The sequence below is a fragment of the Pristiophorus japonicus genome, chromosome 3 (assembly GCF_044704955.1).
Source record: "Pristiophorus japonicus isolate sPriJap1 chromosome 3, sPriJap1.hap1, whole genome shotgun sequence".
NCBI classification, from domain to species: Eukaryota; Metazoa; Chordata; class Chondrichthyes; family Pristiophoridae; genus Pristiophorus; species Pristiophorus japonicus.
Window position 1 is genome coordinate 188,025,719 of NC_091979.1, and position 144,179 is coordinate 188,169,897.

At 45.5% G+C, this 144,179-nt stretch overlaps 2 protein-coding genes and 1 pseudogene across 2 annotated transcripts; all 3 read right to left on the reverse strand.

The window, feature by feature from the left end:
- Positions 1 to 9,968: 9,968 nt before the first annotated feature.
- LOC139260642 (U2 spliceosomal RNA) lies at positions 9,969 to 10,173 on the reverse strand (annotated as a pseudogene).
- Positions 10,174 to 29,336: 19,163 nt separating this feature from the next.
- Positions 29,337 to 31,132, reverse strand: gbx2 (gastrulation brain homeobox 2). The gene is made up of 2 exons (XM_070874893.1): positions 30,616 to 31,132; positions 29,337 to 29,863 (listed from the first exon to the last, which is right to left on the reverse strand). Exons 1-2 carry the CDS (start codon positions 31,109 to 31,111, stop codon positions 29,337 to 29,339), a joined length of 1,023 nt encoding a protein of 340 aa, XP_070730994.1. The 5' UTR covers positions 31,112 to 31,132.
- An 11,186-nt stretch (positions 31,133 to 42,318) lies between these two features.
- asb18 (ankyrin repeat and SOCS box containing 18) lies at positions 42,319 to 85,255 on the reverse strand. Its single transcript, XM_070874894.1, has 5 exons — positions 85,002 to 85,255; positions 74,760 to 75,027; positions 51,595 to 52,099; positions 49,517 to 49,630; positions 42,319 to 42,570 (listed from the first exon to the last, which is right to left on the reverse strand). Exons 1-5 carry the CDS (start codon positions 85,243 to 85,245, stop codon positions 42,385 to 42,387), a joined length of 1,317 nt encoding a protein of 438 aa, XP_070730995.1. The 5' UTR covers positions 85,246 to 85,255; the 3' UTR covers positions 42,319 to 42,384.
- Between the last annotated feature and the right edge of the window lie 58,924 nt (positions 85,256 to 144,179).

Below are 144,179 nucleotides of genomic sequence, written 5' to 3' on the forward strand. Positions count from 1 at the left end.
TCACTATCCGTGTACATCAGTAATAGTCAGTATACATAATAGGCAGTCAGTGTACATCAATGACAGTCAGTGTACATCAGTAACGGTCAGTGTACATCAATAACTCTCAATGCACGTTATTCACAGTCTGTGTACATCAGTAACCATCAGCGTACATCAGTAACATTCACTCTACATCATTGACATTCCGTGTACATCAGTAACAGTCAGTTTACATCATTCACAATCAACGTACATCAGTAACAATCAGAGTACATCCGTAACTGTCGGTGTACATCAGTAGCAGTCAGTGTACATCATTAACAGTCAGTGTACATCGGTAACAGTCAGTGTACATCATTAACTTTCAATGCACGTTATTCACAGTCTGTGTACAACAGTAACAGTCAGTGTATATCAGTAACAGTTAGTGCACATCAGTAACAGTCAGTGTACATCCGTAACCATCAGTATACATCAGTAACAATCAGTGTACATCATTAAATGTCAGTGTACATTATTCACAATCTGTGTACTTCAGTAACATTCAGTGTCCATAATTAACAGTTAGTGTACATCAGTAACAGTCAGTGTACATTCGTAAACATCAGTGTACATAATTAACAGTCCGTGTACTTCAGTAACAGGCAATTTACAACAGTAACCATCAATATATATCAATAACAGTCAGTGTACATCATTAACAGTTACTGTACATCAGTAACAGTCAGTGTACATCAGTAATAGCCAGATTATATCAGTAACAGTCAGTGTACATCAGTAACAGTCGGTGTACATCATTAACAGTCAGTGTACATTAGCAACAGTCAGTGTACATCAGTAATCATCAGTGTACATCATTAATAGTCAGTATACATCAGTAACAGTCAGTGTATATCAGTAATCATCAGTTTACTTTAGTAACGGTCCCTGTACATGAGTAATCATCAGTGTACATCATTAACTGTCAGTGTACATCATTCACAGTCAGTGTACATCAATCATAGTCAGTGTACATCATAAACTGTCAGTGTACATGAGTAACATTCAGTGTACATCAGTAATCGTCAGTTCTGATCATTAATCATCAGTGTACATTATTAACAGTCAGTATACATCAGTAACAGTCAGTATACATCAGTAACAGTTAGTGTGCATTAGTAACCATCAGTGTACATCAGTAACAGTCAGTGTATATCAGTAACCATCGGTGTATATCAACCTTCGCTTTCTCCAGGCCAGGTCCAAGACCACCCCAACCTCTGTCGTCGAGCTATAGTACACGGATGATGCCTGCGTCTGCGCACATACAGTGGCTGAACTCCAGGACAGAATCGACGTATTTACTGAGGCATACGAAAGCATGGGCCTTACACTAAACATCCATAAGACAAAGGTCCTCCACCAGCCTGTCCCCACCACACAGCACTGCCCTCCAGTCATCAAGATCCATGGCACGGCTCTGGACTACGTGGACCATTTCCCATACCTCAGGAGCCTCTTATCAACAAGAGCAGACATTGATGACGAGATTCAACACCGTCTCCAGTGCGCCAGTGCAGCCTTCGGTCGCCTGAGGAAAGGAGTGTTCAAAGACCAGGCCCTCAAATCTGACACCAAGCTCATGGTCTACAGGGCTGTAGTAATACCCGCCCTCCTGTATGGCTCAGAGACATGGACCATGTACAGTAGACACATCAAGTCGCTGGAAAAATACCACCAACGATGTCTCCGCAAGATCCTACAAATCCACTGGGAGGACAGATGAACCAACATTAGCGACCTCTACCAGGCCAACATAGAAACATAGAAACATAGAAAATAGTTGCAGGAGAAGGCCATTTGGCACTTCAAGCCTGCACCACCACTCAATATGATCATGGCTCATCATGTAACTTCAGTGCCCCACTCCTGCCTTCTCTCCATACCCCCTGAACCCTTTAGCTGTAAGGGCCACATCTAACTCCCTTTTGAATATATCCAATGAACTGGCCTCAACAACTTTCTGTGGTAGAGAATTCCATAGATTGACAATTCTCTGGGTGAAAAAGTTTCTCTTCATCTCGGTCCTATATGGCTTACCCCTTATCTGACGCCTGGTTTTGGATCTCTCCAACATCGGGAACATTCTTCCTGCATCTAACTTGTCCAATCCCATCAGAATTTTATATGCTTCTATCATTCTTTCAAATTCCAGTGAATATAAGCCTGGTCGATCCAGTCTTTCTTCATATGTCAGTCCTGCCATCCTGGTAATTAGTCTGGTGAACCTTCGCTGCACTCCCTCAATAGCAAGAATGTCTTTCCTCATATTAGGAGACCAAAACTGTACACAATATTCAAGGTGTGGTCTCACCAAGACCATGTACAACTGCAGGAAGACTTCCCTGCTCCTATACTCAAATCCTCTCGCTATGAGAGCCAACATGCCATTTGCTTTCTTCACCGCCTGCTATATCTGCATGCCTACTTTCAATGACTGACGTACCATGACACCCAGATCTCGTTGCACCTCCCATTTTACTAATCTGTCACCATTCAGACAATAATCTGCCTTCCTGTTTTTGTCACCAAAGTGGATAACCTCACACTTATCCACATTATACTGTATCTGCCATGCATTTGCCCACTCACCTAACCTGTCCAAGCCACCCTGCAGCCTCCTAGCATCCTCCTCACAGCTCACACTGCCACCCAGCTTAGTGCCATCTGCAAACTTGGAGATATTACATTCAATTCCTTCATCTGAATCATTAATGTATATTGTAAAAAGCTGGGGTCCCAGCACTGAACCTTGCGGTACCCCACTAGTCACTGCCTGCCATTCTGAAAAGGACCCTTTTATTCTCACACTTTGCTTCCTGTCTGCCAACCAGTTCTCTATCCACATCAATACATTATCCCCTATCCCATGTGCCTTAATTTTGTACACTAATCTCTTGTGTGGGACCTTGTCAAGAACCTTTTGAAAGTCCAAATACACCACATCCACTGGTTCTCCCTTATCCACTCTACTAGTTACATCCTCAAAAAATTCTAGATTTTTCATGCATGATTTCCCTTTCATAAATCAATGCTGAATTGTACTGAGCATTGAAGCACTGACCACACTTGGGCCTAGATTTTGCACATCTTTTGTATGCATAACACCCACTTAATGTCCATTTTACCGCTAAATGACGTATAACGCCCAGATATCGCCCATTTAGCCACAAAATGGAAACTGACGCCGATTTTTGGGTCACTTATCGCCGAGCGTTACTTTCCCCATGTGTGTAACGCCGTGAAAAAATAATACTGCCCGCCCACTTTTTTTGGGCGGAATCAGCAGAATGGGCGAAACCAAAGCCCATAATATCGCCCAGCATTACTTTCCGCATGTAATTAACGCTGAGATTCAATAATACCGACCGCCCACTTTATTTTGTCGGAAAGATCACATTTGCCGAAACTAACGCCCAAGAGATCGCCCAGCGTCACTTTCACCACTTCGCACACTTCTTGCCCACAATATCGCTCGCCCAAAAAACTGCCGGGAAAAAGTGGAACGAACCAGAACTACTCACAGCATTATGGACGCCATAAATCACATTTAAATCATCATTTAAAAGGCTGCTCTGCTTCAACCTCGGCGGGGGGTGGGGGGAGTTCAGATGTACTCTGGAGGTTTTTGGAGGTGATGTGAATATCTGAACAAACATCTTTATCATACTGTGACCGATTGGAATTTAATATCATCGTCGGGACATTCATTCTTTATGACCAATTGGTGAAAAACAGATAGCTATTGGAATGGGGTCTGTCCTTTCTCACCCACTCTTGATGACCAATTACATGCTGCAGACTCGAAATGGCAGAAGGTAAGCTCCACAGCATTATGTGTCCAATGTAAGACATACCAGACTGATGAGGAGGAATAGACGTTACACCCCCCGCAAGTACAGGGAGAAGCAGTCTTACCTCAACTTGCCCGACACCCGAGACTGCGCTTCCACAAAGAGGTTATCACTGAGGTATGCCAGCTCATATGAAGAAAGACTGGATCGACGAGGCTTGTATTCAATGGAATTTAGAAGAATGAGAGGGGATCTCATAGAAACATATAACATTCTGATGGGATTGGACAGGTTAGATGCAGGAAGAATGTTCCCGATGTTGGTTGGGGAAGTCCAGAACCAGGGGTCACAGTCTAAGGATAAGGGGTAAGCCATTTAGGACCGAGATGAGGAGAAACTTCTTCACTCAGAGAGTTGTGGGCATGTGGAATTCTCTACAACAGAAAGTTGTTGAGGTCAGTTCGTTAGATATATTCAAAAGGGAGTTAGATGTGGCCCTCACGGCTAAAGGGATCAAGGGGTATGGAGAGAAAGCAGGAATGGGGTACTGAAATGCATGATCAACCATGATCATATTGAATGGTGGTACAGGTTCGAAAGGCCGAATGGCCTACTCCTGCACCTATTTTCTATGTTTCTATGTTTCTGTAAGGGGAGATCTGCAGCCTGCCAGCTCCATCATTACTGCACCGTCGAGGTCAAATTCACCGTGCCACTGTCGTTCTACGCGTCGGGTTTTTTTCAGGCCTCAGCTGGCGACATTTGCGGTCTGTCTCAGCACGCCACACATTGTTGCATTAGACAGGTCACTGAAGCCTTGTATGCACGCAAGATGGACTTTATCAGGTTCCCTATGACCAGGGAGGTGCAGAGTGAGAGGGCTTTAGGATTCTCCAGAATTGCAAACTTCCCCAAGGTGCAGGGAGCAATAGACTGTACGCACATCGCGATGCGGGCACCTTTTCAGGATGCAGAGGTTTTCAGGAACCGCAAGGGCTCCCACTCCCTGAATGTCCAGCTGGTTGTCGACCACCAGCAAATTACACTGGCAGAATGTTCAATTTCCGGGCAGCATCCATGATGCTTAAATCCTGCATGAGAGCACTGCATCTGACTTGTTTAACAATTAGCCACAAGGTCAATGCTGGATACTTGGTGACAAAGGATATTGCCTCGCCACCTGGCTGATGACCCCCCCTGCGTGAAATCCACACCGAAGCTGAGAAACGATACAATTAGAGCCACAGAGCCATTCGCAATATCGTGGAGAAAACCACTGGAGTGCTTAAGCAATACTTCAGATGCCTGGACCACTCAGGAGGCGAGCTCCAATACCACCCTGAGCAGGTTGCTCAATTCGTGGTGGTGTGCTCCATGTTGCACAACTTGGCTATCAGAGGGGGACAATAATTGTCAGAAGAAGCTGACAGTCCACCTCACCACAGAGAGGAAGAGGAGGACGAGGAGATGGACGCTGACATCGGCTGAGACAATCAGGCTGATGCTGAAGCCATGCCCCCGCCCCCCTGTAGACCACATGAAAGGGCCCGTGGTGGCATGATAGCTGCAAGAGCTTACGTCAGGTGCTCATAAATGATCGCTTTGCCTGAAAGAACATTGGTGTTATTTACAAAGCTGACACACTGCTGGGTGTGCAGGTCATACATCAATGGTGGGCATCACTTTGGTGACAGTTAAAATTTAAGTTGATTGAAGTTAAGTGTAATTGTACCCTTTGATGTTAAGGAATCACCAGTGTGTAAAGGTGCAGCTACCTGAGCCAATGCGTAACAAGCTGTTGTTAATTAAAAAACATTTAAACTGAATATTTGTCTGAAATCATAAGTATTTCTGTAAAAACCAAACCTTCCCCCCCAACCCCCCCCCCTCACCCCCAGCCCGCGCTTCTCCTCCGCATCTCTACCCTTCCCCTCCTGACTCCAAGCCGCCTGGCCGAGAGCTCCTCAGGCAATGCTTCATGAGGGAAGGGAATGACGGCCGAACCGCTGCTTGGATGGATATGGGAGTGGGAATGTACTCCGAGCCTGAAGCAAGATGTTGCTCCTGGCTCTCATGTGTCGTTAGCAATGGGGGTGCGGTACCTTGGGGTGCAGTTCCGCGCTCTGGGATCACTGGGAGCCCTCAGTCACCAGTGTTCCTGGCTACCAGCTCCAGGGCCTCCTTCATCCCTTCCATGTTATATATTATTTGTTGGACAATAATTTGGTGCCAACTATGTTCTTAGTGGTTATAAGGCTTTTTGCTGCCTCGTGCCTCCCACAACAGCCAAACAAGCACACACCACAGCCATACAAGCTTTCAGTCCCTCTCTGCTCCCTCTCTCTCTGTCTCCTCTTCTACGCATGTAATGATGACCTCTGACCTCCTGAATCACGGGAAACGAGCGTTGCCATGCCGTTGCTAAGGATGGCGACACTTTACGGCAGAAGGTCAGAGAGATTTAACGCTACTGTCCATTTCATATCGCTCGTGGTAACATCCAATTTAAAAAATGGAGACTTGTGGCTTTGAGAATGGGCCACAAGCCGGCGATCTGAAAACACATTTTTACTGCCCACGCCAGAAATACCATCCATTTTTGGGCAATCTGCATAAAAGTGCAAAATCTAGCTCATTCTACATCAGAAACTTTGAGTGTAAATCAGTAATAGTCAGTGTACATAATTCACAGTCAGTGTATATCAATAACTGTCAGTGTATATAATTCACAGCCAGTATGCATGATTCATGGTCAGTGTATTTATTTCACAATCAGTTTACATCATTCACAGGCAGTGTACATTAGCTACAGTCAGTGTACATCAGCATCAGTCAGTGTAAATAAGTAACAGTCAGTGTACATCAGTAACAGTCAGTGTACATCAGTAACAGTCAGTGTACATCAGTAACCATCAGTGTACATCAGTAACAGTCAGTGTACATGTGTAATAGTTTGTGTAAACTTGTAACAATCGGTGTACATTTGAAATTGTGAGTGCACATCAGTAATAGTCAGTGTACATCTGTAATAGTTAGTGTATATCTCTAATAGTTAGTGTACATCAATAATAGTCAGTGTACATCAGTAACAATCAATGTACATCAGTAACCATCAGTGTACATCAGTAACAGTCCATATACATCAGTAACAGTCAGTTGACATCAGTAACAGTCAGTGTTCATCTGTAACAGTCAGTGTACATGTGTAATAGTTTGTGTAAACTTGTAACAATCAGTGTACATTTGAAATTGTGAGTGCACATCAGTAATAGTCAGTGTACATCTGTAATAGTTAGTGTATATCTCTAATAGTTAGTGTACATCAATAATAGTCGGTGTACATCTGTAATAGTTAGTGTATATCTGTAATATTTAGTGTACATGATTAGCAGTCAGTGTACATTATTCACAGTCAGTGTGCATCAGTAACATCAAGGTACATCAGTAACCGTCACTATATATGTATAACAGTCAGTATACATAATTCACAGTCAGTGTACATCATTAACTCACAGTGTACATAATTCACAGTCAGTGTACATGATTCACAGTCAGTATATTTATTTCACAGTCAGTTTACATCATTCACAGTGAGTGTACATCATTAACATTCAGTGTACATCAGTAACAGTCAGGGTACATCATTAATAGTCAGTGTACATTAGTAACAGTTAGTGTTCATCAGTAACCTTCACTGTACATCATTAACAGTAATTGTATGTTATTAACAGTCACTGTACATCAGTAACAGTCAGTGTAAATCATAACAGTCAATGCACATCATTCACAGTCCGTGTACATCAGGAACAGTCAGTGTACATCATTGGTAGTCAGTGTACATCATTAACTGTCAGTGTACATCAGTAACAGTCAATGTACATCATTAACAGTCAGTGGATATCAGTGACAATCAGTGTACATCAGTCATCATCATAGGCAGTCCCTCGAAATCGAAGAAGACTTGCTTCCACTCCCAAAGTGAGTTCTTTGATGGCTGAACAGTCCGATACGAGAGCCACAGACACTGTTACAGGTGGGACAGACATTCGTCGAGGGAAAGGGTCGGGGGTTGCTGGTTTGCCACGCGCTCCTTCCGCTGCCTGCGCTTGGCCTCTTCATGCTCTTTGCGTTGGGACTCAAAGAGCTCGACGCCCTCCCGGATGTACTTTCTCCACCTCAGGCGGTCTTCGGCCAGGGTCTCCCAGGTGTCAGTGGTGATGTTGCACTTTACCAGGGAGGCTTTGAGGGTGTCCTTATAACGTTTCCGCTGTTCTCCTTTGGCTCGTTTAGCATGAAGGAGCTATGCATAAAGCATTTGCTTCGGGAGTCTCGTATTTGGCATGCGAACTATGTGGCCTGCCCAGCGAAGTTGATCAAATGTGGTCAGTGCTTCAATAAAGGGGATGTTAGCCTGTAACTGACATCAGTAACTGTCAGTGTACATCAGTAACATTCAGTGTACATCATTGGCAGTCAGTGTACATGATTCACAGTCAGTGCACATCAGTAACCATCAGTGCACATCAGTAACAGTCAGTGTACATCAGGAACAGTCGGTGTACATCATTAACATTCAGTGTACATCTGCAAAGAAGAGGCCCAGAAGAGGCAAGGGCTCAGGGGCAGCACGGGCCAGCCCACACTGTGACATATGTGCGCGCTTGGTCTGTGTAGCAGAGCTGGTCTCCAGTTAGTCTTGGGTAATCCTTGCCACTGGGCCAAGACCTAGCTCTGTCATAGAAACATAGAAACATAGAAAATAGGTGCAGGAGTAGGCCATTTGGCCCTTCGAGCCTGCACTGCCATTCAATGAGTTCATGGCTGAACATGCAACTTCAGTACCCCATTCCTGCTTTCTCGCCATACCCCTTGATCCTCCTAGTAGTAAGGACATCTAACTCCTTTTTGAATATATTTAGTGAATTGGCCTCAACAACTTTCTGTGGTAGAGAATTCCACAGGTTCACCACTCTCTGGGTGAAGAAGTTTCTCCTCATCTTGGTCCTAAATGGCTTACCCATTATCCTTAGACTGTGACCCCTGGTTCTGGACTTCTCCAACATTGGGAACATTCTTACTGCATCTAACCTGTCGAAACCCTTCAGAATTTTAAACGTTTCTATGAGATCCCCTCTCATTCTTCTGAACTCCAGTGAATACAAGCCCAGTTGATCCAGTCTTTCTTGATATGTCAGTCCCGCCATCCCGGGAATCAGTCTGGTGAATCTTCGCTGCACTCCCTCAATAGCAAGATTGTCCTTCCGCAAGTTAGGAGACCAAAACTGTAAACAATACTCCAGGTGTGGCCTCACCAAGGCCCTGTACAACTGTAGTAACACCTCCCTGCCCCTGTACTCAAATTCCCTCGCTATGAAGGCCAACATGCCATTTGCTTTCTTAATCGCTTGCTGTACCTGCATGCCAACCTTCAATGACTGATGTACCATGACACCCAGGTCTCGTTGCACCTCCCCTTTTCCTAATCTGTCACCATTCAGATAATAGTCTGTCTCTCTATTTTTACCACCAAAGTGGATAACCTCACATTTATCCACATTATACTTCATCTGCCATGCATTTGCCCACTCACCTAACCTATCCAAGTCACTCTGCAGCCTCATAGCATCCCCCTCGCAGCTCACACTGCCACCCAACTTAGTGTCATCCGCAAATTTGGAGATACTACATTTAATCCCCTCATCTAAATCATTAATGTACAATGTAAACAGCTGGGGCCCCAGCACAGAACCTTGCGTTACCTCACTAGTCACTGCCTGCCATTTTGAAAAGTACCCATTTACTCCTACTCTTTGCTTCCTGTCTGCCAACCAGTTCTCAATCCACATCAGCACACTACCCCCAATCCCATGTGCTTTAACTTTGCACATTAATCTCTTGTGTGGGACCTTGTCGAAGGCCTTCTGAAAGTCCAAATACACCACATCAACTGGTTCTCCCTTGTCCACTCTACTGGAAACATCCTCAAAAAATTCCAGAAGATTTGTCCAGCATGATTTCCCTTTCACAAATCCATTTTTTTTTTTGAAATTCGTAGCCAATCGTTCCAATTCTTTGTCAAATCACAAACGCCAGAGGTCACCTTGCACACGCCAAGGATCACTCTGCGCCAATGCTCTTAGCCAAAAGGCCTAGAGCCACTGCACCGTTCCTGGAAGTACTGCAATACCAGGTTCGTGCCATGGAGGTGGATGGGTCAAGCCACCCCACCCACCTCCTATTTCCAAAAAAGCAAGCATATACCTTCCTGATCCAGGGAGAACCACCTTGGGGTTATGGTGGTTACTCCCCTGTCAGGTCAGCTACGCATGATCTTAACCAAAAGGCCTTCTGAAAGTCCAAATATACCACATCAACTGGTTCTCCTTTGTCCACTTTATTGGAAACATCCTCAAAAAATTCCAGAAGATTTGTCAAGCATGATTTCCCTTTCACAAATCCATGCTGACTTGGACCTATCATGTCACCTCTTTCCAAATGCGCTGCTATGACATCCTTAATAATTGATTCCATCATTTTACCCACTACCGATGTCAGGCTGACCGGTCTATAATTCCATGTTTTCTCTCTCCCTCCTTTTTTAAAAAGTGGGGTTACATTGGCTACCCTCCAGTCCATAGGAACTGATCCAGAGTCATGACCGTGTGGTGGCTGGTGTGCAACGGCCACGACACGTTAAAAAATTCCTAGCACAGGCATCTTCCACCCTTCACGATGTAGTTCGGGATCTGGAATATTAGGTCCTTCATTGAAACAGCTGTGAACTCATCCCTTTTTGGCGTGGAAGCAATTCATCCTTGCTTCGAGGGACCGCCTATGATGACATCTGTAATAGTTTGTATAAACTTGTAACAATCAGTGTACATCTGAAATTGTGATTGTACATCAGTAACAATGAGTGTACATCATTAACAGTCAGTGTACAGCATTAACATTCAGTGTACATCAGTGACAGTCAGTGAACATCATTAACACTCAGTGTATATCAGTAACCTTCAGTGTACATCAATAACACTCAGTGTACATCATTCACAGTCCGTGTACATCAGTAACAGCCAGCGTACCTCATTGGCAGTCCTTGTACATCAGGATCAGTCAGTGTACATCATTAACAGTCAGAGTACAACATTAGCTGTCAGTGTACATCAGTAACCATAAGTGTACATCAGTAACAGTCAGTGTACATCAGTAAAAGTCAGTGTACATCAGTAACAGTCAGTGTGCATCATTCACAGTCCGTGTACATCAGTAACAGTCAGTGTACATCATTGGCAGCCAGTGTACATCATTAACTCTCAGTGTATATGATTCACAGTCAGTGTACATCATTCACAGTCAGTATACATCATTGGCAGTCAGTGTACATCAGCAACAGTCAGTTTACATCAGTGACAGTCAGTGTACATCTGTAACCATCAGTACATCATTAACAGTCAGTGTACATCAGTAACCATCAGTGTACATCAGTAACAGTCAGTGTAGATCATTAACAGTCAGTTAACATCATTCACAGTCTTTGTACATCATTGGCAGTCATTATACATCATTATCTGTCAGTGTACATCAGTAACAGTCAGTGTACATCGGTGACAGTCAGTGTACATCATTAACAGTCAGTGTACATCGGTGACAGTCAGTGTACATCATTAACAGTCAGTGTACATCATTAACTGTCAGTGTGTATCAGTAACAGTCAGTGTACATCATTAATATTCGGTGTACATCGGTGACAGCCAGTGTACATCATTACAAGTCAATGTACATCATTCACAGTCCGTGTACATCAGTAACAGTCAGCGTACATCATTGGCAGTCAGTGTACAGCCGGATCATTCAGTGTACATCATTAACAGTTGGTTTACACTAGTAACAATCAGTGTACATCAGTAACCATCAGTGTACATTATTAACAGTCATTGTACATCAGTAACAGGCAGTGTACACCAGTAACCGTCATTGTACATCATTAATTGTCACTGTACATCAGTAACAGTCAGTGTACATAAATAACAGTCAGAGTACAACATTAACAGTCAGTGTACATCAGTAACAGTCATTGTACATCATTCACAGTCCGTGTACATCTGTAACAATCAGTGTACATCATTAACTATCCGTGTACATCAGTAACAGTCAGTGTACATTATTCATAGTCCGTGTACATCAGTAACAGTCAGTGTACATCATTGACAGTCAGCGTACATCAGTAACTGCCAGCTGTTTATCAGTAACATTCAATATGCATCATTAACAGTCAGTGTACATCATTCACAGTCCGTGTACATCAGTAACAGTCAGTGTACATCATTGGCAGTCAGCGTACATCAGTAACTGTCAGTGCATATTAGTAACAGTCAATGTACATCATTACCAGTCGGTGTACATCATTTTTAGTCAGTATCCACCTGTAACAGTCAGTGTACATCAGTAAAAGTAGGAGCTCATCACTGACAGTCAGTGTACACCTATGACAGGTTGTAATAGTTAGCGTATATTTGTAGTTGTTGGTGTTCATCTGTAATAGTCAGTGTAGATCTGTGACAATCAGAGTACATCTGTAATTGTTAATGTATACCTATAACAATGACTGTGCATTTGAAATAGCTAGTTTGCATTTGTAACATTCAGTGTTCAACTGTAACAGTCAGTGTACATTTGTATTAGTTTTGTAACCCTGTAGCAATCAGTGTACATCTGAAATTGTGAGTATACATCAGTAATTGTCAGTGTACATCAGTAACATTCAGTCTACATATGTAATAGTTAGTGTACATCAGTAATAGTCAGCGTACATCTGTAATAGTTAGTGTATATCTGTAATAGTTAGTGAAAATCCATAATATTCAGTGTACATCTATAATAGTTCATGTATATCTGTAATACTGTACATCAGTAACAGTCAGTGTACATCATTCACAGTCAGTGTATATCATTAACTGTTAATATGAATAATTCACAATCAGTGTACATGATTCACAGTCAGTGTACAACATTCACAGTCCATGTACATCATTCACAGTCAGTGTACATCAGTAACAGTCAGTTTACATCAGTAACCATCATTGTACATCATTAACAGTCAGTGTACATCAGTAACAGTCAGTGTACATAAATAACAGTCAGAGTACAGCATTAACAGTCAGTGTACATCAGCTACCATATATGTACATTAGAAACAGTCAATGTACATCAGTAAAAGTCAGTGTACATCAGTAACAGTCTGTGTGCATCATTCACAGTCTGTGTACATCAGTAACAGTCAGTGTACATCATTTCAGTCAGTGTACATCATTAACTGTCAGTGTACATCAGTAACAGTCAGTGTACATCATTCCCAGTTAGTATACATCATTAACTCTCAGTGTACATGATTCACAGTCAGTGTACATCATTCACAGTCAGTGTACATCATTGGCAGTCAGTGTACATCAGCAACAGTCAGTTTACATCAGAAACAGTAAGTGTACATCAGTAACCATCAGTGTACATCATTAACAGTCAGTGTACATAATTAACAATCAGTGTACATCAGTAACGATCAGCGTACATCAGTAACAGCAGTGTACATCAGTAAGGGTCAGTTTACATCATTAACAGTCAGTGTACATCGGTGACAGTCAGTGTACATCATTAACAGTCTGTGTACATCATTAACATTCAGTGTACATCAGTAACTGTCAATGTAAATAATTCACAATCAATGTACTTGATTCACAATCAGTGTACAACATTCACAGACCATGTACATCATTCACAGTCAGTGTACATCAGTAACAGTCAGTGTACATAAATAACAGTCAGAGTACAACATTAACAGTCAGTGTACATCAGTTACCATAAGTGTACATCAGTAACAGATAGTGTGCATCATTCACAGTCTGTGTACATCAGTAACAGTCAGTGTACATCATTGGCAGTCAGTGTACATCATCATTAACTGTCAGTGTACATCAGTAACAGTCAGTGGTACCTCATTCCCAGTCAGTGTACATCATTGGCAGTCAGTGTACATCAGTAACAGTCAGTGTACATTACTAACCATCAGTGTACATCATTAACAGTCAGTGTACATAATTAACAGTTAGTGTACATCAGTAACCATCAGTGTGCATCAGTAACAGCAGTGTACATCAGTAACAGTCAGTTTACATCATTAACAGTCAGTGTACATCAGTGACAGTCAGTGTACATCATTAACAATCAGTCTACATCATTAACTGTCAGTGTACAACAGTAACAGTCAGTGTACATCAGCAACATCTGTTTACACTATTAGCAGTCAGTGTATCACTATCAGGAACCATCAGTGTACATCATTAACAGTCAGTGTATATCAGTAACAGTCAGTGTACATCATTAACATTCGGTGTACATCGGTGACAGTCAATGTACATCATTAACACTCAGCGAACATCTTTAATAGCCGGTGTAGATCATTCAAAGTCTGTGTACATCAGTAACAGTCAGCATACATCATTGGCAGTCAGTGTACATCTGGATCAGTCAGGGTACATCATTAACAGTCATTGTACATTAGTAACAGTCAGTGTACATCAGTAACCGTCATTGTACATCACTAACCATAAGTGTACATCAGTAACAGTCAGTGCACATCATTTGCAGTAAGTGTACATCATTAACTCTATTTGTACATGATTCACAGTCAGTGTACATGATTCACAGTCAGTGTACATCATTAACTCTATGTGTACATGATTCACAGTCAGTGTACATCATTGGCAGTCAGTGTACATCATTGGCAGTCAGTGTACATCCACAAGTCAGTTTACATCAGTAACAGTCAGTGTACACCAGTACCCATCAGTGTACATCATTAATAGTCAGTGTCCATAATTAACATTCAGTGTACATCAATAACCATCTGTGTACATCAGTAACAGTCAGTGTAGATCATTAACAATCAATTTACAACATTCACAGACTGTGTATATAATTGGCAGTCTGTGTACATCATTAACTGTGTACATTAGTGACAGTCAGTGTATATCATTAACAGTCAGTGAACATCACTAACTGTCAGTGTACATCAGTAACAGTCAGTCTACATCATTAACATTCAGTGTACATCAGTGACAGTCAGTGTACATCATTAACTCTCAGTGCACATCATTAACAGCCATGTACATCATTAACAGTCCGTGTACATCAGTAACAATCAGCGTACATCATTGGCAGTTAGTGTACATCAGTAACAGTCAGTGTACAACAGCAACCAGCAGTGTACATCATTAACAGTCAGAGTACAACATTATCTGCCAGTGTACATCAGTAAACAGTCAGTGTACATCAGTAACAGTCTGTTTACACTATTAGCAGTCAGTGTACCTCATGAATTTTCAGTGTACATCATTAACTATTAGTGTACATTATTCACAGTCAGTGTACCAGTAACAGTCAGTGTACATCAGTAACAGTCAGTGTACATCAGTAATTGTACATCATTAACTATCAGTGTACATCAGTTACAGTTAGTGTACGTCATTGGCAGTCAGCGTACATCAGTAACTGTCAGTGTATATCAGTAACAGTTAATGCACATCATTAACAGTCGGTGTATATCATTTTAGTTAGTTTCCAGTTATAACAGTCAGTGTACATCAGTAAAAGTAGGAGTTCATCAGTGACAGTCAGAGTACACCTATGACAGCCTGTAATAGTTAGCGTGTATTGTAGTAGTTGGTTTTCATCTATAATAGTCAGTGTCGATCTGTGATAATCAGAGTCCATCTGTAACAGTGTATATCTGTAACAGTCAATGTATGTCTTTAACTGTTAATCTACACCTTAACAATGAATGTACATTTGAAATAGCTAGTGTGCATTTGTAACATTCAGTGTTCATCTGTAACAATCAGTGTACATCTGAAATTGTGAGAATACATCAGTAATTGTCAATGTACATCAGTAACATTCAGTGTACATATGTAATAGTTACTGTACATCAGTAATAGTCAGTGTACATCTGTAATCGTTAGTGTACATCAGTAACAGTTGGTGTACATCAGTAAAAGTCAGTGTACATCAGTAACAGTCAGTGTGCATCATTCACAGTCCATGTACATCAGTAACAATCAGTGTACATCATTGGCCGTCAGTATACATCATTAACTGTTGGTGTACATCATTTTTAGTCAGTATCCACCTGAAATAGTCAGTGTACATCAGTAAAAGTAGGAGTTCATCAGTGACAGTCAGTCTACACCTATGACAATCTCTAATAGTTAGTGTGCATTTGCAGAGGTCGGTGTTCATCTGTAATAGTCAGTGTAGATCTGTGACAATCAGAGTACATCTGTAACAGTGTATATCTGGAACAGTCAGTGTATGTCTTTAACTGTTATGTACACCTATAACAATGACTGTACATTTAAAATAGCTAGTGTGCATTTGTAACGTTCAGTGTTCATCTGTAACAGTCAGTTTACATCTGTAATAGTTTTGTAACCCTGTTACAATCAGTGTACATCTGAAATTGTGAGAATACATCAGTAATTGTCAGTGTACATCAGTAACATTCAGTGTACATATGTAATAGTTAGTGTACATCAGTAACAGCCGGTGTACATCAGTAAAAGTCAGTGTACATCAGTAACAGTCAGTGTACATCATTAACAATCTGTGTACAGCATTAGCAATCAGTGTACATCATTAACAGTCAGTGTATATAATTTGCAGTCCGTGTACATCAGTAACAGTCAACATACATCATTGGCAATCAGTGTACATCATTAACTGTCAGTGAACATCATTAACTGTCAGTGTACATCAATAACAGTCAGTGTACATTAGTATCAGTCAGTGTCCATAATTAACAGTCTTTGTACATCATTAACAGTCAGTGTACATCATTAACAGTCAGTGTACATTATTAGCAGTCAGTATACATAATTTTTAGTCAGTATCCACCTGTAACAGTCAGTGTACATCAGTAAAAGTCATCATCATCATAGGCAGTCCCTTGGAATCGAGGAAGACTTGCTTCCACTTTTAGCATGAGTTCTTAGGAGGCTGTACAGTCCAATACGAGAACAACAGTCTCTGCCACAGGTGGGACAGACAGTGGTTGAGGGAAAGGGTGGGCAGGGAGCCTGGTTTGCCGCACGCTCCTTCCGCTACCTGTGCTTGATTTCTGCATGCTCTCGGCGACGATACTCGAGGAGCTCAGCGCCCTCCCGGATGCACTTCCTCCACTTAGGGCGATCTTTGGCCGGGGATTCCCAGGTGTCAGTGGGGATGTTGCACTTTATCAGGGAGGCTTTGAGGGTGTCCTTGTAACTTTTCCTCTGCCCACCTTTGGCTCATTTGCCGTGGGCGAGTTCCGAGTAGAGCTCTTGCTTTGGGAGTCTCGTGCCTGGCATGCGAACTATGTGGCCTGCCCAGTAGAACTGATCAAGTGTGGCCAGTGCTTCAATGCTGGGGATGTTGGCCTGGACGAGGACGCTAATGTTGGTGTATCTGTCCTCCCAGGGGATTTGTAGGATTTTGCGGAGACATCGCTGGTGGGTATTTCTCCAGCAACTTGAGGTGTTGATGGTCCATGTCTCTGATCCATTCAGGAGGGCGGGTATTACTATGGCCCTGTAGACCATGAGCTTGGTGACAGTTTTGAAGGCCTGGTCTTCAAACACTCTTTTCCTCAGGTGGCCGAAGGCTGCACTGGTGCACTGGAGGCGGTGTTGGATCTCGTCGTCAATGCCTGCTCTTGTTGATAGGAGGCTCCCGAGATAAGGGAAGTGGTCCATGTTGTCCAGGGCCACACAGTGGATCTTGATGTCTGGGGGGCAGTGCTGTGCAGCGAGGACAGGCTGGTGGAGGACCTTTGTCTTACTAATGTTTAGCGTAAGGCCAAGCTTCCATTCGCCTCGGTAAATACGTTGACTATGTTCTGGAGTTCAGCTTCTGTGTGTGCACAGACGCAGGCGTCGTGCGCATACTGTAGCTCGATGACAGAGGTTGGAGTGATCTTGAGCCTGGCCTGGAGACGACGAAGGTTGAACAGCTTCCCACTGGTTCTGTAGTTTAGCTCCACTCCAGCGGGGAGCTTGTCGATTGTGAGGTGGAGCATGGCATCGAGGAAGATTGAGAAGAGGGTTGGGGTGATGACGCAGCCCTGCTTGAACCCGGTCCGGACGTGGATTGGGTCTGTGATGGAACCTCTGGTAAGGATCACAGCCTGCATGTTGTCATGGAGCAGGTGAAGGATGGTGATGTAGTTTTGGGGGCATCTGAAACGGAGGAGGACGCTCCATAGACCCTCACGGTTGACAGTGTCAAAGACCTTTGTAAGGTCGAAGAAGGCCATGTATAAGGGCTGGCGCTGTTCCCGGCATTTTTCCTGCAGCTGTTGCGCTGCAAAGATCATGTCTGTTGTGCCCTGTAGGGGATGAAATCCGCACTGCGACTCCGGGAGAAGCTCCTTGGCCACGGGGAGAAGACAGTTGAGAAGGACTCTAGTGACGACTTTCCCAGTGGCTGATAGCAGGAGATTCCTCTGTAGTTGCCGCAATCGGACTTGTCCCCTTTTTTAAAGATGATCCTGATCACTGCATCTCTAAGATCTCCCGGCATGCTCTCCCCCCTCCAGATGAGAGAGATGAGGTCGTGTATTCGCGCCAGTAGTGTCTCTCCCCCATACTTCAGTGCCTCAGCAGGGAGTCCATCCGCTCCCGTAGCCTTGTTGTTTTTTAGCTGTCTTATTGCTTTTTCTACCTCATGCAGTGTTGGGGTCTCACTGAGGTGGTGGCGGGTAGCATGCTGCAGAATGGAGTCGAGAACACTCGAGTCAAAGGCAGAGTCTCGATTGAGGAGATCTTCGAAGTGCTCCTTCCAGCGGGCCCTGACTGCCTCGGTGTCCTTGATGAGCAGCGGGATGGGTCCTTGAGTGTTTGGTCTGTATGTGGCCTTGACTGCGATGAAGAATCCTCGCACATCATGGCTGTCGGCCAGCTGCTGTACCTCCTGTGCTTTCTCCATCCACCACTTGTTCATTAGGTCCCGGGTTTTTTGTTGGACCTTAGCCTTTAGCCATCTGTAATGCTGCTTTGCTGCTCCCGAGTTGGGTTGCTGTTTAAGGCTCAGAAATGCCCTGAGCTTGCAACCTATTAGCTCTTGAATCTCCTGATCAAACCAGTCCTGGTGTTTCCTGGTTGAGTGACCAAGCGTCTCTTTGCAGGCACTAGTTATGGAGACCTGGAAGGCAGACCAAGCGCTGTGGGCCTTCTGCATCTCGGCGTCATCAAGGCACGCCAGGTTAGCTGTGAGGCGCTGACAGTAAAAGACTCTCTTAGCTGGGTCCTTAAGTACCCCGGCGTTGACTTTTTTGCGACACTGCTTCTGCTGCCCCCTTCGCTTTGGGACTATGTTGATGTCAATGATGGATCGGATTAGACGGTGGTCCATCCAGTAGTCGTCAGCTCCTGTCATGGCATGGGTGACGCACACATCCTTGCGATTCCTGGCTCGGACGATGACATAGTCGAGCAGGTGCTAGTGCTTGGAGCGAGGGTGTTGCCACGATGCCTTGTATTTGTCTCTCTGATGTTGGTGATGACAAGTTCATGCTCTAGACATGTCAGGAGTAGGGTACCGCTGGAGTTGGCTTTCCCTACCCCCTCTATGCCAATCACGCCTCCCCAGAGGTCTGTGTCCCTGCCGACCCTGGCGTTGAAGTCGCTGAGGAGGATCAGTTTGTCGCCGGGGGGACGCAGGTCAGGGATTTTTCGAGGTTGGAGTAAAAACTCTCTTTGGCCTCATCTGTTGCATTGAGTGTTGGGGCGTAAGCACTGATGACTGTGGTGCACTGGTTCCGGGATAGAGTAAGTCGAAGCGTCATGAGACGTTCGTTAGGGGGAGTCTTTGAGGTGGTCGACCAGCTCGTTTTTGATGGCAAAGCCGACTCCGTGGAGGCGGCGTTCTCCCTCTGGTTTCCCTCTCCAGAAGAAGGTGTAACCTCCACCTTGTTCCTTGAGCTGGCATTCCACTGCCTGCTGGGTCTCACTTAGGGCGGCGATGTCGATATTTAAGCGTCTAAGTTCCCTGGCAACGATGGCGGTGCGGCGTTCCGGTTTGTCGCTGTTGGGGGTGTCCATGAGGGTCCTGACGTTCCAGGTCCAGAACTTCATGTTAGAGGAGTGGAAGATGCCTGTGCATGATTTATTTTAACGTGGGATGGTCATTGCACACCGGCTACCACACGGGCTTAGCTGAGCAAGGTCTTGGTCCAGTGGCAAGGGGGTCCAAGATGACTGGAGAACAGGCACTGCTGTATGGGCCTAGTTGCCTATGACGAGATGTTGGCCGCAGGCTTGGTGCTGGGTAGCGCCCTTGATGGTCGGTGATCCAAGGCTTGGTTGGGGGCAGGCATTGGGGGGGGCAGTGATGCAATGGGGTTCAGAATGGGGGCGCAGGGAGGTCACAGCCATTGTGATCATCACGTGCTGGAGGAGGCGAGGAAACCAGGCCATCAGTGGGAAAGGAGAGGTCCAGATGGGTGGGGCCGGGTGGGGGGTGGCATGGAGGCCCAATAGCCAGGTCTAGCCGCAGGAGATCCAGCTGGGAGGCCCAGGTTGCGTCGAGTCACCGCAGGAGGTCCAGGTGGGAGGCCCAGGTCACGCCGGGTCGCCGCAGGGAGTCCCGGTGGGAGGCCCAAGTCGCGTTGAGTCACCGAAGGAGGTCCAGCCCAGAGGCCCAGGTTGTGACAAGTCATCCAGTCGCCGCAGGAGGTCCAGCCGGGAGACCCAAGTCGCATCGAGTCGCCGATCTATGGTATGGCGGGAGGCCTGAGGGAGGCCCAAACTTTTGGGATTCACGGGGTTGGGGTTAGACTAGGGATTTAAGTGTTTAAGACCCCCTATTGGGGTCTATTAGGGATAGGGCTGGGGCTTGGGGAAGTTTAAACAGTGGGAGGGGGGAGGTTGAGGGTGGAAAGTTGCCGAGGAGCTGTTTTACGGGGAGCTCCTTAGCGAGCTGCTACCCCGATGGCCATTATAGATATAGGTAAAAGTAGGAGTCCATCAGTGACAGTCGGTGTACACCTATGACAGTCTGTAATAGTTAGCGTACATTTGTAATAGTTGGTGTTCATCTGTAATAGTCTGTGTAAATCTGTGACAATCAGTGTACATCTGTAACAGTGTATATCTGTACTAGTCAGTGTACGTCTTTAATTGTTACTGTACACCTGTAACAATTACTGTGCATTTGAAATAGTTAGTGTGCATCTGTAATAGTCAGTGTTCATCTGTAATAGTTTGTGTAAACCTGTAACAATCAGTGTACATCTAAAATTGTTAGTGTACATCAGTAATAGTCAGTGCGCCTCTGTAATAGTTAGTGTATATCTGTAATAGACATTGTACATCAGTAACATTCAGTGTACATCAGGAATTGTCAGTGTTCATCAGTAACAGTCAGTGCACATCAGTAACAGTCAGTGTACATCAATAACAGTCAATCTACATCAGTAACATTCAGTGTACACCAGTATCAGTCAGCATACATCATTATCAGTCGGTGTACATCATTTTTAGTCAGAATCCACCTGTAACAGTCAGTGTACATCAGTAAAAGTAGGAGTCAATCAGTAACAATCAATGTACACCTATGACAGTCTGTAATAGTTAGCGTACATTTGTAACAGTCGGTGCGCATCAGTAACAGTCGGTCTACATCAGTAAAGCTTCAGCATACATCATTAACTGTCAGTGTACATCATTCACAGTCTGTGTACATCAGTAACAGTCAGTGTACATCAATGCAGTCAGTGTACATGATTAACATTCATTGTACATCAGTGACAGTCAGTGTACATCATTAACATTCAGTGTACATCATTAACAGCCAGTGTACATCAGCAACAGTCGGTGTACATCATTAACCATCTGTGTACATCAGTGACAATCAGTGTACATCATTAACAGTCAGTGTAAATAATTAACAGTCAGTGTTCATTATCCACAATTGGTGTACATCAGTAACAGTCAATGTACATCATTAACTGTCAGTGTACATCAGTAACAGTCAGTGTACATCATTAACATTCGGTGTACATCAGTGACATTCAGTGTACATCATTAGCAGTCAGTGTACATCATTAACAGTCAGTGTACATCATTCACAGTCCATGTACATCAGTAACAGTCAGCGTACATCATTCGCAGTCCATGTACATCAGTAACAGTCAGCGTATATCATTGGCATTCAGTGTACATCATTAACTCTTAGTGTACATCATTATCTGTCAGTGTATATTATTAACTGTCAGTTTACATCATTCACAGTCAGTGTACATTAGTAACAGTCAATGTACATCAGTAAAAGTACGAGTCCATCAATGGCAGTCAGTGTACACCTATGATAGTCTGTAATAGTTAGTGTACATTGTTAATAGTTGATGTTCATCATTAATAGTCAGTGTAGATCTGTGACAATCAGTGTACAGCTGTAATAGTCAGTATACATCTTTAATTGTTAATATACACTTGTAACAATCAGTATATATTTGAAACAGTTAGTGTGCATCTGTACCAGTCAGTGTACAGCTGTAACAGTCATATACATCTGTAACAGTTTGTGTAACCCTGTAACACTCTGTATACATCTGAAATTGTGTGTACATCTGTAATAGTCAGTGTACATCAGTAACAGTCAGTGTACATCATTCACAATCAGTGCACATCATAACAGTCAATGTACATCAGTAACCATCAGCGTACATCAGTAACATTCAGAATACATCATTCACAGTCCATGTACATCAGCAACAGTAGGTGTACATCATTGGCAGTCAGCGTACATCATTAACTGACAGTGTACATCTTTCACAGTCCGTGTACATCACTAACAATCAGTGTACTTTATTGTCAGTCAGTGTACATCATTAAATGTCAGTGGTACATCAGTAACCATCAGTGTACATCATTAACAGTCAGTGTACGGCTTTATCAGTCAGTGAATATCAGTAACCGTCAGTGTACATCAGTAACAGTCAATGTAGATCATTAAAAGTCAGTGTAAATCATTCACAGTCCGTATACATCAGTAACAGTCGGTGTACATCAGTAATAGTCAGTGTTCATCATTAACATTTGGTGTACATCAGTGACATTCAGTGTACATCACTGGCAGTCAGTGTACATCATTAGCAGTCAGTGTACATAATTAACAGTCAGTGTACATCATTTGCAGTCCATGTACATCAGTAACAGTCAGCGTACATCATTGGCATTCAGTGTACATCATTAACTCTCAGTGTACATCAATATCAGTCAATGTACATCATTAACAGTCAGTATACATCAGTGACAGTCAATGTACATCATTAACAGTCAGTGTACATCATTAACTGCCAGTGTACCTCATTAACAGTCAGTACACATCATTAACAGTCAGTGCACATCATTAACAGCCAGTGTCCATCATTATCAGTCAGTGTACAGCAGTAACAGTCAGTGTCCATCAGTAACAGTCAGTGTACATCATTGGCAGTCAGTGGACATTAGTAAATGTCAGTGTACATCCGTAACAGTCAGTGTACATGAGTAACATTCAGTGTAGATCAGTAACAGTCAGTGCACATCATTAGCAGTTGGTGTACATCATTTTTAGTCAGTATCCACCTCTAACAGTCAGTGTACATCAGTAAAAGTAGGAGTCCATCAGTCACAGTCAGTGTACACCTATGACAGTCCGTAATAGTTAGCGTACATTTGTAATAGTTGATGTTCATCTGTAATAGTCAGTGTAATCTGTGACAATCAGTGTACATCTGTAACAGTTTATATCTGTAATAGTCAGTGTACATCTTTAATTGTTACTGTACATCTATAACAATCACGGTGCATTTGAAAGAGTAAGTATGCATCTGGAACAGTCAGTGTTCATCTGTAACAGTCAGTGTACATCTGTAATAGTCTGTATAAATCTGTAACAATCAGTGTACATTTGAAATTGTTAGTGTACATCAGTAATAGTCAGTGTACATCTGTAATAGTTAGTATATATCAGTAACAGTCAGTGTACATCTGTAATAGTTCGTGTACATGTGTAGCAATCAGTGTACACCTGTAACAATCTGTGTACATCTGTAATCATTAATGTACATCTGTAATAGTTAGTGTACATCTGTAATAATTACTCTATTACAATAACAGCCTACATCTGTAACAGTTACTGCACGTCAATAATAGTCGGTGTACATAGTTATTGTAAATCGTAACACTATTCATTCGTAACTATACATCAGTAATAATCAGTGTGCAATAATAAGATTCAGTGTACATCTGTAACACTTAGTGTGAATCAGTATCAGTGTAATCTTTCAAAGTGCACATCAGTAGTAGTCAGTGTGACCATTAGTGTAAATCAGTAATCATTTGTGTATTTCGGTAGCAGTCAGTGTGCATCTGTAACTGTCAATTTCTATAACTTTGCGCATCTGTAACGGTCAATACGTGTTACAGTTAAGGTACATCTGTGCGATTAGTATCAGTAAGGCAGTGAACATCTGCAACAGGCAAAATCTATCTTTAACAATTAATGAAGGCACAAGGCGTCTGTGAACATTAGTAATGGCTAGTGAACATCTGTAGCAGTCATTGAGTGTCTGTAAGAGAGCACATCTGAAACCATCAGCTTGCATCTGTAACCAGCAATGTGTGCTGTGTAATATCCAGCAACAGTCACTGAGATTCCGCAATACCAGTACCAGTATCTGTAATAGTCAGTGTCTAATTCAACGGTAATTTCCCATCTATAACCAGTGTGCATCGGTATAAGCCTGCACCGCTAATAGTTAGTGTACTTGCAACAATTTGCATCTGGAGGTTTGGTCCTGCTCTTCAACTTTTGATATGTGCAATGATTTCAGATCATTGCACCGTCCTTTGAATATAGCAGATATCTAGTATTCATTTGGGCCGTCATTCGTGTTGGGCGGTAGTTCAGGCGCCATGCCCTTTGCGTTAGACACCTAAGCATTAATTAACTTGCAGTTAACTAATGTGTTTACACTCAGTTATATGAGGAATTGTAGTACTGTAACTCCACACAATCTGCCCGTCAGCCCAACTAATAAATCCCGCACAACTGCTCCGGCTGTTTGGGAAATAGATGATTCTATTTATCTCACCTCTTCCTTTGGGTAACTTTATTAGCTCCGATAATGCAGAGAATTGACTGTGTTGAAATAAATACTTTTGATATTGAGCCTGGGTGCGAAACGTTTTGTTACCTCTGAATTATTCATTACTGACCTTGCACATTACGGTTTAACAGACGCGAGTTATCATTTACACATAGACTGCTCACTAACTGCTATTGCGACGCAAATCTTCTAAGTGGCGACTGCACGGTGCTGGTCTGTGTCAGGGACTGGTGACTGGGTTAGGAGAAAATCCGCAGCTAAATTAGCATTTGTTCGTTTTGTTACGAAGGCTGCAGACAGTGCGCAGTTTTTGTACTTCAAGATTTGAAAGAGTTGTGAAGTTAGCTTGTCAAATGATTGCATTGTTCCGCACGGGTTCCAGGTCCCTCTCAGATAAGTCCCCAGATGGAGAAAGACAGGCTCTGGTTTTATGACCATCCGAGGGAAGTGCAGTCACTTCAGGACACGAATCAATGTAAGGTGGAGAACAGATCTCCATTATTATCTATCTAATAGGTTTTTATTAGGTTCTATCTCGCTTCATTTTAAGAGTGAATATCACCCGCACATATATTAAAGCTCCTTTGCAACACACCCGGCTGATGCCAAATCAGAGTTAGACATCTTCTATTAACCCCTGACCACACTACGTGGACACTTTCAAGGAACTATTTGTGTTTTTTAATGAAAGACTATCAGACTGCGCATTATATCCTATTATTAAGACCATGTTGCACTTTGGAAAAGTTGTCATTCAAAAAAAAATAAATCAAGCATTCTTCGGTGTGCCCAATGTGTAATCTTAACATCTGGCACGCGTTCTACACAATGATTAATTTCTGTAGTCAATTGCTCCGTGTTATTGAAGTGTATTTTAATGCGATATTTTTAAACCAGTGGGTCTGTAATTGCGGTAATCATTGGTCGGTGTTTTGAACTGTATGGATCTGTGCATTACTGGGGGAAGGAGGAAAGGAGTCGAGACTCGTATTTTATTGTTAATTCGAGAAAGAATATTGGATCTTTCCCTGGTTAGTTTCCGCTCCTCGTGCCTTTTGACAATTTAGGAAATGCAGGGTCAACTTTCCGATTGGGGGAGACCCAGAAAGGGCAGAGGCACTGCACAGTGCTGCCAATCATATACCTGATGTCATTAAACCATAGAATGGCGACCCAAATAACCTGACATGTCTAGTAAAGTGCAACACCTTCCAAATATTGTACAAGATGCCTCTCAGGCAATTCTTATGTAAATATGCTTTCCTTCGAACAGTTAGCTGTTTATTCCCAGCGCTGAGTTCCCTACTGTCATCAAGCATTCTTGGGCATTATTATGCGGGGTTTAACTATACTTTATTTCTTCTCTTTATATTCAGAGGAGGAATACATTTTTCCCTCTTACTTAAGATTATGTAAATTGTTGAGCTTTTACTGTCATTAAAACCCACTGTCAGTATCCGTTACCACACAGCGGGGAGTGTTTTCAAATATCGACGAATAAGGGAGATTGAAAACTCACATTTCTGACCATTGCAAGAACTGAACACGATTTCACAAAATGGAATTTTATATGATTTGGACTGAGTTTATTCTTGCATTTGCAGTCCCTAAACAAACGGGACCAGATGAATGTTGTTTAATCATATTCAATCTCTAATGATTTCGCCCCCCCCCCTCAAGTCCCACTTAACGAGGTAATTGTGATATAAATGGAGATTAATAAACCTTTTAACTGGCCAATGACTCTGTGGTCGGATGCTAACCCCTCTCACAGAAAAAGAACATTCGTTTATTCAATATTTTCAGGGAAGTGGGGGCGGGGGGTGATTCTGTTAAAAGTGCAAACCGAATAGGTTTTGAACTATTAATCCTATATTATATATTAATCCACACACACCCATCAAAATACCTCAGTCACCATGTGCATTCTCAAGTGTTGTCATTTTTAATAGTTTTCTGACTTTAACAAATACGAAACCCCCTGATCTGTTCGATGTAAACGGGCAAGTTGTACAAGGGGGAGGGGAAATATTCAGCTCGGAGCTCTATTCATTTCAGAAAGCATCGCGGGCCAGTAACTATTAGGACGAGCTATTCTTTAGCCTCCCCATCAAAATTAATCATTGGGACTTAATTTTAAGCGCAGACAAGTTGCTGTTAATTTAGTGCAGCGTGTATGAGATGTAATGAAAAGCGAGGTGCTAGCCATCTCTCCTGGGGCCCATTAATCACTGGGCTGCGACGTTCGAGCTTGATTACAATTTGCAAAAAAATTCATTAAAAGCCATGGCGATTGACAATTTTTATCTCTCCCTGCGATCTGACTCATTAGGCCGCCAAATTAAAGCGCTGATGATGGCGATGGTGACAGCGATCAAATGCCCAGTTGTTTATCTTGTACTCGCTACATCCTGTCGTGTATCGTTTATTCGAGGTCAGGGTCAGCAACAATACAGCACTGTCACCGTCGCTGCTAACATTTTGGAGTGGGGGGGGCACTTTGGATTTTTTGTGGTGGGAGGGAAGTCGATGATATGTGGCCGGGGTAAATTATCTGCCATCAATCGTTTTGACCTTCTGTAACGTTTGATTTAGCCACAGGGGCATCAGGAACACAAGCGGGTGCTTGGAAAGTGATCGCTGGGGTTTTGTGTGTGTGTGTGTGTTCTTTATAACAACCATCTTGCCGGATTTGTAGATAATATTTTATCTCTGGTAAAACAAATCAACGTTAAAAATCAACCGCCAAGAAAATATTTAAAATAGTCCAGTCCCCGCTGTCCCAATACCGCGTCTCCTTCACTCACTCACTACCCCTGGTGAACTGGACTCTTTGTAAAGTGCAAACCTTCAACTGCAAATCTCCTTTTTTGTTTGCATAATGTGGCCTCGTATGCAGAATTAGCTCCGACGCAGCTCATTTTGAACTCTCACAATAATTATTTCAACCAAATCGCCGACAGGTCGACAGTTCATCCAGACTATTTTGTTGATTGTTGCATGAGGTGATATAACATCTCAAATAGTTGGATACGAGTATTAAATGGTTGCATTCTTTAAATTGAAAGATATATTGCAACTGCCCCTTTATTCCTGGTGATTAAAAAAAATGATACAGAGTGTTCATCTGATGAAACGCTCCTCTGTTTTATTTTTGGTATTAAATCGATTCCCATGGCACACAGAATCGCCCAATAATATATCCCTGAGCCTTTATATATATATAGCTCGTAACTTATTTCATCTATTCCAAAAACCCGAAGATGTTATATTCAAGATTTGAGTTTACAGTGAATATGTAGATAGAAAAATAGCAGCATTACTTTACAAACTTGAGCGGGCAAAGATTCGGCTTTAATGGACATGTATACTACGGCTAATTCAGAACCGTACCAGATCAATTTGATTACCTCCCTATTTACCATCCGTGATTCCTGTGAAACTTTCTCATGTTGAGAGATCACCCAAGTCATTTCTCGCCAGTCGTTTTTTTTTTCTTTCCCCCCCCACCTTTTAGGTGCAGCGGTTAAAATCAAATAAACGTCCCATACCAACGTCGAAGATAATAACCCAACTTTGTTTATGCTCACCCAAGAAATATACCTTAAATGTTTAACCTTAAACCTTTATGATGGTAACTTGGCAGGAACTGCAAACGCTGACTGCATTATTTATGGAACTGCCGCTCGGTTTTATTCACAAGTCACTATTTTTCGTGTGTTTTTTTGGAGAATTTTTAGCATTTATAAGAAATGTGCTACATTTTTTTTCCAAAAAAAGAAAATATAAAATAAATTAACACCATTCGTTTTTATATAGCCATACTTTCCTTTTTTCTCTCGTTCAAAACAGGAACCGCAATTTGAAAAGCAAATTACGCCAAGAAAAATAATAATATATATTAAAAAAAGGATCTATCACAATGGCAATGTCTGCATGTACATTTTTTTTAAAAAGATATTAAATAGCAATACTTTACGGAATTTACCTTTTGGAATATGATGAAACAATGCAAAGTGGTCAAAACACCAATATAAGATGGGCTAAATGTGAGCGTTAGTATCGCGGTCCCCTTTCTCTCCAGGAATGTAGAAGATCGTGCAATTCTCACTGTACAAGTTTTGGTCCACAAAACAGTCAAAATACTGTATATAGCTGATGCATTTTCTCAGTACTTATATACAAACAAAGTATAATTATTTATTTATAATAAATAGGGGTCTGTCCATTGGCAAGTCTTCGATTTTCACTCAAAAAGATTTATTTTTGTCTTTTTGTGTATGTATGTGTGTGTGTGTTTTAAATCTTGTAAAGTGTTTGAAAGTTTTCTTTGTTCGTTTTTAGGGTCTCGGTTGCTCCAACTGCTGATGCTGACTTCTGATCGCAAATCTACTGACGTGGACTGGGATGGGCACCACGATCTTGGGATTCCTGGAAGGTTCTCCAGATTTGGAGTTTGCATTGCCCGCTTTCACTCGTTTCCACTTCGCCCGCCTGTTCTGAAACCAGATTTTGACCTGCACTTCGCTCAGTTTGAGGGCGTGTGCGATCTGGGATCTCTCGGTCAGGGACAGGTATTTCTTGCAGTGAAATTCCTTCTCTAACTCCAGCAGCTGCTCGCTGGTGAAGGCGGTTCTCCTCCTGCGGTTCTTGCCGGTGGCTGTGTTCGGTGGGTTTGTGTTGCTGTGGCTGTTTTCATCCAGCCCTGGGCCGGATTCCTCTCCCTTCTGCACCGCCTGCGATGTGATGTTGTCATCGGAACTGTAATCGAGATCACTGTCCATTGAAAAACTCTCATCTTTGCTTTTGGGATCTTCATCCACTTTTAAATCGTCTTTCCCTTGCCCCCTGTTAGACGTGACAGCACCTGGTGAGAGAGAAGGGGGACGGGGGGGGGGGGGGGCGGTGGAGGGAAAATACAACAGAATTTTAAATCCCAAACCATCAATAATACATGCGCCTAATTAGATTACAACTAATTATTTAAAAATTAATTTTTCTAAAGTTCGGATTATTCTGTTCTGTTATTCATCACTTTCACTTACCGGTTTGCCGAATTTAAATGAAGAGTTTTTAAGATCAATATTTAAATGTATTGGAATTAGTAAAGACACGCTGATAAAATGGTTCAAAATAAAAGCAGGGATTTTCAGTTGAGGGGCAATGTAAATATATACACGTCCCGTTTTCACAATTCATGTGTTAATAAAGATGCTCTGATCAGTAGTGGGTTTCGATGCAAGATCTGCAAAGGCTATTGTCCCTTATTTCCACTTCATTTCGCAGATACCCTCAGACAGTTTGTATGCTCTCTTTCAAAAGTTGTATTGTCACGGCTTCTAATTGTAGGTGAACTAACTCAGCGGGCTAGGGGCGCATAACAATGTGGAACTTTTTCAAAGATCGGTGTTTCATGGTGATATCCAGAACTTGAGAGAGCTGCCGGCTGGTTTTGTAATGCAACTGATTGAACTTAAAAATAAGACATTGAACAGTCGGAATCCGCCAAATACTGCCTTTGTTGTTACTATTTTTAATAAATATCTACTGTTAACAAATCCGTGCAGTTAAACAGTCCATTGCGCCGTGAACGTTTTATTTTAGGAATGATTCACTTACCGATCACTGCGTGGACCGCTTCAGATACCGGGAAGGAAAGGGCCGAGCTGTCTTTGCACAGAAACGCCTTGGCTTCCTCGCCTTCCTGCCGGATCCCACCTTCAGCCTTGTCGAGAGTGACCAGGGCCTGCATGAATTTCCTGGCCGGTTCCTGGTGCTGGGAAGACGGGAAGCTCCGACTACCTTCCCCGGTGCCCGGCAGTGTGGCCATTAGAGTGGTGACCGCCATGCCCTGGCCCAGGCTAGTGCAGAACCCGTTGGAGAGAGAGCCGGCGAGGTTGCTGACTTGGTGGTGGTGGTGGGGAGGTGGCACGGCGTGGAGGCTGTGTTGAAGAGATGGCTGTGGGAGGGCTGGCGGAGGTAGGACCACCGGTCTGTAGGGCATGAACATGGGATAGCCGGTGTAAACGAAATGGCCAGTGCTGGGCTGAGGGCTGGTTCCTATCAGGGAGTCTATGCTGAAGGCGGTGCTGGTTCCCAGTGGTCGCTGCATCATAGTCAATGGGCTGAAGTCGGCACATATACAAGCAAAGGAAAGATGGACACAGTATGGGTGGATGTAGAGAAGGAATAGAACTCAGCAAGTCCAAGGTGTAAGATACAAGTCAGTTCCCCGATGGTGTGAGGCTCCGATTTCCCCTGGATATCATCGCTCTCCGGATCCGGGGACTTCTTCAAGTGCCGAGTGTGAAATAGGCTCTAGTGGGGGTGTTTCCCAGCCAGGGGTCACATCCATCAGCTTCAAATTACGCTCCGCTTTTTCTCATTCACATTTTCCTGAAACTTGCAACCTTCCCTCCGTCACGTGGCACTGCCTTCTCCCCGTTGATTGGTCGGGTCGAGGGGGGGTCCCTGAGATCTCCCTTCTCGGCCCCTCCCACCACAACATCCTCCCCAAATCTTGTACTCTTGGAATTATTGTGGGATTATTCCCCTCGTCCTCTCTCTGTTACACTGTGCACACGCTGTTATTTCCGCTATATCGTTAACGGACGCCGGTCTATCATTACTTTATCCAGGCCATGTAAATATTCCTCCTAATTGTAATTGTATTGGGAATTTTATTTTATGATCCCAGTGGGTAAAGTGGATCTTTTTTAGAGACACGGTGCAGAGACAGGCTATTCGGCCCATCGTGCCTGTGCCAGCTCTTTGAACGAGCTGTCCAATCAGTCTCATTCTTTCCCCACAACTCCGCAAATATTTTCTTTTCAATTATATATTCAATTATTTGTTGCTCATGACTCCCTTAGACTATCTGTTATTATTATGGGATAATATTCCCAGCAGTTGAATGTGGAGATTTAAATGTGATTTCATACTTCTATCTCAGGTGAGCAGTACAATCTAGTTTATCCTTAATGCTAAAATAAAATACTTAAGCACTGTTTGAGAACAAACTTCTACACAGTCCGTAACAAATGCCTTGGTGGCGTCGCGTCATCCTCTCCATCAAAATATCTACAATTACTCGACATTATTAAAGGCTGAAGGGAGGCGAAGAGCATTTCGGGACGTGTAGTTCGAGCGCACATGCGCATCGGCCTTGGGAGCCCCAGGGCAACTACAACTCCCGCCGTGCCCCGGGAGGGAGGCGCATGCGGCCCAAGTTAAATTGAAAGGGGGGAGGATTGCTTCCAGTCACTCAGTACTCCGGGATTGGCAACGAGAGAGCCCTTTCTCTAGAAATGTAGTTGCTTCAACAATAACAAAAATCTGACATCTATTTATTAAATATTTATTTATGTATTAAATATGCACCACAGAAACAAACTGGAAGCTCATAAATCGGTTTAAAAGCACACAAGACTTGCAGCTGAGCTTTGAGTTAAATGGACAATAACCGTAAATCGCTGGTAATGGGCAACATCGATCGAACAGTCCTTGGGAGCTAAATCTATTTGTTGAATAGGTTCTAATCCTTTGGACATGGTTGTATCACTCCATTACCACCTGACCCAGGGCATGTGAAGGATGTGGATGCCAATCCGTTGTATTTAGCTTGTCTTGGGTACATTTCAATAAATGAAAGGTCTCACATTCTGTCAGATCAGCAACAACCGAGAGGGATGGGCTTCACCGGGCCCCCGAAACTATGCAGTGAGGAAGCGAGCGAGGCACAGAGATGATCAGCTACGAAAATCGGGGTTGCACATTTATCACGGCTCAGCGCCAATTCTGATGGTGTAGAGAGAGCCTTATTATTGCGGTTATTTACAGCCTGGATACCGTGATCATTACAGTATTATCACAGCTTTGCTGGCGGGCGTTTGGGAAAAATGTGCTGGGATGATTTTATTTAGGGGAAAGGAAAGCAATTGCCATTCAGCCAGAGCTGGGAGAGAAGAATCGCCCCAGTGTCCGGGATATTAGGATTACAAAGAGCTTGTTGTGTAAAGTTTGGGCATCAGACACACTAATTTGCGAGACGCGGACCACTGAAGGGCTGAGTTAAACTTTTATTCATTGCATTTTTAACTGAAAGATAGAATAGGCTCCATGTGGTTCTAAGTCAGCCCCTGGCTAGCTTTGAAATCAGTGCCCAGCTATTATGTAAACGAGTTATTCACTAACATGATGGCATTAAATCGATATGGGCTGCTCTTTTCTGTGCGAATCTCTCGCGAGGCTCCCAAAGCAAATCCAACACGATGTATTTCTTCTGGATTAAAAAGACAAAACAAAAAACACCCCCACAGAAATTGTAAAATGAACGCCGTGGGATCATTCAGATGGTTTACACGATATAATCCCGAATGGACGATGCTAAGAAGAGAGAAAACATGACTCCAAGAAAGCGAGGGGAAGAATGAGAGAAAGAGAGAGAGAGGAAGGATGACAGACTTTCTGTGAGAAAAAAAGACTGTGAGAAGAGAGACTGAAGGAGAGTGTGTGAGAGATAGTGAAATGATTATGTTAGCGAGAAAAATGTTTTTTTTAAGTGAGTAAAGTAATAGGGACGGAGAAGGAGAGAGAGAGTGAGAAGAGGCGGCGACGTGGGAGAGAGTGTGAGCATAGAGAATACAGGAAGAGACAGAGAAAAGTGAGAAAGTAGAGATTTTAAAAATAGACGCAGAGAAGGAAGGCGTCTGTAGCCGAGAACAGAGGAAGTAGAGAATAGAAGAGAGAGGGAATATGAAATTGTGTGATAGGGAGAGTCAACTCCATCTCTTCAGAGCTCCGAGAATCTCCGGACTCTGGTGTGTTTGAGTAAAAGTCATTCTAATGAGCTCCGATTTTACTGTGACATTCCCAGAAATGCTGGACGTAATTAGGACATTTCAACGATTCCATCCGCTCCATCACTTTGTTATTGATTTCAATCCTGCACTTTAAGAACTCTCACAGTGCTGGGAGTCTTTTGAACTGTGATTAGAAGAATAAAGATTGGCGGCGATGGAATGGCTGAGCTGAAATGCCAGACTCAATCCAAAATATAAAAAAGTCACATTGAAGGACAATACCCTGAGCAAATAGCTAATGACGTTTGCAAATAGTAGATTTTCTCAAAAATATGGACATTTATTCACAGGAAAGGGCAATCGTTTAATAACGAAACAGACCTTTAAAAATAAACACAATACGAAACTTGTTTGACTTTTGTGTATTGGGATTGCCCCCTCGCTGCTCCGGCAGGGCCAGGTTTGTGGTGATCTAGCGGGTGTGATCGGGTGCAGGTTCCTAATGACAGGGGTGGAGTCTCTCGGTAATTCAGATCACGGAGTGATCAGTCAGAATGGGAGAACGAGCTTGTCAATGTATGGGATTCAAGGGGTTGACAGTATTCTTATGGCGTCTCATTATTTTGTCACAAACCATTCTTACAAGTGCTATTTTGGAAGAGAAAAAAAACGCCAATTCAGTTTTCTCTCTCCCTCCCACCCCTCCCTGTTCCAGGGCACTAAGAATTGGTTCATCCACAATCCCAGCGCTTTTATTAGTTCTGCATCACGGTTCTGAATGCTGGATGAGTTTGTGTTTTGAGCCTTATTTTACTGGTGCACACTTCAGATATGGCTATAGCGCCTAGGGTGAAGTTCGCGAATTAAATTTGTTCCTTTTTTATGACTCTTCGTTCTGAACAATCCCCTCTGAGCGGTTCCATACAGTTCTGAATGAATGTGTGCAACGGTACACTTTCATTAACAGGATCGGCTCCTGCACTAAAACCCATCCAAGTGTCCTTCATAAACCTAACTCATAGAATCTTACAGCGCAGAAGACCATTCGCCCCATCGCGTCTGTGCCGGCTCTTTGAAAGAGATATCCAATTAGTCCCACTCCTTGCCCTTTCCCCGTAGCCCTGCATTTTTTTTCCTTATCAAATATTTATCCAATTCCCTTTTGAAAGTTACTATTAAATCTGCTTCCACCGCCCTTTCAGGCAGTGCATTCCAGATCATAACAACCTGCTGCGTTAAAAAATACTCTCCCCTTTGATTCTTTTGCCAATTATTTTAAATGACTGAATGAATGACCCCGCCCCCTCCCCTCCGGAATGTTTTTCACTGAAATATTTGTCACATAGCAAACTGGAACTGAACTAACCGATTGTCAGTGAAACTCATTGGTGACTGTCGATGAAAAGATGGAATAATGGAAAATTACGGATTAGTGGTTAAATGCCGTTTGACAGAACCGTTAATCACTGGTGCCAAAGTACAATTGCAGTTGGGCATGTGATGAGCTGTTAACATTTCATTTCGGGGGGGGTGTACTCTCAAAGGTGCGAGTCTAGTTTAAAAAATCAAAACAAAAGGAGTCCAAGAGGGAGATGAGTGAGCCTCAGGGAGATCAAATATAGCGCCGATCTCCGCCCAGAAAGCCAGTTTGAATCTACCGCCTCTTCTCCCTGGGAGGGTGAGGGATGCAATAGTATATATTTCTCCATGATCTGTTAAGGAAATCCTAATCCCCCAAAGGTCATTGCTGTAAAAGTCGTAAATTTTTGTTGAGATTATAGTTTTCATTTCCGTTTTGTGAAGTACAAGTATTAAGGACAACTCCAGAAGTTCAGTCCAGACTGATCATTCGGCTGTTTCAAGTCAATTATAAAACTCGGCAATCGAACTGATTAGTGATCTCTGCCGATTGGGAGGAGGGAGCGTCATTAAATCGATTATTGCAAATCAAACCGACTCTGATTTAACTGAGAAATTGTTGCAATTACATAACTATCAAACCATTAAATAAGGAGGAGAGAGAAAGCGTGTGTGTGAGAGAGAAAATGTTTTCGTTGCTTTTACTCCAACTACTTTGAAAGAGCCTTCCAACTTCGGGCGAAACGCATGTCAAAACTGAGACAGAGGCAACTACTGTAAAAGTTGTGGATTATTAGGGAATAGACAAATCTGTTTATCTCCTAATCGGCCGGCAGCTCGCCGTTTCATGTGTCCCTTGAAGCCTTTAATCTGGGGTTGAAATTGTGGGTTACCTTTATCTAATTTCTATAGTTCATTGTTTTGAAAGATCAGAGATATGCTAATGCTACAAACAGCTGTAAAAAGGACAATTGCCAGGTTAAAGGGTGAGGATCCGGAGATGGCGGCGGGTCAGAGATCCACCCCAAAAACATTTATGATGCAATTACGAAAATGATTTGTTATGCACTGGTTGAAATGCACACTATTTATCTCTTTTAAATAGCGCTTCAGTAAATCTGGCGTCTGGTTTCAGGGCAATCGGTGTTGAACCACAAGTCTGATCTTTTAGTGATGTACATTAGACAAGTGCAGAATCCGGGGGCGCTGACTCTGAATCCGAGCCTATCCTCGTAAAAGCCTTTAACAGCGTTTTTGGGATTAAGTTAATGTAAAATGCTCCTCGTTTAAGGTATCGAGTAACGTTTAATTGTTTCAAAATACAGCGGCCCTTTAACAAAACACAAAAATATTATTTTCCATGGATGCTTTTTAAATCATAACTCCGATAGAACGATTGTGTTATTCCGGGTGGGTTTCAGTGACTGTTGTGCCTGTTTGTACCCGGGGACAGGTGTTCTGAACAGATGTGATGTTTTGACACTTCCTCTCAGTGAGCAGCCTTTACCATTTTAATATATTCTCTGGCTACACCCACCCATTTCAAATCCCTTAAAAACACAATAACTAGTTGCTCACACTAGCATTACAAAAACAAGTTTGCTAGTTTTAAAAGCAACCCTGAGTAATATTCGTAAACATCCCAGATGAGAGTGTGACCATTAAAGTACGTTAAAGTTGCTATTGATAGAATGCGCCGCTGCTGTGAAATTAGCACATTTAAACATCTACAAACATCTGCAAGATCCAGAGTGCGCCTGGATCAAACAGAGTCCCTCCCGTGATCAGAGAATGAGAAATTAATTACATTTGTGAAATTTTAAAACGATCCCGCGAAAACATTCCCCGCGTTCAGGTCTAAAGAGGGAAATGAAACTGGGGAATACAATCTACGCCAATCGACCAAAGCATCTCATGATAAAATGAAACCATTTTAGAACATTAGCACTTCCACCAATTGTCGATTCTACCCCAGAATAGAGAAACTTCACACTGCCCACTGCTATTTGGCGATTATTATTTGATGTTAACATTGTCCATTATTCGACATGCAAATGTATTTCACTTCTTATGTTGATATCTGCGAATCAGCCTTTAATATAAATGGGTGGATAAATATGTCCAAACATACCAATGGGTATTGCCAAATTAACAGTTATCAGTCGCCTCAAACTCAAACCTTCCCTCTCTAACAGTCATGTTGGTAATAAACACCAGATCGCCCACTCTCCATCTAACGAGTCTTGGTCATTCTGGGAGATCGAGTTCCGTGTTCACATCTTTATACACATATTAACCTTTTCGGACATATGCCGGACATATGCCGGACATATTTTGCAAGGCGGATTAACCCTCCCCTATTCCCCCGAGTCACCCTCTCACCTACCTGTTACTTCTAGAGAGAGGCTGGGGCTCAGGATTGCAGTGGAGGGGTACACAGAGCGGTGCACTTATTTTTATACCGCTGTCTTAATGAGCATCGAGAGACATTACAATCTCAACCCAGAACCTTCAAAGTATTATTATCCATACAAAAATATCACTTAGCTCCCAGGCTCTGCCCAAGAGTCCGATTTATAATCACCCTGTGTTTCCCAACAGGTACAGCTGCTCCTGGCTAATCGTGTGGTCAGTCATCAGTCCCCCTCCCCTTCAAAATCAAATAATTTATCATTTACAATCTATTATTTTTAAATGTCTTCAATCAGTAGATAACGTGTTCTTCTTTTCTGACATTTCTTGCTGAGTTCGAGCAGAGTGTCACCAGAATTATAATAATCCTGCCCGAATATAAAGTTCCTGTAACACTGTGAGCTTGGAGAACTAAAGAATATTGCAACAATTGGACGCTTGCGTTGGTATAAAAATAAGCATCGCTATTAAAGCTAGGAAATAGGGAAACAGGTGTGAAATAAGACTTTAGGTGGGACAGGCTAGCGAGTACCGAAAATATAATGGTCATTCGCCAGAACTGAGGAAAGGTCGAAGATTATAACGACCTTTTAATCAGTTTGTTGTAACACAGAGACCGAGGATAGTTTTCCAATGGGCTCTTTCCTTGTGGTATCCGGACTGATCGGGTTGGCGAGTAAAAGACATCGATTGTGAGATCTGGTTGACGCTCTCATTTAAAGAAGATTATGGGTTGGAGATTAAATATATAACAGGTTCCTGGCCTTTTTATTAACTTTTTAAATGATTTATTGTTTAATGCACAGTCTCCCCTTGTACTGTATGTGCAGTAGGTCCATGTCTCCCTCTCGTACTGTTCTTTATCAGAAAACTCTCATTCTTTCTTCGAACCAGCCCAAAAAAAAGACCATTTACCCCATTGGATACTGAGTGGATAAGACACGTGGAGTGTTTTAAGATCGCTCCACGCCGCGACCGCCACACTCTAGATGTTCTATTTTTGTCACATGCGGAATTAATTCAAGTTTTAAGCAGAATAAAGTGCAAACTCCCAAGTTGGGCATTACCTTTTTAAAAGCTGTGGTACAATCAGGCTGAGACATTTTAAATGCAGTGTTATTCAATTACATTTGACGGATTGAAACACATAGACTCGATATATTACCATGAAATGAGTCATGGGTCATTTAAAAAGTGAATTTAATCGCACAGTCATTAGACAAATAGTATACCAGACACTTTTGAAATTGTAAATCATTACCCCAAACGCATCAATATAGGAACTGAAGTCTTAATGATTTATGATAACATTATAAAATGTTCAAGGAGAATATGCTTTTTTCTCATCAAAAATTCTCTCTCAAAATATTTGCAATTTGCTGCATTCCGTACAATACGGCGAATTTATATTAATGCTAATGCATTTTAAATTGACAAAGTGTTTTGCCTTTTGCTTGGTGTGTTATATATTATTAGAAAGACGAGATGGTGAGGATAAAATAGAAATATTTTTTGATATAAAACTGCCCATCGATTCATATCATTATCATACAAATCGCCAAACCAATTAAACACATTGTGTTGTTAATGTTTCATTTTTTGAAAGTCTAATTTGCCAGGCTCATTTTGGGAAGCAACACACAAGCTCTTTGTCAAAATAGTCTGTTCGAAAATCAGTTGGGGAAACATTAAGGGCAAAACATGTAAATCATGGAAAAGCAAATGTGAAGAGGGACGAGACGGCGATCTCCCCGAGCTTTCCACTGCTCTCACAGGGCTCTGTGAATGACACCTAACCTTAAAGATGGGAGCCGATGGAACTGTACGGGGGCAATCCGATACTTCTCGCAGATTTGAAAACAGAATACATTGTTTTTCTCAGACCACTCCCAGGTTGAGGGATGTTGGCTTCCCTAATGGCCTTGTCTCCAGTGTAACATGTACCAGGACTAGGGAGCCAGCCTTGCTACACTTGTACATACATAAAGGTTGAGAATATATATAGACTGGGGATTGTAGCAAGAGCTCGAATTCTAACCGTTTGCTTTTCTCTCGGACTCATTTGTATAGAAATCGTGACACCTCCCCCATTAATGTTTGAATTATACAGAGGTGCCCTCACATTGAGAAGCTGCGGCTGTGAGAGAGGGGTGCAAGAAGTTTTAGTCACATCACTCTTTAATCCGGTCAATATCTGCAGCGAACTCCATTTTCGTTTCCATCCATTACTTAACAGTGGTATAAACACATTGTATGTCGAGTGCAAACATGCATTACATATCTATAGAGGGATGTGCAGTAATATTGTGTCTTGTCAATTTGTTCTTCAAAGATCCAGTGACATTTGTGTTGAAATATGTGTTTATAAGATGAAGTGCTTCAAAAAGTCAATGTATAGATTTAAAGAAATAGTCTGATAACTGGAGGAGCCCGGACAGGTCACTGCAATAAGGCAAGACTCTCCATTCCCTGCAGTAATGTAGCAAATCTGTGTTTTTTAAAAGGTTGTGAAAAATATTTAATTGTATCAAAGATGTGGTGGATTATCCACATTCACCGTCCTGCTCTCTCCTTCAGGAGACTTTTCCAAGGGTCATCCGGCATCGATTGTAAATCCTGTGGATTTATCGCCCCCTGCAGGACGGACAGTGCACTTCACGGACTCCACGGAACAAATAGTAAAGCAGGGCCCGGACAGGTCATTTGCATTATGACAAGATTATAATCGGGAAGGTAGTAAAGAACCGGGCGTCTCAGAGCGCTTTACAGATAATGGAGTGTAGTCCATATTGTAATATAGGAAACACGGCAGCTAATTTGCGCACAACAAGCTCCCACAAACAGCAATGTGATAATGGCCATTTCATCAGCTTTAGTGATGTTGATTGAGTGATAAATATTGGCCAGGATACCGGGGATAACTCCCCTACTCTTCTTCAAAATAGTGCCATGGGATCTTTTACATCCAATTGAGAGAGCAAAGGGGGCCTCGGTTTACCGTCTCATCCGAAAGACGTTGGAGGAGCAATGAAATAATCAGCAGAGACAACAAAATACACAAGGAGACAAAATAAGCTTTTTCTTTATGTTTTCTAAGACAAAACTTGGTTTAAAAATGTTATGTTTGTAATCACACAATATAAAGTTCTACATTTCCTTTATATTGATTTTTAACAGTCATTCATCTTATAAAAGACACTTGGAAATTAATTTCAATACTGGTGTTTTGACAGCTCCTACACAGACATTACATACTCGATATACACACACAGTCAGTACATACAATACATATATTCCCACACGTCACTACATTACTGTGTGATTTGACATGGTGCATACATGCTTGTTAAATTGGCACAATGGCTGAGATTAAAATATTTCCCTCTTTCCATTGAGTGACACATCAAACCCTCCCACGCCGGGTACAGCGGGCGAGTCGAACACAGAGCATGCTTCCTCTACATCAGCTTGAAAAATATCTTAACCTCAGCAACAGAAAAACATTTGCTGTGATTTCCCCATAACTGAATTACTCACCTACATGACCGCTATTGGTGAGTTACTATATTAATGCTAATGGTACTGTATCTGAGGATGGGGTTATCTGAAGGAGCTGTGCCAGCTGTGGCTAACTGGTAGCCCTCTTGCCTCTAAGTCAGAAGATCATGGGTTTAAGCCCCACTCCAGAGGCTTTCACACATAATCTAGGCTTACACCCCAGTGCAGTACTGAGGGAGAGCACTGTCGGAGGTGCTGCTTTCCAGATGAGATGTTAAACTGAGGCCCTGTCTGTCCTGAGTGTGGACGTAAGAGATTCTGTGGCACTATTTCAAAGCTGAGCAGGGGAGTTCTCTCTGGTGTCCTGGTCAATATTTATCCCTCAACCAACATCACTAAAGCAGATTATCTAGTCATTATCTCATTGCTGTTTGTGGGACCTTACTTCGTGCAAATTGGCTGCTGCGTTTCCTACACAACAACAGTAACTACACTTCAAAAGTACTTCATTGGCTGTAAAGCGCTTTGGGATGTGCTGAGGATGAGAAAGGTGCTATATAAATGCAACTCTTTCTTTAAACCTCTGGTGAGGACAGGAACTGTGTTGATGTGAAGTGTCCATATTTAATTTACTTAGACTCACAGTGAGGAACATCCACTTGAGCTGGATGCGGAAGAACTTCCTGCAGGAATGGAACTGATTCTCAGCAAGAGTTTGCACCTTCAGGAGAAATGGCAGGGTGGGGGTGGGGGGGGGGGGGGGGGTTGGGACTTGTGGTGCGAATAAAATCTGTCACAATTGCCGAGACTTTTGGATGGACCCACTGATGATGGCAGTACCATTAGAATTAATTCTGGCCAATGTACCCTACCCGGGGAACCTTCTTTCATTGAGTTAAAGATCTCTCCAAACCCTCATCATTCTGACTGCTCTACTGGAAGTAGTCACATCATCTGCAGTTATGAACAGGAGGAGGCCATTCAGCCTCTTGAGCCTGCTCTGCCTTTCAATTAGATCTTCACTGATCTGTATCTTAACTCCATTTACCCACCTTGGTTCCATAGCTCTAATGTTAAAGTTATGCCTCCTTGTTCTGGAATCACCCACCAGGGAACTAGTTCTTCTCCATCAACTTACCAACTCCTTCAATCATCTTAAACACCTAAATTATACTCAAGGAAATACAAGCCTAGTCTGTGCAATAATTTAATCCTTTTAGCCCCAGTTCCAATGTTGGAGACTGCAGATGGTGCCTTAAACCGCTTGTAGTGGTATGTTTTGTAGTGAAAGAGAAGACGGCAGAACAGGAGCGAAGGATCAATATACCAGGTCCTCCGGCTCCAGGAGTAGATATCCACGCAAGCATTTTGGGATTGTCAGCCTGGGGATGAGGGCATAGCATTGGTCACCAATCAGCTTCCTGGCAGAGAAACGGCACAGGTGTTGCAAGGAGCGGGGTCTGGAGGCCAAAGCAAAGAGGGACTCATAGAATCGCTGGTGCAGCTAGGGGCAGAAAAAAGAAACAACAACAGAGAGTTAATGTTCACTCTGAATTCAGTAAAGAATGGTGATCATCACTCAGAGTATCAAGTGTTCTGCTTATCTGCACTTCAAATGGGATTGTAACAAATTAGAATTAAATAGACATACAAGACAGTAGAACTTTCATCGAAGGGCAGCTGCCACTGCAACTGGGCCACTTTGGGCTGTTTCACTTCCTAAATCAGGCAAGAGCAGCCTGCTCTGAAGACCCTACTCCATTCCATCATATTTGGTATTCAGGATATATCTGGCGCCAATAATACATTTCACACAGGTAAAATCACCTTGTACATGGGGTAGGGGAAGGTAGTGCAGTTCGTTAGTGTCATGTATCTTACATTATTATATATAACTGTATACTAACATGCTATACATGACTGTAATAAGATATGACCTGTAACCACCAGCATACCTTACCACCAGGGGTGCACTTGCAAGAGACAGGTATATAAGGACAGGTCTCAGGCAAGTGCAGCATTCCAGAGCTGTGAAATAAAGGTGCAGGTCCAGAGTGACCTTGACTTCACTACATGCCTTGTGTGAATCTGTACTGAGGGGACAGGACTTTACAGTGGCGACGAGCTACGGGATTACAGAATCCACAGAATGGCGAACAACGGATCAGATGAAAAGTACAATGCGGGAGACAATTGGGAGGACTTTATAGAAAGGCTCCAGCAAAGCTTTGTAACCAAAGACTGGTTAGGCGACGATAAGGCAGACAAGAGAAGAGCCCATCTCTTGACCAGCTGTGGCTCGAAAACATACACTTTAATGAAGGATCTGTTGGCACTTGAGAAACCAGCAAGCAAGTCGTTTGAAGAATTGAGCACACTGGTAAGAGACCACCTGAAGCCAGCGAGCAGCCTACACATGGCCAGACACAGGTTCTACAACTACAGACGCTGTGTGGGCCAGAGCATACCCGACTTCGTGGCGGAACTTCGGAGGTTGGCTAGTTTATGTGAGTTCTCCAATGAACTGAGGAGAGAAATGCTGAGAGACTTTTTCATTGAAGGAATAGGCCACGCAGGCATATTCTGAAAGCTCATAGAGACCAAGAACCCGACCTTAGAGGCAGCAGCACTGGTTGCACAGACATTCTTGGTAGGGGAAGAAGAAACGAGGTTGATTTACAATGCAGGTACGACAACTAACGAAATATCGGAACAAGAAGTTCACAGCACTAAACAAGCTGCTACCCCAACACACAGACAAAACCGGGAGAACAGGCTCTCGACAGCAGGCAGAAGCCATCAAGGGCCACAGGAACAGATGTTCACACCTCATCAACCCACAATGCGAGCAATCAATTACAAACTGAGAGAAGCTCAAGAGAGATCAGCCAGACGCAGCTCATTCTTTGGGATCACTTTGAACAATGGAACAGGTCTGTGCTGGAGGTGTGGGGGTGGACACTCGTCAAGGGGATGTCAATTTCAGCAGGCTGTTTGCAGAAATTGTGAATATACAGGGCATTTGCCCGCATGTGCAAAAAAATGGCAGCTTGGCTGGTATACAAATCGGATGGGTCGGAAAGTGGACCAGAAGATGGTGGGGACAGTACCCGGGACACCGATGTACAGCGGGTCAACATGATCAATGGCCGCTGCTCCTACAACAGGATGCCTCCTATAATGATGAGGGTCCGACTCAACGGGATATCTGTCAACATGGAGCTGGATACGGGAGCGAGTCAATCTCTTACGGCGCTCAACAATTTGAACAACTGTGGCTGCATAAAAGAGACAGACCAAAACTCACAAGGGTCGACACCAAACTAAGGATCTATACCAAAGAAATCATACCAGTCCTTGGCAGTGCCATGCTCTCTGTCACACACAAAGGGACAGTGAACCAACTTCCCCTGTGGATTGTCCGCAGAGACCCCCCCAGCACTGCTGGGGAGAAGCTGGCTGGCAAAACTAAACTGGAAATGGGATGATGTCCATGCCATGTCATTAGAGGAACGGACCTCCTGCTCAACAGTTATCAAGCGATTTGAACATCTCTTTCAGCCAGGTGTGGGCACTTTCAAAGGGGCCAAAGTCAAAATCTACATCACACAGGATGCTAGACTGGTCCATCACAAGGCCAGAGCTGTACCCTATGTGATGAGGGAAAAGATTGAACATGAACTAGACAGGCTTCTGTGGGAAGGCATTATATCACCTGTGGAATTTAGTGACTGGGCAAGTCCCATCGTCCCAGTCATGAAGCCTGATGGATCCGTACGAATCTGTGGGGACTACAAATCTACCATAAACAGAGTCTCCCTACAGGACCAGTATCCGCTGCCCAGAGCGGAGGACTTATTTGCCACATTGGCTGGAGGTAAACTTTTCTCAAAATTAGACCTCATATCTGCGTATATGACGCAAGAATTGACTGAGGAATCCAAGCTACTCACCACCATCAACACACATCGAGGCCTTTTCATGTACAATCGATGCCCATTCGGCATCAGGTCGGCAGCTGCCATATTCCAGCGCAACATGGAGAGTCTGCTCAAGTCCATCCCGGGGACAGTTGTATTTCAAGACAACATAGTTATCACGGGCAGGGACACCGACTCCCATCTCCGTAATTTGGAGGAAGTACTAAAGTGGTTGGATCGGGTAGGCCTACGAGTCAAGAAATCCAAGTGCCTGTTTCTCGCACCCGAGGTTGAATTTTTGGGCAGAAGGTTTGCCGCTGATGGAATCTGCCCAACAGAGTCCAAAACAGAAGCAATTCGCCTGGCACCCAAGCCCCGGAATGTCTCAGAACTGCGCGCCTTTCTCGGGCTACTCAATTACTTTGGGAACTTTATGCAGAACTTAAGCACACTGCTGGAGCCTCTCCACGTGCTACTCAGGAAAGGGTGCGATTGGTTTTGGGGGGACGCCCAGGAACGCGCCTTCAATAAGGCACGCAACCTTCTGTGTTCCAACAGTGTTTTGACTTTCTTTGATCCAGGTAAAAAGCTAGTTCTCACATGCGATGCATCAGCGTATGGCATCGGGTGCATTTTGCAACATGTCAATAGTGCGGAAAAATTACAACCCATAGCTTATGCCTCCAGGTCACTTTCGCGGGCGGAGCGCGAGTACGGAATGGTAGAGAAGGAGGCGCTCGCGTGCGTGTACGGTGTCAAAAAGATGCACCAATACCTTTTCGGGGCCAAGTTCGCGTTAGAAACTGACCACAAGCCCCTCACGTCCCTCCTATCCGAGAGCAAGGCAATAAACGCTAATGCCTCGGCGCGAATTCAACGGTGGGCACTCATGCTGGCGTCCTACCACTATACCATAAGGCAAGACCGGCACAGACAACTGTGCCAACGCGCTCAGCAGGCTACCCCTGGCGACCACGGAAGGGTCTGACGAACAAGACTGTGAGATAGTCATGGCAATCAATGCCTTTGAGTCCACAGGTTCGCCCATGATGGCTCGCCAAATCAGAGCCTGGACGGCCAGCGACCCCACGTTATTCTTCGTAAAAAGATGTGTCCTAACCGGTGACTGGGCAGAGGCTCGCGATGCCTGCCCCGAGGAATTAAAACCCTTTCACAGGCGCATGCATGAGCTATCACTACAAGCAGACTGCTTGATGTGGGGCAGCCGATTAGTCATGCCTCTGCGAGGCAGAGAGGCATTTGTCCGGGAGCTCCACCGTGAGCACCCGGGGATCGTTCTCATGAAGGCCATAGCCAGATACCACATCTGGTGGCCTGGTATTGACGCGGACTTGGAGCTCTGCATCCAAAGGTGCACATTTTGTGCCCAACTCAGCAATGGCCCCAGGGAGGCTCCACTGAGCCCCTGGCCCTGGCCTAACAAACCGTGGTCGCGGGTGCACGTAGACTATGCGGGCCCATTCATGGGCAAAATGTTCCTCGTAGTTGTAGATGCATTTTCAAAGTGGATCGAATGCACCATTTTAAACTCGAGTACAACCTCCACCACTGTGGAGAGCCTCGCAACCATGTTTGCAACGCACAGAATCCCTGACATATTGGTCAGTGACAATGGCCCGTGCTTCACCAGCGCAGAATTCCAAGACTTTATAATTGACCACGGCATAAATCACGTCAAGATGGCACCGTTCAAGCCAGCCTCCAACGGCCAGGCGGAAAGAGCAGTGCAAATCATTAAATAAGGCATGCTTAAAATCCAAGGTCCCACTCTGCAGGGTCGCCTGTCGCGACTTCTGCTGGCATACAGATCTCGTCCGCACTCACTGACTGGGATCCCCCCCGCGCAACTGTTGATGAAAAGGACTTTAAAAACAAGGCTCTCATTAATCCTCCCAGACATGCACGAAATCATTGAGGCAAAGCACCGTAAGCTGACTGAGTACCATGACAGAAATTCGAGGGGGAGATGGAATGAGATAGGGGACAAAGTGTTTGTACTCAACTATGGCAGGGGTCCCAAATGGCTTGCAGGGACAGTAACGGGCAAGGAAGGAAACAGGCTACTGGTAGTACAAATGGACAATGGCAAAACCTGCCGGAGGCATGTAGACCAAGTCAAGAGCAGATTTACCAACAACACTGTGGAACCAGAGGCAGACTACAATGTGGAACTCGCACCACACCTGGTGGACAGACCGAGGGAACAACCTGAGGAAAGGGCAATCCCAACAGACAGCCCAGGCGAGTCAACAACAATCACACCAATCGAAACAGTCAGCCCAGGCGAGATATCAGCAACCACACCCAAAGAAAAACAGACACCAAGGCAAACAACTGAACCACAACTCAGACGCTCCACGCGAGAGCGTAGACCACCTGAGAGACTGAACCTATAAAGACAATAAGACCTTGGGGGAGGGTGATGTCATGTATCTTACATTATTATATATAACTGTATCCTAACATGCTATACATGACTGTAATAAGTTATGACCTGTAACCACCAGCATACCTTACCACCAGGGATGCACTTGCAAGAGACAGGTATATAAGGACAGGTCTCAGGCAAGTGCAGCATTCCGGATCTGAGAAATAAAGGTGCAGGTCAAGAGTGACCTTGACTTCACTACATGCCTCGTGTGAATCTGTACTGAGGGGACAGGACTTTACAGTTAGCACATTGTCCTTTGACCTCCAGGCTTCAAGTCTAGACTGATGGATAAAAATCATCCCTCTCTATTGACTCTAAGGATCCTGTGTGAAATTAATGTGGGTAGTATTAACACTGATGCTGTAATATGAATTCGTGTGAACCCAAAAAAACAACCCAGCGCTCAGATAGAACAATCTGCCATTCTGCCTTTTTGCAGCCATCCAGTTCAAGGAGACCTCTTGGAGATAAAAGGGTTTGACAGGGGAAAAGGATAAAAATCATACTGGTGCAACATCAATATAATATAGGCTATGATTCTTCATAAAGGGAGTTCTGGATATTGCTTAGGGAAACAATGAGCAGAGGAAAGGAAGGAGAATGGAGACGAACAGCGACTTTGGACTCTCTGCTACTGTTTACAGCAACATGGGAACAATTAATTAATTTGTTCAGTCATTCATTCAATGTTAGTAGGAGTTAGAATAATTTGAGAAGTTATACTCGAGGACTGGAGGATTGCCAATGCAACACTTCTGTTCAAAAAGGGAGAAAGGGACAGACCAGGTTAGTATAAACCAATCGGCCTAATATCACTGGTGGGTAAACTTCTAAAGGCTGTAATATGGAATAAATTAATACTCAGCTAGAAAGACATGGGTTATTTAAGGACCACTTTTTCTATAAAGGAGAAGACTGAGAGGTGACCTGATAGAGGTCTTTAAAATTGTGAATGGGTTTGATAGGGTAGATCATCATCATCATCATAGGCAGTCCCTCGGAATCGAGGAAGACTTGCTTCAACTCTTAAAATGAGTCCTTAGGTGGCTGAACAGTCCATTACAAGAACCACAGTCCCTGTCACAGGTGGGACAGATGGTCGTTGAGGGAAAGGGTGAGTGAGACAGATTTGCCGCACGCTCTTTCCACTGCCTGCACTTGATTTCTGCATGCTGTCGGTGATGAGACTCGAGGTGCTTAGCGCCCTCCCGGATGCACTTCCTCCACTTAGGGCGGTCTTTGGCCAGGAACTCCCAGGTGTCAGTGGGGATGTTGCACTTTATCAGGGAGGCTTTGAGGGTGTCCCTGTAACGTTTCCTCTGCCCATCTTTGGCTCGTTTGCCGTGAAGGAGTTCTGAGTAGAGCGCTTGCTTTGGGAGTCTCGTGTCTGGCATGTGAATGATGTGGCTTGCCCAATGGAGCTGATCAAATGTGGTCTGTGTTTCAATGCTGGGGATGTTGGCCTGGTTGAGGACGCTAATGTTGGTGTGTCTGTCCTCGCAGGGGATTTGTAGGATCGTGCGGCGGCATCGTTGGTAGTATTTTCCCAGCGACTTGAGGTGTCTACTTTATATGGTCCATGGTCCATGGTCCATGTAGATATGGAGAAGCTGTTTCCATTTATTGGGGAGTCTGAAACTAGTGGGCAAAAGTAAAAGATAGTCACCAATAAATCCAATAAGGAATTCATGAGAAACTTCTTCACCCAGAGATTGGTTAGAATGTGGAACTCACTACCACATGGAGTAGTTGAGGCGAATAGCATAAATGCATTTAAGGGGAAGCTAGATATGTACATGAGGGTGAAAGGAATAGAAGGATATGCTGATAGGGTGATAAGCTGGGAGGAGGCTCATGTGGAACATAAACACTGGCATAGGTGAGGCCAAATGGCCTGTTTCTATGCTGTAAATTCTGTGTAATTCCATGTAAGTAACTAGCATAGATTTGTAAAAGGCAAGTGAGTAGTTCTTTTAGATAGTTGGTACAGGTATAAAAGGCTGAATGGCCTCCTTTTGTGTTGTAAAATTCTATGATTTTCACCAGGAGAAGGTAAGGAGCTTTTCATTAGCTGGTACCTGAAACACTTCCTCTGGGACTGCCTCCATCCATTCCTCTGTGACTTGGATTTGCTGATATGAATTAAACAAGACTTCAATGGTCTTGGGAGAACCAGCGCAAATTTTCAACACCTGGAAAGGAAACAACCTTCTGAAAGTGATTTGCGACACTTTAAACCCACAGATTCATCTATTTGCTGTCTTAAATTCGGACATTATTATTCACCTTTCTGACCTGTGAAATTTACAAGACTGTGCTATATTAAGGAGCTCTGTTTCCTCCCCTCGTCTCCTAAAGATGCTTCATCAGACTGGGTTCCATGGACACCAGCCACACTTCATTCCTTGCCCAGGCAGTTATTCTTTATGTGTGAAGTGAGTCAATGGCCGACTATTTTACTCAGGTGAATAATATCACTAAGTCTGACCCCGACCCTATCCTTACCCAGCGGAGCCCTGGCTCAGTGAGTAGCACTCTCGCCTCCGAGTTAGAAGGTCGATGGTTCAAATCACATTCTAAGAGACTTGGGCACATAATCTAGACTGACACACCCAGTGCAGTACTGAGAGAGTGCTGCACTGTTGGAGGTGCCATCTTTCAGATGATATTTTAAACAGAGGCTGCGCCTGCCCTCTCAGGTGGATGTAAATGGCACTATTTCGAAGAAGAGCAGGGGAGTTCTCCCTGGTGTCCTTGCCAATATTTATCCCTCAACCAACTCCACTCAAACAGATTGTCTGATCATTATCACATTGATGTTTGTGGGACCTTGCTATGTGCAAATTAACTTCCACGTTTCCTACAACAGTGACTACACTTCAAAAGCACTTCATTGGCTGTAAAGCGCTTTGGTGTGTCTTGAGGTCAGAGAAGGTGCTCTATAAATGCAAGTCTTTCTTTCTTTTATTATCGACACATGGTCTAAGTAGGCTTCTAATCATGACTGTATTTTTTGATGTGTAGTCACAGAATTAGTAATGGCTTATCACTTGGTGAGGGCGGTTGCTGCTGATCTGGCTGATCTTAGTCAAAGCACCAGTTGGAGTACTGCAGTAGCCTCGGTTTCCCATTCTAGGGAGAAGAAAAGGAGGCCAGGATTACTGCTCCCGATCGCTATCCATATTCTAGTCAAGAGCAGCAGCTACAAGGTTCTGGTCTTCCTATTGCACCAATCCTCAACTGGTTACTTTAGTTCGGACAAGGTCTCTTAAGAGAGGATTTCAGATGAGTACTGTCATCCTCCCATGATCAGTTGAGGCTTACTATCAAGGAGGCTCACGTAAGAATAATGGCCACTGGTGCGAGGTGTGGTGACCTCAGCATGAGTCAATGTGTTTGGAAGTAATGGGAAGAGGCAGAACAAAACCTGAACCCCACTGTCACTTAAATGCAGACCTTGCAAGTAGACCGGCGATAACTGGGCCGGGGTACCTGGCTGGTTTGTCCAAAGTAAAATTTGAAACACAGAAAAATCGTCGAAGAGTGAAATTTTTTTTGATTAATCTACAAAGCAAGATAGTAGAGACAAAGGCATTGGGAACAAATGTACTTCTGCCTGTACCTAACTCGCACCAAGTCCCGTTCACATATCACCCCTGTGCTCGCTGACCTATATTGGCTCATGGTCCGCTAGTGCCTCGATTTTTAAAATTCTCATCCTTGTTTTCAAATCCCTCCATGGCCTCGCTCCTCCCTCTCTCTTCCAGCCCGACAATCCTCCGAGATCTCAGCGTATCTCCTCTTGTAGCCTCTTGTCCATCCCCAATTTTAATCACTCCACCATTGGTGGCCGTGCCTTTAGGGGATGAGGGCCTAAGCTCAATAATTCCCCCCACTAAATGTCTCCACCTCTCTACATCTCTTTTTGTTTTATAATGCCCCTGTGAAGCGCTTTGGGATGTTTTACTCGGTTAAAGGTGCTATATAAATGTCGGTTATTGTTGTGAAGATACCATGATGGGACAATTAATGGGAGAGACATTTGATGGACCAAATGGTCTTTCCTCATTCTAACTTAAATTTCCATATCATGGCCACCCATCTCTGAGTAGGCCTCCTTGCATCTGTTTCTGGTGTACATGACACCAACCATTACCTTGAGAAAGGCTGCTGGCCACACTCTGCGGGACCCGTGGTTGAGTAAGGTTTGGACAGTGCATTGAGGATTAAGCTCTTCCTTAAAAGGCGCGGTCTGTAACACATTGGTCAGGGGAGAGGACCCATTGTAGTCAATGGCGTTGACATCCGCTCTGTGCTTGAGAAGCAGCTGGACCAGCTGGAGGCTGGCATTCCTGGAAGCCTTGTGCAGTGGACTCCTTTCCTCATTGTCGACAGAGTTCACATTGGCGCCGTTTGTAATCAGGACCTTGCACACTTGAAAATAGTCCTCCTGGTTCTCCAGTCTCCATGCACTGGCACAAGCGCTGCTCAGCGGTGACATCTGGTGGACATTCATGATGTCTACAGTGGCTCCATATCTTAGATAGAGGTGGACGTGATTGTGAAGGCCCCGTTTGGCCACCACATGCAAGGGGCTCTCCTGATCCTCTTCGGTCAACTGGTTGACATCTGCATGATACTTTAGCAGTAGTTTAGCACACCTAGATAGAGGGAAGGAATCCAGGAATAGATTATTCTCCTGTTTAATTATTAAACACTGCAATTCCTCACCTAGACCTCTCCGCCTCTCTCTCTAATTTAAGACGCTTCTTAAAACCTACCTCGTTGACCAATCTTTGTCACCTGTCCTATTATCTCCTTATGCAGCTCGGTGTCAAATTTTGTTTGATAAGGCTCCTGTGAAGTACCTTGGGATATTTTATTACATTAAAGGCACTACATAAATGCAAGTGGTTATTGTTTATGTTGTATCTAGATTGCGCATGTATTAACTACAAGCTTGGCATGTGCTCGCATTGGTCTGCTTACTGAGGCAGGTCCAATTTTGAAATTTGGAACTCTGAATGATTGGCGGAGGTTTAAGCACTCTGCTTTCAACTCTGGCACTTGTGGTTTAAATCCAGCCTGGATTGGCACAATGGAAATCTCCTCTGTTTGTTGTGTTGATATTAATATCCAACGTGAAATAAGTTTGTGCAATCTTGACCAGTGGGTATCAGGGGATGGCACAAAGCTTTCCCTAGAGGGTGCCTTTCTTTGCTTCTAAGGTTAGACGCTTCATTAGCTTCCTGCCTACTTGGGCTTGCTAACTCTGATTAGACGTATTCCGGGAGGTTTCATCACATGACCTCCTCCCTCCAACTGCCCCGCTCCCACGCTCCCACCATCATCGTCCATCAGCAGGGTGCACCGCCTTCCCACACCAAATGGAAAGTGAGCAGACTTTGTTACCCGACTGGATGATTTTTGACTGTCAGTCAAACTGGCATCTTTTCCCCAGCTCCAATATTTTTATAACTCAATAAATGAAGGTGCTGAAAGAAAATGGAGAAAAAAAACACACCATTTTTTTTTTAATGCCGTTATCATTTTTTCTCCCAGTTTGCTCGTGGAAGTGTCCAGGAGACTCCAGTACAATCCTGGAGGGTTGGCAACCCTAGCTCCACTCCTTGAAGTACCCACAGGCCAGGCCTATCCTAGACAGAACTCCGTCTACTCTGTCTAACTACACTTCCTGAAAGGTTGGTGGAAGCAGTTTTAATAGGGACTTTCAATAGGAAAACTTTGCAGGGTTATGGGGAAAGAGCAGGGAGTGAGACTAATTGGATAGTTCTTTCAAAGAGCAGACACAGACACGATGAGCTAAATGGCCTCCTTCTGTGCCGCATGATTCTATGGGGGAGAAATTGGTATTATTTGCGCCTCCCAAGGCGCTACCGGCTTTCCAACCAGGCGTAGTGAGAGTACCGACACCTGTGAACTTCCCTTGCAGGTTAGCGGTGGCGGTAAACCCTAACGCCACGATCTCCTGTGCCCCGGAAATCGTGATGTCATCCGGTGTGCAGCGCCCCGGTACCGCCCCTGTAATAGAGATCCCCTAGTGGACTACTGCTCTACCTAATGGACTACTGTGTTAATAATAAAGGATCATGTGGCAAAGTCATATGATGACAGTTTTCTGTTAAGAGCCATCTTGTGTGTGTGAGCTTCTCAGTGATGTCGTAAGGATATATCACATCGGATTCCCTAGCTGAAATTGTTGTTGGTGGATGATTCCTGCCAACCAACAGAGAGATTTTCAGAGGTTCTTTGTTTTGCAGAACAGCTAAAAGTCCAAGGTAAATTACAAGTGCATATGTGAAGGCAGAGTGTTTCTACTGCAAGAAAACTGGGCATCTTGCAAAGGCATGCCAACAGAAGAGTAAACCAATTTTCAATGCTATAAGTAGAAATTGCCACACACTACAACTGCTGACATGCCTATGGGAATAACAGGGTGCTTGGGTAAGTTCCTTTGCGATCGAGAGACTTTTTCAGCATATGTGGAGCGACCAGAAATGTTTTTCACCATGAAGAGTATCGTCGAAGTTCCCGATGATGAAACCCATAACCGGGTGGTTTTAGAGAAAGGAAACAGGATATGTTCTTGACTGAAGCAGGCCCCTAGGTGTATGAAACCCTGAAAAATGTGTTTGTTCATGACAAGCCAAAGGGCACGCCACTGACAGAGAGTCAGTCCTGAACCTCTGGAAATTGCTGAAAGTTATTGTTTTGGAACACGAGATGAATTGAATGATGAGGGTATCAGTGAGTACATTGTAGCTTTAAAAAAGCTACCCATTCACTGTCATTTTGGAAACTTTCAGGACCGAGCATTGCGTGACCATTTTGTTTGTGGGATAAAAAATGAAGCAATCAGAAAAAAATTATTGACAACACCTAACTTGACTTTTGATTTTGCTTGTCAGACAGCTATGTCGATGGATATGGCAAACTAATACTTCAGAGAATTTCGCACCATTTCCAGTCATCAGACAACCGAGGCGAATCGCCTGCAGTTTAAAAGTAAAAGGCAGTTGGGCCCCAAGGCCTCAGCAACTGGCCATGGTAGCAGTACATTGAAGTCATGCTATCAGCGTCTGGGACAATGCATTGCTCAAAGCTGTCCATATGTGAAGGTAGAGTATTTCTTCTGCAAGAAAACTGGGCATCTTGCAAAGGCATGCCGACTGAAGAATAAACCTATGTTCAATGCTAGAAGCAGAAATTGCCAGACACCACATTATTGAAGAGAAGCAATAGGACGAGGAAGTTTTACACATCATCAAGAGCACGTGGGTATCTAACAGCGATTCACAAAGTATTGTCATCCACGTAGACATTGCAGGAACTAGGATACCCATGGAAATTGACACTGGTGCATCCATGAGTGTAGTACCGGAATCGCTATATCTCGACAAGTTGTGTGATTTTCAACTGGAGAAATTGAAAACAGAATTGCGAGGCTACTCAGGAGAGCAAATCCCTGTTGTAGGATGTATCACCATGCCAGTGAAATACAAAGTTCAGTTTCAGAGCTTGCCTTTCATAGTAGTGGCAGGAGCCAAGCCTGCCTTGATAGGCAGAAATGGTTGGGATCACTGAAGCTGGATTGGAATGAGATTTTTCTGTTTGGAAATGAAATTTGCATCGAAAGATGATGTCATCAAGCAGTATCTGAAGGTGTTCCGCAAAATAGGCAGTCTGATCCAAAGATTCAAGGCAGGTGTCAGAGTGCAGAAGGATGCTAGACCAGTTTACTGCAAGCCATGACCCGTACCATATGCACTCAAGGAGAAAATTGAGCAAGAACTCAAAAGACTAGAAACTGAGAACATTATCTCAAAGGTAGATCTAAGTAATTGGGCTACACCCATCGTTATTGTACCTAAGTTAGATGGTAATACTGATGCTATGTCCAGGTTGTCATTCCTATCACAAGTTATACCCAATAGGGAAGAAGTGTTCTATTTTTCATACATTGATGAACTGCCAGTCACAGCTAAAGAGATTGGTAGAGCAACTAAACATGACCCTGTAATGTCAAAGGTGTATGATTACATAGAAAATGGCTGGGCAAGCCAGGTATCAGAGGAAGATATTCATCTATACTTCGTTCATAGGAATTAATTATCAGTGAATAAAGATTGTATCACGTGGGGTGCAAGAGTGGTTATCACAAATAAGTTCAGGTCAAAATTGTTAGGTGATCTTCATGACCAGCACCTGGGAATGTGCTTGACCAAGAGTTTTGCACGTGGTTACTTATGGTGGCCAGGTTTAGATAAAGATATAGGGCTGGATTTTAGACTTTTATGTTTTTGGGGCGATAATGGCAACGGGGCGGGAAAGTTAGCAGTTGGGTATAGTTTGCGCTTTAGTATTTAAGTTTGGGCATCTGGGCGGTGAAGTGCTAAGGGACGCATTGTACATCTCTCATGGCACAAGGATGAGAAACTCCCGAGCTAAAGAGCTGGGTCGGGTGTGCTCTGAGAGATGTCTGGGGAGGGGGGTGGGGGAATGGGGGAGAAACATACAAAAAAAAACCTACAAAAACATTCCCAAAACATTGCCAATGCCACCACAACACAAATGGCTAAAAAAAACAATCACACTTACCTTAGGAGTCCATTACCTACCTTTTTGCCAGTGGGATCATAGGACCGCCTTGATTTCCCAGATGGTCATTGCGGTCGCACTTCTGTGCGGACAAGTCAGGCAGGAACTCAAACTCACGCCGGTGTCGTAGCCAGGGGCGTTGCACAATGGGCGCAGCTCTACCGGGCGGTGCTGCTCAGCGCCACCGCAAAACCGGACCGGAGGATCGCTGCGGGGTGCTGAAGCCCTGACCACCACCATTGCCGCCGCTCCAGAGTGAAACCAGAGTGCAGAAGATTGGAAAATCCAGCCCATAGAGTACATCGTCAATCAGTGTATGACATGTCAATCGGTAAGCAAGAAACCAGCATCAGTACCATTACAGCCATGGAAATAGCCTCCCAGGTTGTGGCAAACGTTACATGTAGATTTTGAAAAGCTACAAGGACAACAATTGTTCATTGTGATTGATAGCCATTCGAAGTGGGTAGAAGGGTTTCCGATGTGGAAAATAACAAGTAAAATGCTAGACAATTTATAAAGATTGTTTTCTTCATATGGCCTCCCAGAAGAAATTGTGTCTGATAATGGGCCGCAATTTTGTTCAGAATGGCTGGACAAAGCAGGTATCAATGGTGCAGCAGAGCGCACAGTACAAATGTAAAATATGCTCTCATCAAGTAAATGTTGGGATCCAATCCAAAGAAATGGCAGTTGTCATTGGACCACAAACTAGCAAATTTTCTGATTACTTATTGGAATACTCCTCATACAATTACTGGAAGAGCGCCAGCAGAGTTGTTTCTTAAATGACAGCCACAAACCAGGTTCTTGTTGTTAAAGTCAAACTTGGCACAGTCAGTGGAAGAGAACCAATCAAGATAGAAAGAGTCATGATAGAGATGGAGTAAGAGAGAGAAGTGTGAAATTGAATCAGAAGTTTAGAGTGATGAACCATCACCATAAATGGTTAAAGTGATTACCAGGAAGAGCAGTGAAGATGTGGTCCTCACACATTTGGTCAAAAGGTTTGATACAAGTCCATAGGCTCGAACCTCCACTTTTTTTTGCCTGCTTAACGCCCACCTAATGCTCATTTTACAGCTGAAATGACGTACAACGGCCATATAGTGCCCATTTTGGCACAAAATGGAAACTGGCGGGCATTTTTTGGAAACTTATTGCCTAGCGTTACTTTCCCCATGTGGTTAATGCCGAGAAAAACTATTACCGCTCGCCCACTTTTTTGAGGTAGAATCAGCAGAATGGGTGAATTCAACGGCCATTATGTCGCTCAGAGTTACTTTCCGCACGGAATTAACGCCGAGATTCAATATTAATGCCCGGTGACTGTTTTTTCGTAAAGAGTATATTTACCCAAACTAGCGGCCATGGAGATCGCCCATTGGCAATTTCACCACCTCGCACACATTTCGCCACAATATCGCTTGCTCAAAAAGCCACCCACAAAAAGTGGAACTAACCGGAACGAATCACAGCGTTATGGATGCCATGTTGTAGATCATATGTCGCATCCTTTAAAAAGCTGCTGTGCTTCAACTTCGGCAGAGTTCGAATATACTCTGCAGGTTGTTGCAGTTGATGTGAACATCTCCAGAATCATCTTGACCACACTGTGACCGATTGGAATTGAAGAGCTGTGTTCATCGGGACATTCCTTGTTTGTGTGCAATCAGTGGAAAACAGAGAGCTACTGCAATGGGGCCTGTCCTTTCTTACCCTCTCTTGGTGACCAACTACAGTCAGCAGACTCGACATCGCCGGAGGAACGCTCCACTGCATTATGTGCCCAATGTATGAAGTGACAGACAGATGAGGAGGACCAGACGTTACACCTCCCTGCAAGTACAAGGAGAAGCATTCTTACCCCGACTTGCCCAACACCACCTGCCTTTGGAGACTGCCCTTCCACAAAGAGGTTATCACTGAGGTATGCCAGCTGATAAGGGCAAATCTGCAGCCTGCCAGCACCATCAGAACTGCACTGTCAGCCGAGATCAAAGTCACCGCGGCACTGTTGTTCTATGCCTCTTTTCAGGCCACAGCTGGCGACATTTGCGGACTTTCTCAGCATGCCACACATTGCTGCATTAGACAGGTCACTGAAGCCCTTTATGCATGCAGGAGGGACTTGATCAGCTTCCCTATGACCAAGGAAGGGCAGAGTGAGAGGGCTCTAGGTTTCTCCAGAATTGCAAACTTCCCCAAGGTGCAGGGAGCAATAGACTGTACACACATCGCGATGCGGGCACCTTTTCAGGATGCTGAGGTTTTCAGGAACCGCAAGGGATTCCACTCCCTGAATGTCCAGCTGGTTGTCGACCACCAGCAAATTATACTGGCAGTGAATGCTCAATTTCCGGGCAGCATCCATGATGTGCACATCCTGTATGAGAGTACTGTATCTGACTTATTTAACAATGAGCCACAAGGTCAATGCTGAATACTTGGGGACAAAGGATATGGCCTCACCACCTGGCTGATGACCCCCTGGCGTGACACCCATAGCAAGGCCGAGAGGCGATACAACAAGAGCCACAGAGCAACTTGCAATATCGTGGAAAAAAAACATTGGTGTGCTGAAGCAGCGCTTCAGACGCCTGAACCACTCAGGAGGCGAGCTCCAATACCACCCTGAGCAGGTAACTAAATTCGTGGTGGTCTGCTCCATGCTACACCACTTGGCTATCAGAAGGGGACAAGAATTGCCTGATGAGAGGAAGAGGAGGATGAGGAGGCAGACGCTGACATCGGGCAGACAATCAGGTTGACGCTGAAGCCATGCCCCCACCCCTGCCCCCCTGTAGACTGTATGAAAGGGGTCCCATGGTAGCATGATAGCTGCAAGAGCCTTACGTCAGGAGCTCATCAATGATTGCTTTGCCTGAAAGAACGTTGGTGTTAGTTATAAGGCTGACACACTGTTGGGTGTGCAGGTCATACATCAATGGTGGGCATCACCTTGGTGACAGTTAAAGTTTAAGTTGATTGAAGTTAAGTGTAATTATACCCTTTGATGTTAAGGAATCACCAGCGTGTAATGGTGCAGCTATCTGAGCCAATGTGCTGCAAGGTTTTGTTAAATAAAAAACATTTAAACCGAACATTAGTGTGAAATCATCAGTACTGCTGTACAAACCAACCCTTCTCCATTGCCCGCCCCCGCTTCTCCTCCCCACCTCTACCCCTTATTTTACCCTCCTGACTCTAAGCCGCCTGGCCGAGGAGGTCCTCAGGCGATGCTTCATTGGTGGGGGTGGGGTGACAGCCAAAGCACTGCTTGGATGGATACGGGAGAGGACGGTCCCGAGGTGGGGGTGTGCTCTGAGCCATAAGCAAGATTTTGCTGCTGGCTCTCATGTTTGGTTGGCAATGGGGGTGCAGTGCGGCGCTCCGGGACCACTGGGAGCCCTCTGCCACCAATGTTCCTGGCTACCAGCTCCAGGGCCTTCTCCATCCCTTCCATTTGATATGTTACTTGTTGGATAAAAACTCGGAGCCAACTATTTCTTGGTGCTTAGTAGGCTTTTTGCTGCTGGTGAATCACCGTCCTTCCTCCCACAACAGCCAAACAAGCACACACCATGGCCACACACGCTTTCAGTGCCTCTGAGCTCCCTCTCTCTCTATCTCCTCTTCTGCGCATGTCATGATGACCCTTGACCTCCTGAATCGCGGAAATCAAGCGTTGCCATGCCGTTGCGAATGACGGCCACACTTTACGGCAGAAGGTCAGAAAAATTTAACGCTACCGTCCATTTGATATCGCTCATGATAATGCCCATTTTCAAAAATGTAAACTAGGTGTTTTGAGAATGGGTGAGAAGCTAGCGATCTGAAAACTCTTTTTTAATGCCCACGCCGGAAATAACGCCCATTTTTGGGCGATAAGCTCAAAAGTGGAGGTTCTAGCCCCATATCTTTTGTTGTGTACACCATGCAATTTATGTATGATGATTATTTTATTCGGATTATTTCTTCATTAAGGATGGAGAAGTGTAATAGAGCTCCCCCAAGTGGACTACTGTGGTAATGCAACTACTAATGTAAATAATGAAGGACCATGTGGCAAAATCACATGATTCCAGCTTTCTGTTAAGAGCCATCTTGTGTGTGTGTGTGTGTGTGTGTGTGTGCTTCTTAGTGATATCGTAAGGATATATCACAGCCTCGGATCCTAAATTCGCTTCCGCCCCCTGCAGTATCACCGGGCATCAACACCGGCAGCTGCAGGAGGCGGTGTAAGGTAGGCCAGCCGCTTGAGGAGTGGTAGTTAAAGGGATTGCCAAAAAATTTTCATCAACTCTCTGTACTCATTTTTGAATTTTCCTATTGCCGCGATTGATTAGCCCTGCACTCTGTTAGAGTGCTTGGGGCTGATCGTCCCGGATCGTAGGTGCCATCGGCGAGCAGGCGATTTGCTATCTCGTAACGCCCTCAGCAATGGCCCTTCCCTTTAAGGGAGGGAAGGGGCCTGTGAGTCTGGCAGCGCTCCACTGGACATTGTGCAGCGCTGTGTCGCTACCACGCCTCTTACCCCATTTAGCGCTCCAAGGGAAATGATAGCACTGGATTTAGCATTCCTCATTCCTCCTGGAGAGCTAAACCACTGGAACTGGGTAGCGCCTGGCAATATTTTTGTGCTCCCGCAAAAATTATCGACCTAAACGGGGGCTATGCAATTTCTAGCCCTACGAATCTATGGCCGCGACATTTACTGGGGTCGTTTCAGAGCGGGCATGGGGGGGTGGGAGGGTTTATTGTCCGCGGATGCCATGGAGTTTTAACTCCACAGCGTGCATGTATTTTTTTTTAAAAAGGTTCTCTGCCCAGAAACCGACCTTATTGATATGCTTGGCTTCCTGTTTGGCAGGGAATGCTCCAGAAAAGACCAGCCCAGGAGAGGTAAGTTTAATGCACATTGGTTTTAGAGGTCACAGGGGTAGGTACAGCATGGGGGGCAGGGTCAGAGGTGATTGCAGGGAGGCTGGAAGATCAAAGTGGGGTTCAGGGAGAGATCGGAGGGGGTGTCAAGGATTGTGGGGTGGGGTCAGAAGTCGCGGGAGATCAGAGAGGATCGGAGAACAGGAGTGGTAGGCGAGAGATCGGAAGGAATCGCAGATCAGGCACAGAGATGGGGGGTCGGGGAGAGGTTGGAAGGATTAAGAGACCGAGGGGGTAGGGTGGGGGGGCGGGGGATGGTGGGGTAAAATATCAGAGGGGGTTTGAAGATCAGGGACAGAGACTGAGAGGGGTTGCAGTGCAAGGTCAGAGAGAGCTCAGAGGGGGTCGGAGATCAGGTACATAAATGGGTGGTCGGGGAGAGATCGTAGGGGGTCAGAGATCAGGGATGGAGATATGGACATTGGGGAGAGATCAGAGGGAGCTCGGAGACCGGGAGGTGGGGTCAGGGAAAGATCGGAGCAGGATTGGAGATATGGGATAGAAATGGGGGTTGGGGGTAAATTGGGGAGCAGTCAGAGATTCGGGGGTATGGAAATTGGACTGGGATTGGAGAGCCAGGGAAGTCGGGGAGAGATTAGAGGAGTTCAGAGATCGAGGACAGTGATGGCAAGTCAGGGAGAAATCGCAGGTGGTGTTCAGAGAAGAGGGGTTTCAGTGATCGCGGGTTGACGAGGGGTGGTGGAGGTGATCACGGCGGGGTCGATGATCGTAGGGGTTTCGCTGATGAGGGTTTGGTGATCATGGGAAGTATCAGTGATCGTTGGGTGGTTGGTGATTAGTGGGGGGGGGGCGGGGGTGGGAGTGGTGCTGTCAGGGACAGACCATGGATGCAAGTGGGGTATTAACAGGGTCGCTTGTTGATCCTGGAAGAAACATTCCTGCTCCTCCTGGCACATACACCAGTGCTGTAAAGGCACTTACCTGATGGATCCAACCTTCCTTGGCTCTTTTTACCTGTCAGATTCCCAATCCCAGGAAACCTGGCCGACTGTGGTTAAAAATAGAAATCCAGTTAAAATGAAGGCACATAGCCCCCTGAATGGATAAATACAGAGGTTAGACAAATATGAAGTAAAGGCACAGTGATTTTAATGGGGGTTTTAACTTTCATATCGATTGGGATAAGCAGAATAGCTCATGGCAGAAATGTAGTGATTTCTTGAGTGTGTTCAGGATAGTTTTCTGCAACAATATGACCTAGAACCAACAAAGGAGCAAGCCATATTAGATTTAAGAATGAGTAATGAGACAGATTTAGTTAACAGCCTAACGGTGCATGAACATTTATCTAATAGCGATCATAATATGATTGAGTTCACATGTGTTTGAAAGAAAGAAACCCGAAACAGCTGCAAAGTTTTGAGATTTAGGTAAGACTGACTTCAATGGGATGAGACAGAGACTGTCCACAGTAAACTGGGCAAATCTGTTAATGGGTAAATCGGCAGAAGATCAGTGGGAGGTGTTCAAAAAATAACTGAATGTGATACAGAACCAGTTTATACCCCTAAGGGGCAAAAGCTCTACTTGACAAAAACAAAACATCCATGATTGACAAAAGCGATAAGGGACAACATAAAACTAAAAATAAAGCATACAAAAATGCAAATAATAGCACAGATCCTGGCGACTGGAACAGATACAAAGAACAACAAAAGGTGACAAAACAGATAGGAAGGCTACAAAAAGGGAGTATGAGAAGAAACTTCCAAGGGATATCAAAATCAAGGCAATTTTTTAAAACAATGATATTAGGAAAAAGAGGTTAGTTAGGAGCAATGTTCGCCCCTTGTAAACTGATAATGGTGATATTGCAAATGTAAATTGCGAATATGTTGAATAATTATTTTGTGTCAGTATTTACAGTAGAGGAAGAGGATAGCATGCCGGAGATCCCAAAGAAACTAATATTGAATCATGGACAGGAACTCACCAAAATTAACAGAAGCATAATAACAGTAATGATGAAAATAATAGCACTAAAGAGTGATAAATCCCCAGTACTAGATAGTTTCCATCCCAGGGATTTAAAGTTGATGAGCACATTGCAGATGCCCTAGTGTGGGCCCTGATTAACTATTGTGGGACCTGATTAACTGGGACCTGATTAATTTATAATTATAGAGTAGCTGTGTGCTGCGTACGTGCTCACTAACAATGGAAAAGGTTGCAGCGTGGTTGGGGCCAAAGCACAGTCACATGGTTAAGCGCTGTTCCGACCAGATAACAGGAACATGTTGCGAAACAGTGAACAGCAGGAGGAAGGGGCATGATGTGGTAATCGCATCATGACCAAGGCGATTGCTATCTGCAATGGACAGCTGGGTCATAACCAGCAGCCAGTCTGGAGTCGACAAACTGAACCCAGTAACAGCAAGGGGGGCAATCAGGGAATGGGAAAACCCCACATTCACGACTATAACTGAAGCTGTAACACGCGGTAGAGTGCGCTTTATTCTTAGTAACTGCAAGATGTAACTGAATGTAACTGAGCCAATAAAGTTTGCCTGGATACTACCATCGGACTTGAATCTCGTCAACTGCTAAGAATATAAGAGCCCCTACACCTAGCTATAATATTCCAAAGTTCTCTTGATTCAGGAACTGTTCCTTTAGATTGGAAAGTTGCATATCACTGCACAATTTAAGAAAGATAGAAAGGGAAACCAAGGAATTATAAACCAGTTAGCCTAACTTCTGTTTTTATGAAATTGCTAGTCTATAATTAAGGATAGAGTGACTGAACACATTGAAAAATTTCAGCTGATTAGAGAGCGCCAGCATGGATTTGTAAAGGGTAGGTCATGCCTGATGAACCTAATTGAATTTTTTGAAGAGGTTACTAAAGTAGTGGACAGCGGAATGTCTATAGATTTTATTTATATGGATTTCCAGAAGGCATTTGATAAAGTCCCACATAAGAGACTGTAGCTAAAGTTAAAGCTCGTGGAATTGAAGGCAACTTATTGACCTGGTTATGAAATTGGCTGAGTGGCTGGAGAAAGGCAGTAGGGATAATGGGTAGGCACTCAAATTGGCAGGACGTGACGAGTGGTGTCCCACAGGGATCTGTGTTGGGACCTCAACTATTCACCGTATCTATTAACGACTTAGATGATGGACAGGTACAGAAAATAATCAAAAAGGCTAATGGAATGCTGGCCTTTAAATCTGAAGACTAGAATACAAGGGGGTAGAAGTTATGCTGCAGCTGTACAAAGCCCTGGTTAGACCACACCTAGCGCACTGTGAGCAGCTCTGGGCACCACATCTTAGGAAGCATATATTGACCTTGGAGGGAGAGCAGCGTAGGTTTACCCAGAATGATATCCGGCCTCCAAGGATTAAATTATGAGAAGAGATTACATAAACTAAGGTTGTGTTCCCTAGAATTTAGAAAGTTAAGGGGTGATTTGATCAAAGTTTTAAAAATATTAAGGGGAACTGATAGGGGAGATCGAGAGAAACTATTTTCTTTGGTTGGGGAGTCTAGGATGAAGGAATATAGCCTAAACATTAGAGCCAGGCCTTTTAGGAGTGAAGTTAGAAAACACATCTACACGCAAAGGATGGTAGAAGTTTGGAAATCTCTTCCGCTAGGTCAATAGTTAATTTTAAATCTGAGATTGATAGCGTTTTGTTAACTAAAGATATTAAGGGATATTGGGCAAAGGTATCTGGAGTTAGGTCACAAGTCAGCCATGATCTCATTGAATAGCAGAACAGGCTCGAGGGGCTAACTGGCCTATTCCTGTTCCTATGTTCTGATGTTCCGTAAAAGGTTTCAACGACCAACCCGCCTCCTGAGAACAGATTGGTTACCCTCCCCTCATCCCTTCTCCGTTAAAACCGGAAGTGGGCGTGTTCGAGGTGGGTTGGGTTCCCGTTCCAGATTTTTTACATTTTAGCTACCCACCCGACCCAAACCCACCTGTTTTTAGGGATAGAATTACCCCCCATGATTCTATAACAGTGCCCCCTACTGCACCAGGGAAATATTGCCATTTCACACACTAGGCAGAATGAGATTGCCAGTTCTTGCTGAATTATCGAGATTCTTTGTGCTTGGACATATTTTTACTAGGAACAGGGTTGGGACTGACCCACACAGTCCCTTATACCCATGTCCCACAGGTGAAAGAACAGTGCGCTAACCCACTGCATCATCCAATCCCCAGTGAATTTGGGTCTTACAGTTGAATTTTTCAATAATTAATCTTCCAGTTTTCGATAAGTTTTGTTAAACTACATCCTTCTCATACACAATTCACACAGTTTCCTACATTACAACAGTGACTACACTTCAAAAAGTACTTCATTAGCTGTAAAGCCCGTTGGGACGTGTAGTGGTCATGAAAGGAGCCATATAAATACAAATCTTTCTTTCTTTCTGCAATTATGGAAGTGATTAGGATTAACTCCAGAGACTTGAGCATAAAATCTAGGCTGATACTCCCGGAGCAGTACAGTGGGAGTGCAGCACTGTCAGAGGTGCCATCTGCCGGATGAGACTTTAAATCATAGCCCTGTCTGGCCTCTCATGTAAAAGATCCCAGGGCACCTTTTTGAAGAAGAGCAGGGGAGTTCTCCCAGGAGTTCTGGCAAAGTCACATAATTACAATTTTCTGTTAAGAGCCACCTTGTGTGTGTGTGCTTCTTAGTGATGTCGTAAGGATATATCATAGCCCCTGATCATAAATTCGCATCTGCCCCCTGCAGTATCACCGGGCATCAACACCGGCAGCTGCAGGAGGCGTTGTAAGGTAGGCTGGCCACTTGGGGAGTGGTAGTTAAAGGGATTGCCAGTGAGGTAGGCAAAGAAAATTCATCAACCCTCTGAACTCATTTTTTAATTTTTCTATTGCCGTGATTGATCAGCCCTGCACCCTGTTAGAGCTACAGTACGTGGATAACACCTGCGTCTGCGCACATACAGAGGCCGAACTCCAAGTCATAGTCAACGTATTTACTGAGGCGTACGAAAGCATGGGCTTTACGCTAAACATCCGTAAGACAAAGGTCCTCCACCATCTTGTCCCTGCCGCACAGCACTGCCCCCCAGTCATCAAGATCCACGATGCGGCCCTGGACAAGGTGGACCATTTCCCATACCTCAGGTGTCTCTTAGCAACAAGAGCAGACATTGACGACGAGATTCAACACCGCCTTCAGTGTGCCAGTGCAGCCTTCGGCCGCCTGTGGAAAAGAGTGTTTGAAGACTAGGTCCTCAAATCTGCCACCAAGCTCATGGTCTACTGGGCTGTAGTAATACCCACCCTCCTGTACGGCTCTGAGAAATACCACCAACGATATCTCCGCAAGATCCTGCAAATCCCCTGGGAGGACAGACGCACCAACATTAGCGTCCTCGACCAGGCCAACATCCCCAGTATTGAAACACTGAATACACTTGATCAGCTCCACTGGGCAGGCCACATCATTTGCATGCCAGACATGAGGCTCCCAAAGCAAGCGCTCTACTCGGAACTCCTTCACGGCAAACGAGCCAAAGGTGGGCAGAGGAAACGTTACAAGGACACTCTCCAAGCTTCCCTGATAAAGTGCAACATCCTCATTGACACCTGGGAGTCCCTGGCCAAAGACCGCCCTAAGTGGAGGAAGTGTATCCGGGAGGGTGCTGAGCACCTCGAGTCTCATTGCTGAGAGCATGCAGAAATCAAGCGCAGGCAACGGAAAGAGCGTGCGGCAAACCAGGCTCCCCGCCCACCCTTCCCCTCAACGACTATCTGTCCCACCTGTGACAGGGACTGTGGTTCTCGTATTGTGGACTGTTCAGCCACCTAAGAACTCATTTTAAGAGTGGAAGCAAGTCTTCCTCGATTCCGAGGGACTGCCTATGATGATCATGAATCTGATAGAGTGCTTGGGGCTGATCAGCGCGGATCGCAGGAGCGAGCAGGGGATTCGCTATCATGCAACGCCCTCAGCAATGGTCCTTCCCTTTAAGGGAGGGAAGGAGCCTGTGAGTCTGGCAGCGCTGCACTGACATTGTGCAGCGCTGTGCCGCTAACACGCCTCTTACTCCATTTAGCACTCCAAGGAAAATGATAGCGCTGGATTTAGCGTTCCTTATCCCTCCTGGAGAGCTAAACCAGAAGTTCGTGTCTGCTGGAATTGGGTAGCGACCGGCAATATTTTTGCGCTCCCACAAAAGTTATTGACCTAAATGGGCGCTATGCAATTTCTAGCCCCAGGAATCTATGGCCGCGATATTTACTGGGGCCGGGTTTCAGAGCGGGAGTTATGGTCCCTGGACGCCATGGAGTTTTAACTCCACAGCGTGCATATCTTTTTTTAAAAAGGTTCTTGTTAAGTATGGAAGAACTTCACAAGACTGAGTACTGTGAGCTAAAACTGATGTGACTTTAGTCTCTTTAATACAACTCCAGAGTGCCTAAGCAGCATTGCAGATAATCTATTATACTCCCTTGCACGAGGTATGCAGGTGACCCTTGGGCCTTCAACAGTTGTGCCCTCTGGTGGCATGTCTTACACAGTTATAATGTTTACATACATAACATCACTCCCCCCCAAAGTCTTTGATACAAATTATTTACAAGTTGAGATGATCCGGGGTCCTATGCTCCCTGGTTGATCGTCTGAGTCAAACTCTGACATGGGTGAGTTGGTCGGACCATTGCTGCATTGCGGCGCGGCTGGCCTGACAGGACTGTTGGGAATGGTGGGTTCATCCTCTAGATTGACGGTGAGGTGATTGCTGGTTGGGTGTGTGTTGGTGGATCGATGATGGTGATGTCCTCTTCAGGTTGTTCCTGGTTGTCGTTGAACCGTAGTTTGGTCTGATCCAAATGCTTTCTGCACGTTTGTCCATTCAAAAGTCAATGCCGGAGCACTTAAGGACCCAGCTAAGAGAGTCCTTTACAGTCAGCACCTCACAGCTAACCTGGCGTGCCTTGATGACCCCGAGACGCAGCATGCCCACAGCGCTTGATCTGCCCTCCAGGCCTCCATAACCAGTGCCTGCAAGGAGATGCTCGGTCATTCAACCAGGAAACACCAGTACTGGTTTGATGAGAATGATCAGGAGATTCAAGAACTAATAGACTGCAAGCGCAGGGCATTTCTGAGCCTTAAGCAGCAACCCAACTCGGGAGCAGCAATGCAGCATTTAGATGGCTAAAGGCTAAGGTCCAACAAAAGACCCGGGACCTAAAGAACAGGTGGTGGATGGAGAAAGCACAGGAGATACAGCAGCTGGCCAACAGCCATGATGTGCGAGGATTCTTCATCGCAGTCAAGGCCACATACGGACCAAACTCCCAAGGCCCCACCCCACTCCTGGCCAAGAACAGGGAAACACTCATCAAGGACACCGAGGCAGTCAGCACCCGCTGGAAGGAACACTTCAAAGATCTTCTCAACCGAGACTCTGCCTTTGACTCGAGTGTTCTCGACTCCATCCCGCAGCATGCTACCCACCACCAACTCAGTGAGACCCCAACACTGCACGAGGTAGAAAAGGCCATAAGACAGCTAAAAAACAACAAGGCTACGGGAGCGGATGGAATCCCTGCTGAGGCATTGAAGTATGGTGGAGAGGCACTACTGGCACGAATACACGACCTCATCTCTCTCATCTGGAGGGAGGAGAGCATGCTGGGAGATCTTAGAGATGCAGTGATCATGACCATCTTTAAAAAAGGGGACAAGTCCGACTGCGGCATCTACAGAGGAATCTCCCTGCTATCAGCCACTGGGAAAGCCGTCGCTAGAGTCCTCCTCAATCGTCTTCTCCCTGTGGCCGAGGAGCTTCTCGCGGAGTTGCAGTGCGGATTTCGTCCCCTCAAGGGCACAACGGACATGATCTTTGCAGCGCGACAGCTGCAGGAAAAATGCCGGGAACAGCGGCAGCCCTTATACATGGTCTTCTTCGACCTTACAAAGGTCTTTGACACTGTCAACCGCGAGGGTCTATGGAGCGTCCTCCTCCGTTTCGGATGCCCCCAAAAGTAGATCACCATACTCCGCCTGCTCCACGACAATATGCAAACCGTGATCCTTACCAATGGATACATCACAGACCCAATTCATGTCCGGACCGGGGTCAAGCAGGGCTGCTTCAACGCCCCAACCCTCTTCTCAATCTTCCTCGCTGCCATGCTCCACCTCACAGTTGATAAGCTCCCCGTTGGACTGGAACTAAACTACAGAACCAGTGGGAACCTGTTCAATCTTCGCCATCTCCAGGCCAGGTCCAAGACCACTCCAACCTCTGTCGTCGAGCTACAGTACGCGGATGATGCCTGCGTCTGTGCACACACAGAGGCTGAACTTCAGGACATAGTCAATGTATTTACCGAGGCGTATGAAAGCATGGGCCTTATGCTAAACATTAGTAAGATAAAGGTCCTCCACCAGCCTGTCCTCGCCACACAGCACTGCTCCCCAAACATTAAGATCCACAGCATGGCCCTGGACAACGTGAACCACTTCCCCTACCTCGGGAGCCTCCTATCAACAAGAACAAGCATTGATGATGAGATCCAACACCGCCTCCAGTGCGCCAGTGCAGCCTTCGGCCGCCTGAGGAAAAGAGTATTTGAAGAACAGGCCCTCAAACTGTCACCAAGCTCATGGTCTACAAGGCCGTAGTAATACCCGCCTTTCTGTATGGCTCAGAGACGTAGACCATGTACAGTAGACACCTCAAGTCATTGGAGAAATACCACCAACGATGTCTCCGCAAGATCCTGCAAATCCCCTGGGAGGACAGACGCACAAACATTAGCGTCCTCATCCAGGCCAACATTCCCAGCATTGAAGCATTGACCACACTTGATCAGCTCCACTGGGCAGGCCACATTGTCCGCATGCCAGACACGAGACTCCCAAAGCAAGCGCTCTACTCAGAACTCGTCCACGGCAAACGAGCCCAAGGCGGGCAAAGGAAACGTTACAAGGACGCCCTCAAAGCCTCCCTGATAAAGTGCAACATCCCCACTGACACCTGGGAGTCCTTGGCCATAGACCGCCCGAAGTGGAGGAAGTGCATCCGGGAGGGCGCTGAGCACCTCGAGTATCAGCGCCAAGAGCATGCAGAAATCAAGTGCAGGCAGTGGAAGGAGCGTGCGGCAAACCAGGCCACCTGCCCACCCTTTCCTTCAACAACTATCTGTCTGACCTGTGACAGAGACTGTGGTTCTCGTATTGGACTGTACAGCCACCTAAGAACTCATGCTAAGAGTGGAAGCAAGTCTTCCTCGATTCCGAGGGACTGCCTATGATGATGATATAAACACTTTATTCCCCTCCTTGGCCAAGACAGTGCCAGCAACCCATTTAGGATCATGACCGTAATTCGGGACAAACACAGGGTCGTTAACATCAATGCCACACAATACAGTTGCGCGATCGTGGTACATGTTTTGCTGGTGACGCCGGGTTTCCACATGATCATTTTCTTCTACGGCACTCACGAAACAGCATTTTTGGGACCAAAAGATATTTTCCTTTTTCAAAAATACAAAGACAATTAGGTCACAGCGAGAGTACTGCGTGCAGTTCTGGTCACCGCATTACAGGAAGGACTTGACTGCACCGGACAGCTGGTTTTGAGTGCTCTCTTCATTAACAGTTCTGCAGGGGGAACCCCAGTGAGCGAGTGGGGTCGCATCTGGTAACTGAGCAGAACCAGAGATAAGCGGCTCTGCAGAGAGCCTTCCGTCATGCGGTTCAAGCTCTGCTCGATAGTTTGGATTGCCCGTTCCGCTTGACCGTTGGATGCGGGCTTAAACGGGGCAGAGCTGACATTCTTGATGCCATTGCAGGTCATAAACTTGTTGAATTCCGAGCTGGTGAAACACTGTCCATTGTCACTGACAAAGACGTCGGGCAAGCCATGGGTGGCGAACATAGCCCAGAGGCTTTCAATGGTGGCAGTGGATGTGCTGGATGACATGATTACGCATTCAATCCATTTAGAGTAAGCGTCCACTACAACTAAAAACACCTTTCCGAGAAAGGAGGCAGCAAAATCTACGTGGATCCTGGACCATGGTTTGGAGGGCCATGACCACAGACTCAATGGAGCCTCCATTGGTGCATTGCTCAGTTGTGAGCACGTGTTGCACTGGTGTACGCATGACTAGGTCCGAGTCAATACCGGACCATCAAACATGTGACCTGGCTATAGCCTTCATCATGACAATGCCTGGGTGGGTATTGTGTAGGTCGCGTGTAAACGTTTCCCTGACTTTTTTTCGCAAAACCACGCGATTACCCCATAAGAGACAATCCGACTGGATGGACATTTCAGCTTTGCGTCATGAAACGGCTTAATTTCATTTTGCATTTTCCCGGGAACGGCCGACCTGCTCCCATTAAGGATGCAACTTTTTACAAGTGATAGCACAGGATCCTGGCTGGTCCAGGTCCTGATCTGATGAGCAGTGACGGGTGACCCCTCGCTCTCAAAAGCATCCATGACCAGAAGCAAGTCTGCGGGCTGTGCCATTTCCATTCCGGTAGTGGGCAATGATAGCCGACTAAGGGCATTAGCACAGTTCTCCGTGCCTGGTCTGTGGCGGATAACATAGTTATAGGCGGACAATGTTAGTGCCCATCTTTGGATGCGGGATGAAGCATTGGTGTTTCTACCTTTGCTTTCTGAAAACAGCGAAATGAGCGGTTTGTGGTCGGTTTCAAGCTCAAACCGAAGTCCAAATAGGTATTGGTGCATTTTCTTAACCCCATATACACATGTTAATGCCTCTTTCTTGACCATACTGTAGGTTCTTTCAGCCTTAGACAGACTTCTAGACACATATGCAACCGGTTGAAGTTTGCCCGATACATTGTTTGCTGTAACACACAGCCGACCCCGTACGAAGTTGCATCACAAGCTAGCACTAACCGTTTACACGGGTCATACAGTACAAGTAACTTATTAGAACAAAGTAGGTTTCTGGTCTTCTCAAAGGCTGTCTCTTGAGATTTACCCCAAACCCAGTTGTTACCCTTACGTAGCAACATGTGCATCGGTTCCAGCAAAGTGCTTAACCCGGGTAGAAAGTTACCAAAATAGTTGAGGAGTCCCAGGAACGAACACAGCTCCATCACATTCTGTGGTCTGGGTGCATTCTTGATGGCCTCTGTCTTTGAGTCTGTGGGTCTGATGCCATCTGCCGCAATCTTGCTCCTCAAAAATTCGACCTCTGGCGCCAGGAAAACACACTTGGAGCGTTTCAACCTGAGTCCCACTCTGTCGAGTCAACTTAGAACCTCTTCCAAGTTGTGCAGGTGTTTGGTGGTGAAACGACCGGTGATCAGGATGTCATCTTAAAACACAACGGTGCGCGGAACTGATTTCAGCAGACTCTCCATGTTCCTCTGGAAGATGGCAGCAGCCGAGCGAATCCCAAAAGGGCAACTGTGGTATATGAACAGTCCTTAGTGCGTGTTGATGCATGTCAATCTTTTCGAAGATTCAGGCAGCTCCTGTGTCATGTAGGTAGAGGTTAGGTCCAACTTAGAGAACAACTTCCCTCCTGCTAACCTTGCGAACAGGTCATCCGCCTTGGGTAGCGGGTACTGGTCCTGTAACGAGACTCTATTGATCGTTACCTTGTAGTCTCCGCAGATTCTGACCGTGCCATCGCTTTTCAACACCGGAACAATTGGACTGGCCCACTCGGTGAACTCGACTAGCGATATGATTCCATCTCATTGAAGTCTGTCCAGACTTTCTCCTTCATCATATATGGAACCGCTTGAGCCTTGTGATGAACGGGCCTTGCATCGGGGACTAGATGGATCTGCACCCAAGTTGCCGCCTGTGAAGTTGCCGATGCCTGGTTCAAATAGCGACGGAAACTTGCTCAGCACTTGGGTGCCCGAGGCGTCAGCCACTGACGATAGTGCTTTGATGTCGTCCCAGTACCATCGAACCTTTCCAAGCCAGCTTCTGTCGGATAGCGTTGGGCCATTGCCAGGTACAATCCACAATGATAAATCATACACAGCTCCATCGTAAGATACGTTAACTGCCGCACTGCCAATGACTGGTATGAGCTCTTTGGTGTAGGTGTGCAGCTTTGTCTGAAATGGGCTCAGTTTGGGCCTTTATACCTTGTTGCCCCACAGTTTCTCAAAAGCCTTCTGGCTCATAAACGACTGACTCGCCCCCGTGTCCAACTCCACTGATACCGGAATACCGTTCAATTTGACTTCCAGCATAATAGCAGGGCTCTTGGTGGTGAAGGTGTGTACCCCATACACTTCTTTCTCAGGTTGAGTTGCCTCTCTTGTTTGTTCTGCGTGATCCACGCCGGATCGATCATCCTCTGCCGACTCTTCCACATGGTGAGTCACAGCATTCTTGTACATTCGCTGGAGGTGCCCCATTGTTTCGCAGCCTTTGCACACGTAGTGCTTGAATCGACATTGATGGGCTCGATGATTACCCCCTCAGCGCCAACATGGTGCTAATGGATTTGCATTCATGCCCAATGACGGACTCTGAGTGATGCTGGGTTTGCAGCTGCAGACGTGTAGGCTTTGCCATATGCAGTTCTTTTATTTTATGCACAGTACTTGCCAGTGAGCTTCGATGATAGGAAGATATCGCTCGTGGATATGAATGCCTGGGCTATTGTGATGGCCTTGCTCAGGTCTAGGGATTTGGCGGACAGCAGCTTGCGAAGAATGACCTCGTGGCCGATGCCAAGCACAAAAAGTCTCGCAGCATTTCCCCCAAAATTCCAGCAAATTCGCAAGTTCCCGCAAGGCATCTCAGGTCGGCGACATAACTCGCCACGTCCTGGCCCTCAGAGCGGTGGTGCGTGCAGAAGCGATAGCTGGCCATTAAGACGCACTCCTTTGGCTTGAAGTGTTCCCGAACCAGCGTACACAACTCTCTATATGTCTTCTCCGCTGGTTTCTCTGGTGCTAGCAGATTCTTGATGAGACCGTATATTGTGAATCCACACATGGTGAGGAGAATTGCCCTGCGCTTGATCGCTTTATCGTCCCCATCCAGCTCGTTGGCCACAAAGTATTGGTTGAGACGCTCAACGAAGGCTACCCAATCATCACTCTCTACAAATCTCTCTAAAATATCAATGGCAGCCATGACCGCGTGAAAGTTCATAATCTGTTACTCGTCACCAATTGTTAAGTATGGAAAGACTCCAGAAGACTGAGTACTGTGAGCTAAAACTGATGTGACCTTAATCTCTTTAATACAACTCCAGAGTGCCTACGCAGCATGGCAGACAATCTTTTATATTCCCTTGCACAAGGTGTGCAGGTGACCCTTGGGCCTCCAACAATTGCGCCCTCTGCTGCAAGTCTTACACAGTTACAATGTTTGCATACATAACAGTTCTCCTCCAGGATTCCGATCTTACTGACATGCTCACACCATGCAGAATGGGATTGCCAGTTCTTGCTGAATTATAGAGATTATTTGTGCCGTCCAATATTTATCCCTCAACCACCATCACTTAAAAAAAACAGATGATCTGGTCATTATCAGTTTGCTGTTTGTGGGATCTTGAAGTGGGCAAATTGGCTTCCGTGTTTCCTACATTACAACATGGACTACAAATCAAAAACACTACTTCAATGACTATAAAGTGCTTGAGACATTCTGAGATTGCGAAAGGCGCTACAGAAATGCAAGTCTTTATTTTAACTCATTATCTGTCACCATATTGCAATACGGTGATGCACCGAGCTCTGACCAAAGTCACTCACCGAAAGGACTGCGCAGTGTTGCAGAGGTGCAGAGGGGCCAGTCCTGCCTCTGTCCGCAGCCTGGGGTTTGCCCCGTGTTCCAGCAGCAGTTCCGTGCAGTCCACGTGCGCGTTCTCGCAGGCCACGTGTAGCGCGCTCTTGATTCCCGGAATCAGATTGGCCTTGGCTCCGCGTTGGAGCAGGTACTGCAGGCAGTCGGTGTAGCCATGGCTCGCAACGATGCACAGAGGGCTGGTCAGCTCGCGCTTGTACTCCAGAGACCAGAGACCTGGAGTGTAACGAGAGAGGGAGAATGTTAATGCCCATGTGAATGAGGGGCTATCAACTCTACATCACCTTGGTGAGACTTCACTTAGTATGATTCATCATGCCAAAGTAGGGTCTCACCATTTCTATCATTCCTGGTGCATTTTTCTATTCCTTTCTCATGCTGTGGTTCCACAGCTGTCGGGCATCCTCTGGTGACTCACCCAAGTGTCCCCATGCGTTAGTTTGTACAATAAGTGTCAGCTGGTTGATTGATCTATGAGGGCCATTGTGGGTGATGCAGATCATGTCTTCGATATTAAAATTCTCATCCTTGTGTTCATATCCCTCTATGGCCTCGTCCCTACATATCTCTGTAACCTCCTCCAGCCCTATAACCCTCTGAGATCTCTGCGCTCCTCCAATGAAACTTAATCTAGTGCCACCAGTTCAGCACCAGCTAACTCATCACAGACTGGGCATCGATCCTGGGAGCGTGCAGCTGTACTGGCCATCAGTCTTACACCCCGATCTTCCCTCGAGCCTCATTCCCCATTCAATTAGATCGTGGCTAATCTGTATCTTAACTCCATGTACCCACCTTGGTCCCGGAACCCTTAATACTCTGACTCAACAAAATCTATCACTCTCAGTTTTGACATTTACAATTGAACCCCAGCCTCAACAGCTTTTTGGGGGAAGAGAGACCCAGCGTTTCCACTTCCCTTTGTGTATACAACCAACAGATACTGGTTTCACTGCTGTAAGCTACCTTGATGTTTCATCATAAAGTTTATGCATTTACAGCATGCAGTTCCTATCTAACACCTTGACTCCGTGAGTTTTGTGAATGGGAGGATCTGCCGTTTTGCTCATAAAAAATGAGATAGTGAGCACTACTGGTAATTAAACACACTAGGATTAGTGTAAGTGTCTGCCTCAAATAATTCTCCAGCTCATTATCATGAACACCTAGGGCTCTATATCATGAAGAATTTTTAATTATTATGATATAGAGCCCTAGGGTAATCGCCAATTTAAGTAAATTAATTATGGTATAATTTAACACCACAATAGGCTCCTTGCTGTACGGGAACGTGTGTTGTGGTGTGAGATGTGGTAGACTTTGTATTTTTACAATGGGAGATGGAAACAATTCATATTAGCAGCATTTACTTGGTATATAAGAGAGTGGCAATGATACTGCCAATGCAATGTTTTTCTTATTTTGGCAATTTCTCCTCTTTTCAACCTGTTTCCTCCTCCAGCCCTACAACCGCCTGAGATATCTGCGCTCCTCCAATTCTGGCCTCTTGTGCATTCCCTTTTTCTTATGTCCCACTATTGGTGGCCGTGTCTTCAGCTGCCTAGGCCCTAAGCTCTGAAATTCCCTCCCTAAACCTTTCCCCCTCTCTACCTCCCCAATTCTTTCAGACGTTCCTTAAAACCTTCCTCTTTGATCAAGCTTTTGATCACCTGTCCTAATATCTCCTTGTGTGGCTCAGTATCAAATTTTGTTTCATATTACCCCTGTGAAGCGCCTTGGGACATTTTACCATGTTACACTATATAAATGCAAGTTGTTGTTCTTGTTGTAAATGCAAGATACCCAGCAGATGTGAAGAGCTTCTGAGATATGTAATGTGGCAGTCTGTTGGAACTGAGATTTTGCTTTTGGATTTTGTTTGATTTATTAAAGTAGAACACCAGTTTGACAAAGTTGGTGCATGAATTTTTAGCAAGCTTGGACTGCACTTGCGTGTGCACTGTTTTTCCGTGGACTTTTAAAACAAAAGGATTAATGCCTGTGTAACAATGTAGTAGGAGTGGATCGGAAGTTCTAGCTCATTGTGTTTTCCACTGTGATTTCATCTGGACCGCGATTCCCCTTGGAATAGGATCTTGTCTGGATCAGGAGAAGGCCGTGGGCTTCGACCCACCTCAGTTGCTGGTCTTAGCCAGGGTTAAGGTGGGGCTGAGTGGACGTGACCAGGCCAAGTCCCTCCCCATGGTTACTTGGTTTTCACAAGCCAGTAAAGTACAGGAGGGAAGAAAAGAAATAACTTGCATTTATGTAGCGCCTTTCATGACCTTAGGACTTCCCAAAGCACTTTATAGCTAATTAAGTACTTTTGAAGTGTTGTCACTGTTGTAATGTAGGAAACGTGGCATCAATTTGCGTTAATTAATATTCCTGATAAACTGGGATAATAACAAAATGGAGATGAGTTAGAGACTAAGCCAGTGGTATAGGCAGTCCCTCGGAATCAAGGAAGATTTGCTTCCTCTCCTGAAGTGAGTTCTTCGGTGGCTGAATAGTCCAATACGAGAGCCACAGTCCCTGTCACAGGTGGGATATCACCAGTGGTATATATAACACTATTGCAACACAGTTCTGGACATAATTGAGAATAATTGTAGGTTTGTCAGATTAAGGATCTGATTTTGAGTGCCACCCCTTTATATCCCATTTGCAGCTGATCTGCATTTTAATTCTTCCTAATCCCTGTGCATTGGCTGTGCTTTTACTGTTAACTCCACTCCACTTCTGCTGAATCAACATGCTACGTGCTCCCTCTACAGTATTCGGATGGAACTTCGAAAGCATTAAGTCAGTGTCTGGAACCGCATTGGCACTTGTATCACAGTATTCTTGAACCCTGGGATACTTAGCCAGAAGACTGATGTTCTGTTTAGTGTTTTAGTTGTATGGCTAGCATACATCTGTACAAAGGTACAGAGAGAAAACCTGCAAACACCGGAAACCTAAAATAAAAACAGAAAATACCTGAAAATACAGCAGGTCTGAAAAGAGAACAAATGTGTTTGCATTTGGACAAAAGGGTCTGTATCTGACTTAAATCTATCTTTTCAGACGCTGAGTGGCCTGCTGAGCACAGTATATAAACATTTTGATTTCTGTATACAAATCATCTGCTGGTTCGAGTGTAAACTCTGTTTAAAAGTCCTTTTGTTGTGTTATAGGGGTGCATTGCAGTTTTAAACATTTCAAACAGGGCAGATGTAACCATTAGGCGAACTAGGCGCTTTCCTAGGGTGGCAAAATTTGAGAAGCGCTTAAAAATAGCGTGGATTAGATCTTGCGGAACAGTTTACTTTGTAGCTTCACGGGTTGTTGCGCCGAACAGACTCAGGGGAACAATTCATCTGAAACTAAACGGTTGCTTCCAACACAAGTTACACTTTAAAAATAACAATACAGAGCGTTGAGCTTTGAATAGTTGGCCATATTAATGAGATAGTTTAATCTACAGTGCGTGTACTAAATGGTTCTAGCCCCGGAGAAGCTATTTAAGCCTGGCCGAAGTTTCACGGGCTAACGGGATTGTGCAGCCACTGACTCAGCAGAGAGAAGGCTGACTCGGGCAGACTATCCTCCTGCATCTCTTGATATCCACGTAACTCACCCACACTGTCAGTTTCTTCCCCTGCGGCTGACGCACAGAAGGAAAAACCCCGCCCTGGAGTTGGTGCCTGCTGCTGCCTTTCAGGACCACCGACAGTTCAGAAACAACAAAAAAACACGTGGCTTCTTCTCATATGATATTGTAATTTATTTTTATTATTAGACCAATTACCTTTTCACAACGCCATTTTGGGACCACGCTTTGATTGTGCATGAATCATAACTCCTTTCATCATCATCATCATAGGCAGTCCCTCGTAATCGAGGAAGACTTGCTTCCACTCCCTAAGTGACTTCTTTGATGGCTGAACAGTCCGATACGAGAGCCACAGACCCTGTTACAGGTGGGACAGACATTCGTCGAGGGAAGGGATCTGTGAGGCTGGTTTGCCGCGCGTACCTTCCACTGCTGTGCTTGGCCTCTTCACGCTCTTTGTGTTGAGACTCGAAGAGCTCAACGCCCTCCCGGATGCACCTCCTTTAATGACTCCTTTAATGTACAATCAAATGCAAAAACGGATCCCTATTTACACCAGTTGCATTTCTCCAAATTCTCGAGATACACCACTGTTTAATCTTGATATGGGCATCATTAAACTGCCCAAGAATGTTATGCTTGAACTAAGATTGCTCTTGAATCCGGATTTCTACGCATGGCAGATAACGTGGATAACTTCCAAATTTTGACTGAACTATCCATTATATAACAGGATCTTAAAGAGATTTTTTTTCTCACACAAAATCTATCACACTTTTCAAATACTTGTTTTAGTTTAAGATGACAACAATCCCTTTCCTATGCGTTTAAATGGAGCAAGCAACTTGGGACAAGGAACTAATATAAACGGGGCAATGGATTGACAGTATTCTGAAGTCAGATTATGAGTAATTATGTACAATATCTTGGGGACCATTCCTGAATGTCTCCAGCCACCTCAAGGTGATTCTGTTGTTTTACTTGCTGGGTTCTTCTATATAGTTTCTGAGCACTAACTTTACTGGATTATTTGGGCAGGTGTTTTTCTGCGATCCAAAGCTAGGTTGTTTCTATTTCCTGCAGTTACTCTAGTTAAAGGGTAATCGTTGATATTGCGTCACTTCTGGGGCTTGTTTCATTCCTGTATCATTTCGTATTTGCCTTTCTTTCAGTCGGAATGACATGACGGGGAATAAAAAATCACATGTTTGGAGGAATCATGTGATAAATTGGTGAAGCTGCAGTGCATCACATCGGTACTCATGTACTTGAATTCCAAATGGTCTAATAGCGCCAGTCTTGTGAGGAAAGGGACACCTTGTGCCTAGTAATCAGGGTGCTCAGTGTAATGAGCCACTTGTACGAGTTGTCTATGCTTTTATAGAGGAACTTTTGAGGAAAACACATCTAGCCTGAAACTCAAAAGCAAGCCATTAAAAGAGATACAACAGTGAGCACACATTAAAACATATACACAAAAATAAAATGGAAAGAAAACATACTTATTGCGATCCATTATTAAAATGTCAAATGTCAAGCTACCCTGATTAATTTGGCCAAAAAGGTACCTAACCCAATCCCGCTTTAGCAGGTTATTTAATTCCCGCCTTTCAATACAAATATGGAGATGAACTCAGCCAGTCGTCTAGCAGAGGCTCTACCTTATAAAAAAGCCATCGGAAAATACCTGCCCTTAAAATAAATAAATAACCAGGCACCCTGATGTGGCGGTGGCTGGGATCCCACTGGGTGTGGTTAAAGAGGAAAGGGGACCCGGGGGGGGGAGGCAATGCTCTCCATCAATCACATCCAGCCCAACTAGGTGGGCATCCCACCCAGATCCATCAGGGATCCGCCAAGCCCACTTGGTCCATCCCCGGACAGCGTCTCTCCACTTTCACAAGCGGGCTTTGACACAGACGCCACTGCTTTTGGGCACCCGCTTGTATCCTTTGTGAACAGATCGCTCAGCGAAAAGCATTTCCCCCCACCTAGAATTTTGATGGTCCTGCGCACTCGTTTGGTCAGGTCTTGCGCAGAGTTGGGTTGAAGGGATCCTGGTCCCGGCGATCGAGCAGCTTGCTTTGCCTGTCTGCTTTCGAGAAAGCCATCGACGAGGACCAGTACATCTTGGATAACTTGAGTTGAGTTGGAGGGGATTGGCGGGGCACCAGGTGAACTGTTTGCCTATGGCGCCGATTACCCTTGCGCTGGCCCTAATTTTAAATCATCATTGTTAAAAATCAGTGATACGGGTGGGGTGGGGAAATGGTTGAATGGATGAAAAGGTGGAGGTATTGGCTTTTTAAATTGTCGAAGAGTGTTTTGGCTTTGCCTCATACACAAAACCCAAATGATATGCACATACCTCCTTTAACTATTAAATCCTGTTTCAGTGGTTAACATGGAATTTGTTAGGAAGGGGAATAGTCCTTTTTTGAAACTGTACTTTAATGAAGGTGTAGCATACCCAGACTCTGCGCAAAAGTGAAACTCCTCTAGATTTGCTCAGTTGTCAAGCAGTTTCACTCTTGTTGGACTGTGCAGACTAGCTCTGCTTTTATCTATCTAGTCAATGACTGGAATATAATGGAACCTGTCCTGAGATGTGTTTTTTTTTAATATGACGGTGTAACCAGGGGTAAGAGTTCTGGCCAATATTTATCACTCAGCCAACATCATTAAAATAAGATTATCTGATCATGATCTCTTTGTGGGTGCTTGCTGTGCTCAAAATTGTCTGCCGCGCTTCCCACATTACAATAGTGATTACAATTCAAATGTACTTAATTGACTGTAAAGTGCTTTGGAACTTCCTGAAGTTGTAAAAGGTACTATAGAAATGCAAGTCTTTCAAGTCTTCTTTATAGATCATAGAATCATAGAATGGTTACAGCACAGAAGGAGGCCTTTCGTCCCGTCGAGCCTGTGCCGGCTCTCTGCTAGATCACTTCAGCTTGTCCCACTACCCCCCCGCCTCCCTCCCACTTTCCCCGTAACCCTGTCTATTTTTTCCTTCAGGTATTTATCCAATTTCCTTTTGAAAGCCACGATTAAATCTGCCTCCACCACCATTTCAGGCAGTGCATTCCAGCCCATAACCACTCACTGCGTAGAAAGGCTTTTCCTCATGTCACCTATGGTTCTTCTGCCAATCACCTTAAATCTGTGTCCCCTGGTTCTCGACTCTTCTGCCAATGGTCATTCGATTATAGTGAGTACAGAAAAAAGGATTTTATTTTCTCCTTGGCCTGCTAAACAGCTCGATAGTAGTTCATTGGTAGGTAGATATAACAATATAGTCAGCGATCCCACGCTCCCAGTAGGAGCAGAGCTTGAATGGAGCTTGGGTCGGGCATTGGGATACCACACTGAAATGCTGGTTCTCCGATCCGTACTTCCTATTAATGCACCCCCCTCTTAGAGCCCAGGCTTGTTGAAGGTACCCTATTAACTTTGGGAAGAGTGAGATTGCTGATGGCAAGTTAACCCTTGCTTTCTTGATGATCCTCACTCTTCTGCTGTTCGTTTCACAGTCATCTTCAACACTTTTGCAGAGTGTAGGCTCAGATATAATTAGCAAGGCAGGGAACAAATTCTTGTAACTGAAGAGAGAATGGTGTCACCAGTTAAACTTTCTCAAAGGTTATTTACTTAGCGGGAATATTTTCATCATTTTCTCCAATTGATTTTAACTTTGTCTTTAATGACTCCCAATCAAAATGGAAGTGCTACTGATTTAATAGCATCTGATTTTGTGTGATGCAAGTACAATAATGAAAGCTTTAGAAAAATTGCCAGTCACAATGCATCTCCAAGCCTATTTCATACTTTGCAAGCATCTAATGAGCCACTAAACTAGAAAAAAAGATGGGAATGTGGTTGATCCAGTTATGTAATGAGCATATTGTACCATATTCACATTGATGGAATCATAGCCCTTCCTATTGCGCTGTGCCATGAGATTATTGGTAGGTGCATGAATTGCAGTCAATAATTTCCATACCTTCAGAGGGTTACCAATGTCGTAAATCTCTAGCTGTTTCTGTTTTTGCTGGTTACTGCTGAAGCATATGTACTGTGTACATGGTAAAATAGGGCTTCAGTCATGTCCTTGATACATTCGTGAATGGCATAGTGACTGTCTATGATTATAACAGACTATGGGTGTTCCCACCTTACACCCTCCATAAACTTGAGCCCATAGAAAACCCTGCTGCCTGTATCCTAACGCTCACCAAGTCCAGTTCACCTATCACCCCTGTGCTCGCTGACCTACATTGGCCCCGGTCCAGTAACCTCTTGATTTTGAAAGTCTCATTCTTGCTTTCAAAGCCTTCCATGGCTTGGCCCCTCCTATCTCTGTAACCTCCTCCAGCCCTACAACCAATCTTCCCTCTAACCTGCGTGTGTGCACGGCTGCACAGTAATCTGCAAGGTACTGCACAGGCTGCTCACAAGTTTTTCCATTGCAAACACCACGTATGCACAGAAATTCAGGGACCACGCATTGAAATAAACAGGCTGCACACAACAAAGACAATTTAGAGGGAACATTGCCTATAACCCTCTGAGATCTCTGTGCTCTTCCAACTTTGACCTCTTGGGTATCCCTGATTTTCTTTGCACCACCATTAGCGGCCGAGCCTTCAGCTGCCAAGGCCCGAAGCTCTGAAATGCACCCCTAAAACTTTCCACAACTCTACCTCTCTCTCTACCTTTAAGACACTCATTAAAACCTACCTCACCTGTCCTAATATCCCAATATGTGTCTTGGTGTCAAATTCTGTTTCATAATAGCTCCTGTGATGTACCCTGGAATGTTTTACTATGTTAAAGGTTTAGAGGCGCTATATAAATACAAGTTGTTGTTTGAGGTCATTACAAATTTGGGACTAACTGACCAGTGTAAAAGAAAATAAAGGTATATTGAAGTAAAAGTTTGGTCTGTTAATGCTTAATCAAGAAAAGGTAGTACTGGAGTTACTTCATGTGACAGGATATTTTCCCCATGGCTCCCTATTTCTTTATTTATTCAACATCCCGTAACATTGATCCCTGAATTTGTGTTTTCTAGGGACAAGTGTCCCTCGTGCCTTTATCCAAGAAAAGAAAGGTAGGTCGTTTCAGGAGAATTGGAGGATTTTGTATTTCTTTGCGGACATGAATGGAAATCCCGTGGGTTTGATTTGTAAGCAACAGGTAACTGTGGTGAAAGAATACATTACATATAATTTATTGCACTGAAACAGGCCATTCGGCCCAACTAGTCTATGCCAGTGTTTATGTTCAGACATTTAAGGGACAAGATTGCCTCTTTTTATAGCCCCGTTAGCACCTCCGGGGGACGCTGACAGGGTGCAAGGCAATTTTCGCCCGGGGAGGAGGTGCTACAGCCTCCTGGGAAATTTCCCTGGTGGTTTGGTGGTAGGGCACCGACCCCTTAACGCCCCGTGGGGGGAAAGTTCCCCACTGGTCATGAGGCTGGCGTGGGCGGATGTCAATGCCAGCTTTGCGGGTGCTGTTTAAAGGGGAGGCCTGCAGTGTCCTGGGCTGCCATCTTTGTTCGTCGGCCGATTCTTGGGTTGGCTCAACCATGGCAGCCCTAGCTTGGTCCGTCTTTGGTGCTGGGCTGCTGGCCCGGTCACACAGAGCCCTGGTGGCCCAGTGGCGGCCACCAAAGGGCTGTGCAGAGTGTGCAGTGGCCCTCCCTTTTAATGGAGCGGGAGAGACAACGTAGCCTGTCAGTACTACATGGAGCGCCGCACTACCACCCCGGGGCCACACCGAAAGGAAGCGGAGCGCCGGAGACAGCGCTCCAGTTCCTTTCAGGGCCGGTAGGTCCAATTCCGTGTCGGGGCGGGAGTTCTGGGCCAGGCGATAAAAATCCCGGTCCCGGAAAGTTACCGCTCCTGATCGGTGCGAGGGGGGGCGCGGAGGGGGGGGGGGCAATTTCGCTCCCTTAGACTTTTCAAAGAGATATATTTTAAGAACATGGACAGCCAGGCTGATCACTGCACTTTGCAGTGGGGCAACTGAGTCAGTATAGTTCCATGTTTTATCTCCACCCTGGGTGCTGAGTTAGTTACCCACAGCTGGGGTGGCACTATGGAAACAAAAATTGGCCTTAGCATCCATTGGCTGGGAAGAGAAACGTTAGGCATAGTCCATGATCGCAATCAGATTGCCGCAATCTCTGCTTGTGAAAGTGCACAAGTAGGCTTCAGGTGGGCACAGGATTGTGCTCAGAGTCAATGGTCCTCATGTTTGGATAGCTGCCTTGGCTCACATTTGGACCAGGTAGTGGAGGGCTATCTGAACCCATGGAACCGTAGACCAGGGTGAATCAGTATCTTCGGGCAAGTTGGGGGCAACATCGAGAGAGACAATGAGGTAGATTTTCCACATTCCATCTGAGCGTGAAACTAGCGTTACCGATTGCCCGTTCGAGTTTCAATGCGCAGATTCTACAATGCGTGGACAATGCACAATGCCAACGTCACCGCCGGGTGGCAACTCGGCAACCTACACCCCGTGTTGTGTATTTAAGGCCAAACGCTACCAAACCAAGAGAGCTACACGCAGCGAGTACCTGAGATGCCGAGCGCCACCGGTTCCGCCTGCCATTCCATTTCGTTGCGGCAGATTTCGAATTGCAGGTTGACTTCTTCACGGTACTCGCTGACCATGACCTTGATCAGTGCCAGGTCTCCATGCACCAGCGCATGGTGGAAGGTCTCTGGACCTCGGCGCTTCACGGTACAAGAGGGCATGGTGGGCTGCTTCTGTTCGAAGTCCGGGAATATCTGCGATCGGAGCGCAGTGTCTCTGTCCATTGTCTGGAGCGCTCGGTGTATGGAGTTTATTTTAGAACTGGCTGCCTTGCCACTATTATATACACAAGGACAAAGGCTATTGTTGTGCTATAAATACCCCCGTGTTGAGCAGTTACTGAGCTCACCATCCATTATGCCTCTATAAATAATTTATGACTAGGCAACAATCTCATTATTGGCAGAGTTGGAGGTGGTGCATGACTTGTTTCATTCACTGATATATAACAGTCAAGTGGATTTTACTGAAAGCTACTAGAATGTTCTGTTTGCTTTGTGCTCATATGTTGGCAGATCCTCTGTTCAAATATTTTGACAGGGTAATAGGGTGCTGTGTGCTTTGTCTGTTGTGGAGGGATTGATCTTAAATCTGTCCAGCGATACTTATTTTCAGACCTCTAATCGCTGGCCTATGACTTTCTGCTGGTTAAAGCTCATGTGTAGATGTTGGCTGAGGGCATGATCAGGCTGGCCTATAATGTCATCCTCACCCAGTGAAATGTCACTCACTGTTTAGGCTACCATGTAAAGACCTGCCAACATATGAGCATATAGCAGCTTTCAGTAAAATCTACACGGGATACAGTACTGGAAACAGGACCGGCTTTCAGTACCAGGATACAGTACAGGGAAATAGTACTGGAATACAATAATAAAGAAAAGAAAAAGAAAGACTTGGATTTATATAGTGCCTTTCATGACCACTGAATGTCTCAAAGCACTTTACAGCCAATGAAGTACTTTTGGATTGTAGTCACTGTTGTAATGTGGGAAACGCAGCAGCCAATTTGCACACAGGCAAGCTCCCACAAACAGCAATATGATAATGACCAGATAATCTGTTTTTGCTATGTTGATTGAGGGATAAATATTGGCCAGGACACTGAGGATAACTCTCCTGCTCGTCTTTGAAATAGTGCAATGGGATCTTATACGTTCACTTGAGAGAGCAGACGGGGCCTCGATTTAACGACTCATCCAACAATGCAGCGCTCCCTCAGCACTGAAACATAGAAACATAGAAAATAGTGCAGGAGTAGACCATTCGGCACCACCATTCAATAAGATCATGGCTGATCATTCCCTCTGTACCCCTTTCCTGCTTTCTCTCCATACCCCTTGATCCCCTTAGCCATAAGGGCCATATCTAACTCCCTCTTGAATATATCCAATGAACTGGCATCAACAACTCTCTGAGTGAAGAAGTTTCTCCTCATCTCAGTCCTAAATAGCCTACCCCTTATCCTAAGACGGTGAACCCTAGTTCTGGACTTCCCCAACATCGGGAACAATCTACCCGCATCTAAACTGTCCCGTCCCGTCAGAATCTTGTATGTTTCTATGAGATCCTCTCTCATCCTTCTAATCTCCAATTTATAAAGGCCCAGTTGATCCAGTCTTTCCACATATGTCAGTCCTGTCATCCTGGGAATCAGTCTGGTGAACCTTTGCTGCATTCCCTCAATAGCAAGAAGATCCTTCCTCAGATTAGGAGACCAAAACTGAACACAATATTCCAGGTGAGGCCTCACCAAGGCCCTGTACAACTGCAGTAAGACCTCCCTGCTCCTATACTCAAATCCCCTAGCTATTAAAGCCAACATACCATTTGTCTTCTTCGCCGCCTGCTGTACCTGTCTGCCAACTTTCAATGACTGATGAACCATGACACCCAGGTCTCGTTGCACCTCCCCTTTTCCTAATCTGATTACCATTCAGATAATATTCTGTCCGCATTTTTGCCCCCAATGTGGATAACCTCACATTTATCCACATTATACTGCATCTGCCATGCATTTGCCCACTCACCTAACCTGTCCAAGTCACCCTGCAGCCTCTTAGTGTCCCCCTCACAGCTCACACCGCCACCCAGCTTAGTTTCATCTGCAAACTTGGAGATATTACACTCAATTCCTTTATCCAATTCCTTCATAAATCATTGATGTATATAGTGAAGAGCTGGGGTCCCAGCACTGAGCCCTGCGACACTCCACTAGTCATTGCCTGCCATTCTGAAAAGGACCCGTTTATCCCAACTCTCTGCTTCCTGTTTGCCAACCAGTTCTCTATCCATGTCAGTATATTACCCCCAATACCATGTGCTTTGATTTTGCACACCAATCTCTTGTGTGGGACCTTGTCAAAAGCCTTTTAAAAGTCCAAATACACCACATCCACTGGTTCTCCCTTATCCACTCTGCTAGTTACATCCTCAAAAATTCCAGAAGATTTGTCAAACATGATTTCCCCTTTATAAATCCATGCTGACTTGCACCGATCCTATCACTGCTTTCCAAATGCGCTGCTATTTCATCCTTAATAATTGATTCCAACATTTTCCCCACCACTGATGTCAGGCTAACTGGTCTATAATTACCCGCTTTCTCTCTCCCTCCCTTTTTAAAAAGTGGTGTCACATTTGCCATCCTCCAGTCCATAGGAACTGATCCAGAGTCGATAGACTGTTGGAAAATGATCACCAGTGCATCCACTATTTTTAGAGCCACTTCCTTACGTACTCTGGGATGCAGACTATCAGGCCCCGGGGATTTATTGGCCTTCAATCCCATCAATTTCCCTAACGCAATTTCCCGCCTAATAAGGATATCCTTCAGTTCCTCCTTCTCACTAGACCCTCGGTTCCCTAGTACTTCCGGAAGGTTATTTGTGTCTTCCTTCGTGAAGACAGAACCAAAGTATTTATTCAATTGGTCTGCCATTTCTTTGTTCCCCATTATAAATTCACCTGAATCCGACTGCAAGGGACCTACGTTTGTCTTCACTAATTTTTTTCTCTTCACATATCGATAGAAGCTTTTGCAGTCAGTTTTTATGTTCCCGGCAAGCTTCTTCTCGTACTCTATTTTCCCCCTCTTAATTAAACCCTTTGTCCTCCTCTGCTGAATTCTAAATTTCTCCCAGTCCTCAGGTTTGCTTCTTTTCCTGGCCAATTGATATGCCTCTTCCTTGGATTTAACATTATCCTTAATTTCCCTTGATAGCCATGGTTGAGTCACCTTCCCCGTTTTATTTTTACTCCAGACAGGGATGTACAATTGCTGAAGTTCATCCATGTGATCTTTAACTGTTTGCCATTGCCTATCCACCGTCAACCCTTTAAGTATCATTTGCCAGTCTATTCTAGCCAATTCACGCCTCAAACCATCAAAGTTACCTTTCCTTAAGTTCAGGACCCTAGTTTCTGAATTAACTGTGTCACTCTCCATCCTAATAAAGAATTCTACCATGTTATGGTCACTCTTCCCCAAGGGGCCTTGCACAACAAGATTGCTAATTAGTCCTTTCTCATTACACATCACCCAGTCTAGGATGGCCAGCTCCCTGGTTGGTTCCTCGATATATTGGTCTCAAAAACCATCCCTAATACACTCCAGGAAATCCTCCTCCACTGCATTGCTACCAGTTTGGTTAGCCCAATCAATATGTACATTAAAGTCACCCATGATAACTGCTGTACCTTTATTGCATGCATCCCTAGTTTCATGTTTGATGCTGTCCCCAACCTTACTACTACTGTTTGGTGGTCTGTACACAACTCCCACTAGCGTTTTCTGCCCCTTGGTATTCCGCAGCTCCACCCATACCGATTCCACGTCATCCAAGTTAATGTCCTTTCTTACTATTGCATTAATTTCCTCTTTATCCAGCAATGCCACCCCACCTCCTTTTTCTTTCTGTATATCCTTCCTAAATGTTGAATACCCCTGGATGTTGAGTTCCCAGCCTTGGTCACCCTGGAGCCATGTCTCCGTGATGCCAATTACATCATACCCGTTAACTGCTAATTGCTCAGTTAATTCGTCCACCTTATTCCAAATACTCCTCGCATTGAGGCACAGAGCCTTCAGGCTTGTCTTTCTAACACACTTTTCCCCTTTAGAATTTTGCTGTAATGTGGCCTTTTTTGCTTTTTGCCTTAGGTTTCTCTGCCCTCCACTTTTATTTTTCTTCTTTCTATCTTTTGCTTCTGCCCATATTCTACTTCCCTCTATCTCCCTGCATAGGTTCCCAACCCCCTGCCATATTAGTTTAACTCCTCCCAAACAGCACTAGCAAACACTCCCCCGAGGAAATTGGTTCTGGTCCTGCCCAGGTGCAGACCGTCCGGTTTGTACTGGTCGCACCTCCCCCAGAACCAGTTCCAATGTCCTAGGAATTTGAATCCCTCCCTACTGCATTATTCCTCAAGCCACATATTCATCTGAGCCATCCTGCGATTCCTACTCTGATTAGCATGTGGCACTGGTCGCAATCCTGAGATTACTACTTTTGAGGTCCTACTTTTTAATTTAGCTCCTAGCTCCTTAAATTCGTCTTGTAGGATCTCATCCCGTTTTTTTTACCTATATCGTTGGTACCTATATGCACCATGACAATTGGCTGTTCACCCTCCCTTTTCAGAATGCCCTGCACCCGCTCCGAGACATCCTTGACCCTTGCACTAGAGAGGCAGCATACCATCCTGGAGTCTCGGTTGCGGCCGTAGAAATGTCTATCTATTCCCCTTTCAATTGAATCCCCATCACTCTCGCTCTCCCACTCTTTTTCCTGCCCTCCTGTGCAGCAGAGCCACCCATGGTGCCATGATCTTGGCTGCTGCTGCCCTCCCCTGGTGAGTCATCCCTCCCAACAGTACCCAAAGCGGTGTATCTGTTTTGCAGGGGGATGACCGCAAGGGACCCCTGCACTACCTTCCTTACACTGCTCTTCCTGTTGGTCACCCATTCCCTATCTCGCTGTGTAACCTTTACCTGCGGTAAGACCAACTCACTAAATGTGCTAATCATGTGCTGGAGGGTCAGCCTAGATTGTTGTGCTCAAGTCCCTGGAGTGGGACCTTCTGACTCAGAGGCAAGAGTGCTATCCACTGAGCCACAGCTGACATTATAATGGGATACAGGACTGGTATAAAATGCAGGGATACATAATCGGGAAACAGTACCTAGATGCAATACCAGAAAACAATGTTGAACTACAGAACCGGGATACAGTTCCGGAATACAGTAATGGGATACAGTATCTGGATACAATAGTGGGATACAGTATTGGGATGCAATACTGGGATACAGAACCGGGATACAATTCTGGGACACAGTACCTGGGATACATTAGCTGGGATACAGTACTAGGATACAGTATTGAGATAGAGTATCCCGGGATACAGTATCAGGATACAGTACTGGAATAGAGTATCAGGATAAAGTACTGGGATGCAGTACGGGGATACAGTACTGGTCACTAAATAAATCTGGAATAAAAAAGCTAGTGTCAGTCAGTAATGGTGACCATGAATCCAGCGGATTGTCATAAAAACCTATTGGGTTCATTAATGTCTTCTTTGGAAGGAAATCTGCCACCCTTTCCCGGTCTTGCCTATATGTGACTCAAGCCCACAGCAATGTGATTGAATTTTAACTGCCCTCTGAAATGGCCGAGCAAACCACTTGTACCAAAACTGCTACAAAAAACAATAACGAGAATAAAATCATATGGATCACTCAGCATCGACCTCGGTACCGACTTTGGATACAACAAATGCACACGCAGCCCAGTCAACCATGCAAAACCCTCTCATCGAGGGAATTGTGCCAATAATTGGAGAGCTGTCCCACAGACTGTCCATTATAAGGCCAGAAGTGGGGATGTTTGCTGATGATTGCACAGTGCTCAGTTCCTTTGGCAACACCTCAGAACCGGAAGCCAATGTAGGTCAGCGAGCACAGGGGTGATGGGTGAGCGGGACTTGGTGGGAGTTAGGACAAGGGCAATCAAGTTTTGGTTCACCTCTAGTTTACATAGAGTAGAATGTGGGAGGTTAGCGAGGAGTGCGATAGAGTAGTCCAGTCTTGAGGTAACGAAGGGTTTCAGCAGCGCATGAGCTGAGGCATCGGCGGAGACAGGCGATGTAATGGAGGTGGAAATAGGCGGTCTTAGTTATGCTGCAGATATGTGATCGAAAGCTCATTTCAGGGTCACATATGACACCAAGGTTGTGAACAGTCTGGTTCAGCCTCAGACAGGAGTTGGGGAGAGCTATGGAGTCAATGTTTAGGGAAAGGAGTTTGTGGCAGGGACTGAAAACAATGGCTTCGGTCTTCCCAATATTCAAATAGAGAAAATTTCTGCTCATCCAGTACTGGATGTCGGATAAGCAGTCTGACAATTTAGAGACCGTGGAGGCTTCGAGAGAAGAGGTAGTGAGGTAGAGCTGGATGTCATTAGCATACATGTGGAAACTGATGCTCTGTTTCCGGGTGATGTCACCAAGGGGCAACTTGTAGATGTGAAATAGGAGGGGGCCAAGGATAGATCCTTGAGCGTCACCAGAGATAACGATGTGGGGGCGGGAAGAGAAGCCGTTGCAGGTGATTCTCTGGTTATGATTAGAGAGATAAAACTGGAACCAGGTGAGTGCAGTCCCACCCAGCTGGACGACAGTGGAGAGGTGTTGGAGAAGGATAGAGTGGTCAACTATGTCAAAGGGTGCAGACAAGTCAAGAAAGTTGAGGAGGTATAGTTTGCCTTTGTCACAGTCACAAAGGATGTCCTTTGTGACTTTGATGAAAGCCGTTTCGGTACTGTGGCAGGCGCTGAAACCGGATTGGAGGGATTCAAACATGGAATTGTGGGAAAGATGGGCATGGATTTGGGAGGCGACAACATGTTCAAGGACTTTGGAGATGGAAGGGAGGCTGGAGTTGGAGTGGTAGTTTGCAAGGACAGAGGGATCGAGGATTCGTTTTTTGAGGAGAGTGGTGATGACAGCAGATTTGAGGGAGAGGGGGACAGTACCTGAGGAGAGTGAACCATTAACAATGTCAGCTCACATGGGAGCCAGAAAAGGAAGTTGGGTGGTCAGCAGTTTTGTGGGATAGGGTGACGGGAGCAGGAAGTGGGACACATGGACAGGATGAGCCCGATAAGTCATGAGGGGAGATTGGAGAGAAACTGGAGAAAGATGTGAGGTCAAGGCTAGGGCAGGGAGCTTCCTTAGAGGAAGTTTAGACCACTGGACTAGGGGAAGGAAGGGAAGAGGCAGAGGTAGCCAAACGGATGGTCTCAATCTTAGAGACAAAGAAGTTCATGAGCTCCTCACACTTATTGTTGGAGGTGAGGGTGGAGACTGGGTAGAGTGGTTTAAAAAGATGGTTAGCAGTGGAGAAGAGAAGCTGGGGTTTATCTTTACATTCCAGAATGATTCTGGAATGGTGAGCGATTTTGGCAGACGAGAGCAGGACCCGATAGTGCTTTATGTGGTCTAGCCAGATTTGGCGGTGAATAGCTAAACCAGTTGTCCGCCATATCCATTCAAGCTTACGTCCCTTGGACTTAAGGGAGTGAAGATCAGGGCTGTACCAGGGAGACCGGCCAGGGTGAGAGAGAGTAATTGTTTTAACAGGTACTAGGGCATCAAAGGTGATGGTGAGGGTGTGATTGAGCAGATCAGTAGCTGCAGAGATGTCACGGTGAATGGAGGGCCAAAGGCTGGACAGTTGGGAGTTGATAATTGCAGTAGTAAGAGAATCAGGAGAGAGTTTTTTTCCAGGGGCGGACACAGAAGGATTGGCGGGGGGAGGGGGGGGGGCGCGGGGGGTGGAAGGGGGAGTAGGTGGAGAGCGATATGGTGAAGTGGTCAGAGATGGCCTTATCTGCGATTGACACGATGGAAGTAGCGAGGCCATGAGAGATGGCAAGGTTGAGAGGCAAGTAACATTCGCACCACACAAGTGCCAGGTAATAACTATCTCCAACATACATGCGTCTAATCACCTTCCCTTGACATTCAATGGCATTACCATCGCCGAATACCCCACCATCAACATCCTGGGAGTCACCATTGATCTGAAACTTAACTGGACCAGCCACATAAATACTGTGGTTAAAAGAGCAGGTCAGAGGCTGAGCATTCTGCGGCGAGTGTCTCAACTCCTGACTCCCCAAAGCCTTTCTGCCATCTAGAAGGCACAAGTAAGGAGTGTGATGGAATACTCTCCACTTACCTGGATGAGTGCAGCTCCAACAACACTCAAGAAGCTCGACACCATCCAGGAAAAAGCAGCCTGCTTGATTGATACCCCATCCATCACCATAAACATTCACTTCCTCGACCCCTGGCACACCGTGGCTGCAGTGTGTACCATTTACAAGATGTGTTATGTATGCAAACCTCACCAATGTGTAAGATTTCCCATCAGGGGCACACCTGTGGGAGACCTAAGGGTCACCTGTGCACCCTGGGCAAGCAGGTATAAAAGTCAATCCACCAGGCTGCTGCCTCACTTTGGAGTTACATTAAAGAGACCAAGGTCACAATGGTTTGAGCTTACAACACAGCCTTGTGGAGCTATTCTGAACATAACAATTGGCGACGAGTTACAGATCACGAACTTTCACTTGGTAATGGCTGCCATTGGTATTCTTGAGAGATTTGTTGAGGGTGATTATTGGGAAGCTTTCATTGAGCATCTCAATCAGTACTTCGTGGCCAACGAGCTGGACACGGCTGAGACGGCGGTCAAGCGCAGGGCGATTCTCCTCACCATATGTGGGTCTTCAATATATGGCCTCGTCAAAAATCTGCTGGCACCGGTCAAACCAACAGACAAGACTTACACAGAGCTGTGCAAGTTGGTTCGGGAGCACATCAAGCCGAAGGAGAGCATCCTAATGGCCAGGTATTGCATTTACACGCACCATCGCTCCGAGGGCAAGAACGCGGAGAGCTCTGTCACTGACCTAAGACACCTTGCGAATTTTCCGGTTCTTTGGGGGAAATGTTGCGGGACTTTTTTTGTGCTTGGAATCGGCCACGAGGTTATTCTTCGCAAACTGATGTCTGCCGAATCCCTAGATCTGAGCAAGGCCATCACGATAGCCCAGACTTTCATATCCACGAGTGACAACACGAAACAGATATCTTCACAGCATCGAAGCTCACCGGCAAGTACTGTGCATAAAATAATGCCTTCAGCAGGCAGAACTGCACACGGCAGGGTCTACACGACTGCAGAGGGCAGGCCTAGGGTGACTCCGAGACCGCTGTGGGGTGTGAATGAGTATCCAGTAACACCATGTTGGCGCTGCGGGTGCAGTCATAGAGCCCATCAATGTCGATTCAAGCACTATGTGTGCAAGGGCTGTGGAACAATGGGGCACCTCCTGCGAATGTGGAAATGAGCTCTGACTCACCACATGGCAAAGTCAGCAGAGGACGACCAATCCAGTGTGGATCACACTGAACGAGCAGGAGAGGCAACTCAGCCTGAGGATGAAGAGCAAGTGTATGGGGTACACATCTTCACCACCAAAAGCCCTCCGATAATGTTAAAAGTTAAACCTAACGGCATTCCAGTCTCCATGGAATTGGACACGGGGGTGAGTCAATCAATCATGAGCCAGAAGGCTTTTGAGAAATTGTGGGGCAACAAGGTACAGAGGCCAAAACTGAGCCCGATTCACACAACGCTGTGCACTTACACCAAAGAACCCATACCTGCTATCGGCAGTGCGGCAGTGAAAGTATCGTACGACGGAATGGTGCATGATTTACCACTATGGATTGTACCAGGCGATGGCCCAACACTGTTCGGCAGAAGCTAGCTAGGAAAGATCCGATGGAACTGGGATGACATCAAAGCACTGTCTTCGGTGGATGATGCCTCGTGCACCCAGGTGCTCAACAAATTCCTGGCGTTATTTGAGCCAGGCATCGGCAACTTCACAGGCGCCGAGGTGCAGGTCCATCTTGTTCCTGGGGCACGGCCCGTTCATCAAGGTCCGAGCAGTCCCATATATGATGCGAGAGAAAGTCGAGATCATATTGGCAGTCAAGTTCAACGAGTGGGCCAGTCCAATCGTGCCGGTGCTAAAGAGCAATGAGACGGTCAGAATCTGCGGGGACTACAAGGTAACGATCAACCGAGTCTCGTTACAGGACCAGTACCCACTACCTAAAACAGAGGGCCTATTTGCAATGCCAGCAGGGGGAAAGTTGTTCACCAAGCTAGATCTAACCTCTGCTTACATGACACAGGAGTTGGCTGAACCGTCAAAGAAATTAACGTACATCAACACGCACAAAGGACTGTTCATGTACCACAGATGCCCCTTTGGGATTCGCTCGGCTGCGGCCATCTTCCAGAGGAACATGGAGAGTCTGCTGAAATCGGTTCCATACACCGTAGTGTTCCAAGACGACATCTTGATCACTGGTCGCAACACCACCGAACACTTGCACAACCTGGAAGAGGTTCTAAAGCGACTTGACGGAGTGAGACTCGGGCTGAAATACTCCAAGTGTGCGTTCCTGGCACCAGAGGTCGAATTTCTGGGGAAAAAGATTGCGGCAGATGGCATCAAGCCCACGGACTCTAAGACGGAGGCCATCAAGAATGCAGCCAGACCACAGAATGTGGTGGAGCTGCGTTCGTTCCTGGGACTCCTAAACTATTTTGATAACTTTCTACCGGGGTTGAGCACTTTATTGGAACCCTTGCATTTTTTGCTCTGCAAGGGTGACGACTGGGTTTGGGGTAAATCTCAAGAGACAGCCTTTAATAAGGTCAGAAACCTGCTATGCTGTAACAGGTTACTTGTATTGTATGACCCTTGGAAATAGCGGATTCATTGACAGTCATTTTCCAACATTCCATAGACTCTGGATCAGTTCCTATGGAGTGGAGGGTAGCCAATGTAACCCCACTTTTTAAAAAAGGAGGGAGAGAGAAAACAGGGAATTATAGACCGGTCAGCCTGACATCGGTAGTGGGTAAAATGATGGAATCAATTATTAAGGATGCCATAGCAGCGCATTTGGAAAGAGGTGACATGATAGGTCCAAGTCAGCATGGATTTGTAAAAAGGGAAATCATGCTTGACAAATCTTCTGGAATTTTTTGAGGATGTTTCCAGTAGAGTGGACAAGGGGGAACCAGTTGATGTGGTGTATTTGGACTTTCAGAAGGCTTTCGACAAGGTCCCACACAAGAGATTAATGTGCAAAGTTAAAGCACATGGGATTGGGGGTAGTGTGCTGACGTGGATTGAGAACAGGTTGGCAGACAGGAAGCAAAGAGTAGGAGGAAATGCGTACTTTTCAGAATGGCAGGCAGTGACTAGTGGGGTACCGCAAGGTTCTGTGCTGGGGCCCCAGCTGTTTACATTGTACATTAATGATTTGGACGAGGGGATTAAATGTAGTATCTCCAAACTTGCGGATGACACTAAGTTGGGTGGCAGTGTGAGCTGCGAGAGGATGCTATGAGGCTGCAGAGTGACTTGGATAGGTTAGGTGAGTGGGCAAATGCATGGCAGATGAAGTATAATGTGGATAAATATGAGGTTATTCACTTTGGTGGTAAAAACAGAGAGACAGACTATTATCTGAATGGTGACAGATTAGGTAAAGGGGAGGTGCAACGAGACCTGGGTGTCATGGTACATCAGTCATTGAAGGTTGGCATGCAGGTACAGCAGGCGGTTAAGAAAGCAAATGGCATGTTGGCCTTCATAGCGAGGGGATTTGAGTACAGGGGCAGGGAGGTGTTGCTGTAGTTGTACAGGGTCTTGGTGAGGCCACACCTGGAGTATTGTGTACAGTTTTGGTTTCCTAACTTGAGGAAGGACATTCTTGCTATTGAGGGAGTGCAGCGAAGGTTCACCAGACTGATTCCCGGGATGGCGGGACTGACATATCAAGAAAGGCTGGATCAACTGGGCTTGTATTCACTGGACCTCCGATGTGAATATCTGAACAAACATCTTTATCATACTGTGACCGATTGGAATTTAATATCATCGTCGGGACATTCATTCTTTATGACCAATTGGTGAAAAACAGATAGCTATTGGAACGGGGTCTGTCCTTTCTCACCCACTCTTGATGATCAATTACATGCTGCAGACTCGAGATGGCAGAAGGTAAGCTCCACAGCATTATGTGTCCAATGTAAGACATACCAGACTGATGAGGAGGAATAGACGTTACACCCCCCGCAAGTACAGGGAGAAGCAGTCTTACCTCAACTTGCCCGACACCCGAGACTGCACTTCCACAAAGAGGTTATCACTGAGGTATGCCAGCTCATAGGAAGAAAGACTGGATCGACTAGGCTTGTATTCAATGGAATTTAGAAGAATGAGAGGGGATCTCATAGAAATGTTTAAAATTCTGATGAGTTTAGACAGGTTAGATGCGGGAAGAATGTTCCCAATGTTGGGGAAGTCCAGAACCAGGGGTCACAGTCCAAGGATAAGGGGTAAGCCATTTAGGACCGAGATGAGGAGAAACTTCTTCACCCAGAGAGTGGTGAACCTGTGGAATTCTCTACCACAGAAAGTTGTTGAGGCCAATTCACTAAATATATTCAAAAAGGAGTTAGATGTAGTCCTTACTACTAGGGGGATCAAGGGGTATGGTGAGAAAGCAGGAATGGGGTACTGAAGTTGCATGTTCAGCCATGAACTCATTGAATGGCGGTGCAGGCTCAAAGGGCCGAATGGCCTACTCCTGCACATATTTTCTATGTTTCTATGTTTCTATGACCCATGTAAACGTTTAGTACTAGCTTGTGATGCATCGTCATACGGGGTCGGTTGTGTGTCACAGCAAGCCAACGTGTCGGCAAACTGCAACTGGTTGCATGTGCGTCCAGAAGTTTATCTAAGGCTGAAAGAGCCTACAGTATGATTGAGAAAAAAGCGTTTGCATGTGTATATGGGGTTAAGAAAATGCACCAATACCTATTTGGTCTCCAGTTCGTGCTCGAAACCGACCACAAAGCGCTTACTTCACTGCTCTCAGAAAGCAAGGGTATCATAGAAAATAGGTGCAGGAGTAGGCCATTCGGCCCTTCGAGCCTGCACCACCATTCAATAAGATCATGGCTGATCATCCACCTCAGTACCCCTTTCCTGCTTTCTCTCCATACCCCTTGATCCCTTTAGCCGTAAGGGCCATATTTAACTCCCTCTTGAATATATCCAATGAACTGGCATCAACAACTCTCTGCGGTAGGGAATTCCACAGGTTAATAACTCTCTGAGTGAAGACGTTTCTCCTCATCTCAATCCTAAATGGCCTACCCCTTATCCTTAGACTATGTCCACTGGTTCTGGACTTGCCCAACATCGGGAACATTCTTCCTGTATCTAACCTGTCCAGTCCCGTCAGAATTTTAAATGTTTCTATGAGATCCCCTCTCATCCTTCTAAACTCCAGTGAATACAGGCCCAGTTGATCCAGTCTCTCCTCATATGTCAGTCCTGCCATGTCGGGAATCAGTCTGGTGAACCTTCGCTGCACTCCCTCAATAACAAGAACGTCCTTCCTCAGATTAGGAGACCAAAACTGAACACAACTGTACAACTGCACTAAGACCTCCCTGCTCCTATACTCAAATACCCTTGCTTTGAAGGCCAACATACCATTTGCCTTCTTCACCGCCTGCTGTACCTGCATGCCAACTTTCAATGACTGATGTAACATGACACCCAGGTCTCGTTGCACCTCCCCTTTTCCTAATCTGCCGCCATTCAGATAATATTCTGCCTTCGTGTTTTTGCCACCAAAGTGGATAACCTCACATTTATCCACATTATTCTGCATCTGCCATGCATTTGCCCACTCACCTACCCTGTCCAAGTCACCCTGCAGCCTCTTAGCATCCTCCTCACAGCTCACACCGCCACCCAGCTTAGTGTCATCTGCAAACTTGGAGATATTACACTCAATTCCTTCATCTAAATCATTAATGTATATTGTAAATAGCTGGAGTCCCAGCACTGAGCCCTGCGGCACACCACTAGTCACTGACTGCCATTGTATAAGGGACCCGTTTATCCTGACTCTCTGCTTCCTGTCTGCCAACCAGTTCTCTATCCACGTTAGTCTCATAGGCAGTCCCTCGGAATCGAGGAGGACTTGCTTCCACTCCCAAAGTGAGTTCTTTGATGGCTGAACAGTGCGATACGAGAGCCACGGACCCTGTTACAGGTGGGGGAAGGGGTCGGTACGGCTGGGTTGTCGCGTGCTCCTTCTGCTGCCTGCGTCTGGCCTCTTCATGCTCCTTGCGTCGAGACTCAAAGAGCTCAACGCCCTCCCGGATGGACTTTCTCCACCTCGGGCGGTCTACGGCCAGGGTCTCCCAGGTGTCAGTGGTGATGTCGCACTTTACCAGGGAGGCTTTGAGGGTGGCCTTATCACGTTTCCGCTGTCCTCCTTTGGCTCGTTTACCATGAAGGAGCTTCGCATTTGCTTCGGGAGTCTCGTATCTGGCATGCGTACTATGTGGCCTGCCCAGCGAAGCTGATCCAGTGTGGTCAGTGCTTCAATACAGGGAATATTAGCCTGGTCGAGGACACTGATGTTGGTGTGCCTGACCCCCCAGGAGATTTGCAGGATCTTGCAGAGACATCGTTAGTGATATATCTCCAGCGACTTGAGGTGCCTTCTGTACATCATCCATGCCTCAGACCCATACAGGAGGGCGAGTATTACTACAGCCCTGTAGACCATGAGTTTGGTGGTAGATTGAGGGCCTGGTCTTCAAATACTCTTTTCCGCAGGCGGCTGAAGGCTGCGCTGGTGCACTGGAGGTGATGCTGAATCTCTGCATCAATGTCTACCTTTGTTGATAAGAGGCTCCCAAGATATGGGAAATGGTCCACGTTGTCCAGGGCCGCGCCGTGGATCTTGATGATTGGAGGGCAGTGCTGTGTGGCAATTAAAGGCTGGAAAAGGACCTTTGTCTTACGGATGTTAAGCGTAAGGCCCATGCTTTCATATGCCTCAGTGAATACATTGACTATATCCTGGAGTTCAGCCTCTGAAGGTGCACAGACGCAGGCATTGTCCGCATACTGCAGCTCAATGACAGAGGTTGGGGTGATGTTGGATCTGGCCTGGAGGCGACGTAGGTTAAACAGCTGTAGTTTAATTCCACTCCAGCGGGGAGCTTGTTGATTGTGAGGTGGAGCATGGCGGCGAGGAAGATTGAGAAGAGGGTTGGAGCGATAACACAGCCCTGTTTGACCCTGGTCCGGATGTGGATTGGGTCTGTAATGGATCCGTTGGTAAGGAACACGGCCTGCATGTCATCGTGAAGCAGGCAAAGGATGATGACAAACTTTTGGGGGTATCGGAAACGGAGGAGGACGCTCCATAGACCCTCACAGTTGACAGTGTCAAAGGCCTTTGTAAGATCGAAAAAGGCCATGCATGAGGGCTGGCGCTGCAACCTGCATTTTCCCTGACACGCTGGCACGCTGCAAAGATCATGTCTGTTGTGTCCCGTAGGGGGTGAAATCCGCATTATGATTCCGGGAGGAGCTCCTCGGTCACAGGGAGAAGATGATTGAGAAGAACTCGAGAGACAACTTTCCCAGTGGCTGATGGCAGGGAGATTCCCCTGTAGTTGCCGCAGTCGGACTTGTCCCCCTTTTTAAAAATGATCACAATCACTGCATCTCTGAGATCTCCCGGCATTCTCTCCTCCCGCCAGATGAGAGAGCTGAGGTCATGTATCCGCGTCAACAACGCCTCTCCGCCATATATTAGCGCCTCAGCAGGGATTCTATCCGCTCCTGTAGCCTTGTTATTCTTAAGCAGTTTTATGGCTTGGCCTACCTCGTGCAACGTTGGAGTTTCACTGAGTTGGTGGCGGTTGGCATGCTGTGGGATGGAATCGAGAACACTTGAGTCAAAGGCAGAGTCTTGATTGAGGAAATCTTCAAAGTGCTCCTTCCATCGGGCCCTGACAGCCTTGGTGTCTTTGATGAGTGTTTCCCCGTTCTTGACCAGGAGTGGGGTGGGGCCTTGGGAGTTTGGACCATAGATGGCCTTGACTGCGGTAAAGAATCCTCGCATATCGTGGCTGTTGGCCAGTTGTTGCATCTCCTGTGGTTTCTCCATCCATCACCTGTTCTTTAGGTCCAGTGTTTTTTGTTGGACCTGAGCCTTGAGCCATCTGTAATGTTGTTTTGCAGCTCCAGAGTTGGGCTATTGCTTGAGGCTCAGAAATGCTTTGCGCTTGCGATCTATTAGTTCTTCGATCTCCTGATCATTTTCATCAAACCAGTCCTGATGTTTTCTGGTTGAGTGACCAAGTGTCTCCTCACAGGCACTGGTTATAGAGGCCTGGAAGGCAGACCAAGCGCTATGGGGATTCAGCATCTCAGGGTCATCAAAGCACGCCAGATTGGCTGTGAGGCACTGGCTGTATAGGGCTCTCTTAGCTGGGTCGCTAAGTGCCCCGGCATTAACTTTTTTGCGGAACTGCTTCTGCTATCCCCTCTGCTTTGGGACAATGTTAATGTTGATGATGGATTGAATTAGGCGGTGGTCCGTCCAGTAGTTGTCAGCTGCTGTCATAGCGCGGGTGATGCGCATATTCTTGCGATCCGATGACATAGTCAAGCAGGTGCCAGTGTTTGGAGCGAGAGTGCTGCCACAATGCCTTGTATTTGTCCCTCTGGCGGAACAGGGTGTTGGTGATGAGGAGTTCATGTTCTAGACATTTTGTCAGGAGTAGGGTACTACTGGAATTGGCTTTCCCTACCCCCTCTCTGCCAATCACGCCTCCCCAGAGGGCTGTGTCTTTGCCAACCCTGGCATTAAAATCACCCAGGAGGATCAATTTGTCGCCCGTGGGGACGCGGGACAGGGATGTCTCGAGGTTGGAATAAAAACCCTCTTTAGCTTCATCTGTTGCATCGAGTGTGGGGTTGTACGCACTGATGACTGTGGCACATAGGTTCCGAGGTAGGGTGATACGGAGTCATGAGGCGTTCGTTGGCCCCACAGGGGGAGCTTTTGAGCCGGTCGACCAGCTCATTCTTGACGGCAAAGCCGACTCCATAAAGATGGCATTCTGCCTCTGGTTTCCCTTTCCAGAAGGTGTAACCTCCACCATGTTCCTTCAACTGGCCTTCCCCTGCATGCCGGGTCTCGCTTAGGGCGGCGATGTCAATGTCAAAACGTCTGAGTTCCCAGGCAACTATGGCGGTGCGGCGTTCCGGCCTGTTGCTTTTGGGATTATCCATGAGGGTCCTGACGTTCCAGGTCCCGAATTTCATACTGACGGAGTGGAAGATGCCTGTGCATGAGTTCTTTTAATGTGGAGTGGCCACTGCACATTGGCTTAGCTGAACAAGGTCTTGGTCCAGTGGCAAGGGAGTCCAAGACAACTGGAGACCATGCACAGCTCGATAAGCGAAGTGATAGTCGCAAGTTCGGGTAGCGCCATTGATGGTAGATGGCCCGAGGCTAGGTCGGGGAGTAGGCATTAGGAAGGTGACTTCCAAAGTTATTTTAAAAGATTAAAAGTTGATAAGGGTTCCCAATTTATTTCAAAAGTTTCTAAGAGTTGTTAAAACGTTTTAAGAAGTTTCTAAGAGTTGTTAAACATCTAAGATGTAAATCAATAATAGATTATAAAAGTTTCCTCCATTTAAAAAGTTTCCAAAAGTTGTTAAAAGTCAAAGATGTAGGTTAATAATAAATGTTTAAAAGTATTTTGGTTGAGAGTCTAAAATGTAAGTTTTAAAACTTGTGAGTCTCCGGCTCAGCTGCTGAGGTTGGGCAGTGCCTCCAGTCGATATCCCGCTGAAGGTGGAAGGAGAGCCAGCCTGATGTCAGTGGTCTGCACGCGGCTGGTGTCCCTGGAGCTCTGCTGGGCTGGAGTCCCTCTTATCTCGGTGTCTCCGCTGGGCTGGAGCCCCTGCCCCCCCGGCGTCCCCGCCGGGACATAGCCCCCGCTCTCCCGGCGTCTCCGCTGGGCTGGTGTCCCTGCACTCTCGGTGTCCCCGCTGGGAATTCTTGGGACTCTGGCCGAAGGGACTCTGCACCGGCTGCCTCTGTCATCGGCCGAAGGGACTCTGCACGGCCGTTTCTGTCCCCAGCCGAAGGGACTCCGCACCACGTCAGTACATTACCCCCAGTACCACGTGCTTTAATTTTGCACATCAATCTCTTGTGTGGGACCTTGTCAGAAGCCTTTTGAAAGTCCAAATACACTACATCCACTGGTTCTCCCTTGTCCACTCTACCAGTTACATCCTCCAAAAAATTCTAGAAGATTTGTCAAGCATGATTTCCCTTTCATAAATCCATGCTGACTTGGATCAATCCTGTCACTGCTTTCCAAATGCGCTGCTTTTTCATCTTTAATAATTGATTCCAACATTTTCCCCACTACTGATGTCAGGCTAACTGGTCTATAATTCCCTGTTTTCTCTCTCCCTCCTTTCTTAAAAAGTCGTGTTACATTAGCTACCCTCCAGTCCATAGGAACTGATCCAGAATCGATAGACTGTTGGAAAATGATCACCAGTGCATCCACTATTTCTCGGGCCACTTCCTTAAGTACTCTGGGATGCAGACCCCGGGGATTTATCGGTCTTCAATCCCATCAATTTTCCTAATACAATTTCCCGCCTAATAAGGATTTCCTTCGGTTCCTCCTTCTCACTAGATCATCGGTCCCCTAGTATTTCCGGAAGGTTATTTGTGTCTTCCTTCATGAAGACAGAACCAAAGTATTTGTTCAACTGGTCTGCCATTTCTTTGTTCCCCATTATGAATTCACCTGAATCTGACTGCAAGGGATCTACGTTTGTCTTCACTAATCTTTTTCTCTTCACATATCTATAGACGCCTCTGCAGTCAGTTTTTATGTTCCCAGCAAGCTTCCTCTCATACTCTATTTTCCCCCTCCTAATTAAACCCTTTGTCCTCCTCTGCTGAATTATAAAATTCTCCCAGTCCTCAGGTTTGCTGCTTTTTCTGGACAGTTTATATGCCTCTTCCTTGGATTTAACACTATCCTTAATTTCCTTTGTTAACCACGGTTAAGCCACCTTCCCCGTTTTATTTTTACTCCAGACAGGGATGTACAATTGTTAAAGTTCATCCATGTGACCTTTAAATGTTTGCCATTGCCTATCCACCGTCAACCCTTTAAGTATCATTTGCCAGTCTATTCTAGCCAATTCACGTCTCATACCATCGAAGTTACCTTTCCTTAAGTTGAGGACCCTAGTCTTTAAATTAACTGTGTCACCCTCCATCTTAATAAAGAATTCTACCATATTATGGTCACTCTTCCCCAAGGGGCCTCGTTGCTAATCAACACCAATGCTTCATCATGCATCCAAAGATGGGCACTAACATTGTCTGCGTACAACTATATAATTCGCCACAGACCAGACACTGAGAACTGCGCTGACGCCCTCAGTCGGCTACCATTGCCCACTACCAGGGTGGAAATAGCACAACCCGCAGACTTGCTTCTGGTAATGGATGCTTTTGAGAGCGAGAAGTCACCTATCACGGCTCACCAGATCAGGACCTGGACTAGCCAGGACCCGGTGCTATCACTAGTAAAAAGCTGCATCCTCAATGGGAGCTGGTCGGTGGTTCCCGGGGAAATGCAAGATGAAATGAAGCCGTTCCACCGATGTAAGGATGAATTGTCCATCCAATTGGATTGTCTCCTATGGGGGAATCACGTGGTTTTGCCAAAAAAAGGCAGGGAAATGTTTATACACGCCTACACAGTACCCACCCAGGCATGGTCATGATGAAGGCTATCGCCAGGTCGCACGTTTGGTGGTCCGGCATTGACTCTGATTTGGAGTCATGCATACACCAATGTAACACTTGCTCACAGTTGAGCAACGCACCCAGCGAGGCCCAACTGAGCCTGTGGTCATGGCCCTCCAAACCATTATCCAGAATCCATGTAGATTTCGCTGGCCCTTTTCTAGGAAAGATGTTTCTAGTAGCAGTAGACGCTTTCTCTAAATGGATTGAATGTATAATAATGTCATCATGTATGTCCACTGCCACCATTGAAAGCCTCAGGACCATGTTCGCTACCCACGGTTTGCCCAACGTCCTTGTTAGTGACAATGGACCATGCTTCACCAGCTCGGAATTCAACGAGTTCATGACCCGCAATGGCATTAAGCATGTCAGGTCTGCCCCATTTAAGCCCGCATCCAATGGTCAAGTGGAACGGGCAGTCCAAACCATCAAGCAAAGCTTGAAATGCATAATGGACGGCTCCTTGCAGACCCAGTTATCTCGGGTCCTGCTCAGCTACTGGACGCACCCCCACTCGTGCACCGTGGTTCCCCCTGCAGAATTGTTAATGAAGAGAGCACTCAAAACCAGGCTCTCCTTAGTCCATCCGGATCTCAATTATCATGTAGAAACCCAGCGGCACCGGCATAACGTGTACCATGATCGTGCGGCAGCATCGCGTGACATTGAGGTCAATGATCCTGTGTTTGTTCTCAATTACGGTCATGGTCCCAAATGGATTGCTGGCAGTGTTTTAGCCAAGGAGGGGAATAGAGCGTTGTTAAACTGTTGAATGGGCAAACGTGCAGAAAGCACTTGGATCAGACCAAACTGCGATTCATGGACAACCAAGAACAGTTTGAAGAACACTTTACCATCTATGATCCATCCAGCAATCGACCTCGCTGTCAACCACGAGGATGAACCCACCATGCCCGACAGTCCGATCAGACCAGCCGCGCTGCTGTGCAGCAATGATCCGACCAACTCACCCATTCCAGGACTTCAACTCAGATGATCGACCTGGGAATGCAGAGCGCCAGATCGCCTCAACCTGTAAATAACTTGTACATAAGACCTTTGGGGCGGGGGTGTTGGTGGGGGGGAGTGATGTCATGTATGCAAACCTCACCAATGTGTATGACTGGCCACCAGGGGGCACACTTGTGGGAGACCTAAGGGTCACCTGTACAGCCTGAGCAAGCAGGTATAAAAGGCAATCCACCATGCTGCTTCCTCTCTTTGGAGTTACATTAAAGAGACCAAGGTCACAATGGTTTGGGCTTACAACAGTCTTGTGGAGTTATTCTGAACATAACAAGATGCAATGTAGCATTTTACCATGGTTTCTTCGACAGCACCTCCCAAATCCGCGACCTCTGCCCCCTAGAAGGACAAGAGCAGTAGGCACATGTGAACACTACCACCTCCAAGTTCCCCTCCAAATCATACACTATCTTGACTTGGAAATATATCGTCGTACCTTCATCATTGCTGAGTCAAAATCCTGGAACTCCCTGCCTAACAGTGTTTTACATAGTATTACATAGGATATAGGATGCAGAAACAGGCCATTTGGCCCAACCAGTTCATGCCGGTGTTTATGCTCCACTCGAGCCTCCTCCCATCCTTCTTCATCTAAATCTATCAGCATAACCCTCTATTCCCTTCTCCCTCATATGCTTGTCTAGCCTCCCCTTAAATGCATCTATACTATTCACTTCAACCACTGCCTGTGGTAGTGAATTCCACATTCTCACCACTCTTTGGGTAAAGAAGTTTCTGCTGAATTTCCTATTGGATTTCTTGGTGACTATCTTATATTGATGGCCTCTAGTTATGCTCTTCCCCACAAGTGGAAGCATTCTCTCTGTACCAAAATGTAATACAGCTGTACCTCACATTTATCTGTGTTGAACTTAATTTGCCAATTGTATGCCCATTCTGCAAGTTTATTAATGTCCTCCTGTAATTTGTTGCAGTCCTCCTTGGTATTGACTATCGCCCCTAATTTGGTGTCATCCGCAAATTTAGAAATTGTGCTTTTGATTCCAAAGTCTAAATCGTTAATATAAATTATGAACAACAGTGGTCCCAGCACTGATCCTTGTGGAACACCTCTACCCACCTTCTGCCACTGTGAATAGTAAAAACAAACCTGGAAAAAAAACACTCAAAACATTCCCAATCTATAGCTCATGCCACCACAACATTCCCACCAGGGCACGCTATGGAGCACCAAGGATCGGTGCGGCAACCAAAATTCCAGCCAGTGTCACAACCAGGAGCGTTGGACACCGGCTCACCACTTCCGGGCGGTAATGCTCCGTGCCCCGTCGATACCGGCACCGAATGTCCCGGCGGGGCACTGGAAGCTGGCCGGCCGGGCACAAGTGCTTTCCGACGCCATTGTCACTTCTCTGGAGTGCTAAGAGGGGCAGCAGAAGACAAAATCCAACCCTACACCTTTTTCTAATGAATTATTAAATATGTGTCGTAATGCCTCTGCTATCTCCCTAGATCCTTTTAAAATGCGTGGATGCAATCCATCCGGACCAGGGGTTTTATCCTCTTTGAGTTTGATTAGTTTATTTAATACATCCCTTCTTTTTATTTAAGTGCACTTATCTTATTACTAATCTCATCATCCAATGTCATATTCACCTGTTCTATTTCCCTGATAAATACTGAAGCAAAATAGTTATTTAATATTTCTGCCATCTCTCTATCGTTACCTGTGGTATTATCCAGTCTATCCCTTAATGGCCCTATCCCCATCCCAACCTTCCTTTTTTTCTTGATTGGCCTGTAAAATATTTCACTATTTTGTTTTACGTTCCTTGATAATTTAATTTCATAGTTCCTCTTTGCCTTCCTAATTGGTTTTTGACTTCTCTTGTAATCTTTTCATATTCACCTTTATCATGCACTCCCCTGCTGTCTATGTATTTACGTAGAAATCTTTCCTTACCCTCAATTGTTCCCTTATGGCTTTATTCATCCACAGAGTCTCATTAGTGTTTAGAGTGTTCTTTCCTTTTGGTGGAATATATTGTTCCTACACTCTGTTGAACTTCATTTTAAATGTTTCCCATTGCTGTTCTACATCTTTTTTTTGCCAATATTGTTGCCCTTTTTATTTTCCCAAGTTCTATTCTCAGCCCCTCAAAATCAGCTCTTCTCCAATCTATTACCTTGGTTTTCGTCATACTTATATCCTTCTCAATTATCATCTTAAAGCATATTATATTATGGTCACTATTCCCTAGATGTTCCCTTACTTTTATTTTCTTATTTACTCTGGTTCATTCCCCATTACTAGATTCAATCGCGAATCCTCACTTGTTGGGCTTTTTACATATTGGGTTAGAGAGTCGTATACACGTTATAGGAACTCCATTTCCTTATCCCCTTTACCGACCTCTTCTGTCCAATTAAGATCAGGCAAGTTGAAATTCCCAGTGATTATTATTCTATGTTTTTTACTCATTTCCCCAATTTGTCTGCATATTTCTTTCTCCACCTCCCTTCCACTATTAGGTGCTCTCTAGACTACAACTATTAGTGTGGTTGATCCTTTATTATATTTTATCTCTATTTACATGGTTTCTATTTAGTCTTGCTGATAGCTGCGTCACTTTTTTCTACTGCCATTATGTTATCCCTAATAAGTACAGCTACTCCACCTCCCCTTTAAGCCAGGGGACCAACCCTGGTTCATTGAGGAGTGTAGAAGAGCATGTCAGGAACAGCATCAGGCGTACCTAAAAATAAGGTATCAATGACCTTCCCTCCATCCTAAGGTCAGAAGTGGGGATGTTCACTGATGATTGCACATTGTTCAGTTCCTTTCACAACTTCTCAGATAATGAAGCCGTCCATACCTGCATGCAGCAAGACCTGGATGACATTCAGACTGTGCTTGATTTCTGCATGCTCTCGGCGATGAGACTCGAGGTGCTCAGCGCCCTCCCGGATGCACTTCCTCCACTTAGGGTGGTCTTTGGCCAGGGACTCCCAGGTGTCGGGGGGAATGTTGCATTTTATCAGGGAGGCTTTGAGGGTGTCCTTGTAACATTTCCTCTTCCTACTTTTGGCTCGTTCCGAGTAGAGTGCTTGCTTTGGGAGTCTCGTGTCTGGCATGCGGACCTGTGGCCTGCCCAGTGGAGCTGATCAAGTGTGGTCAGTGCTTCAATGCAGTAACTGGAGTACAGTATCAGGATGCAATACTGGGATAAAGTACCAGGATACAGTACCGGTAACGAAAGAAATCTGGAATAAAAAAGCTAGTATCAATAATGATGGCCAAGAAACTTGATTGTCGTAAAAACCCATCTAGTTCACTAAAGTCCTTTAGGGAACGAAATCTGCTGTCCTTACCTGATCTGGCCCATATGTAAATCCAGACCTACAGCAATGTGGTTGACCCTTAACTGCCCTCTGAAATGGCCGAGTAAGCCACTTGTACCAAAACTGCTGCAAAAAACAATAATAAAAATAAAACTGGACGGACCACCCGGCATTGATCTCGGCACGGGCTTCGAACACGACGACGGCTCATCCATCCCAGTCGACCCAGCAATGTCCTCCTCACTAACATCTGGTGATTTGTGCCAAGATTTGGAGAGCTGTCCCACAGACTAATCAAGCAACAGCCTGAAATAGTCATACTCACAGAATCATACCTTTTAGCCATAGTCCCAGACTCCTCCATTACCATCCTGGATATGTCCTGTCCCTCCGCTAGCATAGGCTCATCGAGGTGGCGGCACAGTGGTTTACAGTCGGGAGGGCGCGGCCCTAGGAATCCTCAACATTGACTCCGGACCCCATGAAGTCTCATGGCTTCAGGTCAAGCATGGGCATGGAAACCACCTGATGATTACCACGACCGCCCTCCCTCAGCTGATGAATCAGTGCTCATGTTGCACACCAGTTGGAAGAAGCACTGAGGGTAGCAAGGACACAGAATGTACTCTGGGTGGAGGACTTCAATGTCCATCACCAAGTGGCTTGGTAGCACCACTACTGACTGAACTGGTCAAATCCTGAAGGACATAGCTGTCAGACTGGGCCAGTGGTAGGTGGTGAGAAAACCAACATGAGGGAAAAAAAACACTTGAACCCGTCCTCACCAATCTACCTGTCGCAGATGCGTCCATGACAGTTTTGGTAGCAGTGACCACTGCACAGTTCTTGTGGAGACAAAATCCCGTCTTCACACAGAGGACACCGGGGGCCAAAATTGACCCCTGAATGAACGTTTCCTGTTTCTATGGTTATTACCACCGCGGAGGGCGAGGTCGCCTCTTGAGCGAAATTCCGCTCTTTGGTTTTTTTCACTCAGATCCGGAAATTGCTCTTACTGGGGGCGGATATGCGACGGTGACAACACTAGAGGGGTGGAAGTTGGGGGAGTGCAGAGTGGCCGCCGCAATGACATCATCATGGCGCCATGTCACCACAGTTCTCCTCTTCACTTAAAGGGGAGAGCCTGCACGATCTTTAAACTTCGGTCCTAAGGATAACCAGGGAGGGTTTTGGCCGGGCCAGTGGCCTGGCACCCAAGAGGGATTGCCAGGCTGCCTGTTGGTGGCATGGCCGAACCAGGGGTCATATTGTCGGGCCGTCATGGCAGTCGGCTGAAAACAAAACATGGGGGTAGCGGCAGTAGGTCCTCCCCTTTAAGGGGAGCTGCACCGCCATTACAGAAAGCCTCAGCCTCACTGGACCACCGAGAAAAAGCTTGTTTTCCCACCTCCGGGCGGACCGAAGATTCTCACGGCGGAATTTTGCCGTCAGGGTGGTAGATCAGAGGTGTGCACTGTGATGACGCACTGAGCACGGATCGGCAGCAGCGGAGCGGTGAGTGGGTGGGGGTGGGGGGAGGGGGGAGAGTGGGTGACCGCCGGGATAACACTGCAGCGGAATTTTGATAATGGCAGCTATTACACGAAAAGTCGGCGGCCATTGCACTCCACAGCGTGGCCGTCGCTTTTCAGTGGTAAGAGGCTTTCGGAAAAGGGGCAATTTCAGCCTCCAAGTCTTGTTGCATATCTGAGGAGTTGCGAAAGGCACGGAACACTGTGCAATCATCAGCAAATATCTGGTTTTATTCTTATTGTTTTTGTAGCGGTTTTGGTATAAGTGGCTTGCATTGATAAGCGGCATTGTGTTGTGTGCCTCTACCACCATCCTAAATAGGATGGATTCAGAATAGATCTAGCAGCTCGGCATATCATAAGAGCATAAGAAATAGGAGCAGAAGTAGGCCATTTGGTCCCTCGAGCCTGCTCCGCCATTCAGTAACATCATTGCTAATTTTCTACCTCAATTCAACTTTCCTGCACTATCCTCATTGTTATATATGTAAACTTGTATTTACTCTGTACAGCCACCAGAGGGCTCATCCCCTGGAGTCCCAAGGGATCCCATAATCCCTTGGGAGCACAGGTATTTAAGGAGGCTTCACAGGTTGGAGAGGCACTCTGGAGACTTGTAATAAAAGACTACGGTCACACTTTACTTTGAGCTCACAGTGTTCAGTCTGACTCTTTCTTCATACACAACAACTGGCGATGAGATACAGATAGCAAACTCAAAGATGCAGAGACCAGTGGGCACCCTGGAGAAATTCTCAGAGGGAGATGATTGGGAAACTTTTGTGGATCGACTCAACCAACACTTCATGGCCAACGAGCTAGATGGAGAAGAGATCGCTACCAAACAAAGGGCGATACTCCTCACCGTCTGTGGGGCACCAACTTATGGCCTCATGAAGAATCTGCTCACTCCAGCGAAACCCATGAAGAAATCATACGACGATTTGTGCACACTGGTCCAAGAGCATTTGAACCCGAAGGAAAGCGTTCTGATGGCGAGGTACCGGTTCTACACCTACAAAAGGTTTGAAGGCCAGGAAGTGGCGAGTTATGTCGCTGAGCTAAGACGCCTTGCAGGACATTATGAATTTGAAGGACATTTGGAGCACATGCTCAAAGACTTTTTCGTACTTGGCATTGGTCACGAAACCATACTTCGCAAACTTTTGACTGTAGAGACCCCAACCTTGAGTAAGGCCATAGCGATAGCCCAGGTGTTCATTGCCACCAGTGACAATACTAAGCAAATCTCTCACCACACAAGTGCTGCCACAAGTACTGTGAACAAAGTGAAGTTGTTTACGAATCGTAACATACAGAGCAGGTCACACACACCTGCAGCTACACGTCCGCAGATGTCTCAGAGCCCACCATCAAGAGTGATGAATGCAAGGCCATTAACAACTTGTTGACGTTGCGGGGCTCATTTCCATTCATGCCGATTCAAAGAGTACGTTTGCAAGGGCTGTGGAACAATGGGACACCTCCAACGAGTGTGCAGGCGAGCTGCAAAGCCTGTAAAACCTGCAAACCACCATGTTGCAAAGGAGGGTAGATCCACGGAGGATCACAATGAACCAGAGCCTCAGATCAAGGAGGCAGAGGTACATGGGGTGCACTCATTCACCACGAATTGTACCCCGATAAAGCTGAATGTTGAACTAAATGGACTCCCGGTGTCAATGGAGCTGGACACGGGCGCAAGCCAGTCCATCATGGGCAAAAAGACTCTCGAAAGGTTGTGGTGCAACAAGGCCCCAAGGCCAGTCTTAACTCCAGTTTGCACGAAACTAAGAACTTACACGAAAGAACTGCTTCCTGTAATCGGCATTCATACCGTAAAGGTCTCCTACGATGGAGTGGTGCACAAGCTACCACTCTGGGTGGTACCGGGCGATGGTCCCACGCAGCTCGGCAGGAGCTGGCTGAGAAAGATACGCTGGAACTGGGACGACGTCCGAGTGCTATCGCCCGCTGACAACACTTCGTGTGCCCAGGTCTTAAACAAACTTCCTTCGCTGTTTGAACCAGGCATCGGGAAATTCCAAGGAGCAAAAGTGAAGATCCACCTAATTCCGGGGGTGCGACCCATCCATCACAAGGCGAGAGCAGTACCGTACATGATGAGAGAAAGGGGAGAGATTGAGCTAGACCGGCTGCAAAGAGAGGGCATCATTTTCCCAATCGAGTTCAATGAGTGGGCCAGTCCTATCATCCCAGTCCTCAAGGGAGACGGCACCATCAGAATCTGTGGCGATTACAAAGTAATTATCAATCGTTTCTCCCTGCAGGACCAATACCCACTACCAAAGGACGACAAACTCTTTCCAATGCTGGCGGGAGGAAAGACGTTCATGAAGCTGGATCTGACTTCAGCCTACATGACGCAGGAACTGGAGGAATCATCGAAGACCCTCACCTGCATCAACACGCACAAAGGTCTTTTTGTTTATAACAGATGCCCGTTTGGAATCCGATTGGCGGCGGCGATATTCCAGAGAAACATGGAAAGTTTACTGAAGTCAGTCCTGCACATCGTCGTCTTCCAGGACGACATCTTGGTCACAGGTCGGAACACAGTCGGGCACCTGCAGCACCTGGAGGAGGTTCTTAGTCGACTCACCTGCATGGGGCTCAGGTTAAAATGCTCGAAGTGCATTTTCCTGGCGCCTGAAATGGAGTTCCTGGGAAGGAGGATTGCGGCGGATGGCATCAGGCCCACCAACGCAAAGACGGAGGCAATCGATAATGCACTGAGGCTACAGAACGTGACGGAGCTGCGGTCTTTTCTGCGACTCCTGAATACTTTGGTAACTTCTTACCGGGTCTCAGCACACTGTTAGAACCACTGCATGTCTTACTACAAAAAGGGGATGAATGGATTTGGGGCAAAAGCCAAGAAAATGCTTTTGTAAAAGCGAGAAAATTGTTTTGCTCAAACAAATTGCTTGTGTTGTATGATCCATGTAAGTGTTTGGTACTAGCATGTGATGCGTCGTCATATGGAGCCGGGTGTGTATTGTAACAAGCTAATGATTTCAGGAAACTGCAACCGGTTGCTTATGCATCCAGGAGTCTGTCGCTGAGAGAGCCTACAGCATGATTGAGAAAGAAGCATAAGCATGTGTCTACGGGGTAAAGAAAATGCATCAATACCTATTTGGGCTAAAATTAGAATTGGAAACTGACCATAAGCCACTTATATCCCTGTTCTCTGAGAGTAAAGGGATAAGTACAAATGCATCGGCCCGCATCCAGAGACGGGCGCTCATGTTGTCCGCATACAACAATACCATCCGCCACAGCCCAGACACAGAAAACTGCGCCGATATTCTCAGTAGCCTTCCATTGCCCACCACGCAGCCCGCAGATCTAGCCATGGTTATGGAAGCATTTGAGAGTGAGCAATCACCTGTCACTGCCCGGCAGATCAAAACCTGGACAAGCCAGGACCCTTTATTATCTCTAGTCAAAAGCTGTGTGCTTCACGAGAGCTGGTCCAGTGTTCCAGTGGAAATGTAGGAAGAATTAAAGCCGTTCCAGCGGCGCAAAGGTGAAATTTCTATACAGGCAGACTGCCTTCTGTGGGGCAATCGAGTAGTGGTTCCCAAGAAGGGCAGAGACACCTTTATCAATGACCTCCACTGTACCCACCCAGGCATCGTAATGATGAAAGCGATAGCCAGATCCCACATGTGGTGGCCCGGTATCGATGCGGACTTAGAGTCCTGCGTTCACAGATGGAATACATGTTCGCAGTTAAGCAATGTACCCAGGGAGGCGCCGCTAAGTTTATGGTCTTGGCCCTCCAAACCATGGTCTAGGGTACACGTCGACTATGCAGGCTCATTCTTGGGTAAAATGTTCCTTGTGGTTGTAGACACGTACTCCAAGTAGACTGAATGTGAGATAATGTCGGCTAGCACGTCCGCTGCCACGACTGAAAGTCTGCGGGCCATGTTTGCCACACACGGCCTACCCGATGTCCTGGTGAACGACAATGAGCCATGTTTTGCCAGTGCTGAGTTCAAAGAATTCATGACCCGTAACGGGATCAAACATGTTTAAACCAGCGTCCAATCGTCAGGCAGAGAGAGCAGTGTAAACCATCAAGCAAGGCTTGAAGAGGGTAACTGAAGGCTCACTGCAGACTCGCCTATCCCAAGTCCTGCTTAGCTACTGCACGAGACCCCACTCACTGGGATCCCAGCTGCTGAACTGCTCATGAAAAGAGCACTTAAGACAAGGCTCTCGTTAGTTCACCCTGCTCTACATGAACAGGTAGAGAGCAGGTGGCTTCAACAAAGTGCATACCATGATAGTGCAAATGTGTCAAGCGAGATTGAAATTAATGATCCTCTATTTGTATTAAATTATGGACAAGGTCCCAAGTGGCTTCCCGGCACTGTCATGGCCAAAGAGGGGAGCAGGGTGTTTCGGGTCAAACTTTCAAATGGACTCATTCACCGGAAACACTTGGACCAAATCAAACTCAGATTCACAGACTACCCTAAGCAACCCACCTTGGACCCTATCTTTTTTGATCCCCCAACATACACACCAGTGGCAACCGGCACCACGGTTGACCACGAAGCAGAACCCATCATCCACAGCAGCCCAGTAGGGTCCAAAACATCAGGCAGCCCAGCAAGGCCAGCTGCACAGCAGCCCAGCGAGGGCCCAACAAATGATTCAACAATACCAGCTTTCACACCGAGACGATCAACAAGGGCAAGAAGGGCCCCAGGTCGACTCACATTGTAAATAGTTACACTATTGACTTGTATTTACTCTGTACAGCCACCAGAGACTCATCCCCTGGAGTCCCAAGGAATCCTATAATCCCTTGGTATTTAAGGAGGCTTCACAGGTTGGAGAGGCACTCTGGAGACTTGCAATAAAAGACTACGGTCACACTTTACTTTGAGCTCACAGTGTTCAGTCTGACTCTTTCTCCATACACAACACTCATAACCCTTGATTCCCTTAAATCCAAAAATCTAACGCTCTCTGTCTTGAATATAATCTGAGGCAGAGAATTCCAAAGATTCACTACTCTCTGAGTGAAGAAATTTCTCCTCATCTCAGTCCTGAATGGCTGACCCCTTATTCTGAGACTGCGACCCCTGGTTCTAGGCTCTACAGCCAAGGTAAACATCCTCCAATCATCTAACCTGTCAAGCCCTGTAAGGATTTTGTATGTTTCAATGAGGTCACCTCTCATTCTTCTAAACTCTAGAGAATATAGGCCTAGTCTACTCAATCTATTCTCATTGGACAATCCCCTATCCTCGGAATCAGTCTGGTGAATCTTCATTGCACTCCCTCAATGGCAAGTATATCTTTCCTTAGATAAGGAGACCAAAACTGTACACAATACTCCAGGTTTCGTCTCACCAGGGCCCTATATAATTGCAATAAGTCTTTAATCTTATACTCAAATCCTCGTGTAATCAGGACCAACATGCCATTTGCTTTCCTAATTGCTTGCTATATCTGCATGTTAACTTTCAGTGATTCATGTACAAGGTCACCCAGGTCTCTCTGAACACTAACATTTCCCAAACTCTCACCATTTAAAAAATACTCTGCTTTTCTATTTTTCCTACCAAGGTGGATAACTTGATATTTCTCCACATTATATTCAATTTGCCATGTTCTTAACCATTCATTTAACCTACCTATATCCCCTTGAAGCCTCTTTGCATTCTCCTCACAATTTACATTCCCACCTAGCTGTGTATCATCAGCAAACTTGGATATATTACATTTGGTCCCCTCATCCAAATTATTGATATATCATTGTGAATAGCTGGGGCCCAAGCACCAATCCTTGCGGCACCCCACTAGTCACAGCTTGCCAACCCGAAATTGACCCGTTTATTTCTACTCTCTGTTTTCTCTCCGTTAACCAATCCTCAAACCATGCTAGTATATTACCCCCAATCCCATGAGCCCTAATTTTGTTTAATAACTTCTTGTGTGCCACCTTATCGAAAGCCTTTTGAAAATACAAATACACCACATCCACTGGTTTCCCCCTTATCTATTCTGCTCATTACAACCTCAAAAAACTCTAACAGATTCATCAAACATGATTTCCTTTTCATAAATCCGTGTTGACTCTGCCCAATCCTATTATTATTTCCTAAGTGCCCTGTTACCGTATCCTTAATAATAGATTCTAGCATTTTCCCTACTACTGATGTCAAGCTAATTGGTCTGTAGTTCCCCGTTTTCTCTCTCCCTTCTTTCTTAAATAGCGAGGTTACATTTTCTACCTGACAATCTGTGGGAACCTTTCTAGAGTCTATGGAATTTTGAAAGATTACAACCAATGCATCCACTATCTCTATAGCCACCTCTTTCAAAACCCTAGGATGGAAGCGATCAGGTCCAGGGGATTTATCGGCTTTCAGTCACATTGGCCCTGAAATTCCAGTCAGAGGCTTCCCACGGACAATTGCCTCCAACCTGAAACATTTCTACGAAAGTACCTAGTGGGCCCGGAGGAGCCTACGATTCCATTGGTGAGGCCTTCTCTTCCCACGCTGTGAAGCGTGCTCCCATCCTCGAGGTTCCCACGCAGAAGGTACAGTCACGTGTGACTGCTCAGCCAATCAGGTACAGTATTCCACGAGTTCTCATTGCTATTAATGAGGGGAAAAAAACAAAGACACTAAACACATGTAATAAAAAATAAAAAACACACCTCATATCATCAAAATTAATTGAAATTAAAGTTAATAAATACCTGAGAGAAAATTTTTTATTCCGTGTTTTTAAAAAGTTTTTAAAATTATGGTTAAAAATAAATATAACATTTTTAATGGCAGGGTTTTAAAAAATAATATGTGTTTTTAAAATGTAATTTAATTATATTTTTGTATGTTTTTAAACTCTTACGCCTGTAAAAGTAGGCTATGTGGCTGCTTTTATCAGGCGCAAGAATTTTGAGGACATTTTCTGGGCAAGATATGGGTAAATACCGCAATCTTGTCCATGCAAATATTCTCGCTCCCGAGATGCGGAGGATCTGTCAAGCTCCAGTCTACCCGGGTCCGTAGAAACTTCGTACGGATCTGGGGAGGCCGGAATTTCAGGGCCAATAATTTCCCCTGTAATATTTTTTTACTAATACTAATTTCTTTCTGTTCCTCATTCTTGCTAGACCCTTGGTTCTCCACTATTTCCGAGAAGTTTTGTTGCATCTTCTTCCGTGAAGACAGACACAAAGTATTTGTTTAATTTCTCTGCCATTTCCTTATTCCCCATTATAATTTCTCCTGTCTCAGCCTGTAAGATACCCACATTTACTTTTGCTAATCTTTTCCTTTTTACATACCTACAGAAGCTTTTACAGTCTGTTTATATGTCTATCGCTAGTTCTCTCATATTCTATTTTCCATTTCTTTATCAATTTCTTGGTCCTTCTTTGTTGAATTCTAAAATCCTCCCAATCCTCAGGCTTACTGCTCTTTTTGGCAACATTATAAACCTCTTCCTTTGATCTAATACTATCTTTAAATTTTCTTAAAACCACGGTTGGGCCACTTTTCCTGTTGGGTTTTTGTGCCTTAAGGAATGTATATTTGTTGTAAATTATGTATTAAGTCTTTAAATGCTAGCCATTATTTGTCTACCATCGTACCTTTTACTGTAGTTTCCCAATCTACCTTTGCCAACTTGGGCTCTCATGTTGTTAGCTTTATTTAGATTTAAGACCCTAGTCTTGGATTTAACAAAATCACTTTCAAATTTAATATAAAATTCTATCATATTATGGTCATTCTTCTGTAAGGGCCCCTTTACTACAAGGTTATTAAATAAGCCTTTCTCATTGCACAATACATGATCTAAAATAAACTGTTCCCTAGTTGGTTCCTCAACATACTGATCTCGAAAACTATCTTGTACACATTCCATGAATTCGTTCTTCACATTATGACAGCAAATTTGGTTTGTCCAGTCTATATGTACATTAAAGTCCCCCATGATTACTTTATGACGCTTGTTACATACACCTCTAATTTCCTGATTTATACTCTGCCCTACATTACAACTACTGTTTGGGGGCCTATAAACAACTCCCACCAATGTTTTCTGCCCCTTACTGTTTCTTAGCTCCACCCAAAATAATTCTACTTCTTGATTTTTGAAACGAAGATACTGTCATGTATTCAACTATCATTGTTATCCATGTATAAACTGACCTAAGTTGTACACCGTGAGAACACTGACCACTAGGTGGTGAACTTGTGGGAAACACTTCGAACCTGGACTTTCAGGTATAAAAGGGAAAGCTCCACCCACCTTCATCACTTCAATGCTGGCTAATAAAAGGACTGGTCACAGAGTGACCTTCTCTCTAGTATGGGCCTCGTGTGCATTTGTACTGTATAGTAAGGTCATACTATTGGCGATGAGAAACTGGGATTTAAACCACGTGAGCATGGCCACTAGCAACACAGACGAGAGGTACTGTGTTGGTGATGATTAGGACGATTTGATTGAGAGACTACAGCAAAGTTTCGTCACTAAGCAATGGCTGGGACAGGATTCGGCCGACAAACGCAGGGCTCACCTCCTGATGGTTTGTGGATCCAGGACGTACTCCCTGATGAAGGACCTTCTAGCGCCAGAGAAGCCGGCGGACAAGACTTTTGAAGAGCTCAGTAAGTTGATCGGGGAACACTTTAAACCAGCGAGCAGCATGCATATGGCGATACACCAGTTTTACACACACCGGCGGCGAGAAGGGCAAAGACTTCGTGGCAGATCTCTGGCGACTGGCGAGCCGATGTAAGTTCCCAGATGCATGCAGAGCAGAGATGCTGTGAGACTTTTTTATTGAAGGCATCAGGCACGCTGGGGTTTTCAGGAAACTGATTGAGACCAGGAAACGGCGGCTTTGATGGCCCAGACATTTATCTCAGGGGAGGAAGAGATCAGAATGATGTTTGACAAAAATCTTGGTTTAAATGCAACAAATGGGCTGGGAGTCAACATTGTTAACGCGGCACACAGTTCTCCAGGCAGACAGGGGCAATCGGACATGCCCGAGCATGTAATTGAACCCAAAGGGGGAATTCAACAGAGACAATGGCTAGCTGAACGGCGATTCATGCCATCGCAAGGGACAATGCGGCCAGTAATGGGACCATCAACACCTATTAATGGTGCGCTTAAGGACAGTTACAGAGACAGTCAGAGACGATCGACTGGTAATGGGCCTTTTGTTTCCAACAATGGCTCATGTTGGAGGTATGGAGGCAAACACTGAGCCAGAGCTTGCAGGTATCAGCAATATACCTGCAAAAATTGCAACGTCAGCGGTCACTTGGCGCGTATGTGCAGGAAGCCTGCAGCCAGGTTGATGTACGAGGAGTACGGGCCCGATGTAAGCCCTACGAGGCCAAATGGACTCTGGGGGAAATCGTTGGAAGCTGAAGTTCAGCGAGTTCATGTGGAGCACATATACAGCTCATAAACCAGGACGCCACTGATAATGATGAAAGTGCTCCTCAATGGCATCCCAGTATCGATGGAGCTAGACACAGGGGCCAGCCAGTCCCTGATGAGTATCAAACAGTTCGACAAGTTATGGGTGTCCAAGGCCAGGAGGCCAAAATTATTGCCGATTGACGCACAGCTACGGATATATACAAAGGAGATCATTCCGGTGCTAGGCAGCGCCACGGTAGTCGTGACCCACAAAGATTCGGAGAACAGGTTGCCACTCTGGATTGTCCCGGGGGACAGTCCCGCACTGCTGGGGAGGAGTTGGCTTGCTGTAATGAACAGGAAATGGGGCGATGTCAATGCAATTTCTTCTGTGGAGCGAATATCATGCTCACAGGTCCTGGACAAATTTGACTCACTATTTCAACCCGGCATTGGCACTTCCATGGGGACCAAGGTAGTGATTCACATAAACCCGGATGCCAGGCCAGTACACCACAAGGCCAGAGTGGTGCCATACGTGATGCGGGAAAAGATAGAAGGCGAATTGGACAGCCTGTTGAGGGAAGGCATCATCTCGCCAGTCGAATTCAGTGACTGGGCGAGCCCGATTGTGCCGGTGCTCAAGGCGGATAGGTCGGTCAGGATATGTGGTGATTACAAGGCCACCATCAATTGGGTGTCACTCCATGACCAGTACCCGCTACCGAGAGCGGAGGACCTCTTTGCGACGCTATCCGGTGGCGAACCTTTTTCAAAATTGGACCTGACCTCAGCTTACATGATCCAGGAGCTGGTGAGTGAGTCGAAGAAGCTGACCACCATCACGACACACAAGGGGTTGTTTGAGTACAACAGATGTCCGTTCCAGATTCTCTCAGCCGCCACGATCTTTCAACGAAACATGTAAAGTCTCCTCAAGTCGATTCCAAGGACGGTGGTTTTTCAAGACAACATCCTCATCACGGGTTGCGATACTGAAGAACACCTCTACAACCTGGAGGAGTTGCTACGCAGACTGGACCGGGTAGGTCTGCGACTGAAAAAAGCGAAGTGCGTCTTCCTAGCTCCAGAAGTAGAATTCCTGGGGATGAGGGTAGCAGCAGATGGGATCAGACCTACTGCGTCCAAAACGGAAGCAATCCAGAGAGCACCCAGACCCCGTAACGCAACGGAGTTGCGTTCATTCCTGGGGCTCCTGAACTATTTTGGTAACTTTCTTCCCAAATTGAGCACACTGTTAAAGCCACTACACAGGCTCCTACGCAAAGGTCGTGAATGGGTCCAGGGGGACAGCCAGGAAAGGGCTTTTGACAAAGCACGCAATTTGTTATGCTCCAACAATTTGTTAATGCTATATGACCCATGTAAGAAACTTGTTTTAACGTGCGATGCGTCATCCTATGGGGTCGGGTGTGTGTTGCAGCATGTTAATGTCAATGGTCAGTTACAGCCGGTAGCTTATGCCTCCAGAAGTCTGTCCCAGGCAGAAAGGGGCTAAGGGATGGTAGAAAAGGAAGCGCTAGCATGCGTATATGCAGTAAAAAAAATACACCAGTGCCTGTTTGGCAGGAAATTTGAGCTGGAGACAGATCACAAACCCCTATCGTCCCTTTTGGCCGACAACAAGGCCATAAATGCAAATGCGTCGGCCCGCATACAGAGGTGGGCACTCACATTAGCCGCCTATGACTGTACAATTCGGCACAGACCGGGCACTGAAAACTGCGCCGATGCATTCAGCAGGCTCCCACTAGCCACCACCGAGGGGGCAACCGAGCATGCTGCTGAGATGGTCATGGCTGTTGAAGCTTTCGAAAGCGAAGGCTCACCCGTGACAGCCCGTCAGATCAAAGTCTGGACAAATAGAGACCCGCTACTGTCTTTATCAAGAAATGTGTCCTGAATGGGGACTGGGCAGCCACGTACGGGGCATGCCCTGAGGAATTTAAACCATTTCACAGGAGCAAGGATGAACTCTCAATTCTACGATGGGGAAACCGAGTGGTCATGCCCCAGATGGGCAGAGAGGCGTTCATCCGAGATCTCCACAATGAGCACCCGGGCATTGTCATGATGAAGGCAATTGCCAGGTCACACGTTTGGTGGTTAGGGATAGATGCAGATCTGGAACTTTGTGTTCGCAGGTGCAACACGTGTGCCTAGCTGGGCAATGCACCCAGGGAAGCCCCCCTTAGCCCCTGGTCCTGGCCCACCAAGCCATGGTCATGCATTCATGTGGACTACGCAGGTCCTTTCATGGGAAAAATGTTTTTGCTTGTAGTAGACGCCTACTCCAAATGGATCGAGTGCGACATTCTCAATTCAAGCACATCCTCTGCCACGGTAGAAAGTCTACAGGCAATGTTCGCCGCCCATGGTCTACTGGACGTCTTGGTCAGCGACAATGGCCTGTGCTTTACAAGCATTGAGCTCCAGGACTTCATGGCAGGAAATGGTATCAACCATGTCAGAACGGCACCGTTCAAGCCGGCCTCAAACGGCCAGGCGAAACGAGCAGTACAGATAATCAAACAGGGGATGCTCAGAATCCAAGGGGGTTCCCTACAAAGCCGCTTATCACGCCTCCTGTTGGCCAATAGATCCCGACCACACTCGCTCACAGAGGTTCCACCTGCAGAGCTGCTAATGATAAGGATACTCAATACCAGGTTATCCCTCATACACCCCACCATGAAAGAAATTGTTGAGAGCAGGCGCTGGTCACAATGTGACTAACATAACAGGAATGCGAGGGCGCGATGTATTGATTTCAATGACCCTGTCTTTGTCCTCAACTACGCTGCAGGGCCCAAATGGCTCACAGGCACCATGATTGCCAAAGAGCGTAATAGGATTCTGGTAGTTAAACTTACCAATGGACAAATCTGCCGCAAACACGTGGACCAAACTAAAAGGAGGTTCAGCAACCCCATAGAAGAAGCAGAGGAAGAACACGATATAGAGTTCACTCCACCACAGGTGATCGAACACCGGAACCAAGTGAAGGAGAGCCCAGTCACTGTGGGCAGTCCGGACAGGCCTGAGGCACCGCAAACAGCAAACACTCAGGCCAGTGCCCAACAATCAGAGCCTCAACTCAGGTGCTCTACAAGGGAGCGTAAACCACCAGAGAGACTTAACCTGTGACCCCAATAAGACTTTGGGGGGAGGTGATGTCATGTATTCAACTGTCATTGTAATCCATGTATAAACTGACCTAAGTTGTACACCGTGAGAACACTGACCACTAGGTGGTGAACTTGTGGGAGACACTCCTAAGCTGGACTTTCAGGTATAAAAGAGGACGCTCCACCCACCTTCATCACTTCAGTGCTGGCTAATAAAAGGACTGGTCACAGAGTGACCTTCTCTCTAGTATGGGCCTCGTGTGCATTTGTACTGCATAGTATGGACATATTAGATAAATTCTTTCCACTGTCTTTATCCCATCCTTTATTATGAGGGCTACCCCCTCCTCCTTTTCAATTTTGCCTATCTCTTCTAAAAGTTAAATATCCTGGAATATTTAGTTCCCAACTGTGGTCACTTTGCAACCATTTCTCTGAAATGGCTATTAGATCAAACCTATTAATTTCTATCTGCGCTATTAATTCATCTATTTTTTTACAATTGCTTTGCGCATTCAGATATAGTGCCTTTAGCTTTGACATTGTTCTATTTTTTCTATTTATCCCTGATGTCACCTTAGCCAGTGATGCCCTATTACCTTTGTTACTCTCTCTGTCCCTTCCTGACCCACTCTGCTTATTGTTACCCAAAACTCTGCTCTGCTCTGGAGCCTTAACTCTTGCTGCTTATAAATTGACTCTTTCCTGAATCCTCCTAACTCCTACCCCCTTCATTAGTTTAAAGCCCTGTCTACTGCCCTAGTTATTTAATTTGCCAGGACACTTGTTCGAGCCCGGTTTAAGTATTTTCCCCAATACTGGTGCCAGTGCCCCACGAAGCAAAACCCCTGTCTCCCTCAGCACTCTTTGAGCCATCTAATTTAACCATCTAATCTGATTCTTCCTCTATATCCCTCACTCTTTCATTACCATCAAGCCAGGGGACCAACACTGGCTTAATAAGGAGCGTGGAAGAGCATGCCAGGACCAGCATCAGGCATACCTAAAAATGAGGTGTTTCATCAATGACCTTCCTTCTATCATAAGATCAGAAGTGGAGATGTTCACTGATGATTGCACAGTGTTCAGTTCCTTTTGCAATTCCTCAGATTATGAAGCAGTTCATGCCCGCATGAAACAAGACCTGGATGGCATTCAGGCTTGGGTTGATAAGTGGCAAGTAAGATTTACACCATACAAGTGCCAGTCAATGACTATCTCCAACAAGCGACAGTCTAACGGGTTGTTCAGCTGCACAGGGGGGAGGGACAAAGAATAAAAGAGCTGTATTGGTAGCAGATTCAATAGTTAGGGGAATAGAGCGGCGTTTCTGCAGCTGTAGACGTGACTCCAGGATGGTATGGTGCCTCCCTGGTGCCAGGGTCAAGGATGTCACAGAGCGAATGCAGGGCATTCTGGGGGGAGAGGGTAAACAGCCAGAAGTCGTGGTCTACATCGGAACCAATGATATAGGTAGAAAGAGGGATGAGGTCCTACAGGCAGAATTTAGGGAGTTAGGAGAAAAATTAAAGGGTAGGACCTCAAAGGTAGCAATCTCCGGGTTACTACCAATGCCATGAGCTGATGAGTACAAGAATAGAAGGATAGAGAGGATGAATGCGTGGCTGGAGAGTTGGAGTAGGATGGAGGACTTTAAATTCCTGAGGCATTGGGACCACTTCTGGGAGAGATGGGACCTGTACAAACTGGATGGGTTGCACCTCAACAACGCCGGGACCTATACACCTTACTATGAAAGAAATTGTTGAGAGCAGGAGTCATGCACAATGTGACTACCATGACAGGAATGCGAGGGCGCAATATATTGATGTCAATGATCCTGTTTTTGTCGTTAATTACGCTGCAGGGCCCAAATGGCTTGCAGGCACTGTGATTGCCAAAGAGGGGAATAGGGTTTTTGTAGTTAAACTTACCAATGGACAAATCTGCCGCAAACACGTGGATCAAAGTAAAAGGAGGTTCAGCAACCCCATAGAAGAAGCAGAGGAAGAACACGACGTAGAGTTTACTCCACCACAGGTGACCGAACACCGGAACCAAGTGGAGGAGAGCCCAGTCACTGTGGCAGTCCGGACAGGCCTGAGGCACCGCAAACAGCAGAAACTCAGGCCAGCGCCCAACAACCGGAGCCCCAACTCAGGCGCTCTACAAGGGAACGTAAACCACCAGAGAGACTTAACCTGTGATCCCAATAAGATTTTGGGGGGGCAGATGATGTCATGTATTCAACTGTCATTGTAACCCATGTATAAGCTGACCTAAGTTGTACACCTTGAGAACATTGACCACAAGGGGGTGAACTTGTGGGAGACACTCCTAACCTGGATTTTCAGGTATAAAAGGGGAAGCTCCACCCACGTTCATCACTTGAGGTCTTGGTAATAAAGGTAACTGGTCACAGAGTGACCTTCTCTCAAGTATGGGCCTCGTGTGCATTTGTACTGTTTGGAAAGGACATATTAGGAACAGTGGGAGACAGTCAAAGAGAAGATCTGGAGGGCTCAGGCCAAACGTGTGCCCTTAAAGAAAAAGGGAGGAAATAACAATTCTAGGGCTCCATGGATGTCTCGGAACTTACAGGGGAGGATAAAGAAAAAAGGAAAGCGTGTGTTATATACCGACAGCTAAATACTATCGTGAACTTTTTGTCATGGAAGCAAGTCATCCTAGATTCGAGGGACTGCCTTTGATTATAGAATCTTTGGAGGAATATAGGGAGTTCAGAGGTAAAATTAAAAGGGGTATTGGGAATGCTAAGCGAGAGCATGAAAAATTCTTGGGCAAGTAATATTAAGGAAACCCAAAGCTGTTCTATAAATATATTAAGAGTAAGAGAATAACTAAAGAAAGGGTAGGGCCTATTAGAGACCATGAGGGTAATCTCTGTGGAGGCGGAAGATGTTGGTATGGTTCTTAATGAATACTTTGCGTCTGTTTTCACAAAGGAAAGGGGCAATGCAGATACTGCTATCGAGGAGGAGTGTGAAATTCTGGATGAAATGAACATAGTGAGAGAGGAGGTAGTAAGGGGTTTAGCAGCTTTGAAAGTGAATAAGTCTCAGGCCCGGATGAAATGCATCCCAGGCTGTTGAGCGAAGCAAAAGAGGAAATAGCAGAGGCCTTGACCGTCATTTTCCAGTCCTCTTTGGATTTGGGCATGGTGCCGGAGGATTGGAGGACTGCTAATGTCGTACCCTTGTTTAAGAAGGGAGAAAGAGATAGGCCGAGTAATTACAGGCCTGTCAGCCTAACCTCAGTGGTGAAAAAAGTATTGAAAAAAATACTGAAGGACAGGATAAATCTACATTTAGAATGGCAAGGATTAATCAGGGACAGTCAGCATGGATTTGTTAAGGGAAGATCGTGTTTGACTAACTTGATTGAATTTTTCAAGGAGGTAACCAGGAGGGTCGATGAGGGTAGTGCATACGGTGTAGTGTTTGTGGACTTTGGAAAAGCTTTTGATAAGGTCCCATATAGCAGACTGGTCACGAAGGTAAAAGCCCATGGGATCCAGGGTAAAGTGACAAGTTGGATCCAAAATTGGCTTGGAGGTCGGAAGCAAAGGGTAATGATTGATGGATGTTTTTGTGACTGGAAGGATGTTACCAGTGGGGTTCTGCAGGGCTCAGTATTGGGTCCCTTGTTTTTTGTGGTACACATCAATGATCTCGATTTGAATATACAGGCAACTCTCAATTATCTGCATATGGATGCAATGGGAAACTGTTGTAACAATTCCATGTGTGTGCGCGCTGCTGCAGCCGCTGTCTCTCGCGGCCGCTGCTGACATCGGAGTCCTTTTGGCCCGGGAAGGCAGTGCGCTCCGGAACCCAGGAGCTAGACAATCTCCTCCTCGAAGCCACCTGCATGCATGCTGGTAATGTCCATACTTAACTGCCTTGTTACTGTTTGTAGTTGATGGCATAGTATTTATTCATTGAAGTTTTAACTTTATAATGTCAACTCGCTCTAGCGGAGAAATCATTTACCCGGCATAACCCAATCCCTAAGGGACCCAGATAATCGAGAGTTGCCTGTAGGTGGTATGATTAAGAAGTTTGCAGGTGACACTAAAATTGGCTGTGTGGTTGATAATGAAAAGGAATGTCATGGACTGCAGGAGGATATCAATCTACTGGTTAGGTGGGCAGAACTGTGGAAAATTGAATTTAATTCGGATAAGCGTGAGGTAATGCATCCGGGGAGGGCTAATAAGGAAAGGGTATACACATTAAATGGTAGGCCACTTACAAGTGTAGATGAACAAAGAGACCTTGGAGTGCTTGACCACAGATCCCTGAAAGTAGCAGGCCAGGTGGATAAGGTGGTTAAGATGGCATATGGAATGCTTGCCTTTATTGGCTGAGGCATAGAATACAAGTGCAGGGAGGTTATGCTTAAATTGTATAATACTCTGGTTAGGCCACAGCTGGAATACTGCATGCAGTTCTGGTCGCCGTATTATAGGAAGGATATGATTGCACTGGAGAGGGTGCAGAGGAGATTTACGAGGATGCTTTCTGGAATGGAGAATCTTAGCTATGAGAACAGATTGAATAGACTGGGTTTGTTCTCCTAGGAACAGAGGAGGCTGAGAGGAGACCTCATTGAGATATATAAAATTTTGAGGGGCCATGATATAGTGGATAGCAAAGGCCTATTTCTGTCAGTGGAGGGGTCAATTACGAGGGGGCATAGTTTTAAAGTGGTTGGTGGAAGGTTTAGAGGCAGAAACCCTCACCACATTTAAAAGGTGCTTAGATGTGCACTTGAAGTGCCGTAACCTGTAGGGTGTAGACCTAGAGCTGGTAATAGGAATTAGACTGGATGACCTTTTGTTGGCTGGCGCAGATACGAAGGTAAGTGCTTCAGGGAATAGAATGCGGCCAGAGTGATCTCCTGGACTAGTTTCGATCGCCTGAATGGGTTGGAGAGGAATTTTCCCAGATTTTTTTCCCCAATTGGCCTGGGTTTTTATCTGTTTTTTTTGTTGCTCCCAGAAGATCGCATGGCTCCGGTTGGGGTGAGTGTAAAATGTTGCGATGCATGGGGCATCGCAGTTGAGTGGAGCGGACTGGTTGGGCCGGATGCTCTTTGCCTTTCCGTCATTGTTCATTGTTCATAGGTTTATATGTAACCTTCAGGGCTGCTGACCGAGGGCCGTGTGGCTCTTTGTCGGCCGACGCGGACACGATGGGCCGAAATGGCCTCTTTCTGCACTGTAGATTTCAAATGTTTCTAACCACCTTACAATCAACGGCATTACCATCGCCGAATCCTCCACAATCAACATCCTGGGGGGTAACCATTGACCCAAAACATAACTGGACCAGCCACATAAATTCTGTGTAAGGTCAGAGGCTGGGTATTCTGTGGTGAGTGACTCACCTCCTGACTCTCCAAAGCCTTTCCACCACCTACAAGGCACAAGTCAGGAGTGTGATAGAATACTCTCCACTTGCCTGGATGAGTGCGGCTCCAACAACACTCAAGAAGCTCGCCACCATCCAGGACAAAGCAACCCGCTTCATTGGCACCCATGCATCACCTTAAACATTCACTCCCTCCGCCACCGGTGCACTGTGGCTACAGTGTGTACCATCTTGAAGATGCACTGCAACAACTTGCCAAGGTTTCTTTGAAATCACCTTTCAAATCCATGACATCTACCACCTAGAAGGACAGCAGGCTTTTGAAAACAACACCGCCGCCAACTTCCCCTCCAAGTCACTCACCATCCTGTCTTGGAAATATATTGTCGTTCCCTCATCATCGCTGGGTCAAAATCCTGGAACTCCCTCCCTAACAGCACTGTGGGAGTACCTTCAGCACAAGGACTGCAGCGGTTCAAGATGGCAACTCACCAGCATCTTCTCAAGGGCAATTAGGGATGGGCAATAAATGCCGATGTTGCCAGTGATGCCCCATTCCATGAACGAATAAAAGAAAAGTACCGGGATACAATACCGGGATATAGTACTGTGTTACAATGCTGGGATCGAGTACGGTGATCGAGTACGGGGATAGAGAACCGGGATTCATTGCCAGAATACAGAATGGGAATACAGAACCATGATTCATTGCTAGGATACAGAACTGGAATATAGTTACGGGATACAGTAATGGGGTACATTACTGGGATACAGTACCGGGATACAGTAACTGAATACGCTACTGGGATACAGAACTGGGATTCAGAATCATGATACAGTTCCAGAAGACTGGTGTTATATATGCAGCCTATAGATATACTCTCTATATAGTCTCCATGCTTGTGCCTCACTCTGGAGTTATGAATAAAGGACCAAGGTCACTACAGCTTGAGTACAATACATTGCCTCATGGAGTCATTCATAGTGACAGAGAATTCAAACAGGCTGCATTCAGACAGGCTGTGAGAATTCACAGACCCCAAGTCAGAGTTGCTACGTGCAACTCAGCACATTGCATTAAGTCATCAATTAACTTGACATTTTAGGACCTTTGGTAGTGAGCCAATTAAAGGTTAACAGACTATCAATTGAGTCAATAAGGTAAAAGAAGGCGCGTTCTTTTCTGTAAATTGAGTCAGGTATAAGAACAGCCATTTTGGCGATATGGTCTCAGAAGGACAAAGGCCTGGCTTAAAGCCAAGAGCTTGTTGCTGCTGCCAAAATAAAAGTTATGTTAAAACTACAACCAGAGTTCGTATTTCATTGGAAATTAAGAGATCTAACACTTTTGGCGTCACGAACACGATCGCTGAGGGAAGAAACTGAATTTTGGACATCGGACCTATATACTGAGGTAAGGACTCCTCTTTATAAAAGTCCTTGGTCAAAAGTCTAAATTCGCCTCTCCTTCTACGCGATTCTGAAAGTCTCCAGTTTGCGAACCCTCCGGTTGGTAATCGGCTCAAGCTCCAATAGACGTCTAAACTTCGGCGGTGCGTTAGTTAATTAATCACCAACCCACTGATCGGCTGGAAAGCCTACGACTTGAGACCCCAGTAAAGAAATCAGTATTATGGCAGCAGGAGATAAGAGCAAAGAATTGCCTACAAATGTTAAAGGCGGGCGGGCACCACCTAAGGTTTCGATCGATGAAATACTCGAACAGTTGAAAGAATACATAGAGCAACAATTCGACTGATCTAAAACCTGTATTAAGATCGAACAAAAGTACGGAACCTCCAAAGGACAATGGTCCTTGGACGAGATTAAAAGGGTCTGGGGAAAAACAACCCGTATGAAAAATAAAGAGCGAATCCGATGGTCCCAAGCCGTTATGGGAAAGATCCGAAAGTGGAATGAAATTATAATGCATTCCCAACATGATAGAGAACTGACCAGTACAAAAGACCAATTGCAAGCTGTTTGTGCACAGCTGCGACAGACAAGACTTGAACTTGAAAAGTCGGAAGCGGAAGTTAAAGATCTTAAAGGTGAAATTAAACAATGGAAAAAATCATTAGGTCAAGAGACAGTAATAAGAAAAGGAAAATGTATTGGTCAATTCCCAGGGTACCCATGTTTGGATAAATTAAAAGCGCAAACCCGAGGACACGACCGAGGAATAGATACGGATTCTGAATCCTCTGACGATACAGGGTCAGAGGATGAAGAATTAGGGGTGCGCTTTGCCCCGTTTAAAAAAAGACGAGATGTAGTCAAATCAGAAGAGACTGCGGATGAGGGCGGAAGCAAAAAAACGAGGAAAAGGGTGTATGCAGAATACTTATTTCATGATCCCTCAGACCCAGAGACAATTGATAAATGGTCCAAGGAATTGTCCAATCCAAAGAAAGGGGGAGTGAAAACAATTGGACCGCTTAAGAAATATATATCAACTTCATCCCTGGGACGGAGTGCAAATTTTGACCATAATGTTGCCAAAAACACAAGGAAGAAATTTGCACGACAAGGTAGAAGAAGCTTTGGGGCAGGATGAGCAAGAATTAGACGCAGGGTGGGAGGCGATTAAACACTGGCTGCAAGCCTTCAGTCCAGCTAAAACAGACTGGGGAAAAATTGCAGCCTGCCAACAGAAAGGGACAGAGGAGGCCCTGGAGTATGATGAGCGGTTTAGATGCACGTGGCCTGAACATTCGAGTATGAATAATACGGATGAGGAAATGGATGAACAAGTGTTTGGACCCCTGAAAGCAGCTTTCATGGCAGATCTAAAGCCAGAACTGTCCAAAATGCTTAAGGTAGTGTTATCGGACTGGGAAGGTAGAGGAACTACCTTTGCAGCATTGGTGGATCGATGTAACCAATTAGATCGGGATATGGGAGCTAAAGTCCGAGCTCTGCAGGCTGTAGATGGAAATCCCAGGATTCCAATAAACAGTTATTAGGAAAATTACCCGGAAAATGAAATTATTGTGGGAAAGAAGGTCACTGGGCCAAGACATGCAGGGCAAAACAGCAAGGTCACGGCCAGGGAAGAGGACGCAACCAGGGATGCAATTCAGCCAACAAACCAGGCTTGTCACAAGATAATGACCTCATAGAAGCATTTAAGCGACTGACAATACAACAACAGAAGGAGTCACTTGGGATAGCAAAAAACGATTAGAGCCCACCCTGGCCCCCCTCCTCGCACTAATACAACAAAGGGGAGATGGGCTATATATAACTGTGAGGGTGGGCGATAAGGATGTGGACTGTCTTTTAGACACAGGGGCGGAATTAACATGCTTACCCCTACAATATGGAGACTTTTTGCCATTGGATGGTATAGATATGGCCAACGGATTTTGGTCGGTGCCTCTGGCACCGGAGGTTCGACAGTGGTTTGCTTTCACGGTCCAAGGACAACAGTATACTTGGACCCGGTTACCACAGGGTTTCCACAACAGCCCTATGGTATTCCACATGGCTTTACAAAGCCATTTGTGAGAATTACCTCCCCTGTCATCCACAGTCATCCAATATGTAGACGATATCCTGCTAGCTTCAAACATGGAAGAACAGCATGAATAAGATTTACGAGCTTTGCTGGACCACCTTTGGCTGAAAGGACATAAAGCCAGCATCGACAAAGCACAAATATTCCAAGAAGAGGTTGTATACCTGGGACAAAAGATTTCACAAGAAAAGAGAGAACTTACCCAGGATAGAACTGCAGCCATTCGGGCTGCTAAAAAACCCACCACTATTCAGGACTTAAGGTCTTTTTTGGGATTGTGTAACTTTAACAGAAATTGGATTGCCTCCTTCACACAGCTTGCTCAGCCACTGAATGATATTTTAAAGGGGAAATGTGCCTCTAAAGAAGCCATCACCCTCACTAAGGAACAGCAAGAGGCCTTCCTGAGTTTGAAAAAGGCTTTGTGTTCGGCACCGGCTCTGGGAATCCCCGACAGTCGTAAGCCATTTACCCTGTTTGTCCAGAAAGAAGGATACATGACAGCTATACTGACACAAGAACATGGGGATCGACAAAGACCTATTGGCTATTATTCAGCAAAACTGGATGCGGTAGCCCTCGGATGGGGAAGTTGCCTAAGGGCCATGGAAGCTACATGTCAAGCGGTAATGACCACTGCGGGTCTAGTCCTCGACCAAAAGCTGATTGTCAAGTGTCCCCACACCGTACACGCTTTGCAGTCTATGAATAGAATGTCTCAGGTGACGCCAGCTAGATGGACCCGCTGGACAGCAGTTTTGGAAGCTCCTAATCTCCATATCGTCTGGGCCAGCCCGGTTAATCCCGCAACTATGCTCCCGATGTCAGAATCGAGGGAGCAAGAGGGGGGAGAATGTGAAGAGCATGACTGCGTGGAAATTTTAAAAGAAATAGAAGAAGCAGCATTAGCAGCAGAGGAGCCTCTGCACAACCCAGACCTCATCCTGTTTACAGATGGTTCCTCCTTTGTTGACAATGGTACCAGAAAAGCAGTTACAACCTTATATGAGGTAGTGGCAAAAGGATGTTTACCCTCAGGAACGTCAGCACAACAGGCCAAGTTACGGGCCCTGTCAGAAGCATGTCGAATAGCAGAAGGACAGACAGGTAATGCTTTTGGACAGAAGGAAGGACAGACAGCGTTATGCTTTTGGAGTTGCTCACGACTTTGGTCTGTTATGGCGGAAAAGAGGATTCCTCACTGCTGCTGGTACACCTATCCGAAATGGAAAAGAAGTCCGAGACTTACGAGAGGCCATACAATTACCTCAGGAAGTGTCCATCCTGAAGTGTAAGGCCCATACCAAGGAAAATACCACGGAAGCACAGGGAAATGCCCTAACCGACCAGGCAGCTAAAGATGCCGCCTCACAGGGCGTCCCCCAGAAGAACCAACACAGATGTACAGATTGAAAGCACTCAGGACTCTGACACGAGACCTTCAAACAATGCAAGGCGAGTACTCCCGAGAGGAAAAATGGACATGGATTGAGGCAGGAATTAGCTATGTGAAGTTGGTGTCTGGAGACAAAGAGTTACTGACAAGCCAGGCGCGCTACAAGCGCTTATGCCTTCTTTAGCCCAACAGATCCACTTGTGGGGACACTTGGTCTCACAACAGATGACGGCACTGTTCCAGAAAAGCTGGTGGGGTCAGAGATTTAAAAAACATGCCCAGCTGATAACATGCAGAAAAATAATTCTGGAACCATCACGGTAATGCCCCAACTGAGGCCCCTGTCGGACCATTCCAGCATCTGCAGGTTGATTATATATCTTTTCCTTCATGCCAAGGATACACTAACATTCTTGTCATGGTCGACAGATTCTCTAGATGGGTAGAAGCTGTCCCAATCACACTGCAAAGGTCTTGTGTAAGGATTACATTCCCCGATGGGGAGTCCCGAGTAGCATTGACTCAGATCAGGAAACACACTTCACAGGTGCTGTCTGCTAAGAAGTCTGTAGGATACTGAACATTACATGGGATTTACACTGTCCTTATCACCCACAATCATCAGGACAAGTAGAGCGAATGAATCAAACTCTGAAACAACGGCTTGCCAAATATCACCAAACTACAGGTCTAAGTCCATTTGAAATTATAACAGGAAGACCCATGTCGCTGCCAGGAACTATTGATTTATGGAAAGCTGATGTTCACTTAATGAGTGACACTTTGTTATCATACTGTCAGAACCTAACCAATGCTATTAGTTCTGTTTCCCGACAGGTATCGGCAGCTTGGGGTAATCCACCCGAAGGAGGGCACGACATCATCCTGGGAGTCTGGGTGTATGTGGAAAAGTTGCATAAAGAACCTTTGGGTGCCAAGTGGGAGGGACCTTATCAAGTGTTATTGACCACCCAGGCAGCTGTTAAAGTCCAAGGAAAGAAAGCCTGGATCCACACTTCACACGTTAAACATGCACCTGTAATTGAAGCTGAAATCTAATAAGGACAATTACTTTTTGCCAAAATGTATAAATTACTGTATTACTGACTGTAGGCATTCTAGGCATTTGCCTATTTCTTACTAGCCGACCCTCTGCACCAAAGGGAAATAGTAGGGTAGCAAGGGAATTACATGTAAATACCTTTTTATATATGTCATACATTTATGCCAAACAAGGGAACATTTCTAGTTGTTGGGTGTGTTCGCATATTCCTATTCACTCAAAGGGAGGGATTCCCTTGAGGCCAGTTCCCTTGAATATCTCGGAAATGGCTGAGTGGATAATTAATCAAAACAAAACAGGCAATGCGTTTCAGGATACGGAAAACTGGGCACGAAAATGGAAGTCAGCAGGTTACAATCTGACGACCTTTGAAGGGGGATACCAACCGTGGTACAATAATTCCAAACGGCCCCCATTTTTTGTTATCAATAATACAACGGGGGTAGGAAGACCGGGGGAATTGGTCTGTCTGATTAGAAACATCAAAGGAGGCCAAAATATGGGGTATAGTAACTGCTCCCGGAATTATAATATAATCAAGCCACGGAACCGTCCAAACTGGGCCGATGTGGGAATTCTTAATGTAACGGGGATTCTGAATAAAACAGATGGAAAAGCCTGGACAGGCCCCGGAGTGTTGCTGACAAAGAAACAGCTAACCTTCATTGCCTATAATGGCACCTATTGGGTGTGTGGCCACAAGGCCTACCCTTGGCTGCCCCAGAATTGGACGGGATCCTGCTATTTAGCTTATATTGTGCCATATATGTATCATATAAAGTCACTGTCGAAACATTTACACCGTCCGAAGAGAGCTATCACAGAAACAGAGAGGTTCTTTGCCATTCTGATCCCCAGGTATGGGACCGCCAGACTGGCAAGGGAATCCATTAACATGGCATCCGTTGTGGAACGGGTAGCCAATGATACCTCAGAGGCCCTAGTTAAAATCAATGCAGAAATGGTAGCAATTCGCACAGTAGCCCTACAGAATAGACTGGCCCTTGACTACATCCTGGCTGAAAAGAGAGGTACTTGCACCCTACTCGGAACTGAGTGTTGCACATATATCCCAGATAGCTCCGAAGAAATTACCCATTTAGCGGAGCATATCCAAAAGGAGGTAGAAAAACTTAAGCAACCCCCATCATTCACTTTATGGAGCGGAGCCACTGAATGACTAGGTTCAATAGGAACTTCATTGGTGGAAGGTTTAATTCTATTCGTTGTAATTATTTTACTTTTATATTGTTTGTTTATGTTGATTAAAGGTTGTTGCGACCAGGCGGCTGTAGCTGCTGTCCCGCAGGTGAGACGCCTAGCAGGTCCCAGCAGACCGTCTGTACGTGGCACAGGGGTATGTTATGCTTAAGGGAAGGTTGTTTACTAGTTGAATTAAGATATTGATTTGGATTAAATTGGAATAAGGTTAATTAACCTACTAAAACCAGACTTCCATTGTGTGGAAATGTATTTTTATCTAAGCTGATACCACACAGTATTTTTGTGCCCTTTTTAATATATAACAAAATGGAGTCCTGGTCCTTCCAGAAATTTCTGCATAAAGCAGTCGGCTTGCATAAACAACTAAACCTGGTTTGAAATGGCTGATAGCCACCAGACAGCTAGGAGGCAAGTCCTGCTGAGACAAGTCCCCCCGCCTCCATGGTGCTCTCCTATTGTCTATACGACACCAGTTCCATGCCACCCCACCCTTTTCGAAGTACTCAAACCACCAGCCATTATCTCTTGTAGAGACCTCATCCATTTGATGCAAAAAGATAACTGACCAGGAAACTGGACAATCCTGACACAATGCAAGGCAGGTAATAGCTCATTACCACACTCTCATTGAGTAATGGCCAGCTGGCCAACTAATAACCCTGACAAAAGGAAATATCTGGAAACCACGTCAGGACAAGGATGTAGTAATTAACTCTTTATCTGTATTCACTGACTGTGAGATAGAGCCAATACACAGGGAGAGGCCATAACTTGGGTTTTACTGTATAAATATCTCGTGAAACTGTACCATTTCGGAGGTGTTCACTTAGCCATTGACTGAGTGTGACCTTTCCCTTGCTAGCAAGTAAATTAAAGAAACTTCTGCCAGAGCTGAAGGTGTCTGAGTCATTTATCGGAGGTCGAGATTTCGACAGTTACTTCTTGGAGGTTCCACCGAGATGCATACTCTCTACCCTGTGAGTAAAATGGATACAGGCATAGTGCCTCTCCAGTGAAAGGCGTCAATGGCCAAAACAAGGCGAGTCTTTTGCTCACAAGAGGTTTCTTTACTGTTGAATTGCATATGTAATCTGTTGTCCACAGGGGAGGTACTGCAATCTACGAGACTCGACATTTAAAAGCTAAAGTTATTTTTTATAACCATTTCTTTCTCAGCTCGCAAGCAGAAGAGAACTGGTTCTGGAAAAATCTCGAAACAGCCCGGGGAAGGTTTCAGTAGGTAAGGTAGAAACAGCGCTATTAGGGAAAAAAAAAGGTTCTTAAAGGTTCTTATGTGATAAGATTAGAAAAAAAAGCGCTAATCGATCGAAGGTTCTTATGTGATAAGAGTTAATTCGGAAAAGATTCTTATGTGATAAGAGTAGGAAAAAAAAAGCGCAATCGATCAAAGGTTCTTATGTGATAAGAGTTAGGGTAATGGAACCATAAGTTTTATAAGTTTTATAAGTTTTATTAGGATAAGTTAAGGACTCGGTTTGTAGTGGCGTACAACGCAGACTGAGAATTGATTATTTGTTTAGATAGAGTTTAAGGTTATGATTTGTGTACTCGCGTGAATGTTGTTTGTCCTAGCTGACCTTGTTATACTGTTGTGTGCAATACCTTTGTGCGACATTGCACTTAGAGAAACGGGAAGAGTCACTAGGGAAAATTGTGATTCGGAAAAAAACAAGGATTGATTAAGAAAAGAAACAGTAACTGATTGATCAACTACGGTTGGTTTGTGCCAACATATCTCACAAACCCAGACTGAGCCCGAATTAAGAGCCTTTTCAGGCCACGTAACGGCCAGGAGAAGTGGGCGTAGAGAACTCGGTTGGCCGAAAGGATTGTGAGATCAGAGACTGTGGAAAATCTTAGTCATCCAGAATGGGTGCTGGAGCAAATAAATCACCACCAAAAGGGACCCCAGCCCATTTCATGCTCCAGAATTGTGGTCAGTCTTCAATTAACCACCTAAGAGAATGGGTAAAGTGGACTAAGGATGAAAACAGGCCATTTCCACCCGATGGTTCATTCAATTTAGAGAGAATAACATGGCTAGAAGAATGCCTTATAGAGAGAGACCAAGGTAGAAGAGGTAAAAAGAAAGTGAATTGGTCGGCGTTTGGAGATTGGAAAAGGGAAGCTGAGGAATGACACGAGAAGAGCCTAAGAGTTAGCAAGCAGTGTACTAGAGGGAGAAAGCAGGTGGATGAACGAGTAGAGCAGGTGAATCGCCCTAGACATAGCAAACATCCATCTGTTATGGTTGCTAAAGAGACAAAGGCACACTCACCAAGTGCCCCTAAGGGTTGGGAAAAAGATGAGGATGAGGGCTGGGATGAGGATTGGACTCCCTACAGCCATCGACCACCGCCGTATGTTCCACCCCAGGCGGGCCCGGCGGGCGTTCCAGGCCAACAAGGAGGAGACGATCCTCGGGCCGGAGCACAGGGAAACGGGGTAACACCCGCTTCCAACAATGCAGATGCGGCTGCAGGAGAAGTAGATCAGTCACAAGGAAATCAATACCATGACGGCCCTGCAGGCGGCACGCGAAGTCTTACCCATGGACCAGGGCCCAGTGCCCTGGAGCCATCATCATCTGCATTCCCAGTAAGACTTTTCCCCAGTCCACTCCCTGGGGGGGCTCCGGTCCCTATTTATCGACCATGGTCACCAAGTGAGTTAAGAATAATTGTGGAAGGATTGGCAGACCCTAAAACCAGTATTGAAAAGGCCATAGACCAGTTAAAAGTGATCATCTTGTGCCACAAACCCAGTATATTAGATGGTCAAATCTTACTGAAAGCATGGTTAAAGGACACTAAATTTGCCAAACTTGAGATAAAATTCACAAATTTAAAAACCCATCGAGAGGCTCCCAATGCAGATCCCAGCACGAAGCCAGGAGAGGGGTTCTGGGAAAGATGTTGGGAAGCCTTACATTTGGTGTACCCAAGGAAAACGAATTGGTCCAAAATTATGGAAACTGCACAAAGAAAGGAGGAGGATGTTGAGGATTATGTAGAAAGAGTGCGAGAGATCATGAACCAATGTTCAGGCATGAAAATAGAGGAGGTAGAATCTCCTATGATCAGCGCCGTGGTAAATGGGCTACGACCCTAACTCAGAGATCCCTTTAAACTAGTTTGTCTCGGATGGCGACAGGAATCGCTATCCAAGGTTGTATCTGCGTTAAAGGACATACAAGAGCGAAATAGAGAATCTAAAAGCAAGGTCACCGTGTTTGTGGAACAAGCAGCTCCAACAACACACACCCCAGTGACACCGTCCTACGGCCCCCCCCCCCAAGGTAGAGGAAGAGGGCGAGGCAGAGGAGGAAATTTCAGGGAAGAGGGAGAGGAGGTGCAGGGCAGGAACAATATGATACCTTTTACAATTGTGGTCAGATTGGACACTGGACTAGAAATTGCCTGTCAAAACAGCAACAACCAAATTATGATTGGACTCAACAGGCAGGTAATAGAGCACCTCCTCCCCCTCCAGGACCTAACCTGTATGCGACCCAAGTCCAGGTACATGCTAGACCTCAGACTAATTTCTCTGTTCAAAATCCATTTGGACCACAGAATCAAAAGCAATTCGGCCAACGACCAAATTATCCGTATAATGATCAATGACGCCCAATCCCAGACCCAAGTGCTGCGAACAAACAGCTACCCGTCGTTTCGTTAAATGCCATAGGAGAACCTGAAGTAAAAATACGAATACAAGGAAAGGATATCCCATTCCTAGTGGATACTGGTGCCACCGATTCGGTCCTTTCCAGGGAGGATACGAGGGGAATTCCCACTTCCACTAACCAAACCTCAGTGATTGGACTATCCGGACACGTGCAGCAAATGTTTTTCTCAGACCCTATCAATGTACAATTAGAAGATTACGAAGATAGTCATTCATTCCTACTGTCTAATGAAGTTCCAGTGAATCTGTGTGGACGTGACCTGTTATGTAGAATGAGTGCCATGATCCTCTGTTCTCCAGCCGATATGGAGGTTCGAGTCCCCATAGATAAATGTGGCGCATATCCACTACTTCAATCCACAACACCCATATTATATGCCTGGAAAAATTTGGACCCCACACTAAGCAAAACCCTATCCTATTTGGTTGGTTCATATTGGTGTGTGACAAAGTTAATCACAGCCTACCTCAAATCTCAAACCTTGGGAAATTGGCACGAAACATTACACTGCACAGCATATTGTGACAACACGGGATCAGAGGCTACAGCACAAATCTTTTATCAACCATTCCTGCACCAGAAACATCAATTGATGATCGAACAAATTTTTATCGGACCTGAAGGAATAGCGGCAGGGGTTGAATTATCCTCCCACAGTCAGAGCTTGTTTAGGGTTAAAGGGAGCGTTCCACACTGCACCCTTGCGGTTGCAGGCACACATAAACCCCAGGATTTGGGACGAATGGTTAAAAGAATGCAAGGATCCCCAGTACAAGAGGAATGGCACACACTTAATGGAACTTTGGGGCAACATGAAAGGGGGGGAGGCTATTCTGTCAAGTTGAATGGGAAAATATATTCTGTCTTAGAAGAAAGGATGCTTTCAGTCACTAGCTTCCCATTACAACAAAGCACAGCAGAACTTCTTGCTAAGGTTCCAGAGCAACTATGGTCTACACACGCAAATGAAGTAGGAAAGATGCTCACCACACAACCATATAAGGTAGCAATCAATTCAACCGCCCCACTCCCCAAGAAGCCCCAATACCCCTTGTCTCCAGCCGCAGAACAAGGTATCGAGCCAGTCATTAAGTCTCTGCTGGCCCAGGGAATAATCGTTCCAACTAGAAGTCTGTGTAACACACCGATCTTTCCGGTGCAGAAGCCCAATAGTGGCAAATGGAGATTTGTCCAAGACCTACGAGCTGTGAATCATTCTGTATTCCCAACTTATCCGGTGGTACCCAACCCGGCAATTATACTTGCCAGTATTCCGGCATCCTCAACGTATTACACAGTGATTGATCTGTGTTCAGCATTTTTCTCAATACCCATTCACCCAGAGTCTCAATTCCTGTTTGCCTTCACATATAAAGGACGCCAATATACGTGGACAAGACTCCCGCAGGGATTTACCGAAAGCCCTACTATATTCTCACAATGCCTAAAGAGGGATCTGGAAGATGTAATTTTACCAGCAGGTTCTACACTTGTGCAGTATGTTGATGACTTATTGCTCGCCTCACCCTCCAAATTGGCCTGCGAAACGGACTCCCTTGTGTTATTAAAAGCCCTGGCCTCGAAAGGACACAAGGTGTCAAAGGCAAAATTACAATTTGTCTCAGAAAAGGTTCTGTATCTAGGACACGAATTGGTCAGAGATACGAGACAATTGACACAAGACCGAGTGAAAGCAATCTGCTCTGCCCCACTACCAGTAACCAAGAGAGAAATGAAACACCTCCTTGGCATGTCAGGATACTGCCGGCAATGGGTTATGAGTTATTCCGAGATCGTTAGACCACTGTTAGACATGTCCATGCCCGCACTACTGGAAAAGTTGATTTGGAATGAGGCATCCCGGAATGCTTTCCAGAACCTTAAACAGTCCCTTACTTCAGCACCAGCCTTGGGATTGCCAGATTATACTAAGCTATTCAACTTATTTGTGCATCACAAGTCGGGTTTTGCACAATCTGTTTTGACTCAGTTACATGGGGACAGGCAGCGGCCGGTAGCGTATTTCAGTACCCAACTAGACCCAGTGGCATGCGGTCTACCAGGATGTCTTCCTTCGCTGGCAGCAGCTTATTATGCTACGCAACAGGCTCAGACAATAACTCTAAATCATCAGACCATTCTATACATCCCACACTCTGTCGAGATTTTACTTACTAAACGTGCCACCCAACACCTAACCTCTGCAAGAACCACTAAATATGAAGTTGAACTGTTATCAAATCCGAACCTTATCATCAAAAGATGCACCAACTTAAATCCAGACACTCTACTCCCCACGGAAGAAGACGGCGAACCCCATTCATGTGAAATGGTAACCGAATTAGTGACTAAACCACGTATCTAACAGATGTACCAATGTGTAACCCTGATCTAGTGTACTATGTTGACGGATCAGCCTTACGAAATGATAGGGGCTAACCTAGAGCGGCTTATGCAATTGTAACCCAGTTTAATGTTGTCGAAACAGCCTCTCTTCCAGACTCGTTTTCAGCCCAACAAGCCGAATTGTTTGCGTTAACTCGAGCCTGTATTCTGGCTGAAGGACAAACAGTTAATATCTACACTGACTCCAGGTATGCTTTTGGGATATCACATGATTATGGACAAATTTGGAAGATTCGCGGGTACCTGACTTCTTCAGGAACCACTATCAAAAATGCAGAACAAGTGGAAAATCTCCTGTGAGCCATTCAATGCCCCTTGAAACTTGCCATTATCAAATGCCAAGCACATACAGGCCAGTCGAATGAAGTGGCACTTGGGAATGTCAGAGCTGATAATGCAGCTAAGTCAGCAGCTCTGTCAAAAGGGGGGATGCAGGTGTCATTGTTCCCACTAAGGAAAAATAATTGCTCAGACCCGCCACCCACTATTAATGACATGCTGACCTTTCAGACACAGGCCAGTAGGGAGGAGGTGGTGACCTGGACGAAGGATCAATGTTATAAAAATCCAGAAGGAATATGGGTTCACCACGACGGCCGCGTAGTGGCGCCCAAATCCTTACTTCCATGGATTGCAGGCAAAGGGGGAATGGCAGATTATATTTTGGCAACTTGGTATGCACCAGGTATTTCGGCAATTGCAAAACAAATCTGTGAAAATTGTGTTACCTGTCAGACAATGAATCCGGGTAAGACGGAAAAAGTAGAATCTGCCTCCCACCCAAATCCAGTCGGGCCTTTTGTACATTTACAAATGGATTTTATTGAATTACCAATGTGTATGGGATTCAAGTATGTATTAGTTATTGTAGATGTGTTCTCGAGATGGATTGAAGCCTTTCCATGTAAAAAGGCCGATGCCACTACTGTTGTTAAATGTTTGTTAAAAGAAATCGTACCGCGCTTCGGAATCCCTGCTAAGCTTTCTCGTGATAACGGGTCACATTTCACGGGAACTGTTAGAAGAGAAATGTGTAAATCTTTACAGATTAATCAACGTTTTCATTGCAGTTATCATCCACAATCAGTTGGACTTGTTGAAAGATATAATGGAATGCTTAAAAATGAGCTGGCAAAACTATGCAATGACACTGGACTGAAATGGACAGAACTGCTGCCCTTAACTTTGATGGTAATGAGATCTGCAACCAACAGAACAACAGGCCTGTCACCGCATGAGATAGTTATGGGACGTCCCCAACGACTACCTTTTACAGCACCATTTACTACAAAACAAATGGACATCCACAAAATGGAGGAAAATATGTTGAGTTATTGTATTGCACTAACCAAATGTATTTCCAGCTTTCATTCACAGGTAAAGGAAGCTCAAGTCAAGCCAGCGGAAGGGAAGTGTCATAACCTGGAGCCCGGGGAATTCGTTTACATCAAAATCTTGAAAAGAAAAAGCAGTCTACAGCCAAGATTTGAAGGACCATACCAGGTCTTGCTGGCGACTAATACTGCAATCAAGGTAAAGGAAAGACCAACATCGATCCATGCGTCCCATTGAAAAAGGGCACCCAACCAGGAGGAAGGGAAGAAGGAACCAGAGGAACAGAAAAAGGAAGACTGAATAAGGAACTGTACGGACTTTGGGGATGGATGGTGCTGGGCTTGACAGAGTTTTACTTTGCATTATTGATTATACCAGGGGTACAGACACGCTATCGAAGGGAACTGCAAGTAAATGTATTTATGGCACTGAGTCATAAGTATGCTCAAGAAAGAAACTTGTCGAGTTGTTGGATATGTTCCCATATACCTGTCCACTCCAAAGGGGGTAATTCCCCTAAGATCTGTCCCCTTTAACGAATCAGAAATGGTAGAATGGTTGATAGTGCAAAATAGGACAAACCTAACCAAGGTGTCAGAAACGAAGGAGCAAACAGAATGGAGGTCAGCAGGGTATAAACTTACAGCCTTCCAGGGATGGTACCAGCCCAATTATAATAATAACCGTCAGCCACCTTTCCTAAGTATTACTCCCGGAATAGGATATCCTGAAGGTATAATATGCCTAGTGAGTGATGAGACTAAAGGACCAGAAATGGGATGCAGCAAGTGTTCCCAAATGACTAAA

Excerpts from the sequence above, each read along its gene's own strand:
- gbx2 (XM_070874893.1), bottom strand. The coding sequence starts at position 31,111 with ATGATGCAGCGACCACTGGGAACCAGCACCGCCTTCAGCATAGACTCC. Across the intron at positions 29,864-30,615 it reads AGCGGTCCACGCAGTGATCG|GTGCTGTCACGTCTAACAGG; the intron begins GTAAGTGAATCA and ends CTCTCTCACCAG.
- asb18 (XM_070874894.1), bottom strand. The coding sequence starts at position 85,245 with ATGGACAGAGACACTGCGCTCCGATCGCAGATATTCCCGGACTTCGAA. Across the intron at positions 49,631-51,594 it reads GGCCAGCAGCCTTTCTCAAG|GTGTTGAAAATTTGCGCTGG; the intron begins GTAATGGTTGGT and ends TTTCCTTTCCAG. Across the intron at positions 42,571-49,516 it reads TCCCAGAGGAAGTGTTTCAG|CTGCACCAGCGATTCTATGA; the intron begins GTACCAGCTAAT and ends TTCTGCCCCTAG.